This window comes from Terrapene carolina, unplaced genomic scaffold, assembly GCF_002925995.2.
Source record: "Terrapene carolina triunguis isolate 2854851 unplaced genomic scaffold, T_m_triunguis-2.0 Scaffold85, whole genome shotgun sequence".
NCBI lineage: Eukaryota > Metazoa > Chordata > Testudines > Emydidae > Terrapene > Terrapene triunguis.
The window spans coordinates 21,600,988-21,734,126 of NW_020664436.1; the positions used below are offsets into that span (position 1 = coordinate 21,600,988).

At 41.2% G+C, this 133,139-nt stretch overlaps 1 pseudogene; it reads right to left on the minus strand.

The window, feature by feature from the left end:
• Positions 1 to 28,585: 28,585 nt before the first annotated feature.
• LOC112113205 lies at positions 28,586 to 108,283 on the minus strand (annotated as a pseudogene).
• Between the last annotated feature and the right edge of the window lie 24,856 nt (positions 108,284 to 133,139).

Consider the following 133,139-nt stretch of genomic DNA (forward strand, 5'->3'; position numbering starts at 1 on the left):
GCTCCTCCCCCCGCCCGGGGAGCCGTGCGGCAGCTCCCCACCCCAGCTCACCTCTGCTCCGCCTCCTCCCCGAGCACGCCGTCACTGTTCCACTTCTCCCGCCTCCCAGGCTTGCGGCGCCAATCAGCTGTTTGGCGCCGCAAGCCTGGGAGGGAGAGAAGCAGAGTGGGACGGCGTGCTCAGGGGAGGAGACGGAGCAGAGGTGAGCTGGGGCGGGGAGTTCCCCTGCGCGCCGCCCCCACCTTACTTGCTGCAGGTGGCCCTCCCTGCGCCCCCCTGCCCCAGCTCCCTCCGCCTAAATGCCGACGATGACCGGGGCGGCCGAAGATCCGGCTGCTGCGGTCGCCGCCAAAGAAAATGCCGCCCCCCAAATGCTAGTGCCCTAGGTGACCGCCTAGGTCGCCTAATAGGTTGCACCGGCCCTGTGAGAATTGCTGTTGACAGTCTGAACTGCAATATCAGAGTTTGTAAATGGTAGGGAATGGAATCCTATTACATCATGAGAAAAGAAAATCTGTGGCCACCTCTTTTGCCTTTGTTCTGATGATGGTATGTTACTCACCACATAGCTCAGTGACACCTGTGCAATTATCACCAGAAACCTATATTGCCTCTATTGCCACTTGTCACGTGTGGATTGCCAAAGGTTTGAAGTTTTGTTTCAGGTAAGCACCTAAGAACACCAGTGCTTATCACAACCTCTTTGATTTGCGTATGTGCTGTAATATACTGGCTGTTTTGTGTGGGGATGTGTTGCCTCTAGTGGCTTCCCACGGAAAAAATAAAAACCCTACTATCACTACATCTAATGGGGATTCTCTTTTAGTTCAAGTGGCTACATGCTTGTGTTTTAGGAGCTACAGGCTCTGGATGTGATCCCCCACTACTCAATGCCTGAGGAATATCTAACAAACATTATATCTGAATGCACATAGCTCAACAGTTTAGGAATTTCATGAAAACCAAGAAAGATTGCTGCTTCTGACCAGACTCAAAATAGCCTGGGAACCATTTACTTCTCCATTCTCCATGATAGAGGAGAACAAATGAGCATCAAATATGCCCAGATAAGGGCCACATGAGGGCTGAGAGTAGTGAGTCTGCAGCATGCTCTTCCTTGGGAACCTGTGGAAGCCCTTAGTTGGGACACCACCATGGTTGAGGGATTCACTATTGTATGTGAGGGACATGACAGAGAGTGGGGCAGTGGAGCTGGGGAGAAGCCAATCCATGAAGTACGTTCTCTAGGGATCTTGCCATATATTAAGTAGCCTTCCTCATGTAACATAATGCTACTCAAAGCAGAATTACACTCTAGACTGCCCCTGTTACCCCAGAAAGGGCAGTGGGGAACAGTCAATCACAGCTAGAGAAGCCTTTGGGAGCATGGTTTTTGGAGGATCTGTGCTGCATGGAGGATGAAAGCTAGAAGGACCATCAAGGTGGTGTCCAGTGCATCCCCCCCATCCCCCCCGATGAGTTCCATGGGGAAAGTGCTGCATTTCCTCATGGATCCTTGGGCTCTGCACACTTCTGAAGGCAGGGACAGAGACACTCCCTGATCATTCTGTGAACACACTGCTACTTCTTCCAGAATCAAAGAATCACCTCAGCTATCTGCCACTTTAAACCTGAGCCCATTGTAGCTTTGTTTTTCTCATGTGGTTGTTGCTTGCATGTGGCTCTGTGAGAGGAGAACAGCCTCTCGCCTGGTACTCTGGCATTTCTCTTTCCCATCCCATTTGGAAGCCACAGGTGTAGCAACAGGCAAAAATGAAAAGCAATGATTTCCCACACTACAGTAATAATAATAATTAATAACACTTTGGCCTTTATAGCATCTTTTATCTGAGGAGCTCAAAGACCTTTACAAACCTGAATGACTTGAGTCTCATACATGCCTATGATGTAAGAGGATATTATCATCATTGTACATAGGTACAGAGAGGTTAACCTGACATGCTCAAGGTCACACAGCAAAGCCAGGAATAGTAACCAAACCTCATGATTCCCAGTCCTGTACTCAAGCCATAACAGTATCCTTCCCCTCAGAAAACCTGCTGATCAGCAGTACCACCTGAACATCCATAGAGTAACATTACATATGAACTGAGAGAGTCTTTCTGAAGCTCCTGAAAGTGATTCAGAATCAGAGATTTAAAACCGCACATCACAGCTGTAATGTGCTGTAGGTAACGGACAGACTCTCATCTTTTTATACATCTAGTGTTATATTAGATCCTTCAGGTTTAAAATTTGATTAATGATTAACACGCTAAGTGTGATTTACTTCTTCTTTTGGGAGATCTTTCCGCCTCAGGATGTTAGTGGTTTTTAAATATTGCTGACAAGATTGATGTAACAGAACTGAGATAACTTAGTTGTAATGCCTTGTGGACTTTGCGTTGGATATTGTTATTTATCATAACTTCAGAATTCATAAAAAACTACATAATTATTTTTAGTGTCCTTCTAGCAAAACACTATTCAAAGCCCCTCACTCACTTTATATACTTCCCACCCACAATACATTTCTGTCAACTGAGAGAACAAGTCTCACTTGCCCAGTCAAGCTTTCATTCCCTCTGATGTTGTACATGCACTCACAGCCAGAGCTGCAGCATCAGTCTATTTCTGTCTGTGAGAGGAATATTCTGCACTTTGAAATTTGATTTTTAAAGAGAGAGAGAGAGCAACTTTTTACAATAAGAATTTTTTAGTATTACAAAAACAAAAATGTGATTTCCTTGTCCTCCTTTCCGAAGCCCAGAGACGGATAATCATTCACTCTATGCTCAGTGCCATTCCTGAATTGTTTCTTGACAAAACTTGATTAATGTTTTGCGATACTCTTTCTTTTTGTAATTAATGTGATTGGAAAGGAAAATGGGAGTTGTTCTAGAAACTGCATAGCCATTTAGATTTAGCTGTATAGCAAAAGATTACAGGATTTTCTCACAATATGTCAGATAAAATGTTACCCACTTTTGTGGATAAGTAAGACAGGAGTTTAGCAGGAGAAAAAAAATACAATAAGCAACAATCTAATACGATATTTGTTGTATACAATGATGAAACTGCCCTACCTGACATTCCATTCAGATAGGATAGTTCTTTCTTCATTAAGGATATTGCAATTTGTCAGCAATTGTTAGGAAACCTTTCACTCTCCCATTATCTGCTACCAAACAAAAAGGAAAGACAAAAATATAGCTTTGGCGCCTACATTTAAAGAGACCACACTGCAAAATGTAGCCTTTGATGCTAATTACTGAGGATGTGATGACTACAAGATATAAAATAATAACTGGCTTGGCTGCAGTTTACAAAACTAGAACACTAATAGAATATTTCTTTGTATGGGATTCCTTCCACAATCTCCACTGCAGGGCAAATCCTTCCGGCATACAAGTCTGCATTCTAATTAGATTGGTGCATCAGGAGGATAAGCTTTATGGTTATTATTATTCAGAGAAGTAAGCAAGCCGAGTTTCTAACAGATCCTGTTAGTGTTGGGGACAACAAGGGGGAGGGAAGGAGCAACAAGCAGAGGAGCTTTAACTAGTTTCAAAGCTGTCACTGGGGAGCATTTAAGGGGCATTATCAGTTAGGAAACAATACAAGTTCACCATGGATAGCATGTAGGGAATATTCTAACTTACCTGTTCGTGTGGGAAATATCATTTATTAAGTGGGCTACAGCTCTACTAAGCTAAAGGGAAGCCTGTGCTCTTAGGTGAGTAATGAAACCCATAAAGAGAGATGCATGAAACTGAACTGGGCCAAAAGTCCTGAAGATGAGAGGTATAAATCATCACAATGTGTAAGGCAACAAATGTCTTCATGACAGATTTGGATTCCATATCACTGATCCAGGGAACTTGCTTTTGGGGATAATCCAACACAAGGGAGTATTGCATTCAAGTTAATTTTATATTTGGAGAGTACAGACATTGTGACGCTGGAAAACCAGGTGCCAGCCCTTGCCAAGGTTGTAGGCGTCAGATGATCACTGACAAAATCATAGCTGGAAATCAGACCAGCTCACTGTATGTTAATATTGTTCAGGATAGTTGCTGAGCTTGTTAGAATGTGTTTAGACTCTATAAAATGCTCCTAAATTGCTGCATGCATTGATCTTACCTGTAATGCCTGTAGCCAATGCTATAAGGTAATATGTAAGGTTTGCTTTATAACTGTAAAAATGCCTGCTCTGCACTTGTGAATCTAGGCAAGAAAAATGGTGCCCCCACCAATACAGAACTATCAAGACTAAATGGGCCAGTGTGAAACATCACAACACAAAGGCTGGTTTAATGGCCCTCTTACACCCATAAAGGTGCTTTTGAGAAAGCACATCCCATCAGCTTGAATTCTGGAAGAGGGAAATAAAGATAGCTAACATGAACACTTTTCATCTCTTTGCTGTTTGGACAAGGGCTGGAGCTAAGAAACAAAAAGCAGAGATCCCCAGGGTCAACCTAGGTTAGCCCTAAAAAGGCATTCAGTGTTGGCAGATTACTACATCTTTATCACCTTTTGGAACTATAGACTGAACTCATTTGTGCATATATCTTGCCTGCTTTAACCTATAAATAATTCTAATTTCTTTTTCCTAGTTAATACATCCTGAATTCATTTTCTATAGCATTGGCTACCAGCATTGTCTTTGGTGTGAGATCTAAGGCACAAATTGATCTGGGGTAAGTGACCGGTCTCTTGGGATGGGGAGCAACCTGAATATTTTGTGATTTTTGTATAAGTGACCACTTATCACTAAATCCAGCTTGCCCGGGTGGCAAGATAGACTGGAGTGCCCCAGGGTACTGTCTGTGATTCCATGGTAAGACTGTGACAGTGATCTAGGAGTTCACATTTGTTACTGAGCTGGTTCAGTCTAGGGTGTCTGCCCTGCTTTTTGACAATCTGCCCTGAGGTTGGCACTCTGGATCGCGTGACAGACATATTTTACTTTTCCATCCATCCAGGAGCTTGCTGTAGTTAACACAAGGATGTTGTGCAATTACAAACAGGATGGGAGATGGCCAGTGAGAATCCCTCTGCATAGACCACACCACGTTAAAGTACGAGAGCACCTGTGTTGTATAAAGCACAGACAATTCTTGACAAGCCCTCCACATGGCAAGCATGTCTCACATTCTCCTTCATTCACACACACCTATGCTGTCTTCCTTTTCTCTCACTGCATGGGATCTATCTTGTGAACCCTGTTCACTCTTACAAATACAGGTACAGTTTACCAACTGAGAAGGATGTTAGTTACATAGAAGGTGGATAAAAAACTATTATTAAAATAAAAACGTCAGAATTTTTAAATTTAAATTAAAATTTTTCTTTTAAAATAAACCCATTTAAAATTAAAATTTAGGTTATGACAACCTATCTTAAGGCCTAAACTTACTATGACATATTACAATAATTAATAAATAATAATATTATGCAGTACATGTTTGCCGCTGAAGTTTTAAAGAAAGTCAGATCACTGAACTGGTGGAAATCACTGGCTAAGCATCTGGAACCAGAGTTTGTTGAAGTGTTAAACCAGCTTTTGATAGCAGTAGTCTCTTCTGCAAGTGCAGAAGAAATATTTTCTTGATTTCAGTTTATTAAACTAGCTCAGTTCAATGACTAGTTCATTCAAAGTTGAGAAATGGACTGGGAACTGAAAAAGCAAGGAAGCTTATTTTTGTCTTCGAATCCATGAATAGAGGGTGAGGATGAGATCTACTCATTCTAAAATCTTGACAGACATGGTGACCAGAAACAGTCACTTCAATTCACTATTTCCTTTGTCTAATAATTCACTTAGTTTTAAATGAGAAACATGTTTTGATAAACTTACTTTTTCCCATATGTATCCAGCACATTAAAGGTAGTTTTATTTAACGAATAAACATTTAAAATGCTGTTTTTGTGCATATTTAGTTGCATTCCAATTTCCACCCAAATAGAGGTTGACACAAATCACAAGGAAAAAAATTAATAATCTAGTAAATAGGAAATGCATCATTCACCATTTGTAACATAAAAAATTAAGAATCTGAATAAATGTAAAACCATCTAATTACATACATAAACGTATATAGATGAGCATATACACCTGTTTAGCAAAATGCATTACATGTACCATAAAAGCAATATTTTGTTGCAAATCAATGTTTAACAATTACCAACCAACAAGAATCAACCTTTCTTTAGGAAAATACCAAAAAAGTAAAAATGCAAATAGAAGATTAAAATCAATTATTTAAGTAAAGAATTCCTGCCTCCTGATTTAAGTGATCATTAAAATTGGTGATTTAAATAATTTTGATTTTGATGGCTGAATCCCGATAAAGAGCTGAGGACTCTTGCCGGCACTCCCTGGCCCGAAGGGCGCGCCACGGACTCCTGAGTCATGCCAACTGCGACGGCACACCTCCCTCCGCTAATTCCCTGTCAACGGAGAGTGTGACCAAGGCCTTTTGGCAAGGCAGTAGCTCCCCACTGCCCCCCAGCAGCTCAGCGGATCAACTGAGACCTTGATACATGGATATTGAAAAAGTGTCCTAATTCTCAAAATCTTGTGGGAAGCTTGATATTTACTGTGCAGCCAAATGGCTGATCAGATATCAGGCAGCTGCACTGCATACATTGTTAAGGACAGAGAAAGGTACACTAAGGAAAACCTTATCTTTAGTTTCTTAGTACTTCACGTTCCATTTGTTAAGAACCTTAGGAATAGTTCATTAAAACTCTGTGATTGAGCTCCTTCAATGCACTTTAGAATGGTTCCTGAATGCACGGTTGACTAATAGACTAATTATAAAGGCTAATTAACTAATTATAAAGTACATTTGTAAGTTGTACCCTAGAGAGAGTGACAAAGAACTTGCTGACTAGTACTGATTTCAGAGAGTTTGAACTACAGTCTAAGGGCCAAAGTTTTAAAGGTTTTTAGGTGCCTAATAATTTGTACAGGTATTTAGGCAACTAAACATACAGAGAAGTACCTAGTGCGATTTTCAAAAACACCTAGAGGCTAGATTTACAAAGAGGATTTAGGCATAGCAACGGTCAGCCCTGAGTTAGGCCCCAGGCTGCCAATGTATTGTATGGGGAGAATTAGGTGTTAAAGGACTGGATTCCCAGAAGCCAGCAAGCTGAGCAGGGAAATTCCTAAGTTAGCCAGAAGTGAAATGCAGAGGAAAGAGGCTGGGCACAAGGCCCAGATCCACAAAGGGACTTAGATGCCTAATTCCCATTGATCTGGGCTTTAGGCACCTCCCCATCTGCTCAGGACTCTCAGATGTTATCTCCAGTTTCCAACAAGAATAGGCTTTGGAAATACACTGCAATCTCTAAGGGCTTGTCTACACTTACAGTGATGCAGAGGTGCAGCTGTACTGGTGCAGCTATACTGCTGTAGCGCTCAGTGAAGACGCTACCTATGCTGATGGAAGAGCTTTTCCCCTGGGCATAGGTACTGCTCCTCCCCGACAGGAGAAGCCCTCTCCTCCTCATTATTTACCATCTCCCAATCTTCGTGTCATCTGCAAAGTTTCAGCACTGATTTTAGGTTTTCTTCTAGGTCACTAATAAAAATGTTAATGTAGGACCAAGAAATGATCCCCGTGGGACCTCACTAGAAACACACCCACTTAATGATTCCCTGTTTACAATTATATTTTGAGACTTGCCCATTAGTTTTTAATCCATATAATGTGTGATTAATTTTGTATTGTTCTAGTTTTTTAATGAAAATGCCATGCAATACAAAGCCAAATGCTTTACAGAAGTCTAAGTAAATTACATCAGCATTATTATCATTATCAACCAAATTGTAATCTGATTAAAAAGAACATTTAAACAACTCAGCTCAGAGAAAACATTCTACAGATTCTTGTGTCTGTCAGAATCCATTGTATCCAGGCCCTTGGTTAATAAAGAGAGGTTTTAAGTTTCCTCTCCAAGCAATTTTTTTCCTTTGCTGAAAATATGAATTATGGCCAGGTCTCCAAGCCCTCTATCATACCTTCATAACAAATTCAAGAGTTAACACCACCAATGTAATGAGCTGTGTGTACCTGATGAAAAGTCTCAGTCTTATTAAAGTTTTTGCTTTTTTAAAGACATTTAGTCTACCCAGCTGGTGATGCTGGGTTTTGGAGTTTGATTTTTTTGAAAGCCATAGTTTATTTCTTACCTGCAAATGTTATTTCTCTGCTTGACAAGGTCAGTCTCTAGCTATGGTTTTGCTTTCAGCATATTTGTACAGGCACAATTGGTTAACTGGAACAGTAGAATTTTTGAGCACTGATATAAATTGTCTTGAGGTTCCCATTAGCTTTCCTAGCATGAATGACATTATTTATGAGAAGAGATTACAAGATGCAAAGTGAGACACCTGACTGGAAATTGGATACAGAATAATCAAGTCTCACTCAAGCTTAAAGGGAACAACTTTTATCAAAAAAGTGAAAATTACAAATGATTAGCAGAGATTCTCCTCACTAGAAAGATGTCAGAAGTAGCATAGCAAATAAAAAGTGAACTTACTAATGTAACTGGTAATGGAACAAAACTCACTCTGATTAGCATAGGCTTTAGTAGAAAATTTTAATCCAATCAGAAAGAAGATAAGGTGAGTACTTAGAGACTGACCATGTTCACCAGCGAAATACTATCCACAGGTAAGAAAAGTTATTTATTTTCCAAAAGGAAAAGTCATTCTCTAACTAGATGGGATCTGAGTAGGTTCCTTCTATATCACATGGTGATAGGACTCCTCAAGAATACAGGCTACAACAGTTCTGCAGCAAACTGCACCTGCAGAGGCATATGTGTTTACTGTGTTCAACATCTTGTATAACAAAAGTGTGGGCAGAGGATCATACAGCAGCTTCATAGATTTGTTCAAAAGAAACTTCCCTCCACCCTCGTTCAGATAACTAATTATTCAAGAAAAAAGAACAGGAGTACTTGTGGCACCTTAGAGACTAACAAATTTATTTGAGCATAAGCTTTCGTGGGCTACAGCCCACTTCTTCAGATGCATAGAATGGAACATATAGTAAGGAGATATATATACATACAGAACATGAAAAGGTGGAAGTAGACACATCAACTCTAAGAGGCTAATTAATTAAGATGAGCTATTATCAGCAGGAGAAGAAAAACTTTCATTACACAGATTGAATCTAGTTCCCCATGTTAAGTATCCTCACACCTCTTGTCAACTGTCTGAAATGGGCCATCTTGATTATCACTACAACATTTTTTTTTCTCCTGCTGATAATAGCTCATCTTAATTAATTAACTTCTTAGAGTTGATATGGCTACTTCCACCTTTTTATGTTCTGTATGTATATATATATCTCCTTACTATATGTTCCATTCTATGCATCTGAAGAAATGGGCTGTAGCCCATGAAAGCTTATGCTCAAATAAATTTGTTAGTCTCTAAGGTGCCACAAGTACTCCTGTTCTTTTTGCGGATACAGACTAACATGGCTGCTCTGAAACCTGTAATTATTCAAGAAGCAACTGCACTTCTTATTGCCATGGGACAAGGCTCACCTCAAGTGACATACATTTTAAGAATACACATTCTAATCCCTATGAATAGCGAATTCCTATGGCCCTAGTGTCCTGCCCTTTCTTTGGCCATCTCTCAATTTAGGTCATAGGCCTTCTGACATCTAAGGTGTGGAGCTTCATTGGAAAGAAAATGTCATAAGGAAGCCAAAAAGGATAATCTTCTGACTGGTAAAAATCTGTTGGGCAATCTTGCACAAGAGGTGTCACAAAAGGGATGAGACCATGTATCACCTCAAAAATGAGAAAAGGAAAAACAATAATAAGATTCAGGAATACTTACTCTAAGAGACAGAAATGCTGCTGCAGCCAGTTGCAAAATAACTGGAGCTGCCCATCACTGCCAAATTTAAAGGGCGAGCTCCAGAAAGGCATGCTGGGAAAGGTTTCCTATAAGACAACAACTTTATACTGAAGACAGCTGATAGGAACCAACCAGTCACCAAGAAAATGCTACTCGGGGAAAGATTTGTTCTGTGCTTACCATCATTATATCACAATGTAAGACAGCTTTGGCCTTTAGAAAAATATAAAGAGAGGTGTGTAGGAAAGGGTTACCCTAACACAGAGTCTTAAGGTTTAAACATTTTATAGTCTTAAATAAAGCATCACAATGGCCTGCTGGACAAAACTGAGCCATCAGATGTGATTTATCAGCTTAACAGTTGGCTGTGGTAGATAGCCTGGAGAGAAAACTGGCTTGCCTAACAGAATTCACTAGGGCCCACTATCCTCAAAGGTACTTAGGCACCTAGCTCCTATTGACATCAGTGGGAGATCAGCCTCTAGACAGCTTTAAGGATCTGGGCCTGGAAGGCTAAGAGGTAGCTCCTTTTACTTCTTTGCTCTTTAATGCTTACGTAGACCCTTTACTTGGAGCAGAACCATTCCCGTCCCCCAACCAGATAAATGTATATCGCCTTTTAGAAGAGACCAATCAAGACTGGGCAGAGACGTGCCCTTTAATGAAAAGTCCTGAAGCCACCAGAGGAGAAATGTTTCACCTGGAAAACATTATCTATCATGTATCAGGGGGTAGCCGTGTTAGTCTGTATCTACAAAAATAACAAGGAGTCTGGTGGCACCTTAAAGACTAACAGATTTATTTGGGCATAAGCTTTCGTGGGTAAAAACCTCACTTCTTCAGATGCAAATATCATACAAAATATTAATGCTACAACCATTCCTCCATTATTGCAGGTCATTTGGCTGCATTGTGTGGACCCTGCAGTTGTGATCTTTGTTTCCTGCCCATGATGCCCAAGGTTTGTTCTATTAGATATGGTGACCAACAAGGATCTTATAAGACTAAATGTAGCGCTCATCATCCCACTTCACTACATTTTAACAGAAAAGTACAGAAATATTTCTGTGGAATTATTAGTTTTTTGTTGCTAATAACACAAAGTAGCCATGTGCTGCAAGAGGGAGCTTTATTATCCATATGTACATATGTAATTCTCCCTGAACTCCATTATAATTTCAGATACTAATGTTTGTTGATTTCCTGATTGGACATTGACTGGAACTTCGTTAGAGTTCTATGGAATCTCACAATTTGTTCTCCTAATCGGGATCCTTAAAGAAATGTCTAAATGACCTTAACAGAGGTACAGTTCAAGCAGTGACTGTATCTGATTAATCTTTTAGTCCGCCAGATTTGCAATACCCCATATCATTTCCCCTGTCAATACGCTGTTTCTGTGGCTCAAACAAATACATTTTGATTTTACAGGAACCCAATTTGTACACACCTATGAAAGGTCAAATATTAAAAACTGGTCACCCTAAATTATAGCTGCAAATACCTCATTTGCACTTACAAAATGGGTAATTGTATGAATAAGTACACCTTTGCATACACAATTTGTAAGTATAGATGTGAAATTTAGAGCTACAATTTTATTGACCAGTTGGTCAATAATATTTAGACTATAATTTACATTGATGATTATAAACGAGACAATAATGGTTTGGATTTTCTGTTATTCAAACTCATTTACAACCCTTTGGAATTCAATGATACTTTAAGAACTCTAATATGGATACTCTAAATCTGAACACTCTACTTTTCTCTGTGATCAAGAAATCAAGTGCATCTACTTAAGTCTAATCCTTTTTTCCTTTCAGCAGCAACCTCTGTCACAACAAAGAACTACAAGAGAGAACTTACCTACCTAAATCTGTGCTGAGTAGTAGATTTTGACAAAGCTTCTTCTAAGTGTTCTAGTTTTCCATTTGTACTTCACTTTAGTCTTAAAAAACGTGTTTTCTTGTGCTCCTTGGGTTTTTTTTTTAGATCCATGGTGATGTTTAATGATGTTTACCCTAAGTCAAATTGAAATCCATTCAAAATAATTGGCTTACAAAACTAAACTGTCCATCAGCTTTAGAAAAACGAGTTTGCTCCATGCCCACAACTCATTGAATTCCACTAATCCAATGTTACCATGAATATTTATCATTAAAAAACTTATCAGTGTGTTTAAAAAGATGGGTTTTCACAGGGCTGCCCCGGGGGGGGGGGGGGGGGCGCATGGGGCAATTTGCCCCAGGGCCCACAGGGGCCCCACGAGCCCTGGCCGAGAATCCCTTTCCTGGCTAGTGGCACCTTTTTAATTTTTACTCACCCGGCGGCGCTCTGGGTCTTCGGCAGCACTTCGGCGGCAGGGGGTCCTTCACCTCGCTCCGGGACTTCGGCAGCACTTCGGCGGCGGGGGGTTCTTCAGTGCCGCGGAAGACCCGGAGCCAGTGAAGGACCTGCCACCGAAGACTTGGAGCACCGCCCGGTGAGTACAAGTGCCGCAGCGGGTGGCGCCTTTTTTTTATGTCCGCTCCCCCGCTTTGCCCCAGGGCCCCTGAATCCTCTGGGCGGCCCTGGCTTTTCATATCATTATTTAAATATATATGGTTCAAAATTAGTACTCCATTGCCAAAGTTAGAATATTATTAGCTGCCTTACATTCTTTTTTCAGCAATCAGGATGTCCTTAATTACAGTACCGACAAGGGATATGTGATGGCCTACAGCATTCCCTTTGGGCTATTACAGAAAAAACAAGCCCTCTAAGGTCATGTGCAGTAAGGTCTAATGCATAAGGCAGGCATAAAAACATGCATAATTCATTCATGAAAGATTAAAAAGTGAATGCTGTCAGCCCTTTAAGGAGAGGTAAATGCATCTTTTATCTCCTCAGGTTATTTTTGTCCTGCCCATTTTTCAAATGCAACTCTTCTTTGAACTGTCTATTCCATTAATAGCTATTCTGGATGGAAGTATGGATAGATCACATCTCACTTTATCCTCTGCATGGTCCATGGGCGTGAATGCACTATAAGCAGACTTATTTGCCCATCTAATCTTCACAGTTCCACAGTTTAGCTTATTTATCTATCATGTTTCATAGTGACCATAAAATAAGATTTACTTTGCCTTTCCATAAACTGCTGAGCTGAATCCTGGAAAACAGAAGGGCTGTTTTTCTGGCAGACATGTTATGCTAGGACTCTTCTCACAATAAATGTTCAGTGGAAGGTTGTGGGGAAAAACTTGATTCACCTTGCTGACCTATTCATACTGATTTACCAAGACATGAAAGTTCATTTGGGTGCAAGTCTGTGTGTGGGGTTAGGGACAAGAGGGGCAGCAGTAGGATGGGACATTTTTGCCAGCTCCCTCTGTCCTTTAACCAGAAATCCATGAGACTAAACAGGGCCTAAAACTCATGGTATACAGTAAAATGGCCTCAGATGCTAGTCTTTCTCCCATGGGATCCTCCATCCCCCAAAATGATCATTAAAAGCCCTTGCTATTTTTGTGTTTCTCTACATCATTTATTAAATCTGCTGATTTATGCACTGGTGTCAGCATGAGAAACAAAGAGAAGCTTGGAATGGAACATTTTTTGATGCTGGAAGATAATTAATTCAGAGCTAAATTTGGGATGACATATCACATGAAATGGGACTACACAAGAGAATGATGAAACCAGGACTGTAGCGAGCTTCAGGGAGAGAATGAAGAAGAAGCCAAGTACTAAGAGTGAATGAATGCCGGGATAGGTGGATATTAGCTCAAAGAAGCCAGTACAGCAAACATTTTGAAAACAAGAAGGGTAACCCTGAACTGGATTTGGAAGCTAATGCACATTTTTTAGGGTGTGGATGAAACAGTCCTATTGTGTTAGGATTAAATGTTTTGACTTTTGTATTATAAATACATACAACACAAGTCAAAACAAAAAAGTCAAAAATAAATATTTTGATCTTATCAAAACAAAATGTTTCAATAATTTCCCATGAACATATTGGATAAATAAATTTGTTTCCATGAAACATTCTGATTTTGTTGAATCAGCATTTTCTGATGGAACACTGTTTCATTGGAAAATTTTCAACCAGCTCTAGTTAAAATGTTACCATGTTACTAGATTTTCCATAATGTCTGAAGAGCTTCTGTGTTCCAGTTATTCCTCGGTTCTATAACAGCTTCTTATGGGCTGTCAATAGCCAGCACAAGTTGGAGGTTAGTGGTTGCTCTAACTTGCCACACAGGTCAGAATAGATTCAATATGGTGTGTAGCCACCTCTTCCACTCATCTCCACCCCACTTGGGTCCTGTGCTGACCATAGTTTGGGTGGACTTGAGGATTGAGGACTACACATTTTAGAAAGAAAGATTATTAAAAAGTAGGGCTTAAATCTTCATCTTATATTAAGAAATAGATTAGAAAAAACATTCCTAACATAATGTTAAATTAATTGAAGCAATAAAATGCCAAAAACATGCTCCAAATTAAGGGAAAGAGTAATTTTAATGTATTAGTAGTAGTATTTCCATACAGACCCTTTAGATGCACATGGTGCTTTTCAGAGCATTTTTAAGTGTTATAGAATGAATACATGCCACTGTACTGCCACTCTGGAAATAAATTTAATTGTGATAAATGTTATTGTTGGAGATTTAGAAATACTGCTAATTAGACTGTAGGCATGAAGCATTATTCAATAGAGGCTAATTAGCATCTCAACAAGTAAATAAATTCCCCAGACCTCTTCCTGAAATAGACGTTGATAGCCCTATTCATTTTATTTTTGACTTTTTCAAAGTACAACATTCAGAGGGGGAAATTATTATTTGGTAGTTATCTGCCTTAAAATAGTTAAATAATATCAAAGATAGGTTGTAACTGAAATAATCTGCTATTCTCAGGGGTCTTTTTTAAAATAAATACATTGAGAGTCTTCAGAAAGGAAGTTTCTTTTGAAATAATTACTTGTAATCTACGTTTACATACAGTATTCTATACTACTATAACATTTTATTTGCTTTTGTATCAGTCATCTTTGCTTTGTTCTTTGGTGTGGATGAAGTTATTATACACGTGTGCAGTATCACTCCATAGTCTACATACCATTAAAGGTGGAAGTAACAAAAGTATCCAATTTACCTGTAATGATGGGTACTTACAGAAGTAACTCCTACTCTGTGCTTTCCAGGAACTTACACAACACCACTGGAATAGCATGTCTAACTATGTTCCATTCCTGGTCCTGCCACTCATTTGATATATCACTTTGGAAGTCTCTGACTCGCTATGTGCCTCAGTTTACCCATCTATAAAATGTGTATTAAAATATTCATTTTACATACAATAGTTCCCAGGGATATTGAGGGGCTGAGTTAATATTTATGTAAATGCTTTGGAATGGTGCAGTATGAGAAACAATATGAATACGTACCTATTTCTACTTTCCAGGACCTAATTAGATTTGATTTTCAGAGGTGCTGAGCACCTTCAACTCCCACTGATTTCAAATGGAGTTGTCGGTACTCCGAATTTCTGAAAATCAGGCCCATTACAAGTAAAAAAAAAAAAAAAAAAATCTAACTCACAGGTTCTTGATCCCAAACACACACCGACAGCACTCACACTACTTTGGTCACAGGTGAAGGCCATTCTTTTTCAAAGAAAAATAAGTTAGTAAAATGGACGAAGCTCAGATTCAATAAACTAAACATAACATGTAATCTACAGTATTTTAAGGTGTCAACAACTTAAATTCACTAGTATGGGCCTGATTCTGCAAGGTACTGAGCATCTTCAACTCCCATTGACCTTAGTGTGAGTTGAGGATACTCACCACCTGACAGGATCAGGCCCTGTGTGAACTAAGTACTCCTTTCAGGATAGTCCTTTGCCTAAGAAGATCCTCCCACTACAGTGGACTAGGCACTAACCCAATCAGTGTCCATCAGACTGTGCTCTCCCTTACATAACAGGGTAATTTTGTTTCTAATGTTTTATACCACAATACCAAGTTCTATTTATACTATGTTACATGATTCATGAAGAGATCACAAAATGCTATAGGGTTATGGTAAAAAATAGTAATTGAAATAATCATGGCTGTGTTGAGGATTACATTGTGTGTGCCTATGAAATCCAGAACAGGGTGTGCTAAGCCAAAGTTCTATCAATATTTTTCTTGATTTGTCAGCATAAAGCAAAAAGGTCAGGCTGCCACCAGTAGTGCAGAGTCTAGGAATAGTTACTTGACTGATTAGGTGAATGAAGGGAGCAAACAGGATGAGAACTTGAATTCAGGTCGATCAAACACTCAGGTGCAGTTTCAGGCTCCAGCTAAACAACCAGAAAGGAGACAACACTATCTGAAAAATCAATCCGTCACAAGCTGGTGGAGACACCAGTGTAGAAGAAGTGGGATAAGGAGTTATAGTGTGTTCACAGTACAGGCAGTCCTCGGACTTATGACACAATTGGTTCCTGAAAATTGTGTCATATGTTGAAACGTTGTAACTTGGAACCGCAATACACTCCATTGCGGGACCCAGCGTTGTAAAGTCAAAACCAATTGTTGTAAGTCAAATCAGGGTGTCAATTCAGAATCATCGTAAGTCGAATGTCATAAAGTCGAAGACTACCTGTATGTAATAACTGCGCTACTTGGTGCATTTTCATAAGATGTAGGTGATGCACAGAAGACTGTACCAGCCAAACAGGAACTTAGGGGCTTTTGAACATTTCACTCAAGTGACTTAGGCGCCTAAGTTCCATTAACTTTTGTGACGGGGTGTACCTGGCCTTTGCAGCTCCCTACAGGAGGCCCCACAGTCCTACCACACATTGCCCCAGGAAAGAAGAAGTGTTGGTGGGTTCTCCAGGCCTGCCTAGAGAGGTCTCATAGAAGCAACGAATCAGAGGCCAGCAAGCTCAGATAAAAGGAGCTGCAGGTCAGTTCTTGGCTGGGACCAGAGGGGCAGGGAAGGGTGCTCTTCTCTGTCTAGAGGACCTTGAGAGATAACTAGAGTTTATTTATGGCTGCATTTGCTTAAGCTGGGTTTGCAGGGAGAGAGAGGACCTAAGAACTTAAATAAGGGTGAAGTTAAGAGAGGCCTGGTAGGGTAAAAGCAGCACTGAACTGAAATTGAGCAGTGCATAGCTGCTGTTTATAGGGTCCCTGGCGTGGTGGGCGGGTCAGGGTTCCTCTACCAACTACAGTGGCATAAACCCCAGGAGGATGCCAGGGCCTATTTGAGAGCCTGAACAAAGGGCTGAAGATTCACCAAGGTTGGCTGGCAGCTCGTAGGTGGTGCCGGGGTGAGTACCGCATCCAGCTGCTAGGAGGTGCTCAAGAGGCGAGTGCCCTGTTACAACTTTCAATAGCACTTCAGCACCTAAGTCAATTAGGCACTTTTGAAAATTTTACCTGTCAGTTGTTGTTACAGTATAAAAATGACATTAAGAATAATCAATTTCTGATAAGTATTTTTCTGTTAGGAAACTATGTATTTGATTCCAATAACATTTTTCTCTTCCTGTCCTCTCTTTGTCCCCAGTGTTTCAGGATTGTCTTACTCGGAAGTGATCTGGCAATATGCATCCATGCATTCATGATCTCCAGGCTTGATTACTGCAACGCATTACAGCCTTGACTTAGGAAAGCATCCCTCTTCAGGACAACACATAGGCATGTGCTTAGGTCCTACTGACATGCTTAAGTGCTTTCCAGGGCCTATAGCTAGGAACAAAACTATCCACCCTAAAAAACTTGGTTCAGAATGCAGCAGCCCATGTGTTAGCAGCATGCAAAGAAGGATTGTCTAGTGCTTAGGGTGCTAGTCTCAGACCTGGGTTCAGTTCCTTGCTCTGCCACAAACTTCCTGTGTGACCTTAGGCTCATTACTTAGTCTCTCTGTGCCTCAGCTTCCCATGTGTAAAATGGGCATAACACCACTACCCTACCTCACATGAATATGAGGAGAATAAATACCCTAAAGATTGTGAGGTGCTCAGATACTAGGGGAATGTAGACCACACAAGTACTAGGTTAGATAGCAGAGGTTCACAAGAGCACATCATTCTAGTACTCTGCTCAGCCCCTCCTCTGAATAGAATCTAGTTCCAGGTCTTTGTTTTAATATTCAAAGCCCTCTATAGGATTGGCCCTAACAACGTGCGAAATCATCGCTTCCCCAAGACCCCTCCATCAACCAAAGGGAGAGGCTTGTGAGTGCAGGGGATAGAACGTTCCTGGGAGACAGATCTAGACTGTGGAATTCAATCCAGGCAAGAAATAAGACTGGATCACAGGCCTCATTGTATTCATAATTTAACGCAAACCTCATCTCTTTGACATAGCTTTTCTACAATAAGCTCTCCCCACTGACTTACATACACCGTTCAGCACATGCTTCTCCTAGAGGTGGAGAAGGGAGCGGGAGTAAAAGAGACTTTTGTTTGTAGAAATGTTTTTTCCATTTGGGATATGCTCAGATACTAGGAAGAGGAGAGCTATTTAAATCCATAGCTACAGAAAGATTAATAGGGTATATTGTCTGGAAAAAATAAGCATGTCTTGGCTGTAATGATCTGTACCAAAACCTCCAAGTTTTTTAGTGTGCATGTGCCTTAATCTCCAACTCCAAAAGAAGGCTGTTTTAAGACCCAGACCTAAAAACTGGGGGCAGAGAGAAAAAAGAGTGAGGGAAAAACTACAAAACCCACAAAAGTAAACTACCTTGGACAAATGAATTTAAAGAATAATGATCAGAACATTCTCAGCTAACGAAAGCCACCTCAGTATGATTTGATAGGTGAGATTGCAGTAACCATATATTTTTGGGTCAAAATTCATGAAAATATTTAAACAATGCAACAAAATGTCATAGTTATTATCATCAATGTCAGATGAAATATCCAAAATCAGTAAGTAGGGTATGTCAACATAATCTCATGCTATTAATAAACCATTCCAGACCTATAACAAGACAGTTGCAGTACTCAGTAGCGAAACAGCAGGACTGAAACTTTGGGGGAAATGTCATTTCAGGACTAATAGAACTGTCCGGCTTCCATTTTTCTGAAAATGTCTAAAATGTCTGGGAAGTGATTTACATAGAACAGTTTTTAAATTTATTGAGAAACTATACACATTTTTAGATTTTAAAGTGAAACAGATTACAAAAGTGTAACAAATACAAGTGACCAAAAAACCTAAAAGGCTTGAGGTCAGAGATTTGTAATAAGGAAGCACATGATTGTATGGAAATCAGAAATCTGTAAATTGATGGGATACATTTTGCTCATAATCACTGATTATATGACCACAATGTGAACAGAAAATGGCAGAACGGATGAGTAGAAATACCAGTGTAGGGGAAAAAACAGGATACACAAATGTTGATGTCTTACAGGAGCAAGAACAGAACAACAGTAGTAAAACACACAGGTTTGAACTAATGAAACAAAATAATCAATAAGATGCTGTGAAAAAGAAGAAACCTAATGTGAGACATACAGAAGATGAACAATGGGGAAAAAGATCACTCTTGTAAAGCTCCTCAACGGACTTGTTAAGAGTTGCTAATTCACAACCCACCTTGACCCTGTGGTCTGTGGATCACAGTAAATAACTTGGAAAGGAGCCAACAGGATACTGAGATTTAAAATGACTACCCAAAAGGCATAGGTAGCACTCCAGCTGCTAAAGCCACAGGAATACCTTTGCTCTTTTCTTTCTTTTCCCACATTGCCTGTTTTAGTTAACAGAGTGGAAAGAGAGAAGGAAAGCCAAAGTCCTAAAAATAGTTTATCACTTACCCACAAAACACAGTAGTTGTGTGTTGTTAATACCAGAAATCATGGTATTGTTCTACCTGTGCCTCAGAAAACGTAGTGTGAGAGAAGATATACCTTCAAACATTATGGAAAACAAAGTATAATGAAAGTCTCAGGGAAAAAGCATTTATGCTTGGATTCATAAGATGATGATGTAATGTGAGGACACTACAATGACACAAATCTGTGCACTCCACTTCCCTGGTGATCGCAGACTTTTACATATCAGCAGGAACTCTGAGACAATTAGATACTGAGAATGCTTCTGACTGTATCAACTGGAGTTTTTCTTTGGATCGCTGAATGAATCCAACATTCCTTCCAACACTTGACAGCTCTCAGCCCTTCACCAGAATCCATCAGCTGAAGTCATTCAGTACTAACAGACATCTCTTAGCACTGATTTTGGCTGGGGAAGCTTTCAGGGCTGTGTTTCATCCTTGCTTCTATGATGTAGAATCTTGTGATCAAACCCTTTGTGACAAGGATTTGTGACTACAGCTTCTGTTTTCCCCATTAACGCTGATCAAGAGCATATCTCTGTTCTCTTTCTTATTTGGTGCCCCAAGCGCCTTGTAGTCTCTTGGATTTATGAACACTAGAAAAGCCGTTGAGGTTAGGTCAGGGGGTGTTAACTAAGCCTTTAGTTGACACCCTTTTCTTCCATTCAGCTCATCCAAATGTGCCCTAGCAACCAGCTGAATTGAGGTAAAGGTGCTAACTCAGAACTACACTAGGGAAACATCATGGTTAGGTATCAAAGGGGTAGCCGTGTTAGTCTGGATCTGTAAAAGCAGCAAAGAGTCCTGTGGCACCTTATAGACTATGTTAGCTAGCGCACTCTGATCTAACCTCGACCTCTTTTCTAGTCTAGACAAGACCTTAGTGGTAGAATTGAACAGATATTAATGAACATCAGGTTATGGAGTCAATTTCAATAATGATGGTCACATTGCATCCATCCCAAAAGTAACAATTGAAATGTGCTTTGCCAGTTTCATGGATCAATGTTCCAACAAAAATCTGGTATAAAATTAACTATCTACCTATATAATACCAGCACACAAACAGCAGCTAGTGGCCATTAAGGTTGCAGTGGGGCACACCCCACCTACTCAAAGCCTTAAAATAATGGAAATAAGACATTACAGGGAAAAACACATGCATTCCTTTCCACCTTCGTATTACCTGCAACACTTGATAACATACTCCAAAGCACCATAAGGCTTTCCCGTCCATCTCCAACCCATACCCCAAAGCAATACATATTCCAACTTAATCAAACTTGCACTCAAAGTCAAAGCTTTACAATGACCTCATGTCTGTTTGTATCATTTATATCAACAGATCAGCCCATCTGACCATCACACATTTCATCTGTTTGGAAAGTTATTCTCCTTTAACACGGCTGTTTATGTTTTGCGTTAACGCGCAAAAGTGTGTGTGTGTACGTCAGACTCTCCCTCAATCTCTTTTGCCCATGCAAGTGAGTGATCGTGTTCTGTCACGCCAGATTTGTTGTCGTCAAATGAAAATTAATGTTCTGCTATGGACAAAAAGTTATAAAATGCTCTATAGGCACCCACTCCTAATGCATAACTGATATTCCAAGAATCAGCAACAACATAGGTACAGGTCAGGTCCCAGAGAGTTTCAGATTTCTTGCAAACAGCATACAAGGAAAAGTGAGACACTCTAGTGAAAAACTGCCCAAGGAGGTAATTTTAAACTCTAATTATTCTCTTTGAATCAATTAATTTTTCATCAAGCCACCATGAAACATTCAAGCAATGCTCAAAGTTTATATTCTATGTTTTATATTTTGCTATTTCAATTAGACATTTTACAAAATAAAGGTTTAACACCACAACCACATTCAAAAGCATGCAATCATAAGCAAACCTGATTCCACAGTGCATTAGGCAGTGTCCTTTGCCTCAGGTTCTTACCCTGTGATGGGAAAATTCAATGAACAAATGTCCCTTTAACACATCACTCCCCTCTCCCTCCGTGGCACCCAAGTTGGCTGTCCTTGGTTAGCAAAGACCCAGAATTCGAAGGTGTGTTCACAGGGGTTCACTCCCTTAAGAAAGGGGTGGAGGAGGGGCGTCGTGCAATGTCTCTGTGCCTGCTGTATGCCTCTGTCACTGGCTGTTTGCTGCTACCTCTGCTGCGTTTCCCTATTGCCATTTCTGAGGTTCTACTGTTTAACCCAGGTCATTAGTGATTTCACTGGGTATCAGGGAATCACACTGCCAGTACAGTCTCTGCATTGTCTTTCATTTCACCCCTGTCCCTAAGGTGTAGCCCTAAGACCTGCTTATCGGCTCTGGTAGTGTTGCCAACCCTCCAGAATTGTCTTGGAGTCTCCAGGAATTAAAAGATCAATCTTTAACTAAAAATTATGTCATGTGATGAAACCATCAGGAATATGCCCAACCAAAATTGGCAACCCTAGGCTCTGGTAATCACTGAACAGAGATAATGACTCTTAATCAAGTCTAATTAGCTTGGTCTTTAAACACTGGGGAGGGGAAGGTCAAATGGTGTCTAGGGGTGTGGGCTCTGCCCAAAGAATCCTAGGTAGGAACACCTGTCCCCATCCCCTCTTTCCTTCCAAGGGTCAACAACGTCCGTGGTAAAAATTTTGAGGTCTGTGGTAATTTTTTTAAAAAACTAAATGACTGAATGACATAACACCCTCCCCCCCGCCCCAATCTCCATCACCAAGTACTGTAATTTTGTCAAGTGTCCATCACGCAACATGGTGGTGCTGACCCCTGTTTCCTTCACTAGGATTTGGCATCCCTATCCCCTGCTAAGTGAGTGAAGTTTGTTTAGGGTGATTCCTTCAGTCAGGGCAGGCTAAGTACAGTTCGGCTGCCCTTTACTCATACAATAAGGATAACAACATTTCATTTCCCTGGCACTCAATACTAAATGATTTGTAACCCATCACCAGCCCAAAGTGATCATTCTGGCACAGCAGCGCCATCATGCTGAGCACCTAGGCAAAGTAGGCATGTCTATGCAAACATGGCCTGTTCCTGAAGTCTCTTCCCCCAGCTCATCTCTGGATGTTAGCGGAGAGCTCATCCAGACCCTGCTTACATTTATTATTTTTTCCTAAAATAAAAAACCCTGATATTTCCAGTAGAATTGCAATTAGAATATACCAAGAGATGAGAAGCTGCTTTGTAAATGAAAACATTACTAAAAAAAAAATAGAAACATTGAACATCTGCTTTGGGGGAGCAGGGGGGAATGAAAGAAAAGAATATTTCAGGTGCAACATAGAATTAAAGGAAATTCCCTTTCCCTTGTACCCGAGAGAAGTTGCTCCATATGTTTTGATAGAGTTGGAGGGCACAGAGTAGGAGACTCTCTGCTGTCAGACCATTACCTGCACACCCACCAGATTTCCATAAAGAAACATGGTTGCATGTGAATACACTTACAGCAATAAGTGAGGTCTGCGAGACTGGGCCCAGACTTCCCAGGGACAGAGTTAGAACTTATGAGGGAGCAAGAATAAGGACACAGATGCATCCAAAATGCTCTTAATTGTGAAGAGATGTGATTAATTATAAACCAAGTAGCACTGTCATAAAGAAAGGTTTGGGGAAGAAATGACACTTGACATGTTCTGCATGCTGCCCTGCTGATCAGCTCGCAAGCATGCACCATTTCATTCCATTCCCAGAGTGGGGCATATGAATGGGTAGCTAAGAAATCATATGAACATCAAGCTTGCTCTCATCAGAGAGCCAAGCCTGAGATACAGGAAAAGGAAAGTAGATGACAAGCAAGATAGAAACCACAAGAGATGGGAGGAGGGATAGCTCAGTGGTTTGAGCATTGGCCTGCTAAACCCAGGGTTGTGAGCTCAATCCTTGAGGGGGCCATTTAGGGATCTGGGGCAAAAATCTGTCTGGGGATTGGTCCTACTTTGTGCAGGGAGTTGGACTAGATGACCTCCTGAGGTCCCTTCCAACCCTGATATTCTATGAAAAATTAATAATGGCGAGATTTGGCCAATAGAGAGAACAGCAGATCAAGTTACAGGAAGAGACCTGTCATATTCAAATCAAACCCAAATTAAGCAATAATGGCTAGATCCTGAAAGGTGCCAAACACTCTGGTTCCAACCAGGCACTTCAGCATATATTTAACTTTAATGAGGGACTCATGATTAAATTGAAGGTCAGGTGTGATGGGGTTTATAACCCCTCACTAGGTATGTCTACACTGCAACAAAAGACCTATGGTTTAGTCGTGGCTGGCCAAGATCAGATGACTTGGGCTGGTGGGGCTTGGGATGTGGGGTATAAAATTGCAGTGTAGACATTTGGGCTGGAGCCTGAGCTCTGAAATCCTGTGAGGGGGGAGGGAACATCTACACTGCAATTTTATAGTCCCACAGCCTGAGCTCCGTGAGCCCAAGTCAGTTGACCCAGGCTCTGAGAGTTGGTGCTACAAGTCTTTTATAGCAGTGTAGACTTATGCACTAAGGCTGAGGCCAGGGAAAGGCTGGACCAGTACTGGACCAGGAAATCTCTGTCCCTCAAGCACTTCTGAGTATGCTCCTGGGAAAGTAACAGAATAAAAAGAGCTCCAGCAGCTCAGGTGGTGTGAAGAGAAACCATTTCCAGGAAGAGAACGGCCAAGAAGCTCTTTCCAAGGAGGTCTGGCTGTGAGTCTTCCCATCCTCCCCACTCCCTTTGAGATATCACCCCAGAAGTAGGGAGAACCATGTGTGAAGGTACCAGAGGGTCACTTGCATCAGCCTTGAGAGTCTGGGGGTTTGGAGCAAAGGACTATAATCAAACAGCAGCCGCTCCTCAAACTCAGACATCAGGTGGTTAGGAAGTGGACCTGGAAAGGTTAACAGGAGGTGGGCTGAATATAGGCCATCCCAAGCTGTCACACTTTCAGGACCATGGGCTAGGACCTAGTGGAGTGAGGGGGCCCGGGTCTCCCTATCCACCCCAGATTCCCCCACGCCTAGCCCTGGGGTTTACTGACAACGAAGCTGACCCCAGCTGAACCCTGTTCAGAGGTACTGGACAAAGAGAGAGACTGGGGCAGCTGACCACTAGGCCAGATGACTGAAAAGATAACCCTGCTACAGCAGGTTAGCGGGAGGGCTGCCCTTTGCAGAATGACGTTGTGATTCCAATTCCAAACTTTGTAGATTAGAAGGCTCTATAGGAGGCAAGAGCCAATGTAGGAGAAGCCCTTTGGAACTCCGGCACCTCCCCTTTGCTCACTGGCCATGTGGCTCCCATTTAAGAACACAGTAACTGCTATGACGGATCCAACCAGAGGCCCATCTAGTCCAGTGTCCTGTCTCTGCAGGGACTGAGAGCTGCTACCACCTTCCCAGAAGTTCCTGAGCTGCTGCATTGAGTCCAACCACTCCACAGTGCATGGAGCCATGCCATTATGTGCCACTGCCTGAGCGTGGCTGCTACTGCTAGGACCAGAGCGTGAGCAGGGCTGCTACCTCCAAGCCTACGTGGCACTGGCAGGTGAGTGGTGGCACTTTCCCAAGTGTAGCCAGGCACCACAGGGAGCAGGCAGCTGGGTGCTGTGAGGATCCATGCTGAGCTAGGGCTGGGGACCCTGCAAAGTCATTTTGCCTTGGGCTGGAAAACCAGGAGCACACTTGAGGGTGGCACAGGCTGGGAGGGGAGCAGGCACTGCCCCACAAGGCCTCTCAGTGCCTGCCTGGAGCATGTGGCTGCTGAATAGGCATACTGATCATTGACTAAATCCTCCATGCTGGGGCAGCTCCGCATGGGGCCGGTGCAACTCTCCCTCTGAGGATGATGGAGCCTGCAGGTATCCGTGTCCTCCTGGGGTGTCTCAAACAGTGACTCCAGCTAAAGTGATTGCCCGTCTACCATGAGTTGAGGCCAACCCAAATTTTGACTGCTAGCTATGCTGCTTCTGCACCCCATGGGAAGTTCCTTTCTAACTCTTGTCAGTTAGTGGCTGGTTTATGCCTTGATCATGTAGCATTTCTCAAATAATGCACCATAATTAGATGCAGTCAAATTTAAATGACTATTTCTAGGACATGAATCTTTTTTTCAATTCAGCTCAAATCAGCCCATTAAAAAAACCTATTCTTAACTTTCCATGAGCAGAGCAAAAATGTCTTTCTGTTAGGACATCGGCATTTAGCATTTTTCTTTCATATTTTAATTTAATTCAAATTATTTAGATTGTAAGCATTTTGGGGCAAGGACCATAATTTTGTAGTTTAAAAGCTGTATAATTCAGAATAGTAAAGTGATGAGAAATGCAGTGCTCAATATAATAAAAGAAATATCAAGCAACAGCAAAAGGATGTGTAAAGATACAGGAAGGCATAAGTCTACAGAAAGGCAAAAAAAATAGATAAACACAAAAAAACCTTTGCAGAGAAAAACCACCAGAGACTGTAGGTAACTTCCTCAATTGGGGGAAATCAACAGAGTTCCATAGAACCCAGTGGAGCTACACCAATTCACACAAGCTGAGGCTCTGGCCACAAGTCTGTTCTACAGTATCAACAACAGCCTTCCAGATAGAGGCCCTCTCCCTCCATCACCTATGCAGTCATTTACAAGAGTTTCAAATAAGCATTAAAATATAAGAAAATGCCTAAGAATCAAGTCTGTGACAGAACAGTTTTACACTATCTACAACATACGTTATGTATCATAATATTTGGGATGCTTCAAAATAAAAAAATGAATAGAAAATAAGGGTCTACTGCCGTGCTTCTCAAAGTCAGGCCGCCGCTTGTTCAGGGAAAGCCCCTGGCAGTCCGGGCCGGTTTGTTTACCTGCCGCATCCGCAGGTTCGGCCAATCGTGGCTCCCACTGGCCGCGGTTTGCTACTCCAGGCCAATGGGGGCTGCGGAAAGGGCGGCCAGCACATCCCTCGGCCTGCGCCGCTTCCCGCAGCCCCCATTGACCTGGAGCGGCAAACCGTGGCCAGTGGGAGCCGCGATCGGCCGAACCTGCGGACAAACCAGCCCGGACCGCCTTAATCTGCAACCTTAATTTGTCCCCCTTGTGTATATCCATTATGATACTGCCTTTAATTACATGATCACAGCATATTTTTCCACAGCATTCATCACTCATGCTCATAGTTTTCATCTTTAATTAATATTTAAGCTATCTGGTACAGTTTTCAATGAAAGTTTATCAGTTTGAGAGCCTTGGATGAATGCCACAGTAGTGAGCCTGACAAACAGAGACAGACAGATAGCTATTATAGATAAATGAATCATATTCTAAGAGAAATTTCAGACTGGCTTCTCTCATATCTCGTAAGCTCTGCCCATCTGTTCTTCTAAACCACTCACTCTCCTTGGAATACTTCTATCATCCTTTTATAGACCCTTCCTCCACACCATTAGGAAGAGTTGTTCCAGACACACACAACTTGTTATTTATCCAGGGTGGCAGCTGAAATAAGTGTCTGGTATTGCAAGGGAATATTGTATTTGCTCCTGAATGAAGTGAAGAGGTTACTTTACTGAGCATGCGTATGCTATGTATACTGGTCCCCAAACTGCTCAACTAAACTGGCAGTCTTCTATTTCTTTAAAAAGATTCTTTGCTCTTATGACATTCTTTCTGCACTGTATTGTTCTCTTCCAGTTCCGAAAGATGTGGAGAGAAATTAAATTATCTCTAGCAAACCATATATATTTTTGAATTCACTATTTCATAGTTCAGTTTTATATTTTCCTTAACTAAGGGTTTTTCAGGTGAAAGTCTCCCCGGTGCAGAGAACCAGCCCCACATCTATGCACCAATTAAGTACCAGGGTTTAAGTGGGACTTACCAGTAAGTAGTTGTTAACTCTTCTGCTGGCCCTTTGATTATGCAGGTGAATTTCACCTGTGCATATCTAACAAGAATTTTTGTTGTTATTCCACTATTTAATTGATTACCATTGCTGCAGAATCTTTTCAAGTTATTCTATAAATAGGTAATTTATTTGTGATTTAAAAAAAAAATTACAACTATACCGTAATCACTCTCTTTGTAATTACCTAATAATTGCGTGTCTCCTTGTAAGACAGAAAACAATGGCTACAGACTGGAATAGATGCCATCTGGAATGTTTAGCTATAACTGCTTTATAATATTATGTCTCCAAAACCATTGAAAATTAATGTTTTGAGGCAATTAGCATATAGGACATGTTAAATTAGCTTGACAATTACTATGATTGCCAGGAAAATTAGACACTCACCAACAATGTAGAACAGTTAATAATGAAAATATATTCCGAATTGGCATAGTAAGCAAGCAATACAATTGAAATAAATACATATTTTTACTGAATTCTGACTATTATGTTGTCAAAGGGACTGTCACCTCTGGATACCATCAGATGATTCATCTCACTGGAGATATCCTGGTTAAATATTTTAATAAATATACATAAATTCCTCTAGGCTTCATCTCTACATATCTTAAAATAGTAAAATACAACAAAATAAGGCATGCAGATTCCATTTTTGGATCGGTTACCCCTGCTCTTAAGAATTAATTTAGAAATAAAATCCCTCAGCTTCAAATCACACCAAAATTCATATCCAGTTACAGAGTAAAGCTCTTCGCATTCTTACCAGCACACGTCAACTACTGGTCATTTTAGGTACCTGGGGACTGATTTTTAAAGGTTTTTAGGAGTTAGGCACCTAAGTGCTTTTGAAAACGCCACTAAGTGCCTATCAATTTCAGAGTCTCACTACTCAGATTTTTTTAAATGCACCCCAAATGCAGGTATCCGGTCAGGCACTGACCACCCATATGAGAAGGGCAGACATAACCCTCAGTGTTTATGTTTTACTCCCTTTCTGTATAGTTTTGCCAGGTAACAGGACTCTGCAGACTCTTTCCTTCTGGATTGAGGTTTTCTAGTTGTCACATCCTGGAAATGCTCAGTGTTTTTTTGGAGGACACAGGCTTCCTATCTATCCCAGATTATGCAGAGGATGGTCCCCCCCGGCTACAAGAGGCTTTGGGAGAGATCCAAAGAGAAAAACATAAGGTCATCCACTTCTGATGATCTTGTTCTTGGACCCCTGTCGGATTAGGTGCCATGTCACTCAGATAACATCCACCTTCTCTGCAGGAAGCAGCTCCTGAATTTTCTTAAGCACATTTAAATCTGTAATGTCAGCATTAGACAGGAAGACTGCTCCTTCCAGAGGGAAGTATGAAGGTCAGTTCCAAAGACAAAACCAATTGGGTCATTAGGATCAAGCATTGGGCCCCTGTACAGCAACCTGACTCCAAGCACCAAGAGCTGCCCCGTAGTCTATCACAGAGAGTCCTGGACAAAGAATCTGATGCTTGTCTTCTATCTCCAGCAGTTTGAAGGTGCTCCGGTAACAATAATTCTGTTGCTTTCACAAATGGCTCATCCAAGTGCCACTCCAGCCAGCAATGCTCTGCCCCGGTTTTGCTGTTCAGACACCCTGCTGCAGTGTGGAACCTTGGACACTGAAGTGTAGCGCTCACCAACCACCGTAACAGCTCATGGCCCCAGCCAAGTTCTGTGGGTCAGACCCTTTAAAAAGTTGTTATAACTACAGATTTTTAAAACATAGCAGAGAAAACTGGATGACTTAGGATACTAGTAAAGCCTTTTCCTTTTAGGACATTTGTTCAAATCCAGCCTTTGTCAGTACTAACTGGAACTTGTTACCATCTGATGGCTGTTCGATGACACGTGAAATGAGATAGTGTTCTTAAACAGTTATTGTGCTGATGTCTGCATCACAATTGGCACCCTTGTTGGCAGCCTTAGGAGAAAGTGATAATACTGGGGTATGTCTACACTACAATTAGACACACAGGCCTGGCCCATGCCAGCTGACTCGGGCTAAGGGGCTGTTTAATTGCGGTGTAGACGCTTGGGCTGCAGCTCTGGGACCTACCACCTTGCGAGGTCCTAGTGCCCAGGCTCCAGCCTGAGCCTGAACATCTACACTGCAATTAAACAGCTCTTTAGCCCGGGCCTAAGTTAGCTGGCATGGGCCAGCCGCAGGTTTTTAATTGCATTGTAGACATACCCTAAAAGAGCATGGCAAATTGAACTACCTTCTCTAATCCCCTAGAGGTGGTCCCTCCAAGACATGCATAAGGCATACTGTTGGGACTGTATGGAGAAACTTGCAGTATCATTGCTAGTTCTGTGCTTGTCCTGTGACCGTTGCCAGTCTCATGATTTTATCACAAGGCTTTCAATACTTGGTTTTTTCCTTCTTAAAGCCCCAGCTCTTGGAATCAAATGAAAACACGAGACTCAGCTTTCCTTTTGAAAAGTTTCTAGCCCTTATGGTTGTGAAGATAAGCTTGAAAGCATGTCCTGGACGTACCACAAAGGTTCAAAACTCAGAAGGCAAATGTATTGTTTTTCTAGTGGATATCATGATTTTTAGGGGGTCCTGACTCATGATTTTGGAACACTTTGGGCTGGTAATAGCATTTCCAATTCTGTCGATCTGACATCTTTCACAAACACTATTACATTTTCAAGAAACAGTATTTGACAAAATAAATATCACGGTATCTGAATATATGGCACTTTTTATAGCAGCCGGCAAAGAGTGCCCAGTTGTAAGCCTGTTTTCAGAAGCACCAAAGCAAAGAAAGGATCAAGAGCTTTTCAAAGAAAGACCTGAAAATACAAGAGAACAATTTCTCTCCAATAGTTTTGCAGCAAGGAATGAAAAAATGTAATCAGTCTGGCTTGCTCCTGCAGATTTAAGCTGTGAAGAAATTATTGTTAGAGGCTGGCAGTGTCCTTTTGAGATACTTATGCACTGGGACTGGTAACAGTTAAAAGCCAGGGTTTTACAATGGCTTGGCGTCTGAATTTTGTTTTTAATATTTTCTTTTACTTAAAACCAACCATAAATTCAGTGATCAGTACATTATTTTGGCATTATTGTTGCCTGTTCATTTTACAATAAGCATGCAAATTCTAATTCCTGAAAACTACAGCAAACCAAAATACTGTATCTTGCTCATAATGCATACAAAAGAGAAAAGCATTAAAATAACCCCCAACACCTCTTCTAAATTCTTACTGTACACAAATTCAGACAGCTACATTTTTAACAATAAATCAGAAAGTCGGTGCCAAATATAGTCCTGTAGTGCCACCTTGAGTTCAGAAACAATGTGCAATCCCAGCTAATTCCTAAAATTATCATTCTGGCAGCAGTGCCCTCCAACATTAGATAGACTGAAACAGATACACTTTGAAGATTGTTTAGTAACTGCGCGTCTCCTGGGGCATCAGAGAATGTGCCATAGGGACCTTTACATATATAATGTCATGAAATCTAGAAAACACAATTTACAATTTTCAGAGTGGTAGCCGTGTTAGTCTGTATCAGCAAAAAGAATGAGGAGTACTTGTGGCACCTTAGAGACTAACAAATTTATTTGGGCATAAGCTTTCGTGGGCTAAAACCCACTTAACTTCATTAGATGCATGGAGTGGAAAATACAGTAGGAAGATATAGATATCTATATCTATATCTTATATATATATATATATATACACACACACACACACACAGAGAGAACATGAAAAGATAGGGGTTGCCATACCAACTCTAACGAGACAAATCAATTAAGGTGGGCTATTATGAGCAGGAGAAAAAAAACTTTTGTAGTGATAATTAGGATGGCCCATTTCAAACAGTTGACAAGAAGGTGTGAGTAACAGTAGGAGGAAAAATTAGCATGGGGAAATAGTTTTTACTTTGTGTAATGACCCATCCACTCCCAGTCTTTATTCAAGCCTAATTTAATGTCCAGTTTGCAAATTAATTCCAGTTCTGCAGTTTCTCATTGGAGTCTGTTTTTGAAGTTTTTTTGTTGAAGAATTGCGACTTTTAGGTCTGTAATTGAGTATCCAGGGAGGTTGAAGTGTTCTCTGACTGGTTTTTGAATGTTATAATTCTTGACGTCTGATTTGTGTCCATTTATTCTTTTGCATAGTGACTGTCCGGTTTGGCCAATGTACATGGCAGACGGACATTGCTGGCACATGATGGCATATATCACATTGGTAGATGTGCAGGTGAACGAGCCCCTGATGGTGTGGCTGATGTGATTAGGTCCTATGATGGATTTATTCTTCTGTAACTAGCACACTTAAGGTAGCTTTATTTAAATACGAAAATATAAAATAAAATACTGTTTTTGTGCATTTTTAATTGAATTCAAATTTATCCAAATAGAGCTTGACACAAACTAGGAGTAAAACATTAATCAAACTAGTAAAGAAATGCATCATTCACCATCTTTTAACATAATAAATGATGTAAAATTAAGATTCTTAATAAACATAAGTGAAGCTATATAATTGCTTAAATAAATGTGTATAGATATATCCTATCTTCCTGCTTAACAAAAAGAAGCACCAAATTTAGAGTAGATGCTATATTTAGTTGAGAATCAACATATTTGAATGGTTACCAACCAATCAATCAATCTTTCTGCAGGAAAATAACTAAAAAGTACAAATGTAAAACACAATTAACCTCAATTATTAAAATCAAGGTTTCCTGCTGCTTGCTGATTTAAATTATTAAAATTGGTGATTTAAAATTGCAATTAAAGTTGGTGATTTTAAAATAATTTTGATTTAAATCAATCTACCCTGGCTATGACTCTTCAGAATCTTACTATAATATAGTATATTATTTAATATGCTGTATTACATATACCCACTTTTCCAACTGATGTTACACTATGATGAAATTGCTTTCATTACAACTCCCTGGATATGTTGGAATAAAAACCCACATATTGAATATTTCTTTGGCAGACTGAAAAGAGAGAAGTTTACTTGGCAAGCCCAGGGGCCTGCAGAATTTAAGCTATTGTTTAAAACAAAAACAAAAACAAAACAAAAGGTTCCAGCACTTACATCTGCAAAACTTTCAAGAGTAAGTGGAACAGAAACAGCATCATCTTCCTGCTAAGAGTCATGTTAATTTCATTGTGCTGCGTGGGAAATCTAGACAGCTGACAACTCCTGATTTTATTGCAAGCCTCATGATACTTGGTATTTTATTATAGCCCCAGCTCCTGCATTCATTATGTGAGAATCTTAGCTTTTTTTAAAAATACATTCCTAGTCCTCCTGGGTATGGAGAAAAACCTTGAAAATGTGACCCAAGTACACCCTGGAGGCTCAGAAACCAGAAAGCAAAAAGCTCCCCTACTCCCAAATTTATTATGTTTTTAAAATCTTACGATTTTTAAGTCTCTCTCATGATATTTTGACCCGACGGATTATTTATGAATGTCTGGAGTTAGCCGTACTGAATACATAAGGCAGGGAACAGCAGAGGCAGGCACTGAAGTTACGGACAGGGGATGGTGTGTGTATGGGAAAGTTACTGGTGTATAAATCAGAGGCTGGGGAATGAGAGTAGCAAAAGACCTATTCCTCCCTCCAACTCACAGCAGCCAGGAGACTCTGGAGAACTGAATTTCTCTTCCACCAGTAAGAGGAGCTAGAGCATCAAATATGTCAGACATCTAATTAGCTAGTAGCTGATATGAAAGATGGAGCCACCGAGCAGAAACCAAGGACAGCGTGTTACTGGAAATCCGAGCATCATGCCCCTTTGCATCAGTTTAGAGTGGCAAGAAGGCTGGGCTTCACACAAAGGGCTTGTCTAGACAAACAGTGTATGGCAAGTTGGGGTGAAAATGTATAGCGCACCAGTGTGCCAGACACTAGCAGTCCATGTGACTCTGAAACCCCCCCTCTCCCCAAGCTTCAGAGACTGAGCTCCAGCCCCAGTTCAAAGCACTGTTATTTTTAAAGTGCCAGGGCTAGCCCAAGTCTGTGGACCTGGACTGGGATACTTGCTCCCGCAAGCTAGGCAAGCCCTAGGATCCTGAGCTCCAGGCCATTGCCAGGGGAATTCTCTACCCCTACATATTGTTAACCCTCGTATCGCAGCAACACCAGTCTTTATGTGGTAAAAGGAGTTAAGGATAACAGAGATATGAAATGAGTCCCAAAGGTTTTAACTTTGTATTTAAAGTTAAAATATTTGTTCTTTGGGTGGTTGTCACATCTTACCTTGTGCATCCTTCAGGTTAGCTTACTGGGAGATTGTTCTGCCGGGCTGTGAAAACTGTCTGAACGGTGCAAAATGAAGCAATGTGGTGGACTTCAGGAAACTACGCACACACTTACCCCACCCTCCCGCACTACTATCTTGTATGAGTTACCAAGGACTGCCTCCCAAGATGCCTGTGTAGGCTATATGACAGAGTACACATGAACTAGAACATTAATCTTTATGCTGTCTTGCTGTTCAAGTATGAACTTATGAATATTGCACATGTGTATATTGGATCTAATATTCCTGAGCTTAAGACCATGAACAAGAACTTCAGCAGATTTCAGAACTGTAAAGTGGCAACAGGAAAAGGAAGAGAATTGAAAATTTGCTAGAAAAGTTCCCAATGTCACTGCATTCTGTGAAGGCAGTAGTGAAAGCAATTTAGAATTGAGTCACAGAGGTAAAAGCATTACCATTAGCTGACATTGAGCAACAGGTTTGAGAGACAGTGAATGGTATGAAAACCTGATATCCTGAAGCAAATGTCATTTATAAAGCTGTTAGCAGAGCAAGTAATATTTTCACCAGTGAAACAATTTTTTCATAGATTCCAACACCAGAGGGGACCATTGTAATTATCTAGTCCAGTGGTTCCCAAACTTGTTCCACCGCTTGTGCAGGGAAAGCCCCTGGCGGGCCGGGCCGGTTTGTTTACCTGCCGCATCCGTAGGTTCGGCCAATCGCGGCTCCCAATGGCCGCGGTTCGCTGCTCCAGGCCAATGGGAGCTGCTGGAAGCGGTGGCCAGTATGTCCCTCGTCCCGCACCGCTTCCAGCAGCTCCCATTGGCCTGGAGCAGCGAACTGCGGCCACTGGGAGCCACGATCGGCCGAACCTTCGGACACAGCAGGTAAACAAACCAGCCCGGCCCTCCAGGGGCTTTCCCTGCACAAGCGGCAGAACAAGTTTGGGAACCACTGATTTAGTCTGACCTCCTGTATAACACAGGCCATAGAAGTCCCCCAAAATAATTCCTAGAGCAGAAATTTTAGAAAAAATATCCAATCTTGATTTAAAAATTATCAGTGCTGGAGAATCTATCACAACCCTTGCTAAATTGTTCCAATGGTTAATTACTTTCATTGTTAAAAATTCATGCCTTATTTCCAGTCTGAATTTGTCTAGCTTCAACTTCCAGCCATTAATCGTGTTATATTTTTCTCTGCTAGACTGGAGAGCCCATTATTAAATATTTTTTCCCTGTGTAGGTACTTTTAAACCATAATCAAGTCACTCTTTAACATTCTCTTTGTTAAACTGAAAAGATTGGGCTCTGTTAGTCGGTCACTTTAAGGCATGTTTTCTAAGCATTTAATCACTCTCGTGGCTCTTCTCTGAACCTCTCTGGGATGCTGGCAGACCAGATGCCAGTCCATGCCAAGGCCTCTAGGCTTCACTGAACACTCACAGATGCATAGCTGGAAACCAGTCTGGCTCACCTGCGCATTAGTATTGTTAAAACAGGTACCAGACATACAGAGAAGTGTTGAGTGTTTGGACTTTATGAAATGCTTGTGTAGTTGCTGCATGCATTAATCTCACTTGTAATATCTGTAGCCCACGTAATAAGGTAATATTTAAGTATTTGCTATGAAACTGAAACCCCCCCAGTCAGAAGAGAAGCATTACCAAGTGAAATACTAGTTTACCACAAGAGGTATCTCCTGTCCAACAAAAGAAGGTCTATGGACACCCAACAAACCATTGTGGAACACCAGTGGACAAAAGACTTTGTTGATTGTTTTCCCCAACCCCACGAAGAGGGGATGTGCACAAATGCTCATCCCACCACAGCTTTAACTCTGGGGGAAGGGAATAAAAATCCCTTTCAAGAAGAATATGTCATCACTATGCCACTTGGGATTTGGAGAGGGCAATATTTCTAAGCCAAGAGATCCCCCAGCTGCTTAACCTGGGTTAGCCCTAAAGGACAGGTAGAGATTGAACGTTACAGCAACTTCTACTGCTTTTTGGAACCTAAGACTGTAACTCGTGTGTGTGTATGTTTACTTGCTTTAACCTTGTAAATAACTCCTGTTTCCTTTCCTTAATTAATACATCTTTAGTTACTTTATTACAGGATTGGCTACAAGCATTGCCTTTGGTGTATGATCTCAGGTGCAATCGACCTGGGGTAAGCAACTGATCCTTTGGGACGGGGAGTAACCTGAATATTATTGTGATTTTTGGTGTAAGGGACCATCTATCACAAAGGCAAGCTTGCCTGGATGGCAAGATTGACCGGAGTATCCAAGGGGACTGCCTGTGACTCCATATTAAGGCTGTTCTAGCGCTTGAGGAGTTCACACTTAATAGTTGGTTGGTGAAATCCACTTCTAGAACACACAACCAGTTTGGGGTTTGTGTCCAGGTTTGTAACAGCCTGCCTTGAAGTTGGCACCCATGTTCGTGAGCCACTCCAGACAGCTTGATACTCTCCACTTTATCAAACCCCTTCTTGAACTTTGGGCATCAGAACTGGAGACAGTTTTCCAGCAGCAGTTGCATCAGTACAAAATACAGAGGTAAAATAACCTCTCTATTCCTACTCAAGATTCTCCTGATTATTCATCCAAGGATTGCATTAGCCCTTTTGGCCACATCATGACACTGGGAGCTCACATTTAGCTGATTACCAGTTACAACAGAACAGAAAGTTAATACAGAAGTTTCCACTATGAGTTTAGCACCACTAGCTACGGAAACATTTCTTCCTCAGCATTCTTTATGAAGCCCAGATTTTTCATCACCAGCAATGTATCTGGAATTATTTCACTTCAGAACCAGTTACGGTTGCCAGGCATCCAGTTTTTAACCAGACCGCCCGGGCCATTAAAAGTCCGGTCAGTGGTGCTATGGGTCTAAGGTAGGCTAGTCCCTACCTGTCCTAGCTGTGCCCCGGAAGTGGCCAGCAGGTCCGGCTCCAAGAAGCTCCGCGCGCTGCCCCTACCTCAAGCACCAGCTTCACACTCCCATTGTCTGGGAACTGTGGCCAATGGGAGCTGCAGGGGCAGTGCCTGCGGGCGAGAGCAGCGTGTGAAGCTTCCTGACCCCCCCGTCTAGGAGCCGGACCTGCTGGCTGCTTCCAGGGTGCAGTGTGGAGTCAGGACAGGCAGGGAATCTACCTTAGCGCCCCCGCTGTGGAGCTGTCAGAGGTAAGCCTGCGCCACAACCCCCTACCCCAGCCCTGTACCCCCTTAAACCCAGAGCCCACTCCTGCACCCCAAACTCCTCATCCCTGGCCCCACCCCAGAGCCCACACCCCCAGACGGAGCCCTCACCCCCAGTCCCACCCCAGAGCCCACCCCCCCAGCCCAGAGCCTGTACCCCCTCCTGTACCCCAACCCCCTGCATCAACCCACAGCCCCCTCCCGCACTCTGAATCCCTTGGCCCCACCCCAGCCCCTCATCCCTGGCCCCACACCAGAGCCCGCACCCTGAGCCCAGAGCCCGTACCCTCTTTCATACCCCAACTCCCTGCCTCAACCCGCAGCCCCCTCCTGCACTCCGAATCCATCAGCCCCACCCCCCAGCCTGGAATCCCCTCTGGTACCCCAAACCCATTATCCTCAGCCCCACCCCAGAGCCCACACACCCAGCCAGAGCCCTCAACCCCTCCTGCACCCCAACTCCCTGCCCCAGCCTAGAGCACCTTCCCGCACCCTGAACCCATTTCTGGCCCCACCCCAGAGTCTGCACCCCCAGTTAAAGTGCTCACCCCCTCCTGCACCCCAACCCCCTCCTCTAGCCCAGTGAAAGTGAGTGAGGGTGGGAGAGAGCGAGCCACTGAGGGAGGGGGAATGTAGTGGGGCCTCAGGGAAGGGGCGGGACAGGGGGCAGAGCCTCAGGGAAGGGGCGGGGCTAGGGTGTTCACTTTTGTGAGATTAGAAAGGTGGCAATCCTAGAACCAGTTGATCAGAGAATATTCTGTCTCCACCAATAATCAGTACTATATGCTTCAAAGAAGACTGTAAGACCCCCCAGAATGGTGGGAAGAGGAATACTTCACAGTTCTACCCCTTGCTAGTGTGTGTCAGAGACTAAAATATCCCATTCCATGCTGGGCATGGGATGAGGGGTGAGGAGATGGGAAAATATAACATTTAACTCTCTGACAGAGAAGGGAGTGGTTAATATTAGATCTAAACAGACACTCCTGTCTCTTTTGCTGTTTATCTTGTATGTGTAGCTATTAGATCTATCCTTTGACAGGCTGGAAAACAAATTAAACCATTTGATTCCATATAGAGGAAAGAAAATTTTAAGAGAAAAGATGTGTTACATAGAGATTTATGGGATATTTCACCATGACAGACAACCATTAATTCAAAAGCACTGTTTTACAGATATAGGTCTACGAGTCAAGCCAGAGTGGACAAAAAGGTGGTGATGCATCTTAGTTCTAAAACTTAGTTCTTGCAGAACAGAACTGAGTTGCCGACCTCAAGGAATCCATGGTGGGTGCCAACATGTCAATAGCAACATCCTCACTGATAAAGGGACAGATTTAAAAATGAATGTGTCACTTAATGGCTGGGTAAGAACCCTGTCCGAAAATCTCCTTCAGTTTGAAACTAAGAGACAAGCAGAGCTCCAATAAAAGTTGCTGTTGATCTAGTACACAGATTGTCCCTCTGGAAACCCTTACTCTGCAGCCAGAACAAAGTATCTGCATTTGCTCGAAAGCAAAATTGGTTAGGAAGATGAAAAATCCCTTCTCATCTGCAATTAATATAGCCAATAATTCAGACTTGGCGGAAGATGAATCCTCTAACAGTGATGGCATTTAAAGCAATTTGAACCCATATATATAACCCCTTGAGAGGTATGTGAGATTTCAGTTCCCAAGGTAATCTCAGTGATAAGTACAGCACAGGCTAAGAACCCTTCCATTTATGTAAGGAGATGGCCATGCTTCATCATACACAATATTCCCTCAAGTACCTCAGTTACTTTTTTAAACACTTTGGGATCTGATATTAAAGATCTTAGTGTGGACGTCACTTATTGGTTTGACAGAAGCATCAAGGAAATACACAGGAAAAACTGCAGTGTTTTGTGATAAAAATCTAAGAAAATACTTGATCATATAACCACTCATTGACAACACCGTGGACAAACCATATACTGAGGGAATTCAGGAAGTACAGAGGATTGGAAAGCTGCTTCTTGTCCAGCACCAAGAGTCATAACAGATTTAAAAGTCTACATGCCCCGAACTAATGGCAGAGGTGGTCATGCTCTTCTCTCTGATCAGCCTCTACAGGACTGAACACAATTCTGCAAAGACAGATTCCCTATGTTTTTACCTGTTAACATCACAAATGCAGAAGTTCCTGAAGAACTTCCTGGGGCATTTCCTTAAAGTGATAGCAGTTACTCACTCAGCCCTATATCTGACTTCATTTCATCCCAAAAACATGGAGGATCATCTCTCTGATAAGCTACCACACACTGTATTTATCACAAAACAAAAGATGCAGATACCGCTCAAAGAAGGTAATTTACAGATAGAGAAACCAGCACATTTTATACTGGTATTGGTGCTTTCCTCTTTGAAGCTGCCCATTTTGCTTGCAAGTAGCTGCCACTGCAGAATCCAGTTCTCCACAATTCAGTTTATGGAACAAAAAGACCAGAAAGCCTGCAGAGCATGCCCAGGTATTGTTCTTTATGAAATGATTTAAGACTTTCCTCAAATGATGGCGAATCAAGAAATCCTGAAGAAGCCAAAGCAACTGAAAAGCCCCAAGGCAGAATAATTGCTGAACACTACATCTTATGGAATTACTGTTTTATCACAGATTGTTGAGCCATGCATTGGACAGCTGTTTCCCCAGGCTGACAGTGGCTGCATGGCTGGTCCTGATGCAGTCACACTCCAGCCCAGGTGAGGAAAGAATTCTGTCAGTTCAAAAAAACCCAAAACAACCCCCCCAAACAAAATTAAAAAATCCAATAGATACTGGGGAAGTTGATGGACCATTCAGAGTCTCCTGCCGGTCACAACAGAAACAGAAGGACTTGGGAATCTCTTCCTTAAGTCTGTGCAAGAGATGTAAAAGCTGTATACATAAGTTGGGAATGTACCTGAAGCCTGCACATTTAACTAGCTCATCTGGCTGAGTACTGACTTCTAGTCCAGACTTTGATTTATACAGATGATGCGGGAAAGCAAGGGCTCTTTGGGTGAGGTGCAACAACTGCCATTGGGTTGTCCACAGAATTCAGCCCCCAAAGAATGCTCAGAGACCTCTTCATGGTGGCAAAAATTGAACAAGACTCTCTTTCAAGACTGTTGCTGGGACCACCCAGGCTCTCTTACCCAGTCTCTTTGGGGAGCAGGAAATGAAACCCATCAAATCTCTCTTTAGCCTCCCTTGAGTAAAAAGGAATTGTCCTTTTGCACCCTGTTTTCTCTGCTGCCTTTCTCCACTGTAACCATTGGAATGAAGACGTGGGTGCACTCCCCCACTCAAGGAGAGGGTTAACCCTTTTGACTCCCCAAGATAGGTTGGGGTCTGCACACTTCACCACACTATTTTTTTGCCTGATAGGTTGAAGAATGGGGTGTGCAATCTCATACACTAAGGAAGAAAGTGTCTCTCAGCCAGCTGGGAACTTATGTATTTTTCCCCAAATTTTCTTACACATAATTTTCCAAAAAGCCTCTGACCCCTTGGCACCCTTCCTGTGTTTTGATCAAGGGCATTTACATTAAATACATTTACATTTTCATTTGCGGTAATTATTAATGGAGTAATTTTTTGTTATTTCACAGTAAAGAACAGATAGTGCCAATAGTTCAAATCTCATTCTCTGCTCAAGTACTGAGCACATCTCCTGCAAGCCTGGAGCTCAAATTGGGCAGCTCTGCTCTAAGTTGATTTGTAGGAGCCTGGAGCAGAGGCATTAGCTAAGCACAGCTATTTTAGATGCCAGTCTTTGCTCCTTTAAGAAAACTGGCAGCTGGATGAGCTGTACTTCAAAGAATAAAGTCTCAGGCAATTATTTTCTTCAGGGTGCCTGATACAGCACCTGAACTGGCAGTATAATAAGAACAAAGAGTTTCTGTACAAATGTGTATATTAAACGTTACTAAATGAGCAATCCAGATGCACTGGAGAGAAGGTGTACTAAGGTCAGAGCTGGTGAAGAGGCACAGGGCGCTGCCTGGATGGTCCTGACCTCCCAAAGACCCAGTGGGCGTTGGCCATGCTGCCTTTTCCTCCTGACTCAAAACTAGCCTTTCCCCCCCACGCCTGATGGGACAATGAGGGACGTCCTCTACACAGGGATCACCACACCGATTCCTTCTCCCTGACCCCCTGCTGAAGAGTTTTCTATGGGAGGAGAAGATCTGGGCCCTGGTTATAAGACAAAATATTCTTACCTACGCAGTCAGGGAAATGTGCTAAAATTCTGCTAGTTTCAATCTACTTGTAGCTGTCACTATTCTATTCCCAGTGTGGGCATGAAGTTAGTTGCCCGGTTTCCTTCTCACTGGATTCAGAAAGATTCACATTTCTGGTGACTGAGAAAGGAATCTGTCTTTCAACCCAGTCTACCCTTTAACCATAGAACAAGAATGTACATCAAATGCAGCCACTCTCTCCACCACACTGTCCTCATGGGATGAGTACAGTGTATGTGTGTGAAGAGTGCAGATCAGTAAAATAAATTCTGAGAGCAAAAGTTTGCATTCTTTGGCTTGAAGCAAAGGCCCTTCTCTAAGAAGGTTTTACGCCTAAGCAGAACTCCTCGAGTCTCTGAAGACATTTCTCCAAGTAATTTGAAAAGACAGACTCTAGTAAGTCAGAACCATCTAATTTTAAGTCTAGAGCACATTTTCTTTTTGGAATTCTTGTTAGATGATGATCCTTGTTAGATGAAGATCCTTTTCTGAAAGTTTAGAGGCATTGTATATAAGAAGTATGTGTATACTGTACAGTGAACTGCAGCTTTGAAGTTTGTACCTTTTGAAAAATAATTACAGCCATTTCAGTTTTATTGTATTGTTCTGCTGCTATGGGATTGTGCCAGCTATTAAACTGTCTCATGTGAAATCGAGTCTATGACTTAACAGCTTTTAACACTCCTTCTGCCAGTACTTAAAGAACTGAACATAAAGTGAATAGACATTTAAGTTTAGTAGTACTTCTGGTCCACTTATTATGTGATGCTAGTATGTGAAACATTAAAAAGAAACAGCTAGTTTTTACTCATCTTTTAAATCATTTCTCTGCATTTCTTCTTGAATTCTAGCGAAGAGCTTCCTCTTCAGGCAATTTATAACCTGGTTCTGGGAAGTTATTCAGCTATCTCAAATCCATCACATTTGTCAATGCTCAGTGGTTTTATGAATCTGAAGAGTGTGAGTAAGATTTTCAAAATTAATCAGCTGAGCTCTTTCAGTGATACGAGGGGACTTGTACAAATGTGTCTAAATGATAGATGAAGCTCAGATTAGGGTATAAAGCTATGGTTAACCTAACTAAATGCACAGTATAACAATAAACTTAGAACATCAATGTCTTTCAGAAAAATGAGGTAAGATATTAACCAACTATAGTGATTATACATTCAGTGCTGAATTTTGTCACCTTTGATATTCTTCACTCATCAGCGAGATCATGTATGACATGATAAAGACATCTCGTCTAATACTTAAATTACCAGCTAGTGACACCAAAGTTAGAACTATTATTTCTAGGGTGGGCTGGTGCTCCATCCCTGACTGCGTTCGGAAAGGAAAGTTCTGGGGTCTCAGAGGTTGGATACTGCTAAGTAGGAGAAAGCCTTACAGCTGGACGGCAGGCAATTCAGAGGGCCAAAAGTCTAAAGAGCTAAGGGAGTTTCCTACATCTCTCACATTGGAGGCATAGGACCCAGGAGTGAGTTAAAGTTGCACACCGGTTAAAATTGTAACTTTCCATAAAACCCAATTCAGTGGGACTCTGTGCAGGCATATGGGTCTGACATTGCTGATCCCTTTTTAGGATCAGGCCCTTGGAGAGATTAGCAGACTCTAGGAACAAGGAGCCAGACTCACAAGATGTTTAGGCTCCTAAAGATGCAGACAGGCTCCTAGTGGGGTTTTCAGAAGTGCTGATTTCAATGGGAGTTAGGCACTTTTGTAAATCTCACTAGGTGCCTAGCTGCTTCTATAGGTGCCCAAACACCCTTGTAAGTCTGGCCTTATGTCCACAACAGTCTTTAAAAGATCATCGTTTCCTAGACTGGCTGACAACTGGTTTGATAAAATTTAGAAAAATTAGGCCTAAACTACTTTGCAGCATCATGCAAGACAAGCAGCAGCAGAGAACAACAAACAAAACCAAAGCACCTTTTATCTGGTAATTACCGATCAGCCTAGCACATGAAGATTGAATGGTGCAAAGCCCAATTCATAACAGAAAACAAACAACCCCTCCCCCCTAAATGGCAGGCACTTGTCATACACTGGCTTTTGGCATGTGATCATGTCTGCCTGTAATGGCTGACCCCTGTGACTATACAGTCTGCTACTTTCACACAACTAAGGAAACTCTCCTTCAGCCCTCATAGTACAGGCTTGTGCTTTTGGTGCTGCACCGTGTAGGGTTAGATTCCTGTAATGACCAGGTTTGTCTGTACATGCATGTGGCAGTGATTCATTACACATTATGAAAGCATTTAGCCCCAAAATTCCAGGGCACTCATTAAAAACGAACTCCACCAAAAGTAGGCTGTGCCAGCAGAAACCCAAGATGGCATTACACTTTTTACTAATAATTTATCATTTATTTTTAATACATGGCTTTGCATTTCTTTCTTTAAAACTTATTCCCACTCTACCCTCATTTCACTCCTTACTCCCTCACATATACATAATCACTTCTTTATAGGAATAATTATTATTCATACTAGCTCTCCCATCCAGTGGCCTATGTGCCTACCGGCATGGGTAAAGCTTGCTTGCCTAGTCTCTCCCCTCCTTTCTCTCCGCCCCCCCCGCCCCATGCCTGCTAATAATCCCACTGGAGCTGATTCTCTTCTTGTATTGCTGCCAGAGCAGCCCCGTACAAAACTCTGCCTTAAAGGCTTTTCTGTAAATGCTTCTATTCTTCAGATACTGCAGGAAGCAGCATCAAACAAGTTAGAAAATTAGGAAAAATGCAGTGATTTACAGGTGTGACCTCATGAGCATACACAATGATGGACAAGTTACAGCATTCAGACATGTGAATTAGGTAAACATGGGAAAACTGCGCTCTGAAACGTGGGTAGCTAATGATTTGCAAAAACCTGATTAAGAAGAAATAAATGCACAACAAAATGGTTAGGATTCTAGGAATCCCTGAAGATAAAGACATGTCAGATACATTTATGTGAATGTACAGTGGTCATACTTAGAAAACTCATTCTGTGTTTAGAGATATTTCTGGCTCCAGCAGTATCCCCCATATAAGGAATCTCTCTGAAGTGACTTTTAAAATGGAATGACCTTTTTAAGTGCAACCCCTGTATCTGGAAAACCTTATATCTACTTTGCTAAATTTAGTCATCATATTTTATAGATATTTAGGACTCAATTCTTTATGGCTTTGCACCTTGTGCAGCTACTTATACTTACGCAAAGTTGATGTAAAATGCTACCACTGGTGTGAGTGGAGAATGCTGATTTGATAGTATTTTACACCCATTGTGCACAGATGTAAATGACTACCATAGGTGAAAAGCAGTGGGGGGAAAAAGTCAGACCCATATATGCTTTATCTAACTATGGGCTAGTCTACAATTAAAATTTAGATCAACATAGCTGCATTGGAGAGGGTGTGAAAAATCCCAGCGTAGGTATGCTGACCTAACCCCCAGTGTAGACATAGCTAGGTCAAGGGAAGAATGCTTCTATCAGCCCAGCTACTATTCTTTGGGGGAGGTGGTGTTCATACACTGACAGAAAAACCCGCTGCATCAGTGTAGGCCCCATCTATGCTATGGGGTTATGCTGACATCGCTACCGTGATGTAACTATGCCAATATAGCCTCTGTAGTGCAGACATACTCTGTATGTATACTACAGTGGAAAGTGGTAGCAAACTGTATATTTAGGTGACCACACTTTCCATTATTTAAGAAAAGATTGTTGTGCCATTTTTTGAGAAGTTTTACATTTCCACTGTTTGTAGCTGGTCTTTGAGATTTGACAGGAAGATAGCCCTTGGGCTAGACAAGCGCCTTTACTCAATCCCATTCAGGTTTAGTTGAAGATTGGCATTTCCCTTCTCTTACTTTTGTTGCTCATGAAAATTTTGGCAGCATGCAAAAGCGAACACTCAAAGTTAACCAATGCCAGAATTAAAGTTGGCTGTGCAACCTTAATCCAGCCCCCCTGTGTGTATGTATTTTGATACATTTTTAATTACATGATCACATACTGTTTTTTTCCACAGGACCCTGCCTCATTCAGAACATGATCAGTGAGCAGCTATTCAGTATTTTTCTCCTTGTTGTTCAACACGTGGCCCTAGGCCTCACTGACTGCATACTTATCAAACCCTGCTCTGAACAGAGTTATCAATTTCCTCATGGGTTTCCCTGCGGTGCTCGTCTCCATAGAATCTAAATGCTCCACAAAAATTAATTAATTTTCACAACACCCCTGTGAGGGTTGGTGTTACCCCCATTTTACAGATGGGGAACTAAGGAACAGAAAGGTTAAGGTCAAGAGTGTCTACTAATTTTGGGTAACCAACTTGAGACAACTATGGCCTGATTTTTCACAGGACTTCCTATGTTCAAAGCACAGCTCCCATTGACTTCGGTTGCAGCTTTGAGTGCTGAGCGTTTCTGCAAATCATACACCTGCGTCTCAAGTCAGGCAGGAACACACCATTAGTGACTACCTGTGAAAAGTTTGGTATAAGTGGACTTGCACTGCATCACGTAGGAATTAAGTGACAGAGGCTGGTGGGACTGAATCTAATTCTCCAGGGCAGCATTCAGTTGTCTTCTGTTCTTTCTCTTCCTATAATCCCCTGCCTCATTCACTACACACCTTGCAACTTCTGCAACAAATGATGCAGGAGTCCTATAGCAACAATTGCCTTTTCATTACATCAGCCCTGATTCATCCCCAGAGTGCCAACCATCCCGTGCACTGAATGAGCCAGGGCTCCTGTGGAAAAAAATAGTATGTTCTCACGGCATTAAAGAATGTATCATAATGCATCTGCACAAAGAGGGTAATAAAAGTACCTTAATTCTGGCATTTCCTAACCTTTGAGCATTTGACTTTGCAATCGTAATAATGTTCTTTTAATGTAGTTTGCCTGTGTGTAATTTCCTTGTTTTTTAAAAAAACAATCAAAAATTGAAAAAACAGAAATTCCATCATGTAACATATGGACACTCACGTGGGACATCAGCACAGTTGGAATCTTTAGATCCATGGCACAGACCTCTGCCACTTGAGCAAAGGGAGTGACTTATAGCAATAGCAGGTTGTAATACTCTACGTGGATCAACACTGGGGGGGGGGGTGAGACATGTGTCTTGTTAGTGGGTTTTGCAGATATTTGCTGACAGCAGAGAAATGGAGAGACTCGGTAAACTTGGGTTCCATTCCAGGCTCTGGAGGGGAGTGTGCGCCAGTGTGCATAGACCCTTCTGCCCATTCACCCTCCGCCCCAAGTCTGACCCCTTGCCCTCCAAACTGTCCTTATCCCAGACCTGTCTCTTCCCCACAGCTGGCTCCTTGTCCCAGGCTCCACTCCTCAGAATCCTTAGCCCAGTCCCAATCTCAATGCCCATTCAGTCCTAGTCTCCACCTCTGGGCTCTGCATGAGTCTCAGTCTTCCTCTATTTGCAATCACAGTCACTCCCTCCTGCTCCCCAGCCACAGTCTCCTTGCCCAGTCCCACCCCCAGCTTCTTGTCCTCAATCACCTCGCCCAGCCAAGTCTCAATTCTCTATTCCTGACTCCCAGTCTTATCTGTCTCTCTGCCTGCTCTTGTTTACCCTTTCCACTGGCTCCCAATCCCAGTCTCCCTCCCCAGGTTCCTCATTCAATCTCAATTTCCCCAGCTCCTCGTCCCAGTTTCACCTTTCCCTGACTCCTTGTCCAGCCAATCCCAGGTCTCCCGCAAACTCCAGCTCCTCATAAAATCTGTCCCACCCTCCCTTGCTCCCCTCCCACTGATTCCCAGTCCTAGTCTCCATACCCAGCCAGTCTCAGTCTCCTGGGGACCATGTCCAGTCTCAGCCTTCCCTCCCAAAACTGCCTCCCAGTCCCCATTATGTTTCCCTCCCTGGAGTCCCAGTCTCTCCTCCCCCAGCATCTTGTTCCAGTCTTCTTGCTCAGCTAGTGCCAATCTTCCCCACCCCTTCTTCCCACACACCTGGCACTCAGTCCAAGTTTCTCTCTGTTTCCATCCACCCAACTAGTCTCTCAGTCCAGTCTTCCCCAGGTTCTTGTCTCAATCTACTCTTTCTCCCTCCTCCAACCCCAGGTCCATCCTTTCCATATCTGATTCAGGAAGCTTCCTCCTCCAGGCTGCTTCAGAGCCAGCAAAGGGAGTACTGAGGGCACAGGGAAAACAGTCTCCCTGCTCTTAGTTTGGGTGCCCATCCCAGTCAGGAGTAGCTGAGGGCTGCAATTACAGGGAAAGGCTCACTTTGCCCCTGTACCCCACGGCTGGAGAATGCTCAGTGTGGATGGAATCTTCAGCTGCAATGGAAATGTATTTTCCTCCTTTCCCCATTGTCCAGAGTCTCAAAAAGGGCTCAGTTGTTTTTGCTCAAGTTTAAAAAGAAGTACCTCTGCCTCAGGCAAAGACCCGGCTTTGAATGTTTCATCCTGAATGATGAAAATTTCAGAAAGTTGTATGCAAATGAAAGAGTGAGTTTACAATGATAACACTTAAGCACCTAAGCTATAGGTTGTTTGCAGTGTTGTTGTAGCCATGTTGATCCCAGGAGATTAGAGAGACAAGGTGGGTGAGGTAATATCTTTTATTGGACCAACTTCTGTTGGTGAAAGAGACAAGCTTTAGAGATCCAGAAAAAGAGCTCTGAGTAAGCTTGAAATCTTGTCTCTTTTACTAACAGAAGTTGGTCCAATAAAAGGTATTGCCTCCCCCACCTTGTCTTTCTAAACTATAGATGTCAGTAATGCTCCATCTATAATGTGCAGAGATCCAGATCACCTCCACTTACAGACTTGTGCACAGAAAACAGTGCAGAAAAATTACTAATCTGTCTCAATAAAACAATGCTTGTCATCATTAATTGCTTGATACTGCCACTAAAATACTGTTAACTAACAGGTGACAGGAGTTGAGCAATGGTCCCATGGTCCATATTGCATCCTTCCTGCCAAGAGCAGCTGCAAAGCAGAGTCTTGGCAACCACACCTAGCTAAAACTTTACATATAATACAAATTAACAAGGCTTCTAAATTATGAACCTGAGAAACAAATGGTGAGCACAAGTTTTCAATCAAAGGGGACAATATAATCTATGCCACTCCTTCCAGTTGTTGCCCACAGCTTACAAACATCACCTCAATCTTCTCTAGGTGAAGCTTCAGCCAGCTAGCTCTCACCCAAGCCCTAATCTTATTCTGGTCCTAGGAAAGCTACTCACGTGCACCAGATGGGTCAGACAAGATGGAGTTATTTTGTTCAATGAGGATGCTTTCCTTATTTTCATAACTAACAACAGGATGAAGGTTGGGATATACGGAAAACATTATATATCCACTTAGAAAATACCTGTAAAATTACAAAATATAGGTAAATTCTAATTTGTTTATTGTTATCAATAGTACAATTCATAGATTGGACAGGGCAGCATTTAGGTAACATGAGGCTACTGGTAATGGTCTCCAAGTCCTAAGTGGAAGGGGCATGAACAATAAGCTTTGGCAGTTGTTGGAAACTTAACAGCGAGTTTCTACCATCTGGTACTTATTTTAAAATATGGATATTTAATATTCTATTCAAATCAATTTAAAAGGAAGTATAGGGTTAGCCCTCATTCCATCATAACCAGGGTTATTTTTGTCTGGAAATATATATTTATGTGCACACCTTATATTCATAGCACATATAATTCCAGAAAACGTGACCATGATCTCATTTAGGCTGATATTCACACCTGTGCAGAGAACCCACATAAGGCCTATGCACCCTATAACTCCTCAAAATAGTGCTTACATGAGATTTAAGTGATGAGCATGCTTTGTATAAGCACACTGGTGATTTTCACTTATAATGGAGATCTGCTAGAAAAATGTGACTGTCAGTGGTACTCCATCAAAGCTCACATTGCTTCATTGTGTTAGTCTTGTCTGGTAATAGAATTTGAAACAGCTAGAAAAAAATGTAAAAATCTTCAGCAAAAGGTTTGTCTTAATGTACCACATATAAACAAATTGGTTATTCTGTCTTGCATTTTGAATCATGCTAGAACAGAGGGCCCTGGAGCTAAGAATTAGATTGGCCTCAAAATAGAGATGTTAGGGACAACAGAACCTAAGCTTTCAGGGAAGAAAGCAAGCTTTGAAGGGTCCAATAAACTGAGAAATTACTTGGAATGTCAGCCCTACTACATGTACTAGAATAGCCACGGACTGAATAGTAATCATAGGGCTTAACAATTCTCTAAATTCAGCAACAGCTGTTATCTGAACTGTGCAGTATTTTACATTCACCTCTAAAACTCTACATAATTTATTAACTCATTTTTATAAAATTTTAATCAAAATAGGACCGGAAGGATGGTTTAATGGCTAAGGCACTAGCGGGAGACCTGGGTTCAATTCCCTGCTCTGCCACTAACTTGCTGCATGATCTTGGGTAAGTCACTTAGTCTCTCTGTGTTCTCTATAGGCAAAGTGGGAATAGTAGTTCCCTATTTCATATAGGTGTTGTGAAGATAAACACATTAATAGATTGTTAAGTGTTCAGATTTTATGATAATAAAAGTATCTGTGATCAAGTGATATACAGAGTATATTCTAACAGGACAAGACTAAATTCACTTTTTTCCTTTTGTGAAGGAACCAATAGGCTAAAATGGATATTTTATTCAAATGTCAATGTTGAAACACAAAGAACAACTTTTATTCCAGGGCTGCTATGGATTATGTTAGGAGTGCACACAGGTCTGTGAGCTGCAGCAGAGTTACTATATAATGTAATTTTGGAGCTTCCTAGTGATTAAAAATTGTACCTTCTCCAGTACACTTATCCTACATATACTACTTAAGCCTGGTGTATGCAGCTTTCATTAATGAGTATTACATGTGCACATCAAAAGATTGCACCCTAAAGCATCAAAAGAAAATTCAGACTAGACTGTCATTCATCAATATCCTGAAAGAGATAAAACTGATTTTCTTCCTCAAAAGGTTGTTCATGTTTATTAAGAATAAGAGATATTCTCATACAAGTCCCTCACTCCAGCTGTCAAAGATTCTTCTTGAATAATTCAACACTTTTCAACTTACACTAGCATTCTACACTGGCAAAAATACAGTGATACTATTATAATTACTGTAACTTTTTACTATCCAATTTTACTACATTTCTGTCAAATATCTGGGAGATGCAAATTCAGAAATGGCTATGTATTTGCAGAAATATACATACCCCAAACTGAGACATATGTACGAATACATGTCCTTTGCTGGAATATTTTTACAAGGTGAATAGAATAAACTCTGTTGCAAAAAAAAATGCATATTTTAAAGGGAAGTGGTGTCTAGGTTATTTTGACTTTTAAATAGTGACAATCCTGGGATGGAATGCAACGCAATTACTAAAACCAACCCTCAGAGGAAGACACCTCCTGTAGATTTACAGTCACCCTTCTTGCTGATCCAGGTGAGGGTTTGTTGAGCCCAGCAGGGTGCTATAATCAACCCTTTTTGGTCAAGATGGATCAGGTCATTTGAGGGCTTGTCTAGACTAGACAACAACTGAGGCTAGGTCAGAGTTAGCTAACACAGGTGGGGAAGGGGAAGGGAAAGGGGGTAGAGGGGGGAGGATGAAGGCTGGGTGGTCTACAGTCTACCTCAACCAGCTAAATCAGAGTCAAAGGTGTTAACCTGCATCTACACAATTCAAAAAGGCCTGGCTAAATTCTGGTTAGCTAACTTGGGGGTAGTTAATGCTGACCTAGCCTTTTCCTGATCACAGGTTCTGAGGGATTAATGGAATCCTGGATGATTTTTCTTTGGGAACAAAAAAACAAAATCAGGAATTCCAAAGTCAATATTTTAAACTAAATTACCATCAATACGTCTACAGAACATGCATATCTTTTAAAATGTATGGCTTCTATGGTTGTAATATATACATTGCAACAGTCTGTTCATCAGGTAAGAGATTTGATTCACATGAGTTGAAAGGAAAATAAAGTTATGTTTTGGCTGTTTGAGGCACAAATTATTATAGCCTTTAAGTAGTCAGTTAATACATTAGACAAAAGGACTTAGACACTGTACTATTTCTACACATGCTTTTTTTAGGCTGCAAGTATTATAACAGATAAGGCCAAGATTCAGCAATCCACTGTAACTTGCCAGCAATTGATATCAATGGAGACAGAAGCAACTGCTTGAATAAGATGTCAGAAAACTCATAATGAGACACGCCCACAAATGTTTTGCAAGGAGGAAAAGTGCAATGAAACAAAGGTGGCTAAAAGTGAGTAATTATTATTTGAAAACCATGGAGGCTGGTTAATGCCATGGATTGGATGCCATGATTTTTATCTTTGTTTTTGTCATATTGGAGTCTTGGCCTCTAGCTGGGCAGATGTAATGGTAAATAGAACAAACTTTAGCAACAGATCTGATAGCTGCATGAGAGACAAAGCAGGATCTCAGCAAATGCAGAGTGGCAACACAGGATCCTACTAATGGTCTCTCAGTGAAAGCTTAAGTCTTCCAAGAGGCCATGCAGCTCCTCATCCAAAATCCTTAAGATTTAAAAATGAAGCAATTTGTTTTCATATAGTAGTTTTAAGTCAGCCAGATTAGGTTTTATAAGGATAGTTAGGTTATTTATAAAGTAACTTGTAAACTTTTTTGTCCTTTTTCATCTCTCAAGGACTCTCTCTCTACTTGCCTGCAGACTCCACAGTTCAGATCCCTTCTTTGACAGAGGAGGAAGGACTGGAGCGGCTGACATAGGACTCCATTAATAAAGAATTAAAGGAGGGTAATGTAATCAATACCAGTCAACATGGGTTTATGGGAAATTGAGCCTGCAAACTAACTTGATATCTTTTTTTGACGAGATTACGTTTGGTTGATAGAGGTAATAGTGCTGATGTAATATACTTAGACTTCTGTAGAAAGTTTGACTTGGTACCACATGTTGTTTCCAATAAAAGGTATTACCTCACCCATCTTGTCTCTTTTAGTATCACATGACATTTTGATTAAAAAACTAGAGCAATGTAAAATTAACATGGCACATATTCAATGGATTTATGAGATGGCTAATTGCTAGGTCTCAAAATGTAATTGTAAATGGGGAATCATCATCAAAAGGTATGTAAAAAAACAGAAAGTCACTCTGCCCTAGTTCTGCCTTATTTAGGTCATGGTTATCACCTTACGACAGCATGCAAGAGTGCAAGGCCTCGCCTCTGCCCTTTCCCTCCCCCACAGTGCACCATCCAGCAGCACTGGTGCAGAAAGGGAAATAATCTGCTGCTGGTATATACTAGTGGCGGACTGACTCCCCCTTGCTCTAGTGATGAAGTAGAGAGTCACAGTTCCCTTCCTGTTCTGCTCCTTGGAGCTATGTTATTATGCATTGCCCTTTCTTGGGGCAAATTGTTACATCTGACAGTCTAACTCATAGATTGCAAGGAACAGGTCTCATGGGTCTCGAGTATAAACCTTTACTCCTCGCAGTACTCCAAATTCACGTGTACTCCCACTGAATACATCAGTCAGAATATTCAGATGAGTATGAACTATTTGCATGTGTAGGGTATTGCCCTAGCCCAGTGGTTCTCAAAGCTGGTCCACCGCTTGTTCAGGGAAAGCCCCTGGCAAGCCGGGCCGGTTTGTTTACCTGCCGCGTCTGCAGGTTTGGCTGATCGCAGCTCCCACTGGCCGCAGTTCACCACTCCAGGCCAATAGGGGCTGCAGGAAGGGCAGCCAGCACGTCCCTCGGCCCACGCTGCTTACCACAGCCCCCATTGGCTTGGAGCAGCGAACCGCGGCCAGTGGGAGCCGCGATCGTCCGAACCTGCAGACGCAGCAGATAAACAAACCGGCCCGGCCCAACAGGGGCTTTCCCTGAACAAGCAGCGGACCGGCTTTGAGAACCACTGCCCTAGCCCATATAGTAATGTCATATTTTACCAGTGTAAAATACTAAAAGCCATCATAACGCATATTTAAATAACTTTTCTGACTATGTGCCATATAGATGAGTTTGCTTATTTTCACAGTGATGGTACAAGGTGCTTTATAAAGACAGCTTTTCAATTAAGAGCCCAAATCAGTAATAAATAAAAATAACAACAAAATCTCTTAGTGATATCTATGGGAGATTTTCTTGAACAAAGACTATTTACTGGGCCCCATGTGAATACTAGCAAGAATTGGGTTACTTTAGATATATTCAGGATTGAAAAACAAAAACAACACACACAAACACACACCCCTAGTGAAGCTATGAAGGTTGCCTCACTGTTTCTTCAAGTCCCTGAGAATCAGCTGTGTAATAACCAAACTGCACAGCAATGTTCCTGAAATTAATTCAGTTGCAAGGCACATGAATAATCTAGGACTAAGAGGTAATTATTTCGCTAAGCGACTCTGTCACAAGTTTTCACCATTAGTGTTCCAATTTCAAATACCATTCTCTCCTTTTTATTTCCTAAAATGCCTATTCTTCTAGGTGAAGTTAAAAGTAATGAAACTTTATTGATTAAAAAGGCACAGATAAAAGCATGCACAGCCTTTTAAAAAATCATCATACAATTATCTAGCAATTTACTAAGCAACACAATAGCCACTCAAAATATTCATGTGCAGTGCAAGGAGGAGGAAAAAAATCTGAGTTACAGTTAACAGGGATAGCACAGCAAGCATAACATTAGACAGAATTTCATCACCACTAATCTTTTATTCAAAACCTTACATCTTTAAAATCTTTCATTTTTTATGATTTTATTGTCATGTACTAAATGAAAAACTGCAGCTGCTTTGAATTTTGTATATCTTATCAAAAAAGCACCCCCCCAAAGGCTAATATTTATCATAAAATTGCATAGTGTATGCTAGTAGCTATAACTCTAGATTTATTGTATTGTTTTCATTTTCCCTAAAATGCTGATTTACATCTGCAAAAAAAGGGAAAACTTCAGGTTTCAGTGAAATGTGCTTACTTTTTATCGTAAACACATGTTTACAGGATCATTCCTGTAAAGGTTGTACAATTTTTGTGTCTTAGGGCTCCATTCAGAAAAAAACTTCAGCAAATATCTAAGTTTAAGCACATGCTTAAGAACTCCATGAAACCAGAGTTAGAATTAAGCATGCATGTACTTAAGTGCTAAATCAGGTCCACAATTTTATATCTTTATTAGTCTGTATGTACAATTGACTAGATTATAAATTGACCGCGTCCCTTCAAAATTCCACCAAAAAGAATGGACAATAAAAATCTTGAATAGTAGTGATCTCTTAAAAACAGATTAATTTTTAAAGGGACACAGTCAACTGGAAATCTAGTTGTTGCTTGCAACAGTGTTAGCAATATACAGTGATGATCTATCTTCCTGGGGGACTCCCTACTGGGAGGGGGCCATTGGGGTGTAACACAGGCTGGGGGGCAGGGCAGAGGGCTCAGGGTATGTGTGGGGGCTATGGGGTGGGGCTGGGGATGAGGGGTTTGGGGTGCAGGAGGGGGCTTTGGGTTTTGGGGGGGATCAGGTCTAGGGCAGGAGGTTGGGGTACGGGCTTACCCCTGGTGGCTCCCAGTCAGTGGCACAGCCTGGGGGCTAAGGCAGGCTTCCTGCCTGTCCTGACTCCGCACTGCACCCCAGAAGCAACCAGTAGGTCTGGCTCCTAGGTGGAGGCACGCAGGCAGCTCTGCGTGCTTCTCTTTTCTGGAGGCATCACCCCTACAGCTCTCACTGGCCGTGGTTCCCAGCCAATGGGAGTGTGGAGCTGGTGTTCGGGGGGGGGGCAGAGCACGGAGCTCCATGGCCCCCCCACCTAGGAGCCGGACCTGCTGGCCGCTTCTGGGGTGCAGTGCGGAGCCAGGACAGGTAGGGACTAGCCTGCCTTAGCTCTGCAGCACCACCAACTGGACTTTTAACGGCCAGGTTGGCGATGCTGACCAGAGTCGCCAGGGTACCTTTTCGACCAGGTGTTCTGGTCGAAAACTGGACACATGGTCATCCTATTGTTAAGCCAAGCTGGTCACCTGCCAAATTTGCTATTCTTTCTGCACATCGGCATCGTTTGTTCCTGCTTCCTCAATAAGGCCTCTTTAAAATATAGCCAGCTCTCCTGGACTCCTTGTAAGCTCCTAAGAAGCCACCTGAAACAATGCAAAGTACAAATATAAACAGCTGAAGCTATACTTTTAAAAAAGCACTGACCATGCCACCTTAATGTAGCCAGAGTACAGAACACTGTAATAGGCAAGTATTTGTGCATTATGTATGTGTCATGACAAATTGCTGACAAGGATTCTAGAAACAACTTGACAAGTCAGCATTCAAAAGCCATCATCTATAATATCACTTTGAAGCTCCAGTAACACCTCTGATGTGAACCAGAAATGATATACAGAAACCTGAAAAGATTTTTCAGGAAGAGGAAGAAGAAGATCTCTTGAAGCCTATTGAAAAATACATTCCTTTATGACAAATATAAAGCTTTCAGTTCCAAACAAAAAGGTGGCAGATTTTTCTAAGATAAGGCCCCGTGACACTCAAACCCACACTTTTGGGTTTTGAACAGTCCTAGATAGAGTTCCAGGGTTTTTAGAAAACTGGAATGGAAAGAAATGTTATTGTCATATCTATGAAAGCTTTGCAGATTTTCATTCTCAACCAACCATTCATCTGGAGCCCTCCTCCCCCGACAATTTTCTGACAAAACTTATGCTAATAGAAAGCTAACACTGAGAATGTAAACATAAAAGCAAAAAAAAATCAGAAAAATCTCCATTAACATTCCTATATGCGAACTGCAACTGAGGATGGGCAAACTGCTTTGGCTGAAAATAAACACAAACCTTTGCTCATCTCTTCAGCGGACCCAGTACAAGTAGCGTTTTGACATTTGGGATGGGATCTGTTAATTACTCCCCTTAACTTTTGGTGCTAGTATCCAAGCCCATTAGAAAAATTCCTTTTTGTGGCTTCCTTAGTAACAGAAATGTTGGAAGGACCCAAATCTTGAGCATTCTAGAGTCTCTTAAGAACAGCCAGACCATCACCAGACTACTACTACTGCCTACTGCTAGTGAAGCGGGCGGGACATAAAATAACTCCTCAATGACTTTTTCAGGAAAAAGATGAGTCTTCATCCAAGAAAACAGTGGATAAGGAAGAGGGCAGCTGCTATTCCTCCACCAAAGCGTAATGCCTTTTCACAACGAAAGTACCCACATAGAGTGCTCTCATGTACAAGTGCATATGGGAGCTTATGATACGAAACCACTGGCTAACATAACATATTATTTGGTAACTTATACATACACTATTCATTAAAAAGTATTAGGTTAAAAGAATATTATTAATATTGTGTTTTCAAAGATTCAAAAATTAGAAAATGCCAGAATTAATGTTGTTCACTCAATCTTAGTAAGGCTCCTTGTGCATTGGCATTATGATACAGTCTTTAATTACATGATCATATATTATTTGGAATATCTGACCCTATGCCCACTTGCTTCCTTCCTCCCTCAAATAGGGAGGAACAGGTTGAGAATTTGAAAGTGGAAGGTAGCTTGGGTGAAATATGGCAAAAGACCACTCTGGCTTAACCAGGATATCTTCAATGACCTGAAACTCAACAAAGAATCCTACAAAAAGTGGAAACTACATCAAATTCATATAAACAAATAAACACAAGTATGTAGGGACAAAATTAAAAAGGCCAAGGCACAAAACAAGATTAAACTAGCTAGACATAAAGTGTAACAAGAAAACATTCTACGAATACATCAGAAGCAAGAGGAAGACCAAGAACAGGGTAGGCCCATGAAATAATAATAGAAAATGTGGAAATGGCAGAAGTGCTAAATGACTTTTTGTTTCAGTTTTCACAAAAAAATTTACTAGTGATTGGACATCTAACATAGTGAATGCCAGTAAAAATGAGTATCAGAGGGGTAGCCGTGTTTTGTATCCACAAAAACAACGAGGAATCTGGTGACACCTTAAAGACTAACGGATTTATTTGGGCATAAGCTTTCGTGGGTAAAAACCCACTTCTTCAGATGCAAACTTATGCCCAAATAAATCTGTTAGTCTTTAAGGTGCCACCGGACTCCTCATTGTTTTAGTGAAAATGAGGTAAGATCAGAGGCTAAAATAGGGAAAGAACAAGTTAAAAATTATGTAGACAAATGAGATGTCTTCAAGTCATCAGGGCCTGATGAAACACATCCTAGAATACTCAAGGAGCTGACTGAGGAGATATCTGAACCATTAGCGATTATCTTTGAAAAGTCATGGACGATGGGAGAGATTCCAGAACACTGGAAAAGAATAAATATATTGCCAATCTAAAAAAAGGGGAATAAGGACAACCCAGGGAATTACAGATAAGTCAGTACCCAAAAAGATAATAATTAAGCAATCAATTTGCAAACACCTAGAAGATAATAAGGTAATAAGTAACAGTCAGAATGGATTTGTCAAGAACAAATCGTGTCAAACCAACCTAATGGCTTTCTTTGACAGGGTAACAAGCCTTGTGGATGGGGGGAAATGGTAGATATGGTAAGGCTTTTGATACTGCCTCGCATGACCTTCTCTTAAACTAGAGAAATACAACCTAGATGGAGCTGCTATAAGGTGGATGCATAACTGGTTGGAAAACCGTTCCCAGAGAGTAGTTATCAGTGGTTCACAATCAAGCTGGAAGGGCATATGAAGTGGGGTCTTGCAGGGATATGTTCTGGGTCCGGTTCTGTTCAATATCTTCATCAATGACTTAGATAATGCATAGAGAGTACACTTACAAAGTTTGTGGATGACACCAAGATGGGAGAGGTTGCAAGTGCTTTGGAGGATAGGATTAAAATTAAAAATTATCTGGATAAACTGGAGAAATGGTTTGAAGTAAATAGGATAAAATTCAAGAACATAAGAACATAAGAATGGCCATACTGGGTCAGACCAAAGGTCCATCCAGCCCAGTATCCTGTCTGCCGACAGTGGCCAATGCCAGGTGCCCCAAAGGGAGTGAACCTAACAGATAATGATCAAGTGATCTCTCTCCTGTCATCCATCTCCACCCTCTGACAAACAAAGGCTAGGAACACCATTCCTTACCCATCCTGGCTAACAGCCATTAATGGGCTTAACCTCCATGAATTTATCTAGTTCTCTTTTAAACCCTGTTATAGTCCTAGCCTTCACAACCTCCTCAGGCAAGTAGTTCCACAGGTTGACTGGGCGCTGTGTGAAGAAGAACTTCCTGTTATTTGTTTTAAACCTGCTGCCCATTAATTTCATTTGGTGGCCCCTAGTTCTTATATTATGGGAACAAGTAAATAACTTTTCCTTCTTCACTTTCTTCACACCACTCGTGATTTTACATACCTCTATCATATCCCCCCTTAGTCTCCTCTTTTCTAAGCTGAAAAGTCCTACCTAATCTCTCCTCATATGGGACCCGTTCCAAACCCCTAATCATTTTAGTTGCCCTTCTCTGAACCTTTTCTAATGCCAGTATATCTTTTTTGAGATGAGGAGACCACATCTGTATGCAGTATTCAAGATGTGGGTGTTCCATGGATTTATATAAGGGCAATAAGATATTCTCCATCTTATTCTCTATCCCTTTTTTAATGATTCCTAACATGCTGTTTGCTTTTTTGACTGCTGCTGCACACTGCGTGGACGTCTTCAGAGAACTATCCACGATGATTCCAAGATCTCTTTCCTGATTAGTTGTAGCTAAATTAGCCCCCATCATATTGTATGTATAGTTGGGGTTATTTTTTCCAATGTGCATTACTTGACATTTATCCACATTAAATTTCATTTGCCATTTTGTTGCCCAATCACTTAGTTTTGTGAGATCTTTTTGAAGTTCTTCACAGTATGCTTTGGTCTTAACTATCTTGAGCAGTTTAGTATCATCTGCAAACTTTGCCACCTCACTGTTTACCCCTTTCTCCAGATCATTTATGAATAAGTTGAATAGGATTGGTCCTAGGACTGACCCTTGGGGAACATCACTAGTTACCTCTCTCCATTCTGAAAATTTACCATTTATTCCTACCCTTTGTTCCCTGTCTTTTAACCAGTTCTCAATCCATGAAAGGATCTTCCCTCTTATCCCAGGACAACTTAATTTACGTAAGAGCCTTTGGTAAGGGACCTTGTCAAAGACTTTCTGGAAATCTAAGTACACTATCTCCACTGGATCCCCCTTGTCCACATTTGTTGACCCCTTCAAAGAACTCTAATAGATTAGTAACACATGATTTCCCTTTACAGAAACCGTTTTGCCCAACAATTTATATTCTTCTATGTGTCTGACAATTTTATTCTTTACTATTGTTTCAACTAATTTGCCCAATACTGACATTAGACTTAGCAGTCTATAATTTCCGGGATCACCTCTAGAGCCCTTTTAAAATATTGGCGTTACATTAGCTATCTTCCAGTCATTGGGTACAGAAGCTGATTTAAAGGACAGGTTACAAACCATAGTTAACAGTTCTGCAATTTCATATTTGAGTTCTTTCAGAACTCTTGGGTGAATGCCATCTGGTCCCGGTGACTTGTTACTGTTAAGTTTATCAATTAATTCCAAAACCTCCTCTAATGACACTGCAATCTGTGACAATTCCTCACAGATTGTCCTTCAATAAGGACAAATGCAAAGTACTCCACTTAGGAAGGAACAATCAGTTGCACACACACAAAATGGAAAATGACTACTTAGGAAGGAATACTGCGGAAAGGGATCTGGGGGTCACACAGGATCACAAGCTAAATATGAATCAACAATGTAACACTGTTCCAAAAAAAGCAAACATCATTCTGGGATGTATTAGCAGGAGTGTTGTAAGCAAGACACGAGAAGTAATTCTTCCACTCTACTCCGCTCTGATTAGGCCTCAACTGGAGTATTGTGTTCAGTTCTGGGCGCCACATTTCAGGAAGGATGTGGACAAATTGGAGAGAATCCAGAGAAGAGTGACAAAAAGGATTAAAGGTCTAGAAAACATGATCTATGAGGGAAGATTGAAAAATTTGGGTTTGTTTAGTCTGGAGAAAAGACTGAGGCGGGGACATGATAACAGTTTTCAAGTACACAAAAGGTTGTTACAAGAAGGAGGGAGAAATAATGTTCTCTTTAACCTCTGAGGATAGAACAGGAAGCAATCGGCTTAAATTGCAACAATGGAGGTTTAGGTTGGACATTAGGAAAATCTTCCTATCAGGGTGGTTAAGCACTGGAATAAATTGCCTAGGGAGGTTGTGGAATCTCCAAACACCTGTCAGAGATGGTCTATATAATACTTAGTCCTACCTTGAGTGCAGGGGACTGGACTAGATGACCTCTCAAGCTCCCTTCCAGTCCTACGATTCTATGATTATTATTTTATGATTCTACGTTCTCTTGATAATTTATAGGTAAATCTGGTTCCCGTGTCAAACCCTTCTACACAAAATTGGTTCCAGTGATCTCTCCAGTATATGGACGTGTGTGTGTGTGTGTGTGTCTGGGGGGAGGGGGTTGAGAGAGACACACAGAATCTTCCATCAATGGTAGAGAGGCTATCCCATCATTGCTCCTGCAGCCTTTCAGCTGGAATAGTGTCCACTCTGGCTGCCAGTAGATCCATAAAGTAAATGGTCATTCTTCTCCTTCTGCTTCTTCTCATTCCTTGGCCTACATAGTGGTGTTCGATACAACTGTGGAGAGCTGGGTACTACAGTACAGTATGCAGTCCAAATCTGCTCTCATACACTATATGAGGTTCATACCAGGAATAAGGCCCAGATCACTTCACCCACATGAATCACCTCAATGTATGTGGTAAGACACTGCAGAGTGGGCAAAACAGGATGCCAAGGCAAGCCACTCCTCTCCACCTAAATCAGTCTGTAATCATCAATCTCCATGTCATGGTGTACTCCTTCCTCTCCCAAATTTCTGCAACCTCGTGATCCAGGAATTGCTCAGAATCCATACATTGGTAACCCTGGTAGTGCACACATTTCTTCTCCCTCAGTGGTCAAGGTACCTGCACTGTCAGTTTCAAACCTCTGCGCTGTGTGTCTTTGGAAACATCACCTTAATCTGCCCTGAAATCAGGAAGTAACCACTTCCCCTCAAGGCTAGTAAAATTCCTGCATGCAAATTTGCCACATAATGGCATGTACATATTTTGTACTCTTAGGTCACCAGGTAGACATTGAAGAATGGCCCAAAATGCCTTGCAGTTTAATTGATTGGTATGAAGTAGAAGCATCCAAATCATTTTGAAATAAAACCTCTGTAGGCAAACACATTAAAGATAAGTAAAATGTTATGTCTTAAATACTGACAATGTTTCTTTAAGATCACTTTCCTCTCCAGCTTCTCTTAGAATCTCCCTTTTAGAGGCAATTTAGAAGAAAGATTATTTCTTCTATGGCTATCTACAATGAATTGACATCTAATCTCCTGTCTCCATGGATGCTAATATTTGCTTTCGTTGGTATTGCTATTACAAGTCATGATGACATCTACAACACTTTAAATGGTGCACCCTTACTTGATTCCCTGATGGTCAGAAAGCCTTTGTGTTTGTCACAAACAAGGTTCATTTAAGTCAGTTATGACTGATTCTGACAGGAGACACAAGACTTCTCAGGGAATCTGCTTCAGAACCTGTAACGTATCAAATTGTGGAAACCATTAAGGGAGAAAAAACACTAAAGAACAGTATACCATATTGCCCTGGAACTGCAATGAAAGTGCTATAGTACAAGGGTCAAGTATAGGCTGACAGAAAGTTGTTCAATAATTTAAAGTGTGTTTGCATAATGTACTTAACTTCTCTGTCTCTCCAGGGAAGCCTTACATTTTGAATGAAAGAATAATTAAAAATATAGTAGCATTTATTTTGACATATACGTTGGCAGTCAATAAATAAAATGAGCTCCCAGACAGCAAACAAACATTGCAGTCAAAGACAACAGGGTTGGTTGGACACCCACTCAATCCCCATACAGCTCAGTATACTGTATGTGTTTTATGGAACCTTCTCTACGGCATCTCTAATGACTGATTAGATCTGAGAAATCCTCATACTTATAAATGCTGAAAAGTAACTCTATATAAATGGGAAAAAAATCTGCTCAGGTTACTAAAAAAAGAATGTTTAATTTTCTAGATAGTGGCTATCACCTCCTTGTACTCGGACGCCACTGGATAGGCTGTAGAACAATGTATTGACCATTTTTGATCCCTTATTTTATAAATTTATATTGGATTAGCTGTCCATTATAATAATTCCCAAGACTTTTTGGTATTATTGTTATCTAGATTTCTTCATTCCATTCATATCAGTGTATACTTTCCTTGTCATGTTAACCTGCATTTTTCCAAGATGACTCATATTCTAGTTTTCCATTTCTATTTGCTACATGTCTCTTCATAATAATTCACATTTCCTAATGATGTCTGCAACTCCTCCCACTTTAGGATCCTCTGCAAATTCCATTATGGGGCTATTTACTCTGTTCTATCTCCGCAATAAGATATAAAATAGCTGTATATTTAAAATACATATTTCTTCAATTTCTATATTATGTCTCTTCATCTTTCTTTCAGCTACTAATATTTAAATTTTATAAAAAGAAAAACTATCAATTTTGTCCGCAACGTGAATAGAAAAGGTTACAGCAGTGCAACACATCCCTGACAATTTCTTATTCTCATTTATATTCTATCACTGGGCCAAATAATACTTCAATATACAGTAAGAAAGTAGTGCAGTGATTTGTATGCAAACGTATGCCATTATGAATTCATTCATTTCTCAATGATAGTCATACATTTTAAGAAGAGAAAATTGGCCACCACATCAGAGTTATCCATTATTCTTTTAGGAATAATTACCACCTGCATGATTACAAGGCAAAAGAGACATTGGTTTAAAGTATCATCCAATGAACAACATTTTCAAATTCGGAAATTTGATGTACGTGCACGTTCCCTGACTTTGACTTCGCAGCTCCGTTTTTAAAAAAAACAAACAGCCTGACAAGCTCATGTAGAGTACTTGGCTGTTCCTTCCATATTGGAATTGTGTTCCTCATAAAAAGGTTGTCTTCAAAATCATCACAGACCAGTTGCTTTAATAGAGGGTGCAAGCAGGCTCCTCAGAGCGGCTACATCTCCCACTCCTCAGGATGGTGGGTGGAAGGTACTGGAGCGGGTGGGGAGTGGGTAGAGCTTTAACTCCACCTCCCCAATGTACCTAGTAACATAGTTACACTTAGGGTGACCAGATGTCCCGATAAAATCGGGACTGTCCCGATATTTAACCCTTTGTCCCCCGTCCCGATCAATGTACGATTGGGATGCCATTTGTCCCGATATTCAGGTAAGAAGGCGAACTGTAGGGAGGCACCGACTCCACGAGTGCCCTGGGGCTGGAGCACCCACGGGGAAAAATTAGTGGGTGCTCTGCACCCACTGGCAGCCGCATCCCCGATCCTCCCCATTCCTCCCAGTGCTTCCTGCTGTCTAACAGCTGTTTGGCGGCACTTAAGACTTTCCCCGGAGGGAGGGGGAAGAGCGGGGACGTGGCCCACTCAGGGGAGGAGGCGGAGAAGAGGCAGGGCAGGGGCGGGGACTTGGGGGAAGGGGATGGAATGGGGGTGGGGCGGGGGTGGTGCAGGGGTAGGAAAGAGGCGGGGTGGGGTGGGTGAGCACCTACCGGACAGAGGGGAAGTCGGTGCTGTAGGAGCAGTGGCAGGGGTGTGTGTGAAAAGGCGAGTGGAAAGCGAGTGATAGACGGGGGGCGAGTGAAGAGGCGAGCAGTGGGTGGGGGACTGAGGGGGGGGGCGGGACCTGGGGCAGAGTGAAGGTGGAGCCTGGGAGGAGCTGGGGTGGACTGCGGGCGGGGCTGAGAGCACCCCAATGTGTCCCGATATTTTACTGTTGTGATCTGGTCACCTAGTTATATTTGCTCATCAGGGTATGCAGCAATGAGTATAAACCTCAGTTCACTCCCCAGAGTAGCAAGGCGACCAAGAGAAAGACTGTGACCATAATAGTCACAATCTCCCTCCTAGAATGCTCCAGGAGCAGCACACAATGTGCTGTGCCTTGCTAGGGGTTAGATTGCATACTGACAATCTAGACCTTTAAAAGTTATGAGAAAGTTCATAATGGTGCCCAGGTTCTTCCACTTAAGTAAAGGAGGAAAGTCTAAATTAAGCCCTTGCAAGTACTGGGACTATGAAATCTGGGCTCACAAGTCTTCCACCCATCCAGACTGATTTCACTCATGAAACAGTTGTTCTCAAACATGCAAAACCTTAACAGGGTTTACATTAGCATCTCATTCTGAATGTCGCAGGCAAATTACAATGAGTTCATGAGTTTTTTCCCCAAGTGAAACCACTCAGTCCCACCATTGAATCTTTTACTATACTGCTGTGCAAAAATTATGATGGCTTTCTTCTTTTTGGTAGGCTGTATTCAGTTTCTCATATAGCTAGTACTTTTCTCACCTCAACCTTTTCCTTTCCCAATAAATTTCCAGTTTCAGTTGTAGATTCAGATTACAATTAGGGAAACCTGAAATTAGAGAGTTAATTTAGGATGAAGGAATTTGCTTCTGCAAACTGTTGCCTTTTACTTCTTTGGCAAGTTCTTCATGCTTTCATGCAGACTTTAAGCTTAAATCTCTTCTCTAAGCTCTGTAAAGCTTTAATTTGCTTTTTGACCATAAAATCCCCACCAGCTTCCCTCTCCCTTACTGGATTTATTTGTATTTAGGTCTAATTCAAACCCTATTCTGTGCTTCATACTATAGCCATTTTTAGGCACACGGTGCCACTTTACAGTCATCTATATACTCACGTACACAGGTTAATATAGATTTCCCATACAAAGCAGGGTCCAACTAAAGTTATCTCATCTTATCTGATGAGCACTATCCTTACCCTTATAATTGTCTGATCAATTACATTAAATAAAAAAACTCTAATCACTGAGGCCCATTGTGTCTGTCACAGTTCAGGGCAACTGCACCTGCATTTCCCCTCAATGGTCTAACAAGGGCATCCACTCCCAGGCTTCTGCCTCCCCAGCCGTTGTCTTTCTTGTGTGGAGATCCACATCTCACTCCCTTCTGACCGGAGTATTTCCAGGCCGCACAGTTCCCTGCCTTCAGTGTTATTCCCAGCAGAGAGAGGCTGCCCAAGCACATTTGCTTGCTTTCTGTTCAGAGACTGATATAATTGTTGACAATCACTCTAAGTACCACATAGTTCTTTCTAAGCAAGCCTATTTTATTCTTAAGGTAAAAGCACTACAGAGAAAATGTATTTAAAACAACAGAAGAACACACACGCATGCTAATAGGTTTACCAGACATCACCCCAGCTCTAACATGGGCTCTGTCAGAAGCAGTTCTTCATCACTACACCCAAGGGATTTTCTTTGTGGTCACAAGTTCATCACAGCTTCAGCTCAGAACAAGCATCCTCATAACATGTTTAGTCCACCCTTTATACATTTCAGGGGTCTTTGACCTGGCATTTCCAAGGGCATGTAATTAGCAGACAATGGGTTTTCCTCTGCAGGGTGTAACTTCAAAAGGGTGGATTGGCCGTGGGTCATTTGCATTATCCCCTTATCCTTCCTAGGAAATCCACTTCACAGGTACTGTTCCAAAAAGCCCTTTGAAGTTCCTAATACCCTCCAGAGACTGCATTCGTCAGCCTCCTAGAGATGGAACATACATACAATTCCACAATAACACATACACAATTGCAATTTTAATACAAAGGATCCCAAAGGTATTAAAACTAAGTCAATCAGGTTTAACTTAATCCAATAAAGTTCATTCAGGATACTGCTGGATATTGCGAGTCTCTCACAGTGTGTAAACCCTAATGTAAACAGTTTCACTGTTAATGTCAGCATTAACATTAAATCCTAACCCAAAAGACATAGTGGGATAAATCTGAATAAATATTTCTTGTCAGTATGTAAATTATTTATTATTTGGCTACTACAGCACTTAAAATGTAGAGCCTTACCATTCCATCTCCCCAGTAAAACTTGGGGGGGGGGAATGGTGCAAGAGGATACAGAAAACTCCTTAGGGTTCACCTCATAGTTTCTTTTGACTGCTTTGGTCCATGGAGGAGACAGGGGTTACAGAGCCAAATCTCACCAAAGGTAAACACCAATGTTGTGCACCTGCACTGCTCTCTGGTCTACCCTCCTGCCAGCAGCACAGCTCCCTCAAAAGCTTTGTTGCCACTGGCCATCTGTACCACTTAGGAAGCAAAGGGTCGTTCTGCCCAGTTTGGAGCGGATCATGTCATGTCAATAGGCTGCTCCCTGTTCCTGATCCTTCCTTTAGATCACCTGCCCCACCATCAGAGCCACAGAACATTGACCCCACAGACTTGCCACAGTGGGATTTCTGTGGCCCATAGGAAGGTGAAAGCATGCTGTGGAGCCACTGCTCCTGTCAGGGCTGTTTCACCCATTTTACTCACCTGTGCTCCCCTCAGTGCCTCCCAAGTGATTTGAGGCAAATTTGTTAAAATTATGGATGAGAAACTGAACTGACTTAAAAACACACTGAAAAAAAATAGCTTGAGTGAGTCTTCATTGAAATGATGTATGAACTGATTCGATTTTCTCTTAGAGTGTTTCTACTGTATATGCTCACTGGCTGGGACTAAGAAAATTAATCGCAGTTGCTATTAAAACTACAAGATTTACAGATGGCTTTTAATAGGTTATGTCTCATCAACATGATCTATTGGTTTGCTTATCCCTGTATCACCTTAAAGACAGCAGATGTCCGATTCTTCTTTATAAAGGAGTTTATGATTGAAGTCTGGGGGAAAATCCTGCTACCCACTCATAAGAGATAATTTGCAGCAGCTGTTGGGCACCACATTTTTCCTAAAAACACTTGCCATTGCTGCTGCTGAAGGATTTTGGAACTAAGGATAGGTTCCATGCTTTTGATGCCACTTTTAAATCAAAGCTACAGCAGAAAGGTTAGTCTTGTGAAGTTCAAGCCACTTGAGCTGTAAGAGGAGCTGTAAAACTGCATTAGCTGGGGATAGAATAGTAAAACCAAGATAAGAAGAGACAGGAATGGATATAGCAAGTGAGAAAGGGGTAGGGAGGGAGAAGGCTGGCACAGAAAGAGACTGAAAAACTGCTAGAGAGAGAGTGGAATAGAAAATGGCTGAAAAATCAGGGACTAGAAAATTTAATTCAAGTCAGTTTAAATCATTGCTTTAAATTGCTTGACTTTTTAAAAAAATCTTTGATTTAAATCAAGTTATCAAGTTCAGGCTTTGTCAACTAATCTGAAAAATTGTGCTGTTGCAACTTTAGATTAAAATTTATAATGAACTAAGTTATAAATTCTGGTATTTTTTACATTTCACTATTTCCAGGGTAACTTATTTAATTTTACAAAATTGCTGTGAGCAAAACACAAAATGCCGAACATTAAGGCCCTGATCCTGCAAATACTTAAGCAGGCACATAACATTACTCACCTGAACATCCCATTTACTTTAATGGGCCTATTCCTGTGCTTAAAATTAAGCATGTATGTAAGTGTTTGCAGCATCAGGGGCTAAAATTGTATTATATAAACACTTTTCTCTTAGTTGCATAAAATATTTGTCATGTCAAAACAAAATTGTTTCAGTGTTAACAATGAAAAGTTATTTCAATTTCCAAAGCATTAATAAAGTTACTGTGAACATTTTAATACACACAGGCCAATTTTTAAAAAAATAGGCATCTAAAATTAGGCTCCCGAACCCATATTCAGGCATCTTAAGTAGGGATTTTCAAAAACATGTAAGTGATTCAGAAGCACAAGCCCCACTGGCTTTCAGCTGCAAACCCTAATGTAAAAGTATAAACCTGGTCTAAGTATTGTAGCTTTCTTGACTTGTAGAAGTTCAATATATCCGATAGTGGTGTTGGTTGGAAATATAGCAAAAACAATTTGCTTCTCAATTTTGTGTGTGTGTTGTTCTCATAGTAAGGATGTTAAGGCCCTGGATTTGTATTTTTCAGCACAAATGAGCATTTAAGGGTGAAACCTCTTAGGAGAAAAAAAATATCTCTAAAATCTGAAACAGGAAACACATTCAAGAAACAAGTAAAAAATGTCCACTTTGCCAATTTCAGATTACAAAATGGGAAGAAAATAAAGAATCAGCAGTATGGAAATGTAAAAAATATTATTTAAATTATTTTTAACTTATTTTGGGGTCCTTTTTTATTTTTGTTTTTAAAATCATGATTTTATCCACCTGTGAAAAACAAAGATATTGGAACGATAAGAGAAGAATACAGGCCAGGCTGATGATAAAATAGAGATGTGAGAGATATTAAATAGAAAAATTATATAAGGTCAGACATAGATAGATTGGTTCATAAACTATTTCCAATCAGCCAGATGTAATAGTTCAGTGGTTCTCAAACTTTTGTACTGGTGACCCCTTTCACATAGCAAGGCTCTGAGTGCGACCCCTCCCTTATAAATTAATAACACTTTTTTATATATTTAACACTATTATAAATGCTGGATGCAAAGCGGGCTTTGGGGTGGAGGCTGACAGCTCGCGACCCCCCATGTAATAACCTCGTGACCCCCTGAGGGGTCTTGACCCCCAGTTTGAGAACCCCTGTAATAGTTAGACTAGGGTTACCATATTTTAATATTCTAAAAGGAGGACACTCTACGGGGCCCCGGCCCCGCCCCTTCCCTGCCCCCAGCCCCACCCCAACTCCGCCCCTTCCCCTCCCCGGCCCCTCCCCAACTCCGCCCCTTCCCCAAAGTCCCTGCCCCAACTCCTCCCCCTACCCTGAATGCTCCGCCCCCTGCTCCTCCCCCTACCCTGCTTCCTGCAAATCAAATGTTCGTGGGAAGCCTGAGGCAGGCAGGCAGCAGGTAAGCTTGGGCTGAGGCTGGGGCGGTGGGTGGGGCGGGGCGTGAGAAGGCGCGGCCCAGTCCAGCCCCCCCGGCTGAGTGGCTCCCTCTGGCGGCCGGCACTGGCCAAGAGGCTCTGGCCCCGGCGTGTCCAGCCCGGCTTGGGCCCTGGGGCGCTGGCGCCGGTTCTGGCCAAGCGCGCCGGCCCTAGCGACTCCAGCTCGGCTCGGGCCCCGGGGCCCTGGCAGAGCGGCACCGGACAGCGGCCGAGCACCCCCAGCCCCAGCGGCTCTGGCCCGGCTCGGCTCGGGCCCCAGTTCCGGATGAGCGGCTCCGGCCTGGCCTCGGCCCTGGCCCTGGGCGAGGAAAAAAAGTAATAAGTAAAAGTAATTTTTTTAAAGTAACTCAGTAAAAGCTGATGGCAGCATCAGCATAGGTTATAGTGGCTCAAGGAATGAATGCAGACAAAGGCCTGCAAGCAATCCCGACAATTGGGTTAAGATATACCAGACTCAGACAGATTTGTTTCAAAAACAAGTTTTCTTATCAGTTACAAATTATACTTTATATTATTAAAAATGAATCATTTAAAATATCTAAAATACTTTTCACTATTTATGATCAGTGCTGTCACCTACAGCCAATACTGACAGGGCCCTGGCAGACCTCCTCATCTGAATCAGTGCTGCACAGCCTTATCTTTGCCCCCCTTACATATTCACTGCAATACTCCTTTGTTACATGCTCACATGCTATTTTTTCTGTATGACCCTGGCCTCATTCAGTATAAACTATACAACTTCAAGAAGAAGGCAGAGATCCCACAAGTACCAGCTTCATTCGACATACAACAAATGAAGTGAATGATGCAGGAGACCCTAGATCAATTCACTACACAATTCTACCTCATTCTTTGTCCAGCATGTGCACTGAATGAGGCAGAAGTTCTGCAGAGAAAAAGAAAAGAGAATGTTCTCACAGAACAAAAGACTATATTGCAATGCCTACACACATGGGGGCAGAGATCATGTTGAACAACTTTGCCATTTCCTGACTTTGGAGTACTCCAATTTGCAATTTGAGCATCCTTTAAATGTTGTTTATTAATGGAATTTCCTATGGGGTTTTAAAAAAAAGAAAGATGAAGAAACTGTACTATGCAATATGTACAATTACTGAGTCCTTGCCGCTTTCCATGTTCAGCTTTCTATACAATATGGAAGAAGACAGGACTTCTTCAGAGATCTGCCCTCTTCCATGAAGCCTTCATTTATTGTATGGAAAGAGGCAGGACTCTTGAGTCCCTACAAATTTTCCTAAGCTATACATACATAAATAGAAATAAGACAGTTGTAAGAATGTTTTAGAAATCATACTGCAAAATTCAGTAAATGTGTGCAAAGTATTTTTAAAAACCATTATAACTTTCACAAATTATAACCAATTCTTACCAGACCACCAGAAAGCATATCTGTGACCAACAGACTATGTCCCTGCCATACTCAAAGTATTGAGGTGAAATGGCTATGCAAATTTTTATTATAATGTAAATGTGGTGAGTTTTTTTGGTTTGTTTTTTATTGCCTGCCCCACACTTTTAAGCAGGAGGATGGGGGGGTTGGCTGGCCTGGCCAAGTGAAGGGAACAGTGCTTTATGGCTGGGGTGGGGAGGAGGAGAAGAGGTGAAAACTGCTGCAAAAGGGGCAGAGTGGTTGCTGAGTCATCCCCGAGGAATGCAGGGTTTAAAAAGGGGCAGGGCGGTGCCTGGAGCCTTCCTTTTTACACGGACCAAGGCTGCCCACCCTCCCTCCCCTTTTAGGTGGTAAAATATCAGCTTTGGTCAACACCTGCTGTGGGCATTACACTAGCCGCTCCTTGTTTGAGGGAGCTGGGAAGGAATTTTTCCCTTACCACCATATTGGCTTGGGTGCAGTTGGGGTTTTTTCACCTTCCCCAGAGCGGGTTCAGGTGGGCTTTGTTCATGCATGACATGATGGGCAGTAGGCCATATGTCACAACTCATTATTAAAGAGTAGGGCAGATGTCCAGTGCAAGTACTCCATAGGAAAGGTATACAGTGACCAGATGAATGGCTTGGAAAAGGACTTAAAAAGAGGTGTTCATTAAAGGAACAAACGGGGGGCAGTTGGGACTCCTATGATTGGTACGGCAGGGAGCCAACCCCCCATTCTTATAGCCCACCTTAACACTCCTATGAGGCAGGGGTGGATAGTAAGGTCCCGGCAATGGATTTGTTGGAGGGACCGGGAGGGAAAAAGAGGGGGAGCTGGTGGAAGCCCCTCACCCTGGGTATTGTAAGGTCACAGCAATGGATTTTCTGGAGGAACCTAGATAGAAAAAGAGGGGGAGCTGGTAAAAACCCCCAGGTAATTATGGAGTAAACATGGAGTTACCTGCACAGTACATTGTTATCTGCCGGATAGTCACAGATATCTAATAATAAAGTTGCGACCTGATTAAACCCATGTCAAATGTCTCCTGTCCTTCTTTTGACATAGCCAGACAATCTCTTTATTCTGAAAACAAGCTAAACTGATTTTGCTCAGATTTTCCAAAAAAAATTATATCCTGAGAACACGGCTGCCTAATTTCAGTCTGAAAGCTAAAAAATGTGTAAAAGTTATAAGCAGCTGAAAATGACCCTCTAAGAATGAAAACACTTGTGCAACATTAACTATAGACATTGCTACACACCCAACCAACAAACAACATGAAAGAGGTTAAGACTAAGATCTGCTTTTCAGATGCTAAAGATGAGTTAGATAGTACTGTATTAGAAACTATACTGTGTACAAGGGTGTATAAGATTTTACAGATTATTAGATATGCATTATTTGAAAAACTGTAAGTAAAGCTATAAAGAGGGAACACATTGCATGGATGGATATATGCACAATGGCAGAATTAAGGTTAAGCATCCAGCCTTAACTTCTGAAAGTTTCTGACTTTGCAATTCTTGATTTCCAACCTTGAAGTCATATCAGTGTTTGTTATGACATTAGTTAGGTGAAAAGTCTCCACTTCAGTCTATGGAATAATTAAAAAAAACTAGGTTCTATCAAGAACATAAAGATATTAGCTGCCCAACCATCCATTCAGACCATTCATCAGCAGGACTGTTCTGCTGTTCCGCTATCTATTAGGCTAAACAGAGGATCTTGATCTTTTTGATAAGATAAACAGATTGAGCGCTAAGTCTCTCACTGTGAGGCATTTCTCCAGCCCTCAAGTCATTTTTTATTACTCTTTTCTGCATCCTCTCATTTTCGTCATTCTTTTTAAAATGTGGACACCAGACCTGTACACATTGTTCCAGCACTGGTCTCACCAACGTCATATACAGAGGTAGAATCATATCTCATCCATATCAGCAGAAGCAGTTTCTACCCTGCTCCGTACACAATGATGCGCTGCAAACAGGCCAAACTTATTTCTTTCGTGGGGTTTGGCTTTATTGGCAACTCAAATCATACTAAAATATAAATCTCAGCCTAAGCATTCTCCTGAAGCTAGACTGTTCTTGTTGTCTCCCTGCAGGACTTTCTCTATCTCAGCTCTAGCTCCTGTGCCCCAGAATGATACTCCAACCCTGCTAAGCTTTTGGTTGGAATCGATAAGATCCACTTGCTACCGTGACTCAACCAAAATACAGCTGTATTTGTAAGCAGGGTTCTAGAAGCTGCCACACCATTATGGACTAGTGAAGAACAGTGTAGACTCCATTCATCACCCGGACCTGTAGCCATACAACAGAGCTGTAGACAGCCCTGTAGACAGCTCTGTTGTATGGCTACAGGGATAGGCACTGACAGGTTTCAAAACCCCACATGTTTTATCGAAAGAAGACTCCCTTTCCATATGTCCTGCTTATAACGGCTGCTCCACAACTTGCAATCCACCCAGCGGTTTCTATAACTGACTGATCTTTCAGATAAATAAGCTTGCCTCCTGTGGAGTCACGATCTGTGATCTTCAGGGGCTGGCACAGCTCAGAAAGAAGGGCACATTTTCATCTAGACAGAGACCTAAATTAACAAAAATTGTCTAATGTGAAACTCTGAACATTTCCAAGCACCACTGCAACAATTAAACACCCTCTTCCCTTATCATCACAGAAAAGCAAAATTATGTTTGCATTTTTTCCTTACAGTTGCCAGGCAACTGAAAGCTCTTTTAAACCTGTAAATGTAGAAAATTTTAGTTTTAGTCTGAGTCATTTTAATATTCAGTATGTTGAAGGGCTGATTCATCTACACTTTTACTTGAGATGGGTGTAATTAAGGATCACGCTGAAGTATAAAATCTTGAAGTTGTCATTAGGCTGAAATTGTAGTATTTGAGGCAACAGAAGCAAAACCACAGGTTGAGTACTATGTGGAAGGGGAATGACACACTGCTTCAGGCTTCATCGCCATGCAGTACAGATACATATCACAATGCAACTTCACAAAACTGAAGAGCAGGAATAATTGTAGCTATCGGATATTTATCAGAAGGCATACTTGTATTGACAAGACATCAGGGTAGGGAGGTTAAGATGAAATTGATAAGGCACATATGACTGATGTTACTGTCACAAAAGATTTTATTTGCAATGATGCCAGTAACTAATTAAATGTTCATGAACATCACTGAATGTCCCTTGCTAGCTCTCTCTCTCTCTCTCTATATATATATATACACATATATATATATACACACACACACACACACACACACACACACATACATACCCACACAACCTGTGTGGTGATAGCCAGGTGATAAATTGCATTATTATATACCTATGACCACTTCGCCGGCCCTATGGCAACTAATCCAGCTCCACCAGAACTTGTAGCTATTCTGAGTTTTGGAACGTTAGAACAAACAACCACCATTTGGGGAGGTAAAACACAAACAAACGTGCCTAAAACATCCCCATTTTCCTCAAAGGTAACTGATCTCCAATTGATTAGTTAATGTTTGTACAATACTTTGAACATGTAGGATGGGATTTTCAAAAATACTCAGTGTTGGCTAACTCTGCTCCCATTTAAGTTAATGGGAGTTTTACCTTTGACTTCTATGTGAGCAGAGTTAGGCCAATTAATATAATAATCACTGATTAATATTATTCTTCCTGTCATTTTTAAAAACTTTCCACAAGATGCTGGAACCCCAAACCTGCTTGGCATATTTACTGTGACATTAGTTAGAAGGTCTCAGGGCTGCTGATTAACTTTTTTACAGCAGTACTTTTATTAAACTTTCCATCCCCCCATTTACACACCATTAAAAAGTTGATTCTTACCATGTTTGAAAAACAAGGTGAACAAAAACTGTTTCAAAACATTCCACATGGGGGGAAAAGCTGATTATTTAAGACGACCTCAGAATGTGGCCTCATTAACTTACAAGATGCATAAGCAATAACAACAATTAAACAAGCTGAATGGAGAGCTGTGCTGTGGGCCTCAAGAGAACAAAAAGGATGTCCATCAAGTGGGGGAAAAAGGAAAACAACAATGATGCTCCTTAAAATGGACCCCAAAATAGATTTTTAAAAGAACAAATCTAAGAAATACAAACACTCACATTAAAAATAGGTATATGGGCTGAAATCCTGGTCCCACGGAAATCAATGGGAGGTTTGCCACTGGTTTCAATGGAGCCTCATTGAATGGTTGAGTTGCTTGGGCCTTCAGTGCCCTTGGTGTGTTTGTTTTATCCTGCCTCATGCTATCTGGATATAAATCTTTTTGAGCTTTTGTCCCTTACACTCTGTTTCAATAACTTGTGAGACCCTGCACAAAAGACACAACATATTTGTGCAAGCAGTGCAGGATCGCTCTCTTAAAGGGCGCTCCGTATAAACATGCACTAGCTGAGCTATCCTCGGGCCCTTCTAAAGAGGACAGTTTCCTAGAATGCACAGGGTTCACTAGAATGCACAGGGTTCACATTATTTGAGATGCAAAAGGCTGCATCACAAATAATGTGGCAGCAAAGCACAGAGATGCACAGCTGCAGCAGGAACCCCTGAAACACCTGTCTCAGATAAATACAATGCTTCCAGGAATACAGGGTGAGCACAGTTAATGTACAACGCTTGTACTAGGCACAGAGTATGCTCCTCCTATGCAAGGTCATTTCAATTTCAATGGGGTAAGATCATGGCGCCATGCCTACCTCTGGGAAAGCTATCGCTAACGTAGGGGGCACAAGGATTGTCATCTCCTTGGTCATCTCTTAGCCAAGCTAAATAAATTTAGTTCGTTTAATCTTTTCTCACAAGCTAATCTCTTCCAGCCACCTAACATATTTATTTCTCTTCTCTAAATTTGTTAATATTTTCTGGTAATAGGGTGCTCAAAACTGAACTAAGTATTCCCAGTTCAGTGACTCTCACTGGAGCCGTAGAGAATATTTGTTCCATGCTGTGATGACTTTGCATACACAGCCCAAAATCTCCCTGGGCCTATTTTGCTGTAATATCACACTGCAAATTCATGTCTAAATCCTTTTGTCCACTATCAGTCTTAGATCTCTTCAGCATTGCTATTTCCCAGTTGAAGAACATAAGAATGGCCATAATGGGTCAGACCAATGGTCTATCTAGCCCAGTATCCTGTCTTCTGACTGTGGCCAATGCCAGATGCTTCAGAGGGAATGAATAGAACAGGGGTAATTATCAAGTGATCCATCCTCTCTAATCCCAGTGCCAGTACAGGTTTTGGGACACCCGGAGCATGGGGTCCCTGATCATCTTAGCTAATACATTGATGGACCGATCCTCCCTGAACTTATCTGACTTTTTTTTTTTAACCCAGTTATACTTTGACCTTGACAGCATTCCATGGCAATGAATTCCACAGGCTGACTGTGTGCTATGTGAAGAAGTATTTCCTTATATTTGTTTTAAACCTGCTGTCTATTAATTTCATTGGATGACCTCTAGGTCTTCTGTTATGTGAAGGGGTAAATAACACTTTATTCACTTTCTCCACACCATTCATGGTTGTATAGACCTTTAGTGTATCCCCTCTTAGTCATCTCTTTTCTAAACTGAATAGTCCGTCTTTTTAATCTCTCCTCGTATTGAAGCTGTTCCATGCTCCTCCCATTGAATATGTGTGTTGCAGATTATTTTTCTCCAGAGCTATGAGGCAAAAACCTCTCAAGAATTAGGCTCTTAGCTTGTATTTTTCCAAGCTGATTTTCATTTTATTTTCTGCCCATATTCCTAAAGGCTCTAGGTCCCTTTGTATTATTTCACTGCTCTTACTGATGTTCTGTAGAATTAGTGTTAAATATAGAACTGTACCAGCAATATATTACTTGCTCCAATGATTCTTCTCCCCAATTATTCAGAAATACTATGCTAAAATCATTGTGGTGAGAAGATACCATTCATTTTCAGCCAGCATTTTTTACCATGTGATGCCCTGTAAACCAGAGAGCAATTAAAGCACTTATGAAGAAATGTGCTGTTTTAAAAGACTTGAAGTTATGTTACAGCTTATGTGTTTTTGTTAAGTAATTGGGATGTCACCTTTTACAACTGCCAACATACTGCATAATAGGATAAAATAAATAAATAATCAAATGCCAAAAACCAATGTGGCAACAGAGCAAATTTGACAACACCACAGTCTTCCAACGAAGCTGGAAAAGAAAAATATTTTAAAACTAGGTGAATAGTAAACAAAGTAAATGAATATTTTTTATACAGGAAAATAATTCCGCCAGATCGGACAATGATTACAAAGTATTCAGTATTTTGTTGTGGCAAACGATAAAGCTAGAAGCACCATATTGAAATCAGAATTTAAGAATAAATTGGGAGGAGCTTAACCATAAATAATGTAGACATGAAGGCACCCTCTGTGAAGAGTCTTAAACAGCAAAGGAAGAATTTTAAATCCAATACTCAACATTAAGGGTAGCCATTATGATTGCATGAACAGTAAAGAAGCAATGTGACTTAAGAACAACAACAATAAAATCAAGTGAGCTGCACAGTTCTGAAGGAACTGCAGATGAAAAAAAGGAGAAACAAGGAGACCTGCAAAAAGCAGTTACAATAGCCATGTGAAAAAATCACTATGATGTCAATTCAGGGTAGCTGGCCCTCTGAGGGGGTCAGGCATCCAGCCTGCCTGTGACAGGCTCCTCTAAGGAGAACAAGCCAATCCAGATCCACCTGTGTGTAGTTAATCGCATAGATGGCTGGGTGACCGTTAATTAGCTCAGGAACACATGGGCTTAACCAAGTGTTATGAAGGCTCAATCAGGAGATTTCAGAAGACACGATGGCCCAGATCCACAAAGCTACTTAGGCATCTAAACCCCAGACTTAGGGGCCTAAATCTGCACCTAAGTCCAAGTTTTGGCCCTACTGCAAGCCACAAAACTCCCACCAAATTAAGAAGGAATCTAAACTCACTTAGTGCCTACATTTACAGGATAAAATTTCTTCAGCACCTAAATTTCTGCCTCTGGGCATGCGCACTGCTGCCTCCCGCTAGGCATCTGGATGCCTACCTCCCACGTAAGCCCCAGAGTGATTCACAAATCAGGGGAAGGTGGCTGTCTAAGTCACAAGAGGAGCCTGATCTAGTAGGCATGCTCAGAGACTGCCTACCATATTAAGTCCCATTCAATATCCCCCCCGCCACCACCACTGTTGAAAGTGGATGAGATGATGCCTCCGACCTAATAACTTTTAGTCCAGTGACTAGAGAACTTGCCTGGGATGTGGGAGATGCAGGTTCAATTCCCTCCTCTCTGCTAGCATGTGCTAACCACTGAGCTATGGGACAGTCTGATATGGGGCTCCCTCAGTCTCTCCTGTTGAAGCTGTTTTACTGTGAATAAATAATGAAAGAGTGATTGGATATGGGGCACTGGATCCTGTGTCTCCCACCTCCCAGCTGGATGCCCAAACCACTTGATACAAAGTCATTCTCATTCTCTCTGACCCAATGAGTACCTAAGTATTTATCCACAGTGGAACAGTGAGATGGGGGAGATGAACCTGGATCTCCCACATCCCAGGTGAGGGCTCTAACCACTGGGCTAAAAGTAATAAAATGGGCACCACCACCTCCTCCAGCCATTTTGTGTGGAGCAAGGCAGGCGCCTAACTACCTCCCACAAGAAATGCCTTAAATGCCTAAGCTGCCTCACTCCAGGCAACGGGTTTCCATTTGTGGATTGCAGAGCAGAGATTGGCATCTCCCTACAGGCCAGATTTAGGTATCTATCTCTGAGAGCGCGGCAGGGCTTAGCATATACTCCTGTCACCAGCACCTCCCATTGGCTAGTTTGGGCAGCTCCTTCCCTGCCTAATGTGCTGGCTTTAGTGGATGGCATTCTAAGATGCCAATCTCTCCCCCTTCATTCTGTAGGAGCCTAGGCAACTAACCCAGGCTTTCTGAACTGAAAGGTGTTCCTGTGATTTTCTAAGCGCCTAAACGGCACCTAACCCCCTTTGTAGATCTGGGCAGAAGCTCCCGAAAAGAGGGACTTCTCAGGGGAACTAGTTAAGGAGCTCACCAGGAAAGGGAACCTAGGAAGGGTGTGTGACGTTGCACTCTATGTGATTTTATGAAAATATGCTAATGAGTGTGAATATAATGTAACTGGAAGATGCTTCCTACAAAAGGTCTCTTGTAAGGTATCGTTACAAAGCTTATAATCTACTGAGTGTGGTCATCCTATTTGTATAAATGTATCACTCTTGTATCTGAAACTAGAAATATGAAATATAACTCTTAGGGCCTATTGTAATTATGCAAAGTGTGGGCCATTAATGGTGGTTTGGAATCTTGATGGCTCCCATTAACCAGGACAATTGACTGTAGATGGCTCTGTTTAAGTCTTCATGTATACCAGTGTGCTGGCAAGTGGGTAATGAAGTCTTACAGTGACATGTGATCATGTCAGCTGAACTGGAATCCATCTGGACTGTATCAGGGGAAAGGATTGTGCCCAGACTAGGAAGGCGTCCAGTCTGTGATAGAAGCTTATGGAAACATCTCTGAGGGTGAGATTTTATCTGTAATCACTTTCTTACTGTATTAGGCTTAGACTTGAGTGTTTTATTTTAATTTTGCCTGGTAATTCACTTTGTTCTCTCTGTTATTACTTGGAACCACTTAAATCCTACTTTTTGTATTTAATAAAATCATTTTTTACTTATTAATTAACCCAGAGTATGCATTAATATCGGGGGGGGGAGGGGGGAAACAGCTGTGCATATCTATCTATCAGTATCAGACAGGTAGCCGTGTTAGTCTGGATCTGTAAAAGTGGCAAAGAGTCCTGTGGCACCTTATAGACTAACAGACATATTGGAACATGAGCTTTCGTGGGTGAATACCCACTTCGTCGGATGCATGTAGTGGAAAAGTACACAAATCTTAGTCACATTTGGTTTTCCTCCTGCCTTAAGCAATAGATAAAGCAGGCTAAGCAACTGGAGTTCCAAATAGAACCACGTCTAGATAAAGTATCTTAAACTAATTCGGAAATAGAGGTTCGACTCCCGCAAGCACTTACACATATGACTCATGGGACTAGTCATGCACAGAAAGTTACCCACAAGATTGGGGCCTAAAGGAACAGCCTCTTCTGATACGGACAAAAAAGAACCATTAGAAAGGTGAACAGCAAAGCAAAAACAAAGTGTTTGTGCTCTTCATTGCTTCTTTACGATGAACACGGAAGGTCTTGAAGAAAATGTTACTCAAATAAAAAATAAGGAGGAAGGTAGGAGGGAGAGTTTCTGCTTGTTTCTGACATTCAGAATAACAGGTCTAAAGTTAAACGGGCACGTTTTCACTACTCGCTGGATCAGCGGGTAGCGATCGCTCTATCAGGGATCGATTTATCGCGTCTAGTGTAGACGCGATAAAATCGATCCCCAATCGCTCTGCTGTCGACTCCGGAACTCCACCGCAGCGAGAGGCGGAAGCAGAGTCGGCGGGGGAGCGGCAGCGGTCGACTCGCCGCCGTCCTCACAGCCAGGTAAATTGACCTAAAATACGCAACGTCAGCTACGCTATTCGCATAGGTGAAGTTGCGTATCTTAGGTCGACCCCCCGCCCCATAGTGTAGACCTAGCCTCAAGTTTGTTGCTGACTTGCTGGAGAATTTTTGGGATTACGACAGCAGAATAGAATAAAACTTTAGCTGATCCTCCTACTTCAGCAGTTTCTAGTTAAAGGGGAAGAGGATGTTGAGTGAGGCTGTTTAAACGGCCTTTTTTTTTTAGTTCATTTTTGTTCAAATCTGTACACAAACTCCCAACAAACAGTTGGTCTTACATTTCACGTTGTGAACTAACTTTCCAGAACTCCGGAGAGTTCTCCAGCAAAAAAGAGGGAAGTCAAAATTTGATATTCCTGATATTTCTAAAGAGAAGACAAAAACAAAAAGCATTTTTTAAAAGAAACTTGAGACAGTCATTGCACATTGGGAAGGAGTAAAGAAATTGGAAAGAGCACAGGCAAAAACTTTGTTTTGCATTTCACGTTTGAATATCAAATCCAGGAATTCACATCACGAAGCAGAAATGAAACATCAGCTAAACAATTATGCCAATGAAGTAGTCACTCACTATTGACAGCTCTAAGATTTTGTAAAGAACTTACAATATTACAAATTTGGAGCTAAGGGACAATTCAACTTTATTACAAAGTTTAGGAACATCTTGCTAGCTATAAAGATAGTTAAGTACTGAAATAGGTTTCCAAGGGAACTTGTGGAATCCCTGTCATTGGAGGTTTTTAACACAGGTTAAACAAACACCTGTCATGGATGGTCTAGGTCAGTGTTTCTCAAATGCAGCCACCAGGGCCTTTCCTTGCAGCCACAGCCCCATCTGGGCTGTGATGGGTGTGTGTGTGGGGGGGAGACGCAAAGCAATGGCAAAGCGGTTGGGCCCTGCCCCCCTCCAGAGAGAAAAACTCTGGAGGTGCAGGCAACTGGTGAATTCCCCACTTTCCCCAGGATAGGGGAGACAGGCTTCGGGCATGGGGCTTCGGGCTCCATACACGTGGTGGCAGGCTCTGGTTCCAGGCTCCAGCCCCAGGCTCAACACCCCTGCCATCGTCCCTGGGCCCTGCTGCCTCCCTGCCCACCTCCCTATTCAGGACTTAAATTTGTCCCAGGGCTTGCCAGGGCTGAGTAAGTCTGCTGTGAAAAGTGATATTAACAAACATACAAATATCACTTTTCACAGAAGACTTACCAGCTTGCAAGTCTTAGAAGAAGAAAAAAGCACAACCAAAAAAGCAAAAGAAACAACAAAAAGACAAGAACATGCAAAGCGCCCTATTGTTGTTTCTATTCTGTTTAGGTCCAATAAAGAATAGAGACAACTGTAAATTATTTTTATTATTGAGTCTGAAAAAAACCCTACATAAATAAATTACAATGATTTGGACATGTATGTGTGCATATTTATTTGTTTTTCCTAAAGTGAATTAAGTACTTTAGGAAAAATAGTCAGCGCGGCCACCAGCAAGAGTATACTTAGACCTGCCTCAACACAGGGAACTGATTAGATGACCTCTCGAGGTCCCTTCCAGCCCTACATTTCTGAGATTCTCTAACGGGGGAAGATTTTCAAAGGCATAAAGGGGATTGAGGGGCCCAGCTCCCATTGCTTTTCAGTGGGAACTAGTTACCTCACTTTGTTCCTTTGCCTTTAAAAATCTCCCCCTTGGTTATAAAAGGGTAATAATGTGGTTTTAATATGGGAGCACTAGCACCCCTCAATATAGTTCTCAATACACAGTCTCACGAATGCTGCTGCTATCTGATTCAGCAAATACACTGGTCTACAATTTTTAAGAAGTTGTCTGCTTCAGAGATAAAATGTGCTATATATTATGTATTTTGATGTGCTGAATTCAAATATGACAATTAAAACAACTGATTGGCTACTGTTTCTAAGATATTTAAGTTTTTACATTTTATGTCTATGTATATTGTGTAGATAGTAGAGTTTTAATCATAAATTGTAAACCTAGGTCTTTTCATGTGTTTATGGTTGCTTTATATGATAATATTTCACCTGTCCTGTTTATGTAACACTTTAAAAATCAGCAAAAGGGTTATATAAATAAAATTTATTATGAAACAAAAGGCAAAAAACTATTATGTAGATAGTTTAGTCCTATTCAGTGTCTACTCGGCGCTTCTTGGCTTGTCTCTTGTATTCATTAAATGGAGCATCTCTTGTCACTGTCCAGCAATAGTCTGCAAGCATTGATGGGCTCCATTTGCCCTGATAGCGTTTCTCCATTGTTGCAATGTCCTGGGAAAATCGCTCGCCGTGCTCGTCGCTCACTGCTCCGCAGTTTGGTGGAAAAAAATCTAGATGAGAGTGCAAAAAATGTATCTTTAGTGACACATTGCAACCAAGGCTTTTGTATGCCTTGAGGAGGTTTTCCACCAACAACCTGTAGTTGTCTGCCTTGTTGTTTCCTAGAAAATTTATTGCCACTAACTGGAAGGCTTTCCATGCCGTCTTTTCCTTGCCACGCAGTGCATGGTCAAATGCATCATCTCGAAGAAGTTCACGAATCTGAGGACCAACAAAGACATCTTCCTTTGTCTTAGCTTCACTTAACCTTGGAAATTTTCCACAGAAGTACTTGAAAGCTGCTTGTGTTTTGTCAATGGCCTTGACAAAGTTCTTCATTAGACCCAGCTTGATGTGTAAGGGTGGTAACAAAATCTTCCTTGATTCAACAAGTGGTGGATGCTGAACACTTTTCCTCACAGGCTCCAATGACTGTCGGAGTGGCCAATCTTTCTTGATGTAGTGGGAATCTCTTGCACGACTATCCCATTCGCAGAGAAAACAGCAGTACTTTGTGTATCCAGTCTGCAGACCAAGCAAGAGCGCAACAACCTTCAAATCGCCACAAAGCTGCCACTGATATTGGTCATAGTTTATGCACCTCAAAAGTTGTTTCATGTTGTCATAGGTTTCCTTCATATGGACTGCATGACCATCTGGAATTGATGGCAAAACATTGCCATTATGCAGTAAAACAGCTTTAAGACTCGTCTTCGATGAATCGATGAACAGTCTCCACTCATCTGGATCGTGAACGATGTTGAGGGCTGCCATCACACCATCGATGTTGTTGCAGGCTACAAGATCACCTTCCATGAAGAAGAATGGGACAAGATCCTTTTGACGGTCACGGAACATGGAAACCCTAACATCACCTGCCAGGAGATTCCACTGCTGTAGTCTGGAGCCCAACAGCTCTGCCTTACTCTTGGGTAGTTCCAAATCCCTGACAAGGTCATTCAGTTCACCTTGTGTTAGGAGGTGTGGTTCAGAGGAGGAGGATGGGAGAAAATGTGGGTCCTGTGACATTGATGGTTCAGGACCAGAAGTTTCATCCTCTTCCTCGTCTGACTCAAGTGAGAATGATTCTGGTGCATCAGGAACCGGCAGTCCTTCTCCGTGGGGTACTGGGCGTATAGCTGAGGGAATGTTTGGATAATGCACAGTCCACTTTTTCTTCTTTGACACACCTTTCCCAACTGGAGGCACCATGCAGAAGTAACAATTGCTGGTATGATCTGTTGGCTCTCTCCAAATCATTGGCACTGCAAAAGGCATAGATTTCCTTTTCCTGTTCAACCACTGGCGAAGATTTGTTGCACAGTGTTGCAGCATATGTGTGGGGACCACCTCTTGTCCTGATCTCCAATTTTGCAGCCAAAATAAAGGTGATAGGCTTTCTTAACCATAGTGGTTATACTGCGCTTTTGTGATGCAAAAGTCACTTCACCACAAACATAACAGAAGTTATATGCACTGTTCACACAAGTACGAGGCATCTCTGCTCACGTTGGCTAAACGGAAATGTGTCCCTTTGCAAAATCAAACAATGACAAATAAGAGAGCACGACACTGTATGATTTCTAGAGCTGATATAGGGCAATTTGTTCAGCAGAGTGATGTAAGCTTCATTATGATTGCATCATCCATGACTTCTAGGAATAACATGATGCAATTCATATCATGTATGACGCAATACCAGCTTCAGATTGCATCATTCATTGTTTTGCCTAAAAAGCAAGTACTGTCCAAACCCAGTCATAGATTTATTCATAGATCCAGTCAAAGATGTATTTTAGTCATTTCTGGTTTAAATTGAGATCCCTTCCCTTTATAACTCACTTATCCTCCGCCATTCCCAAGTCAAGGGTCGTATATACTGACCCAATAGCATATCTTGAAAACTAGAGCCAATCAACAATTTTAAGCATCATTTTCGTTCTCAGTGACCCAGAATTAGTAAAGTTTGACTACATTTATTTCAGAAGCATTTTGGCTGTAGAGCAGTGATATCAGATACCCGCATTCTTTTTGTGACAGTCTTGTAAAAAATAAATAATAATAATAATGATGTTAAATAGTCAAAGCTAGAAGGGTGGGGGCTTATTGTATAGTATAGTTGGCCAGGATGTGAAGCAATCTCATTAACTGCACCAAGACCAGCAGAATTCCCGAGACAAGAGCTAAGGATGTTAGAATCCATCACCCCAAAACACTTCTATACATTTTAATTATCTCATCAGGCCTGTACCTACAAAAACTGATCTCATGGAATACCTGATGGTGTCACAATTGTAATCTCTTTCAACCGTATGACAGGGTGGCTATTTAAGCCTTCCACTAAATATATAGGGGCTTTCCACTTGGATGCCATCATATTCCAGGTGCACCCACACCAAGAGATGTACTCCTGGGAGATACATCCTTGACCCCATGCTCTCCCTACACTGTGTAGTGCACAGAGGAACAAAACAATGGGAAGAGCTATGGTAGGATCACTCAGAGGAAAGAGGCAGTTATTCAAGTTATTTACCTCCCCTGTATAGTTGCTTCTGTTTCCTCCACAACTATCTCCAGGTCACACGGTAAAAGAAAATGTAGCCAGAGAATGGGAAGAGCCAGGGAATAATCACTACATGGGACATATTTCCCCTCCTCCTTGAACTAAATTCCATGTCAAAAAGAGAGATTAATTAATTCTGTTTGTAAAAACTAATTATTGCCCTGTCCCTTGCCCAGCTGCTTCATATTGCACGGTTCAGGAAGGAGAATGTGGCAACGCCGCAAAATTATTTGAATTAATTTGTTCCTCTGCAAATTTATTTGCTGGAAAGGAACATATGGCCCACACTACTGGTTAGCTAGCGTGGTCTCATGCTTCCCAAACAGACCACTTTGTGGAAAAGTACTCGAATCCCAGCAAGATACAAAAAATATAGTGTCTCCATCAGTTAGGTATGATGGTGAATATTTATCGGATGCTGCCAGACCTATTTGTGAGAGTTTGAGGGAGACAGACCATATAGCAATACACGTTTGAATTAGTTATTTTCCTTTTCTTTCTTAAAAAATGTTATGCATGAACAGAGTCTTACATATAACAACCACTGACATGTACCAACATTGCCAGAGCATGCTCATTTAATACATGAAGGAAGTATGCTCACACTTTGGCTTTGAAAGTACATTGGTAAATATTTTATTTAGTTTCAGAACGGTAGCCATGTTAGTCTGTATCAGCAAAAACAACGAGGAGTCCTTGTGGCACCTTAGAGACTAACAAATTTATTTTGGCATAAGCTTTCGTGGGCTAGAACCCACTTCATCAGATGCATGGAGTGGAAAATACAGGAGCAGCTATAAATACATGAAAAAATGTGAGTTGCCTTACCAAGTGTGAAATCAGTCTAACGAGACAATTCAATTGACAGCAGGATACCAAGGGTCCCCTTACGCCCCTACTCTACTTGCGCTACATTGATGACATCTTCATCATCTAGACCCATGGGAAAGAGGCCCTTGAGGAATTCGACCAAGATTTCAACAATTTCCACCCCACCATCAACCTCAGCCTGGACCAGTCCACACAAGAGGTCCACTTCCTAGACACTACAGGGCTAATAAGCAATGATCACATAAACACCACCCTGTAACGGAAATCTACTGACCGCTATACTTAGCTACATGCCTCCAGCTTTCATCCAGACCACATTACACAATCCATTGTCTACAGCCAAGCTCTAAGATACAATCACATTTGCTCCAATCCCTCAGACAGAGAACACCTACAGGATCTCTATCAAGCATTCTTAAAACTACAATACCCACCTGCTGAAGTGAAGAAATAGATTGACAGAGCCAGAAGGGCACCCAGAAGTTAACTGCTACAAGACAGGCCCAACAAAGAAAGTAACAGAACGCCACTAGTCGTCACCTACAGCCCCCAACTAAAACGTCTCCAGTGCATCATCAAGGATCTACAACCTATCCTGAAGGATGATCCCTCACTCTCACAGACCTTGGGGAACAGGCCAGTCCTCATTTACAGACAGCCCCTCAACTTGAAGCAAATACTCACCAACAACTAAACACCACACAACAAAAACACCAACCCAGGAACCAAACCCTGCAACAAACGCCGGTGCAAACTCTGTCCACATATCTATTCAAAGGACACCACCATAGGACCTAACCACAACAATCACACCATCAGGGGCTCGTTCACCTGCTCATCTACCAATGTGATAGATGTCATCATATGCCAGCAATGCCCCTCTGCCATGTACATTGGCCAAACCGGATAGTCTCTATGCAAAAGAATAAATGGACACAAATCTGACATCAGGAATCATAACATTCGAAAACCAGTAGAAGAACACTTCAGTCTCCCTGGTCACTCAATAACTGACCTAAAAGTGGCAATTCTTCAACAAAAAAAGTCAAAAACAGACTCCAACATAAAACTGCAGAACTGGAATTAATATGCAAACTGGATACCATCAGATTAGGCCTGAATAAAGACTGGGAGTGGTTGGGTCATTACAAAACCTAAAACTAATTTCTCCAATACTAATTTCCCCCTACTGTTTCTCACACCTTCTTGTCAACTGTCTGAAATGGGCCACTCTTATGACCACTTCAAAAGTTATTTTTCCTCCCTTGGTATCCTGCTGTCAATTGAATTGTCTCGTTAGACTGACCTCACACTTGGTAAGGCAACTCACATCTTTTCATGTACTTATAGCTGCTCCTGTATTTTCTACTCCATGCATCTGATGAAGTGGGTTCTAGCCCATGAATGCTATGCCCAAATAAATTTGTTAGTCTGTAAGGTTCCACAAGGACTCCTCGTTGATTTTATTTAGTAACTACGGATTCACAAATTTATTTGAATATAATTAGGACTAGCCTGAACCTTCCCTTGAAATAATCCTTTTGGGGAGTTTTGAAAAGTTTGGTTAAATTTTTCTTTTTTCTTGCCCATATCAGAACTGGAGACAAAAGTACCAGAAAAGAACTCAAGGTATTTCTAACCCAAAAGGAAAAGAGAGTTATGCAAATCTCATGAGAAGGCCCGTTTGAAGAGATTTCAGGACCCTTTTTGCAGAACCAAAAGATTCACATAATCTTCTAAACCTAGGGTGACCAGATAGCAAATGTGGAAAAACGGGACAGGGGATGGGGGGATAATAGGCACCTATATAAGAAAAAGCCCCAAAAATGGGACTGTCCGTTTACAAACGGGACATCTGGTCACCCTATCTAAACCGCAAATCTTTGGAGATTTTCCCATCTCTAGTGATTAAGACCTCCTTTTAAAAATGTGCATGCACTTTTGCACACACCTAGCTTGCATGTGAAATTCAAGGATATGCAAAAGGAGTAAGGATTTAGGCCTAACTTATTGCGTACCATTCGAAAAAGTAATGCATATCTTCATTTTGTCATCATCCACTAGGGGGAAGTGGAGGGTAACAGTTTGCCAGGGAAATTATAGAAAGCCATCAAGGTTCCATAATTAAGAGGTGGTAGAGTGGGGGTAGTGAGCGTTGGGGTGCCCTTCCCAGTTTCTGCTCTGTGTTAAAAGTCCCGTGATGTAAGCTTCCCACTGGTATCGAGCATTTTTCTGTTTAACCTAAATAGTGTATTGACTCTCTTCATGCGGGAGAACCCTGACTTGCAATCACAGTGCATTTTCTCAGGGAAAACAACATATCCATTACAACATCTCCATTACTACTATCACAAATACTCCACTACTACCTAGCAATAAATAGATAAAAACAGAATAGCTTTCCATTACAAATAATGATGTAACAAGCTTTTACTTGGCACACCATAACATTCCATCTAATATTTATTGAATATTATAAACAGGAAAGTTTCGCCTGGAGTGCCTATTTTCCTTTCTTTTTAAAAAATAAACCTTTAGTAGTTAAAAAAAAAAGTTTATGCAACCATTATAGATGCCTCTTTTCTAGCAAAGTCAGCACAATACATAATTCTTTATATGATACTTTAAGCTAGTGTTCACGGACTGTTAAACCCCACAGGTAACCTCCCTCCCCATATTCTAACGCCATTAAAAGTACAGCTTAGATCCAGAAAATCAGAGGATTCAGAGGTAGGGCTGAAACTAGATCCTTAGCTTACTCCACTGTGGCAGCACAGCAGTATTGCACCGTATAAATATTGTTGGGAGACCCCCTGGAATTGTCATACATGACAGGGAGAGTTAAGGACACAAGAGTTGTTACAGCTCATCAGGTTAGTGACCTTGCCCGACATAGGCAGGCCTGAGCACATTCAATAAACAGAGTTTTCCAAGCGTGCACGACTACTGAAACATAGGAAAGAATTACAGTTTTTATCCTTGGCTTGAATTACTTGTGCTTGATCACATAGAGAATGGATTATAAAACAAGTTATCAGGTAAATTGATAGAGCTAGTCCTGCTTTTGGCTTAATAACTGAAAAGCTCTCTGATCAATACAATTTTCTATCCAAAGAATAATATTTTAGGCTATCAAGAGCTCATTTTACTAGCAGTTTGTCCTTTTCCTTGGCCGAACAGAAAGCTTCCTGTTGAAATATATTCCTGCTTAGGTACAGGCTTGGTTTAGGGACTTTTAAATAAAGAGATTTAGAATATTGAGTTGATTGATACACAGTCATTTTGGTTTATTATGTAAATTTATATTTAAGCAATTTTAAAAGCACTTTTACTGTACCATATAAATCACTTTTTATATGCATTTTAAAGAAGATTTTTGTACTAATTAACACAATTCCTTCTGAATTGTTATTTGATCTATAACATAATACCTCAGAAATGTATTCATGATATGGAGTCATTGCAATTTCATTATTATGTATTGATTATTATTTAATATTTATATTACGGTGACACCTAGACGCCAACTAAGTTGGTGCCTTGTGCTAGGCGCTGTACAAATATACACCATATTACATTCCCTGCCCCACAGAACGTACAACCTAAACAACATAACAGGTACATAAGACAAACAAATGAGCTGGAGTGGGAGTTGGAGGAGACAGGGTAACAAAACAACAAGATGTACCCAATTCTTAGCCAAGTTGGGAGCAGCAATCAAACCTCATCTGTGTTATCAGATTGCAGTATCCTGTATGCAGTATGGAAGAGGTGAGTTATGAGAGCTTGAAGGAAAATACAGTAGTCCCTTTATGGATTTTCACTAGAAGCTTTTCCCATAAGTGTTAGGGCTGGCCTGGGAGAAAGAATATAAGTACAATATGTAAAGAGTTACTGTTTGTATTGTACTGTTGCCAAAAGAATTTAAGCAACACATTTCCATTTTAGAAAAAATCCTCAAAAAAAGATCAGCAGTGCACAAACAAACATACTTAGAAGCAATAAACTGCTAAATTGCTTTATACTATCTAAATTAAAGTGCAAACCAGATTTTTTTTCTTAAATGCCATTTTCAAAAGTACTTGCCCTTAGGTCATGCCTTGGTACAGCCTGAAGTGAACATTTTTAGGCCATTTATAAAACCCCTAATAATGTAAAAACGCCACACAGCCCAGTGAGTGTTGAAATAATTAAACCCTTCTTTGTCCTTTCAGTCATACAGCTTCTCAACTCTCTCTGCTATGGGAAATATTTTGAGCTAAAGGTTTTTATTTAGACCACTCCATTTAATTTACTTAAAACAATCCTTTACATTACAATATATCCTGACTTAAGGTGTTTGTGATAACATTGTTTCCAACATAAAGCTAGACTTTAGTGGCACTAAATCCTAGCACATTAAAATCAGTAAAAATGAAGGGTTGGGTTTTTTTCAATTTATTTTAATTTTGTCCATGACATAGAATTGGTACATATTTTTGAGGCATTTCTTTGCAACAGTACAGACAAGTACAAAATAGTTGTTGTTTACATTGTGTATATTTATGTGGTCAAATCTGCACACAACCAGGCACAGTAGGCTTTAAAGAGTTAATATATTTGACAGTAATATAATCAAGTCTTTCTCCTCCATCCTTTTTGTTTTTAACAAATAAAATAGCCCCTTTCCCCACATACATCTTTCAATTTATGCTTCATTTAAGAAAACAGAGGTGAAAATCCTGGCCCTATTGAAATCATAGGCAAAACTCTCATTGACTTCAATGGGCCCACGATTTCACCCCGCCACCTATCACCAATACTGTCTCATTGTTTCCTTGTACTCCCCATCTGTCTGTCTCCATCTGTTGTCTCTTGTCTTATATTTAGATTGTAAGATCCTTGGGGCAAGGACCATCATTTTGTTGTGTATGTATACAGTGCCTAGCACAATGGGGTCCTGGTCCATGACTGGGCTCCTAGGCACTAGAGATGATACAAATAATAGTAATAATAACAATACAGATGCTCCCTGGGTTACGCAAGACCCGACTTACGCAAATTCGCACTTACGGAAAAAGTTCCATAAGCCAGAAATAGGATTTTTGAGTTGCAGAAATGTTTGCGTAACGTACGGGTATACGTTTCCAACTTATGCAAAATTAGAGTTACGCAAGGCTTTCCGGAACTGAACGATTGCGTAAGTCGGGGGGGAGGGGGGTGTCTGTAATCATTTAGACCTCCGAGACTGTCCTCAATAATCAAAAGAAGTCAGCATAGATTGAAGTTTTGCACTGATTTTACTTTCACTTAATATGTAACAAAGGCATCCACATGTCTAATTTATCATGTTTTTATCTTCCTTGCATTATCTCAATATGATGAGTGAATTCTTCCAAGACTGGGAAATCCATGGCAAGTTCATCATGTTAAAATAGTAGATGGATGTCCTGAGTCAAGATCCACCTTGCTGTACCTTATCAAGCTACTGTTGTAATAGATACTCTTCATAAGGAAGCCTGATAACATTGCCTGGATCAATTGGAATGTTATATTTAGTAATTAGCCTCAAATGTGCTCTAATTTTGGACCAGTAGCTATTGATAATAGAGCATATCTATTGTACATGGATACAATTTATTTCACAGTGAGACTAACATTAGCATTGACATATTATACTGAATTACACTGTGTATATCTATCTACTGCTCATTACTCAATATTAGATTCTTGCAGGTATTTTGAAATTATCATTCAATGCATACTCTGATTCCTGTATAAGAAATCTTCCACCAAATACTACTGAGCATCCAAGCACGTGATCTTTTCAAGCCTTTAAATATATTATGGATGCTCACATACTTATTAGTACAACAGCTACAGGAAACTTTTCCCCTTCCAATGTGGTTTATTCAGGGAAAGTAACATGAATTTCTTTTTTGCTTCCTTCCCTCCAGAGAGGTTAACCAAGGGGGAAAGAGGAAAGGTAAAAAATACAGTACATTGACTTTTCCATCACACCTCCTCATTAGTTTTCCCTTTTTTCTAGAAACTGCAGTTAGGAGTATAAAGGCTTTATGTATTTTGAAATAACTGGCTGTCAAACTATATAGCATTCACTGCTGAGATTACAGAAATGGCTAATTTAAGGCTACTGTAAAATGCCTGGAAAGAAGAGGTCTAAATCTACCACAAAAGGTCATAATTACATAATTACTGGACTTCCCCCCCCACACACACACATTACACTGGGTTCCACCACTGTGTTATTTGGAATAACAGTACATTGTAAAATATAACATGTGCCTTCACATGGGCCAGATTCCCATCGCTAAGTGCACCTGGAAGTGCAGGCGCCCATCTGTAATCCTGGAGGCTACTACATTCATAACTAGGCTTGAAAGGATTTAATTTTTATTGGTAAATCAAATGTCAGTAAATGTCAATTTCACTGTACACACACACACACCACACACACACACACACACACAGGAAAAAATATTTTCATCGATGATAATCAAAGTTTACACACACACACAAAGAAAAATATTGCCTGTGAACTCATTGGAGCCAATTCCCAGTGATTTAGACTTTTGAATGAGGCTTGTTACAAATGGACCAGCGAATGAACAGTAAAAACAGGTCTGATTTGTTGATAGAGGATATTTACTTTGTATATTTCTATATGTGATGTTGATAATTTGAGTTTTAATGGTTTATAAAGTTTACCTTTTTGAATCTCAATGTCTGCTATCACTAAATAACTGATTGACCTGCCGCCTCACAATTTCATGCTGCTGTGAAAATTTAAATCAATTTTTTTAAAAAAAATGCTTAAAAATAAATATTGATACTAATTGGTCGAAATTATAAAAAATAAAAATACAAATCTAATTCTGCCAAGCCTAGTCATTGTGCTCCAGCCCCTTCCTATAAACTCCCCCTTCAGACTGCCCCGTACATCCACTGGGACAGGATTATGTGCGGGAGGGCACCAGGAGAGGCTTGGGCTTGCTAGCCAAGGATTCTCCAAAATTAGGGGGATATGCAGGTGATACCTTAAGGTGATTTAGGTCCCTTTCTTCTGGGGATTTAGAAAGGCTCAAGAATCTGGCACCTGTTTTTTTTTGTTTATTCTGTATGTTTCAGATTTACTCTGCAGCAGGGGAGACGTTTCATTCTAGGGAATTTTCGTATCATTCTCTTTAACATTTGCAAGGCTTTGGGCACAGTTAATTTCTACTGTGACTAGGTGACATGGTTTTTGGTTTTGATTTTTTCAGATAAGGTCCTTTTGACTCTAAAATGTTGCTTTATTTTCCCCCATGGACGCTCTCAAAAGCAACAGCTGCACTGTTTTAATTTAAACTTGTTTATTTGACTGTGCAATGAAAAGACCTAGCAGTAATAGTATAGCCCAAACAGCATTCATGGCTTGGAAAAGTGTGTGATTTAGGGGAGAGATGGTAAGGGCAGAGCTTAACTCTATTTCTGTTCATATTAAAGGTACTAAGCCTAACATTGGGGGTTTTAAATGGGATTTGCTTGCAGACCTATTGGGAAGAATGACATTATCACCACATATAGTTAAACAGCATTGCCATTAAAAATATTGTACAAACTAGCTACTGCATAACTTCTCTTCCACCAAAAGATATCCTCATGTACCCAAGATCCTTGTCTTCACTACATTTGTATCAAGGATGAATTTGGCCCATTGTGTCCAATGTTCCCTTTATAGCACCCCGAACATTTTCTTAGACACACCTAATGCTCTCTTCTGTTTTGTCTTTTATTTCTCGTGGACACTTCCAGAGAACTATGTCCCTTACTAACTTCACCAGACACTGAACTGCAGTTTTTAAGTCCCCATATTTTATCTGTCTGTAATGTAAAATTCCTAGATACTTTTTTCTAACTGGCTATCTAAAAGATCATACATGAGTGTGTTATAGCACAATATGGAGGCACACAATCAAAAAGCCCCCTAATATAAAGGGGTTTGGGCTGGTTGCTGGATATTTTCCCTGAGGAAAATATGGGGTGGTGGAATGTGGCGTTCAAAGGGGGCAGGTGACAAAAGCCCACCACTAAATATAAAAAAAAAAGGTGATCTTAACTTAACTGCCATTTTAGACTGGATTCTGACTAACAGGGAGGAACTGGCTGTGAATCTGAAGAATGAAGGCAATTTGGGTGAAAGTGATCATGAAATGATAGATTTCATGTTTCTAAGGAAAGGAAGGTGTGAAAGCAGCAGAATAAGGACAATGGACTTCAAAAAAGCAGACTAACAAACTCAGAGAACTGGTATCTAAGGTCCCATCACAAGAAAATCTAGGGAAAAAGGAGTTGAGAGCTAGCAGTTTCTCAGAGACAACATTAAAGGCACAACTGCAAACTACCCTGATGCAAAGGAAAGATAGGAAGAATAATAAGAGACCAACATGGTTCCCTCAGGAGCTGTTTAATGACCTAAAAATCAAAAAGGAATCCTACAAAAAGAGTAAACATGGACAAATTACTAAGGATGAGTACAAAAGTATACCACGAGCACATGGGACAAAATCAGAAAGGCTAAGGCATAAATTGAGTTACACCTAGCAAGGGACATAAAAGGCAATAAGAAAAGGTCCTTTAAATACATTAGGAGCAAAACAAAGGCAAAGGCCTACTACTAAGCATTGGAGGAGAACTAATAAGCGTTCACACCAAGAAGGCTGAGGATTTAATGCCAGTTTTGCTTTAATCTTAACCTTTTTTAGTGAATTGGGACCAGATGCTTAATCAAGTTAATATTAACAAAAATGGGGAAGGAACACAAGCCAGAATAGGGAAAGAATAGTTTAAAGAATACACAGATAAGTTAGGTGTATTCAAGTCATCAGGGCCTGACAAAATTCACCCTAGAGTATTTAAGAAACTATCTGAATGAATCTTGGAAGAGTTTGTGATTACCTCTGAGAAGTCACAGAGGACAGGTAAGGTCCTAGAGGACTGGAGAAGGGAAAACATAGTATCTATCTTTAAATAGGTGAACAAAGAGAAGCCAGCGAGTTATAGACTAGTCAGCCTAACTTCAATCTCTGGAAAAATGCTGGAACAAATTATTAAACAATCAATTTGTAAGCACGTAGCGAATAAGAGGGTGATAAGGAATTGGCAACATGGATTTGTCAAGAATGAATCATTTCAAACCAACCTAATTTCCCTCTTTGACAGTGTTAACAGCCTAGTGGATTGGGGGGGGGGGGCGAAAGCAGTAAACATGATATATTTTGATTTTAGTAAGTCTTCTGACACAGTCCACTATGATATTTTCATAAGCCAACTAGGGAAATGTCATTTAGATGAAATTACTGTGAACTGGGGGCACAACTGGTTGAAAGACCATACTCAAAGAGTAATTATCAATAGTTCACTGTCCAACAGGGAGGACTTATAGCTAGTGAGGTTCAGCAGGGGACTGCCGTGGGTCTGGTACTTTTCAACGTTTTCATTAGTGACTTGGATAATGGAGTAGAGAGTATGCTCATAAAATCTGCAGATGACACCAAGATGGGAGGGGTTGCAAGCACTTTGGAAGGCAGGATTAGAATTCAAAATGACCTTGACAAATTGGAGAACTGGTCTGGAATAGTAAAACGTACTACACTTAGGAAGGAAAAATCAAAACATACAAATATAAAACATTGAATAACTGGATTATCTGTAGTACTGCTGAAAAGGACCAGGTGTTATAGTGGATCACAAATTAAATATAAGCCAACAACATGAATGCAGTTGTGAGAAAAGCTAATAATCTGGGAGTATTAACAGGACTTTTATAAGAAAAGACATGGGAGGTAATTGTCCTGCTCCACTCAGCACTGGTGAGAGACCTCAGCTGTTCAGTTCTGAGTGTCACTCTTTAAGACAGATGTGGACAAATTGGGCAGAGTCGAGAGGACAGCAACAAAAATGATAAAAGGTTTAAAAATCCTGACCTGTGAGGAAAGTTTAAAAAAACTTGGCATGTTTAGTTTTGAGAAAAGAAGACCAAAGGGGGAGCTGATAATCTTCAAATATGTTAAGGGCTATTATAAGGAGAAAAGTGATTAATTGTTCTCCTTGTCCACTGAACGTAGGACAAGAAGTAATGGGCTTAATCTGCAGCAAGAGAGATCTAGGTTAGATATTAGGGGAAACTTTGTAACTATAAAGATTGTTAAATTCTGGAATAGGCTTCCAAGGGAGATTGTGGAATTCCCCTCACTTTTAAGAACACGTTGGACAAACACCAGTCAGAGATAATCTAGGTATATTTAATCCTGCATCAGTGGCTGGACTAGATGAGCTCTTGATTCTCTTCCAGCCCTACACTTCTATGATTTATGTTTTATTCTTAAATATTAACTAGGCAACTGCATTTACTGCACAATACAGTCTTTTATTCTAAGTCTATGTTTTTGTTTGCATTTTGTAATTTTTTGTATTAGTTCCTAGAGCTTGTCTAGAACTTGTAATAAATAATAAAAATAAATCAGGACTTCTACCTTGTTGCCATTGAGAAACAATGCCTATTTATCATTTTCAACCCTATTCTCATTAATTTACACCTCAGGCTAATTTGCATAAGCCACAAATCCCTCATTTCTTCCTATGCTTTTGGAGTAGCTTTTTTGGGGATCAGCTAGGCCTCCTCATTGTGTTTCCTCAAAAAAGCTCCACTACTTGCTCTGTATTCTTTCCTGTAGGCCATCAGTGTCTAGTAAGACACTGATCCTTCTCAGACACCGTTTTTCATCTGTCTGATTTTTAACCATTTACTTCCAGTCTCCAGACTGGCACTATGCAAATTATTTTTTGTATTCAATGAGTTTTTTTCATTCTAAATTAATACATGCTAAGCTTATGTGATGAACACTATCTTGGCCAACACTGGGTACTGAGCCAGGGACCGCCAGAGCTAAAAGTATGAGTGTCTACTGCTTGAACTAAGAGGGCAGATTCTGTAGCTGGTCCTCGTAACAGACGAGGTCCTCTGTAGCTGGTCCTCTGTAGATCACATGCATGGGGGACACCTAGCCCACAGTGACCAGTGGGTTACAGTGATTATTCATGCAGTCCGGTAAGGCTTGGTTCAGCCAGCAATTCATACTGTTGCACTAGGATGGACTTGAATAAACTATCTGCATGAGCTATGCTTCCCTGTTCTTTCCTTGATCCCTTTTTAAAAGTGATATACCTAAAAAGGCTAAAGAGAAAGAAGGTTACCTCTCTTGGTTTTTCTATGCTTTGCAACAGAGAATGATGTAAGGATTTTCTACTTTACCCTCTGTGGCTTTATGCTCAGGATTCGCAGTCTTGGAAGAGAGGGGATGTAACACCCACTTCACCTGTCATTGTGGGCTGCTGGCTGTTTATTCCCACCCCTCTGTGCTGCCTATATGTTCTCTACCCTGTATGGACACACACAGTTCCTCTTCCCGTGTATTGCCTTCTATTACTATAACTGTGCAGTGCAGCTGGCTACCAAGGGAGAGAGGGTACCACAGTGACAGATGCAAAATCCGAATGCAAGAAGGAAAAAAATGTATTGGCAGCTGAGAGATGAAGGGTAAAGGAGTGTTAGACAAAGGAGGGGAAAGAGAGGGAGAGACTGGCGCAGAAGAATGAGGAAGAGAACTAGGGACCAAACACAGGTCCAAGCCAAGAAGCTGACACAGTACCTAAAAGAGAAAAGTGAAAGCTATCAAAGATCCCAACACCATAGCTGAAGGACACACTCCACCAGCAAGACAATTAATACAAACAGGGTAGGAAAAATCCTACTGCCTAATCACCTGGGACAACCTGAAAACTAGGTGAGGAAAGGAAGCTTAATTAGGTCCAGACTGCCAGCCTGCTGCTGATTTGCGCTTAGTGTTTGATGCACTGACTGACGAGTGTGCTTGATCTAAGTACAGTATAAAAATGAAAACTGGCATCCTGACTCAGTTTCCTCACACTTGCCAGCAAACTGCAAAGATGGTTTATCCAACACATCGCCAAATCCTTCCTTTGGCCCTAGTCCACTTTCAGAGGACCGTCCAGGGTTAATTCAGTAATATTTACAGAGCAACTGTGGTGGAAGGCCAAGTTTCATTTTCGCCTCAGGTTGGATGTGCCAGTCAGTCAAGGTACCCAGGAGCTTTCAGTGCTTGTCAGTTCAGGTAAGAGACTTGTCCTTAGGGAAGGGAAGTGACACATTAAAAAAAAAAACAAAAATGCAGAGGATTTCCATCTGTTCTGAGCTTGTGTTTTCAGACGGTGAGAAGCGGTGACAGCATTCAGCTCCCACCCCTGCTGCTCAGGTCAACCCATCATCTCACCTTGTTATTGCCCTTCATCACATACTCTTCTGCTGCTCTTCAGCTCCCAGATGGAAATGAGCAGCCTAAGATCTGAGCAGGAGGGTGGGACAGAAAACAATATCATAGCTTTGTACTAGCCCAGTTCACCCTCTGCCACATTCCCCAGTAGTTGGGCCTGAGGAGTTCTTTCTCTCAGTAAGATGGTGTCATGTTCACTGTCCTGTAGGATCACTTGAACAAAAGGGGTGGCTAATATTTGTTTGTTTTATGATGACAGTTCCATGACTGATGGCGACATGAAACATAAAAATAAAGAAAGATAAAAACCTGTCCTGCTTATTTTGGTCACAGAGAGACTGGAGAACCATATTTTTTTTTGGACAATTATATTTGAGATCCAGGTTATCCTACTAACCTTAAATAATTTTTTCCTAACAATTTTCTCTTAGGCATTAGAAAACTCAAAGCCTCTCTGTTTCCCTCCAGCTCTAACATTTGGTCCATCATGTGTCTTATTTGGCCTTCTACAGACTATTCATTATGGGCCTGAATCTGTTAACCTTGCTCAGGTTGAGTAGTACTTTCCTTCACAAGAAATCCCACTAAAATCAATAACAGCACAAACAATGCACTTAGTTTTAAATGTGTTTTATCCTTAAGGAAAGGGACTTCTGACAAGGAAAGTATCAAACAGTGAATGTCTTGCTGCAATGTTCAATTCACAGCACAAAAAAATGATTATCAATCAAAATGGATATTCGGTTGATTTGAGAAAAATAAACCAAACAATTTTTTTTACCTCAAAATTAGTATAACTTGCATAAGATAAACAGCAAAAACCCCCAGCAAAAACCCTCAGGAACAACCACAAAACTATAGATATCTTTTCTTTAGATACAAACTAATTTGGCTGTTTAACCTAGGTGCAATGTTTTGGATTATATTATGATTCTAGAAAAGAAACTGATGGAAAAAGTAAATAGAAACTTTAATGGAAGCACAAATAAAATCAACCAATGTTATAGGAAACTGCATAGCTAAAATGACCTAACTACCCAGGGAATCCATGTATTTATGAAACTGAATGGAAACACTTCTGTTTGCATAGAAAAATATTTTTTCTTCATATACAAATGAACTGTCAATGGACAGTATAATAGTGATACTTAGTCATAATCATCTAGATATAGATAACTATTATGCCAAATTTAATGGTATTTTGAGTTAGTGGAGAATATTATTTTTGAATCTTCAGCAAAAATGTCATATTAACACTTGTTAAAGGCAGACTATGTCAGGACAATAAATATAATAAAAGCTTCAAACATCCAAACTTACACATTTGAATAACTTTATGCACACCAACAGTCTATGAGTAAAGTTGCTAACATGCATTTTTGTACGATTGAGACCTATGTGCTGAAAATATTCTTTAAATATAGAAGTATTTCCTTTGAACTCTGTATTCTAAACTCCTCAGTGGCATAACTCCAGTGAACAAAATGAAGTTACATCAAGGATAAATTTAGTCAAACTCCTTTAAAACATAAAGCAGACACATCATGCACTAGGGAAATATCACCTAGGATTCACAGCCCGGAGAATTTACAGGTATTACTTTGGACACTGAAGAGTATCCCCATTGTTTTATGACTACAACAGAAACATAATGAAAATGATAAAAAGTAGGAAGTGAAAACAATATAAAGTTTAAACTGTGCTCACTTGTTAATCCCAAGAATTTATGAATACAAAGTTATAGGAAAAAATATTTAAATCAATAGCAGGTAAAAAGAAATGTCCTAATTAAGGTTCTAAATTTCTCCCATAAAGAAGTTACCTATTAAAATCTTTCTAATGAGATAGTAGAATTAATATGTCTATAAAAAAAGCAGAAAAAAGACTAAAGTTCCAATGTTGGTTATTGTCAGAGAAATACCCTAGATCCCCATTAAATTCAATCCTATGTAGTTCTTTTTTTTTTCTTTTAAACTTGGCTGCCAGTGGAGTGTTACAGTGAAATCTACTGAGAATAACTGGTTGGCAGCACAACTGGTTCAACCTTGCACTGTTTAAAAAAGACAGATGTGAAGTGAAAGAAGCTATCATGGAATCCAATGTCATTTCGTACCTCCCAGTTACCACACAGTGCATAGCAATTCAGTTGGAGGAGCTACTGTGTCCTGTCCTGGGGAGATACATATGGCTTAAAAACGCCTCCTACATCCATTCAAGGTCTGGGATAAGTTCCTCAGGCTAAATTCGTCCTATTGTGCTATGCTTCCCAGCCCTTTTTGATTTATACCAGGGTTGGCCAAACTTACTGACCCTCCAAGCCACATACAACAATCTTCAGAAGTTCGAGAGCTGGGGCGCACCAGCTGGAGCAGGGCTTCTGCCCTGTGGCGGGGTGGTGGAGCTGGGGCTTCTTTCCTGCAGAGAGGGGGGCCTTGGGGCTTCAGCCCTGCTCCAGCTGAAGCCCCTAGCCCACCACCCTGCCACTGGGCAGAAGCCCCAAGCTCCTCCCCCCCATCTGGTAGATGGAGTGTGTAGGGGGGTTCTGTGAGCAGCACTTTAACTATAGAAGAGCTGTATGCTGCTCACGAGCCATAGTTTGGCCACCCCTGCTTTATGCTATCCTCACACTCACATAATTCCCATAGAAGTCAGTATGTGCACGGTTTGATATAAAGGCAAAATTCTGGCTATTAATAATGTAAGTGATTTTGGTTAATGCCATACAGCCAAGTATCATCCTCTTCCCCAAAAACTAAACATGGCGCCAACTCTCTCCTGCCCCAAGACCCGTTCAGAGAAGGTGGGGGTGGGGCCAGTCAGGGAAGTCAGTTATAGTTCCCTGGCTCTCAAGCTGCTTCAGCCCAGCATGAGTTAAAGTGGCCACTAGGCTCCCATAACTTACTTCGGATAGTTATGGTCCCTAATGGACCACAGGCCTGTTAAGGATTGCAGGAGCACAAGCACACAATGTTCCATTCCTCTGCACCAGGGAGCTGACAAGGGAGCTGGCTACCCTAGTTTACGTTAGCTGAGCACAACTAGGGGAATTCTCAAGTGACCAGCTGGGATCAGATTCCTGCCACTTTGCACTGCCTGAGGGGCACAAAGCCACAAGGAACAGGGGGGCAAGAATCTGGCCTTATACTAGTACCTGGTGCTTATGAAGACACTAAAAAGCTCCAACTGAAACCAAACGTAGTACAAGCAGGCACTGTACAGTATTCTCTCCACAATGCTGCCAACTCACCACACTCCTGACACACAACATCTACTCCATTCTTGGGCATGTGTGAAGGTTTGTGAATGCTTCCCTAGCAAACTGTGTGGTGGTCAGTAATCCATTAAGGACTATGATTAGACCAGAAAACTCATTTTCATTTAGGACCTAAATACATTGGAGGCTCAGTTCTTTAACCTTTGTTCAAGAAAAACTCCCATCAACTTCAATGAGAATGTCACTTGAGTAAAGACGGCAAGATTGTGACTTTAAAATAAAATCGGAAAGGTCAGAGGTTAATGCATTAATCTGAAGCCAACTAGTCTTCACTAGACAGATTTTAAACTTGAATTAGACATTCCTCTAAGACACATCCTGTGTATTATTTATACTTTTTTGTGGTAGATGGATTTTGGTTTTCTTAAATCTAACAAGTTACATACAATCATATTTAAAAACTTTGTCTTCCCTTTAGTGCCATTTTGAATTTCTTCCAGAACATTTTAATGCTCCCCCACCACCCACATCTGTGTTTCTATCTGCAAAGAATTCCATCTTTTATACCATCCTACCCCACAATAGACTGTGAAAAGGTCAAGCCTGTTTATCATTAATGTCTTTAATATTTAATGCTTTGATTCACTTATTAATGTAGCTTGTTTCCTCCATTTAAAATACAATGCTATATACACTTGAGGAGGTGCTATGTTTTGAGCAATGTATTTTTCAATGTATTATTGATTGTTATCTTGGATGTGTCAATTAGCAGATTTCATTCATGGTCTCAGATTAGAGAGAAAGAGTTAATGAGTGAGAAAGAGAGAGCGCATATGTACATATGAGTATACATATTTCTCCCCCCTCCCACTTATATACAGAGCCCAGTGTATTTAGCTTCCTGGGGAGAGGGAAGGAGAAATATTCCTCTTTCCCTTTGTTGTAGATGCTCCTCACCCATCTCAGGACAAAATATGTAGTAGTAATTAAATAGCAAGTGCAGGATGAAAGAAAATTAAAATTGCGCATCTGTTAAAAGTAGTAAATTATTCTACATTTTAAATAGAGTTCTTCAATAGGGTTCAGGATCTTTTAAAAAAATGTATGGGTAGGTGTAATTGGATGCAGTTGCCTTAGGAACAGGTGCTCAGTGCACAGCACTGAGAATGAGTGTGCATAGCAGGCAAATTCAAAGACCTAAACCTGGAGGGTGAAATCCTGGTTCTACTGAAGTTAAGGCCAAAACTCCCATGGATTTCAGGGGAGCCAGGACTTTTCCACTCCTATATTTATTTGCAATATTGTCCTTTGTATGAGGGTGTGATAGAAAAAATATTTTAACAACTTTTTGAGCCAGAAAGCTCTATTAAAGGAATGAAGGTGGCAAGGGGGGCTTCCATTTTCCCTTGTGCAATAATTTCATCAAGAGAGGAAAAGTGCTTAGTGAGTCATAAAACCCTGACTTTACATTGTTTAGAGATTGCATTTCTGCTGCATTTCTCTTATATCGAGAAAGCATATTACATTTTCTTGTAAAGTGTTAAATGATGATGTAAAAGAATCTGAAATGCAGAAAAGAACAAAACTGTCTGGTACACAAGAGTAATTATAAAGCAATATCAAAGCTTCCTCTCGAAAATATTATGTAAAGTCCTCTCCACATCCAGAGATTTCCAGGAGTAAGTACAAAATCCCTACATTATTTGCTGGAATTATTTCCATTGAAATTTAATTTCTGGTACACATAACACAGAGGGTTAAGAAGTATTGCCGTCATACAAAATTCAAATCCTAGTTCTGTTATAAGCAGTTTTGTGTAGAAAACATATATTATTTCATGTTACCATGCTTTATGCCCCATTTTTATTTCTATTTAGAGAAGCACTGGTGCCTATAGAAATTCAGTAATCACCAGAATGTACACCCTTCCCAATGTGACAAATAAGTTTATACACATTTAGAATAATGTAGTTGAACTATGTTTCTAAACATTTCAGAAAATGCAGAACTAAAGTACACCTCTACCTCGATATAACGCTGTCCTCGGGAGCCAAAAAAATCCACCGGAGTATGCAGCTTCGCCCCCGCTCTCCCACCGGAGCACTGCTTTACCGCGTTATATCAGAATTCGTGTTATATCAGGTCGCGTTATATTGGGGAAGAGGTGTAATTGCAGATATTAAAAAGTACATTCCTAAATACATTGTAATATTTGAAACAACATATTTATTTCTTTTATTCTGTGCTCCTGCCTCAGCAACAGGAAGATGATGATGATTTCAAAAGAACTAATGTAATCATGAATTGACCTTTCTGACTAATTATTTTGTTAAGCACCTAAGGCTTGGATTCTGCATTTCTTCTCCATGCAATATGAATTTAGAAGAGCTGCAACTCAGGTTTTAGCCTCTATGACATCACCATTCAGGCCTTCCAAACACATGAAAAGACCTCCAACAAAACAGAATTTAGGATGAGATTCTGTGGTGTGCCTCCAAGAGATGTATACAAAACTTGCAGCCAGCAACATGGGATGGGGGTGGCGGCTAAAGTAGTTTCAAATCACCTTTGTGCTCTTTCGATTCTGGGCTGGTCTACAGTCACCAGCATAAAGAGACAGCCCTGAGGACCTGCTCAAGTTACAGCAGCCTGCCCAGCCTCTCCTATGGGCCACAGTTCTGCCCAGAATCTCCACATACATAAATAGCACACTACAGAAGATATTAGATTTAATTAAAGCTGCATGAAGAAATTTGTAAAGCAATTGATTTGTTTGTTAAAAATCAATGACCATTCCGTAGATGAGAATTTAGTCCTTTTCTTTCCCTGAAAATGAAAGACACAAGATAAAAATGTCTATTCAGAGTCTACTCAAAAAGGTAGTCACCAAAACTAAACACAATTATTACAATGTTGCTATGACAGCAAATAATTGAAATCATTTCTTAATTTTTGATTAACAGGGATCAGTATCCTAATAGAGAACACTGTCTCTGTATTGTTCTTTGAATTATTCCATCTCGCTCCTTATGCACCCTAAACTCTTGTTTGCTTTTTTGACAGCTGCTGCACTTTTTTTAAGCAGAAGTCTTCATTGAACAGTCTACAGTGACATTCAGGTCCCTTTCTTTAATTGATATGGTTACTGTTAGCATATAACTTTGTAAGGTGTATCAGTAATTTAAATGTCCCCCCTTCTCCAGGGTGCATTGCTTCACCTTTATAACATTAACTTTAATTTACCATGAGTTTGCCTCTTCATCTAGCTTGATTAGGTCAATTTTCATTATGGCAAAAGCCAATCTCCTAGACAGTTTTTGATCCATGATAATACTTTGCCTCTAACCTCATGACTCCTTAGTTTCTTTAGTAGCCTCTTGTGAGGGACCCTGTCAAAGGACTTCTGAAAGTCTCAATAAATTTGATAATCTATAGGAGTCTAAATAATATGAGAAATTGCTCACTAGATGCTAGACTTTCAGTAACTAAAATGTCACTGGCGGTGGAGGTGGCTTAAAAGAGGGTGAGGGGAAATGAAATCTGATTTATACGTTCATAAGCTAAGAACTAGATCACCAACTAGTTTCCTAGAGAGCACCCGCACTCAATTCATTATCCTCATTATTATTTATATGGTGCAAACAGTATCTAGACTTTTTACAGACATATGTAATTAGAAGACAAGATTACTACCCAAAGAGTTTACAATTTAAATTTATTGTAAATTATTTTTGTTCACAGTACCTAGTCCAGGGGGTCTCAAACTGGGGGTCGGGACCCCTCAGGGGGTCACAAGGTTATTACATGGGGGTGGTGAACTGTCAGCCTCCACCCCAAACCCTGCTTTGCCTTCAGCATTTATAATGGTGTTAAATATATATAAATAAGTGTTTTTAATTTATAAGGGGGGGGGTCGCACTCAGAGGTTTGCTATGTGAAAGGAGTCACCAATACAAAAGTTTGAGAACCACTGACCTAGTCTGATTAAACCTGGCCACTTAAAATGTAAAAGGTTCCTTATCTCGTCACCACGGCCATGAGCCAAAATAAAGGAGTTTTTAAAAACGTTTTCAGAGTGTTGCTATAAACCCAGCCTTCTACTTTTGCTGATTTATCTAACTTACATGCATTCAGCCACATCCCCTGCTGATGTAAATCAAAGTAGCTCCATTGGAGTCATGCCAAATAACACTAGCTAGAGATGTAAATAATCTTTTCTACATTTCTATCAACACAGTTTATAAAATATGGTTGTTATCTTTTTAGTTTGTGAAATGGGTTCACATCATAGGTAAAATTATTCTGAGATAGATTTTTTTAAAAATCCTCAGAAAAGTTGTATATTTATTTCCCACCATTATAATTCTAAGATGTCATTTGTTATTTTTTTAAATTGCTATAGAGAACACACCTTAATGGCCAAGTTTTGGCTCAATATTAACTTTTACGGTGGAGTTATAAATCTCAACAATAGATTATAATTGAGCAGATGAAAATGACTTCTACTATTTTAGAAGGATCATCTGCAATAACTCACCATGAATTCAATTGAACTATTAGTCATGGTGTCAGATAGGAACATTAATATCCAGCTCAGAAGTTGGCACCCATACATGGTCTGATCACAGGATCCAATAACTTTGCATAGATGAATGGTCCCAATGAGTCTGTGAGACTACTCTTGAAGAAAGGTACAACTCCCTGTGAGTAAGGGCACCAAAATCAGACTCTTAGAATAGTAATAACCATAGAAAAAATACAATCAACTGGTTTTACACAAAAACTATCATGACCTTATCTGATAATTCATATTCTAATATCCTGCAATAATGTTTTAATGAGTTGCTGATGGCTCATGAAAAACAGAAAAATACAGTATAACATGTTTTTTTGTATCTTTCCCCTTTATTGTTAAGTGCATTGGCAATCAGATAATCCAAGGGTGATTGCATTAGAAATGCATACAATTAATAATTATAACAAAGTTTTCTTTTGTCAAAACCAGTTTTCCACCAAAAAGCATGATCCTCTAGTAGAATAATATTTTTACAACAGAAAACTGTGATGTTATGAACAGTATTATCATGACACAAACAGTATTATGACTTCCGCACAAGAGCAAATGAATTCTTAAAAACTGTTACTACATTCAGTCATCTTTGGTAATGATGAACAATGGAAGACCAATGTTACACAAGTTATACAAATACATGTTATAGAAGTATGAATATTTCCAATATGTTTATTAAAGCTTTTCAAGATATCATCACAAGCTTATAAAGAGAAACCCAGCTTTATACCCCTATATACTATGATAAGTTTCTCACCAAAGTTTATGAACATGCAAACAGGAGGCTGTGTTGGAAAGGGTAAAGATATTTTAATTCAGGGAAAAGTTTAATTCCTGTAAAAACACAATGATCCTTCAAGATAGTAGGGAGAGGATATTGAATAATGTATTACTTTCAAAAACTAATACAGGTTTAAAAAGCCCCACTGCACCGAAGCAATTGTCACAAATAAGCTGATCATTATACTTCGCTTATGGCATCAGCAATACAGAGAGCAATGTTTTTAATACTGAATTTAATATGATTAACACCAAATCACTCAGAGCCTGATTTTACACAAAAAATGAATACCACATGTGCTAAATCCTTTAGCAGAGAATGAAAGCATTTCTTTAAATCTTTCAACTTAGACATTTTAATAAAGTGATAAAATATCATTTTCAGTGTAAAAGATGCAAACTTTAACCTACATGTAATGTAATGATTTACTTAACAATGTTATGTCATAGTAACTGTTGGTACCGTTCACATTTGTCTTGAGTTCCAGCACTAAACTGAAATCCCTTTTCCCCCATTACAAAAGCTAACATGTTTTCTATAATCACCAGCATTTTTCCTAATAAGGAGAAAGTTCAAATGACTAAATCTCACACTAATCTGTATTGAATTGATCACAATGCCACCACCTAGTGCCACATCAAACACAGTCACAGAGTGTGGGCAACTTTTTCCACAGTTCAGCACTGAATTAGCTATCAATCTCATCAGACACAAATGTCAACAGGCAAAGCAGCGGTTCATAAAGTAAACATAGTTAAACCTTCCAATTGAGGGAAAGGGAATATTTTAGAGGAAATTACAAAACTGACAAAGATGATATGATCCAGTTTAGGAAAAAAGAGGATAGTAAATAAAATTAGGCAGTTAATTTCCATCACTCCAAACTGCCGGGACATTGAAGTAGCAATGTGAGGGGCTGCCACAGAAAAGGGGAGACCGGGTTAAATCCAGAGTGCAATGCAAGCTCTCCCCCACACCCTGCAGGCAGCTTGAGAAGAGGCTGCTGCTGCAGCAGCAGACAAAATTGAGGGGGGAGGGGAGGGGAGAAGTGTTGCTACCGCTGGTGAGAAGAGACGGGATAAACAAGGGACTTACTTTTGTAGCTGGCAGCCCAGGGTTGATAGCCATAATACCCGGTAATCCGCAGAATCCTTTCCTCGATGGACGTGAGCCCCACGGAAGCACTGGTGAGATCTTCCACGGATCGGGACCATTTCAAATCCTCTTTGATCGCCTCATCCACCACCAGGTATTTGAGCTGCCGGAGCTGCGGGCTGATGTCTGACAGCCTCCTGGGACTGACATCTGGAGATCTCCTCATGCCACTGGAAAGGCAGGAAAGGGACATGAACACAGCCCGGTAACAGCTGAGGTGCTGGGAGGTGCCGAGCGCTGACCTGGCGAAGGAAGAGACGGGAGCTCCCCTTTCACTCCCCAATAAGTGTACAGGGGCCAGGACGGGCAAGGCACTGCCCGTGCGAAGGGAAAGCGCCCCTCTGCCAGCCTCTCCGGCACCCCCCGCGCGCTGCCTATTGAGAAAGGGGCAAAGATACTAAGCGCGGACCCTACAAACAGCTGAACCCCCGCAAACCATAGGGCTCCAGAGCAAGTTTAGCATTGTCTAAAGCACCCCAAGAAGAACTCCCTTGCCCAGGAGCTCAGCCTGCGGCGTTTGGCTCCCGGCCTCCCAGGGAGATGATGGCAGGAGTCCCGGGAACTTCGCGTGTTGCCCTCCCACAAGACTGGGACCCCCCCCCCCCCATTGGGATTGACCCGCAGATCTCCTCCCCCCCCCCACCCCCAGGGAACCCCAGCGTGGGCGCCTCCTGCCGCTGCAGGTACCTGTTCCCCTTCCCGGTGCAAAACAAGGGGGCGCCCCGCCCGCGCCCCCCCGGGGGGGGGGGGCGATACTCACATTGTGATGGTCTTGCCCCTCGCCGTGCCGTTGGGAAACTCTCGGATCCCCATAGGGAAGAGCAGGGGTGGAGTGGGGGCTCCCAGACTTCAGGAGAAGGTGCAGCCGGGGGCTGTCACCGGCCGATCGGACAGAGAAGAAGAAGGGGCAGGTGCCGGGTTCGCAGGCGCTGCAGAGGGGCTGCCAGGGCTTGCACCGGCCGCTCGAGAAGCGGGGAGTGAAGTGCCCAGATTGCTGCTGCCGCAGGTGCGTCTGCTGTCCCCAGCGGAGGCCAGGTGCTGGCTGGCTGCTGCCGCGGAGCGTGTGGTACTGGGTGGAGGGAAGGGCTCCTCGCCCGCTCTCACCTCCCTGGGCTCTGCTCTCCCGCGCTCCGCCGGCAGGGGGAGCCCCGCAGCCCTGTTCCCGACTTTCCCTCCGCCGCCGCCGATGCCCGTCCCGCTGGCTTCCGACAGGGGGGCCCGGCAGCGCCGCTGCTGCGAGGGCGGCGCGGGCTGGGAGCCGAGCCGAGCCGGCTGCTCAGCGTTGACGGGTGTCCAGAGCTCAGCTGCGGGGGAGGGGCCCCGCTGGACCCTGGCGCTGGGCAAATGCAGGGACTGAACAACGGTGACGTCAAAAGCCCAGTGGGGCAGGTTCAGAGGCGCCCCGTTCCCAACGCGCCTCCAAATCAGCCGGCTTGCAACGTGGTCCGGCACCGACCCCAGTGGCCAAGGCCGGTTCCGCCCGCTGGGCTAGTCCCGGCCGAAGTTGCACTCGGCACTGTAGGAGGGGCTGCTTTGCGGCCCCCAGAGACGCCGTCAAGCTTAGGGGCTTTGTGGGGATTTACCCTGGGCTTCAGCCTGGCTGACTTTGGGAGCTCGGAAGGTAACTAAACCCTGGATAGTGGATTTTCAGAGAGTTTCCTAAAAATCACGGGTTGGCTGTAATGACACTTGGCACTTCTCCAGCACCTTCTATCCCGGGATCTCAAAGCACTTTCCCAACAACAATCATGATTAAACCCAACCACTCTTGTGAGGTAGGTAGGAATTATCCACGTTTTGCCTTCGTAGAAATGGAGGAAGAGAGGCTCAGATCCTGGTATGTAGTCGCCTAACGCCCATTGGTTTCAATTAGGCTCGTTTTGGGACTGAGAATTTAAGGTCATTGCCCACGGTGACACAGCTGATTTGCGGCAGAGTTGAGATTTGAGTCCGGATCTCCAGGTTTCTAGAGTCATGATTTAATCACAAGAACACAAACTATTTGGGGTAGGGACTGGCTTTTTGTTGTGTGTTTGAACAGTGCATAGTGCAGTGGAGCTGGGACCTCTAGTTGCTAGTTTCAGAGTAGCAGCCGTGTTAGTCTGTATCCGCAAAAAGAACAGGAGTACTTGTGGCACCTTAGAGACTAACAAATTTATTAGAGCATAAGCTTTCGTGGGCTACAACCCACTTCTTCGGATGCATATAGAGTGAAACATATATTGAGGAGATATATATACACACATACAGAGAGCATGAACAGGTGGGAGTTGTCTTACCAACTCTGAGAGGCCAATTAAGTAAGAGAAAAAAAACTTCTGAAGTGATAATCAAGATAGCCAAGTACAGACAGTTTGATAAGAAGCAAGTGTGAGAATACTTACAAGGGGAGATAGAGTCAATGTTTGTAATGGCTCAGCCATTCCCAATCCCTATTTAACCCTGAGTTGATTGTGTCTAGTTTGCATATCAATTCCAGCTCAGCAGTCTCTCGTTGGAGTCTGTTTTTGAAGTTTTTCTGTTTTAAGATAGCCACCCGCAGGTCTGTCATAGAATGGCCAGACAGGTTAAAGTGTTCTCCCACTGGTTTTTGAGTATTATGATTCCTGATGTCAGATTTGTGTCCATTAATTCTTTTGCGTAGAGACTGTCCGGTTTGGCCAATGTACATGGCAGAGGGGCATTGCTGGTACATAATGGCATATATCACATTGGTAGATGTGCAGGTGAATGAGCCCCTGATGGTATGGCTGATGTGATTAGGCCCTATGATGGTGTCACTGGAATAGATATGTGGACAGAGTTGGCATCGGGCTTTGTTACTAGTTGCTAGTGCCATACAAATAAATACATTTTCAGAGCATAGAGACCACTGGAACAAAGACAGACAACAGCATTATTGAAAGAAAAAGGAACAGTAACACTTTATGTTAAGGTTCCATTTACAAAGATTTATAAAGGGTTAGTAAATGATTAGTATATGTTTTAAGCATGTTACAGACATATTTTATAGATGGTTATGAACACATCAGTAGGTAGTTATAAGCCACACTTGTAGCCAGCCTATTGAGATGTTTGACTTTATAACAATTGATTAACCATTGGTTAAAATGTTTTAAGCACTCGTTAACCCAGCATAAATGGAACCTTAATATATCATGTAACCAAAAATTATAGGTGGGATTTTCAGAAACACTCAGCATTGGTCTAACTCTGCTCCCACTGATGTCAATGAGAGCAAAGTTAGCCCAGTGTTGGGTACATTTTGAAAATCCTACCTAAACTTCTGTGTTAACACTGCAAAGACTTTGGGCCCAATCCTGCAGCCCTTAGTCAAGAAAAACCCCTACTGACTTCCTAATGACTTTGCCTGAAAAAAGACTTTAAGTCTGGATCTTTTATTAGGACCATTACCAATGCAGCAAGGTGTCTAAGCATGTGAGTAACCCCACTGACTGCTCATGTGCTGAAATTAGGCATGTGGTTAAGTATCTTGCTGAATCAGGACCTATAGTAGTATAGGGAATGATTGCCTTAATGCCTATATATTGTTTCATTGTATACATATACACAATGAAAAATTGGATTAAAATCTGCAAGCATTATTTATTATGAGAACATTTGACCATCTGAAAGTAGGAACATATACAAAGACTTACATATCTGGAAGCATGGCCTTTTTTTTGTTGTTGTTGTTGTTGTTGTTGATAGAAGAAGCTTAGTAGAAGGACCCGGGGGAAATCTTTCCCCCTTTCCTCTTCAATTTGATGTATTTTAGAGCACCTAGGCATTTAATTGCAAAGTTAATAGACATCAGTTAAATAAAACCACTTGCCCTGCATAGTGTTAAAGAATCATTGTCGCTTTATTTAGAATAAAAATGAAAAAACTATCAGACAAAAGCTAAACTAAATATCTGAACTGTGTATTGTACTGAATACATGTATTGAAAATATTTTATTTATTGCATACACAATCATTATTTTGAATAGCAGTATGCTAAAGTGAAAACAACTGTCCCTTGGGAACTCAGGGTGAAACCCCCCAATACAGCAGAATTGTGGTCCTGTTATACAGAGATGGGTAGGAGCTGTGCAGGAAAACTCAGCCCTGTGTGCAACAAAGCTGAGCTCCTTGCAAGGTAAACATAAACCACAGTGCAAGATGAATTTAAGGATGGCTGTGACAGTGTCAAGAAGATGCCCACTGAATCTGTAATTACATAGATCATTGGCTTCATGTAAACTGCGTCCAGGGGTCTCATCCCCTAGTCCAGAGTAGCATCTGGAACAATAGCTATAAATGGAGTTGGGTTGGGTTTGCTTCTCTCCCAAACCCAGAATACTTCCCTGCACAGAGTTTAGGTGCCCAGGCTGTGTGTGGAAGGTGAGGGTGGGAATTCACCATGAAGGAATTTTCATGTCTGTAGTACCCTGAAGTGTCTGAGAGTTTTACACTCTACAGAAATGGAGCAATGTATATTAAAAATAATGTAATGTGGGTTCAGTTCCCTGGTTCCAGCCAAGTTGCACTCAACATGAGACCTAGTTTGACACCAGAAGTGGGAAGTGGTGGGCATAAAGCCATCTACTTCACTGGGATTTTGCCTATCTGCCCTCTTTAGGACAACTTTCCATCCTCTGTGCCACCAGAGTGGTACAAAGGAGATGGGGCCACAGTGTCTACATATCAATTTAGAGATAAACCAGAACCATTCCTCGCATTCAGACCTGCTGATAGGGGGTTATTTTCCTGCTCTCTTCTTTTTCATACTACAGTAAGAAACTAGTGTAAATGAAACTACACAAATGAGTGTAACACTATAAGCAGCACACAGCAATGTGTGACACTGTATCCTTTGGGTGATAGTACTGACAACCCGTTACAACAGTCATTCATAGAAAGATGAACTTTCTTTTTCCTTTGGTCAAGTGTACAAGGGGGTGCAGTTAAAGGGGCTCTGCAGATGTAAGTAAAGTTAAAATGTCAAAACTACAGTAAAAGGAAACATCAGAATTGCCAACTCATGATTTTATTGTGAGTCTCACAATAATTGATGTTTTTCTTAAAGCCCCAGCTGCTGGATTCATGTGAATACAAGAGAATTTTTCATTAAAAAAGAAGTATGTTTGTTGCCCTCATGGTTGCAGGTGAAAACATGAAAATGTGACCCTCCTTGCACCCTATAAGGCAAATAAAGAGGACCAAAAACAGTTATTTAAAAAAATCTCATGATTTTTCAACATTTGAGAGATGTTGCAATATTAATAACACTATCCCACAACAAGCAACAATTATACAATACAATAGTAAGGCAGAGAAACTCACAATATAGTATTATGGAATATGCTACTTTAAGAGACAGTAGGCAAAATCTGGTTTATTTTACTGACATGAGCATCTCAAGCAAGATTTGGCAAAGTGTGTCAGCTGGCATGTTAATTAGGACATCTGGTAGGGCTGTTATGGCACTAGAGTTTTGCTGCAGTAATCAATGAGAGAGCTTACACCTGTGTAAACATCTCTTTGCAGAATGTCTCACAACAGTGTGACATTTCAATAGCAGAATATAAATAACCCCAAACACTGCGTATAGTTGGGCTTTACCATATTATCAAAAGCAGCTGTATTCACAAAATGTCTTAACACAAAGGAATAGTTAATACTTGCTATAACAGAGCACAGGGTATTCTGTTCAGTAGTCCAGATCTACAAAGGGACTTAGGTGCTACTGTAATCCACAAAACGTCTGCTCAACTGTCACATAAATCTGTAGGTACCTAAACTCACATAGTGTCTACATTTTTGCTGTAAAAATCCTCTTGGTGCATGAGTGACAACCTCTGGGCATGCGCACTGCTGCCTCGGTAGGCCCCTGGATGCCTATCTCATGCCTAAGCCCCAGTGGGATCCTCATACCAGGTGGAGATAGGCATTGCCCCATCTATCTCACCTATGGTGTCCAGTCCACTAAGTATGCTCAAAGCATGCCTAGCTGCACAGAAGATGGTGAGGGAGAAGAGGGCCTCCCTAATAACCTCTAGTCAAGTGGTTAGAGCACTCATCTGGGATGTGGGACACTGCAGATCTCTTTCCCCCTTCCCCACACCTGATGAGGAGAAAGGATTTGCACAGGGATTTCCTCCCTCTCAGATGAGTGCCCTAATGCATATGTGATGCTGGCAGACTAGGTGCCAGCTCATGCCAAGGTCCCCATGCCACAATTGAATACTGACAAATACAGAGCTGAAATCAGTCTGGCTTACCTGTGTGTTAGTATTGTTAAAATAGGTATTCAAATTCTAAGAATGTGTTTAGTGTTTAATGCATGCAGCAACCCACAAGTATTCAGATGTTATAAGTGAGATTATTGTATCTCACATTCATAGAATCATAGGACTGGAAAGGACCTCGAGAGGTCATCTAGTCCAGTCCCCTGCATTCATGGCAAGACTAAGTATTATCTAGACCAGGGGTCGGCAACCTTTCAGAAGTGGTGTGCAGAGTCTTCATTTATTCACTCTGATTTAAGGTTTTGCGTGCCAGTAATACATTTTAATGTTTTTAGAAGGTCTCTTTCTATAAGTCTATAATATATAACTAAACTATTGTTGTATGTAAAGTAAATAAGGTTTTTAAAATGTTTAAGAAGCTTTATTTAAAATTAAATTAAAATGCAGAGCTCCCCGGACCAGTGGCCAGGACCCGGGCAGTGTGAGTGCTACTGAAAATCAGCTCGCGTGCCGCCTTCGGCATGCGTGCCATAGGTTGCCTACCCCGATCTAGACCATCCCTGACAGATGTTTGTCTAACCTGCTCTTAAAAATGTCCAGTAATGAAGATTACACAACTTCCCTAGGCAATTTATTCCAGTGCTTATCCACCCTGACAGTTAGGAAGTTTTTCTTAATGTCCAACCTAAACCGCCCTTGCTGCAATTTAAACCCATTGCTTCTTGTTCTATCCTCAGAGGTTAAGGGGGAAATTTTTTCTCCCTCCTCCTTGTAACAATCTTTTATGTACTTGAAAACTGTTATCATGCCACCTCTCAGTCTTCTCTTCTCCAGATTAAACACACCCAATTTTCTTCAATCTTCCCTCATAGGTCATGTTTTTTAGAACTTTAATAATTTTTGTTGCTCTTCTCTGGACTTTCTCCAATTTGTCCACATCTTTCCTGAAATGTGGTGCCCGGAGCTGGACACAATACTCCAGTTGAGGCATGGAGTAGAGCTGAAGAATTACTTCTCATGTCTTGCTTACAACACTCCTGCTAATACACCCCAGAATGATGATTGCTTTTTTTTTTTTTGCAAGTATTACACTGTTGACTCATTTAGCTTGTGATTCACTATGATCCCCTGATCCCTTTCCGCTGTACTCCTTCCTAGGCAGTCATCTCCCATTTTGTATGTGTGCAACTGATTGTTCCTTCCTAAGTGGAGTACTTTGCATTTGTGCTTATTGAATTTCATCCTATTTACTTCAGACTATTTCTCCAGTTTGTCCAGATCATTTTGAATTTTAATCCTATCCTCCAAAGAACTTGCAACCCCTCCCAGCTTGGTATTGTCTGCAAACTTTATAAGTGTACTCTCTATGCCATTATCTAAATCACTGATGAAGATATTATACAGAACTAGACCCAGAAGTGAACCCTGTATTGTAAGGTAATATTTGAGTATTTGCATTGTAAGCCTTTGTAACAGTGTAAATCACCAGAAGAAGTGGGTTGTAGCCCACGAAAGCTTATGCTCTAATAAATTTGTTAGTCTCTAAGGTGCCACAAGTACTCCTGTTCTTTTTGCAGATAGGAGAGAGAGACATTAATTAGTGTGAAATGCTGGTCTCCAATGGAAGGTGTTATGTTCTGACTGACAAGGAGGACCCAGACACCAGACAGACTAGACTGGAACATCAAAGAGGATAAAAGACTTTGCTGTTTACTTTCCACCAACTCCCCCTTCTCCCCCCGTCCCCTTCCCAAACATGAATCTTGCAAGTGAATTTCTCCCATAGGCTGAGTTTGAAGCTCAAAGTAGAAGTGGGAGAAGGGAATAAAAACCCCTAACAAGGAGGAACTGTATCTTTATGCTGCTTGGACTCTGGGGGGGGGGGGCAAAGATTACTAGGCATAAGCAAAAGATCCTCAGTGCTTAGCCTGTATTAGCCTACATGACATATAGAGTTTGCTTATTATAGAAGTGTCTATTATCTTTTTTAATTTAAGATTAGAACTCATTTGTATGCATGTATGTTTACCCCCTTTAACCTTGTAAACAACTCTCTTATTTCTTTTCTTATTAATAAATCTGTATATATTTATTATAGGATTGACTACAAGTGTTGTCTTTGATGTGAGATCTAAGGTGCAATTTACCTGGGGTAAGTGACTGGTCCTTTGGGGCTGGAAGTCACCTGAATATTGGTGTAATTCATGGTGTAAGGGACCATCTATCACAAAGGTAGGCTCACCTGGGTGGTAAGACGGATCCAAGTACCCAGGGGGGATTGTCTGTGACTGTGTTAAGGCTGTTATACTGCCCGAGGAGTTTATGTATGGTAATTGGTTGGTGAAATCTATGTATGGAACTCATAACCAATTTGAGGGTTTTGCCCTGTTTCTTAACAGTCTGCCCTGAGGTTGGTGCTCATTCTCTTGAGCCACTGCAGGACAGCTTGGACTATAAGATATTCTGATGAGAGTGTCTCTGTCTCTCTTGTAGACACTGGTATAGATAATTAATAATACACTTTGTATAGATAATTAAATAAGACTGGGCCAGACAGTTTGGTGCCTCCCTGCAGCCTAGACTTAAGTACCTAACATCCTGAGAGGAGGAGGCCTTAGGACACACTCCTCTCCTCAGCATCTCTGATTAGCTAGCTTAGGCAGCTCCCTGCATAGTGTACTTACTTTTGTGGATCTCATTCTCAGCCACCTATCTCTCTTCATTCATTATATAGCGAGCCAAGGTGCTTAACAAAGGGCTTGTGGATTCCAGTGATTTTCAAGGCATCTGCAAGTTACATGTTGCAACGCTGAGGACTTGTCTACAGTTGAAATGCTACAGTGGTACAGCGGTACCAGTGTAGCACTTCAGTATAGACATTACCTATGCCGATGGGAGAGGTTTGGCACAGGTAATCCACCTCCCTGATAGGTGGTAGGTAGGTCGACTGAAGAATTCTTCCATCAACTTAGCACTGTACACTGGAGGTTAGATCAGTTTAACTATGCCGCTCGGGGGTGTGGATTTTTCACACCCCTGAGTGACATAGCTATGCCAATGTAAGTTCCCAGTGTAAACCAGCCCTGAGAATGCAATATCTAAGTCCCTTTGTGGATCTGGGCCAGCATCTACAGATGTTTCTAGTCATCAGGGAGCTATACGCTCAAGTGATAGTTCCTTAGGCAGTCAGATCTTAACAGGCAGAGTACTAATATGTCCTATTGGCTGTGTTACTGACAACCTAATACCTTGTTGCAGACAAAGATTATTTTCACTTTCACCAGCACTAGTTTGACAAAGATTTCCCTAGGACTGGAGTTTATACCCATCAAAAAATAATACCTTAAGGGAGAGGGTAAGTAGAATTGTGCATGACTAACATAACACATTTTGTACATATGACCACAGTAAGGGTAGTAATGTTATATCACAATACATTAAAACAATTATAACCCTGAAAATTATTGCATCAAACCATCTAACTTGGTCTCCCGCATCAGGTTCATAAAAGCACTGAAATGTGGTGGGAAAAAAGCTAGTTTGACCTAAATGAATCTCCTTGTAACTGAGTCTTTTAAATAGGCAATACTTGTGTGTCATAGCTATCTGTATTGTTTAACTGAGCACTGCAGGTATACAGAAACCGTTAAGTGAAAAGGTTCCTATCCCAAGGAGCTCACAGTGTCACTCAGGAAAATACAACACACAGGGTGACAATACTGTAGGGATGTGTGGAGATGCTATATAGCTAAATTTCACAGTTTTGCCATATAAACAAACTTGGGGCCAGTTTCTGACATCCTTCCTCATGCTGAGTCGTACAAACCCCTAAGTGGTTCCATTGAAATCAGTGGGAACCACTTGTTGATTAAGGTGCTAGTCAATGTGAGTAAGGGTATCGGAGTCTGACAGGCTGTTTTACATGTGAAATATTTGGCATCAGTAACATAACATATTACATAACTGGAGTTCTTCTAGTCTATCCTGTCAACATGTTTTCATTTCATATGATGTAAGCAGAGTCAGGATAAGCTCTACCCTGACATCTGGTGGTGAATTATGGCGACGGTGGAAAAGAACTTCAGGGGCTGATTTTGTTTGCATAGGCACACCCACCCTCCTAGCCTGGGACAACAACAACTGAAAGTGGTTACTTTGGCTGGTGTGGGATCCCCAGTTTCTCTGTTATTGGAGCAGGAAGAATAAAGTGTTGTTACCCTGATTCTGTGACTCAAGGCCAGTGGAACTGTTGTATGACAGAGGGACTCACCAGTAACTAAGTAGCACTCGCTAGACAAGGGGCATGGGTTACAACTCCCAGTGAATGGAGAGAGGTTGGGGATAGGTATGTGTACCTGATGGTATGGGCCCCTTTTGAGGGCCTGGAACACCAATTGCACTATCCCCTCTCTCCACTGTTAAATAGCAGAGCTAAGTTTGCTTCCATTAGGAGTCTAGCTAGAAGTTGCTGAACTGAATTCACTTTGGGCCAATGGTGCACCAGCACTGGGGCTCTCCTACTACAAGCTGAAATCGCTAAAATTGCTGAGCTGAGATCGCTGAGTGCTGTGTTAACCAGTGGGGGAGCCTGAAGATATATTGTTAAGCAGCTGGCAGAGCCGAGCAGTTTGTGGGACGGTTGGAGCGGCCCATGGAACAGCGAGCGGAGCAGCGCAGAGCGGAGCTGAGCCATTTGTGGGGGCAGCTGGAGCGGTTCATGGGACGGCTGGTGGAGTGGAGCGGCTGGCAGAGCTGAGCAGTTTGTGGGACGGTTGGAGCGGCCCACGGAACGGGGAGCAGAGCGGAGCAGTTTGCGGGGACGGCTGGAGGAGTGGAGTGGCGCGGCGCGGCTGGTAGAGCGGAGCCATTCGTGGTAAAGGCTGCAGCAGAACTCCACGGAGAGGTGGGGCAGTCGGCCTCGGACCACGTAAGGGGCCCCTTAACATCCCGTGTGCCCCCCCCATTTCCGCCCAGGCTGGGGGGTGGTAAAACTCTGCAGATAAACTTTTGAACTCTGGGGCGGCACTGACCAGGGACAGAGACTTTGGGGTGATTGGACTTAAGATCCTGAGGGGAAAAGGACACTGCCAAACTTACTTGGAGGTGGGTCTTTTGCTCATGGTTTGTGTTATGAATCTTGTTTGTGGTGTTTCCCCAACATAATGCCGCATTGTTTCCCTCCTTTATTAAAAGGCTTTTGCTACACTCAGACTCCATGCTTGCGAGAGGGGAAGTATTGCCTCCTAGAGGCGCCTGGGGGGTGGTATGTAATTGTCCCAGGTCACTGGGTGGGGACTCGAGCCGGTTTTGCATTGCGTTATTGAAACGGAATCCCTAGATATTGAACCCGGCCCTTGTTGCTGCCAACTCAGAGGGGCAGAAGGGTTACATTATATAAAAAAATTAATATTTCCATAAAATGTATCTATCCAACTGACTTCTTACGACAACAAAAGTATGGAAATTTAAAGTTCAGGTTGAAATTCTGAGCTGACACCAGGGGCCAAATTCACAGCTGGTGTAAGCAGAAACAACTCAGTTGACCTCAGTGAAGTCCCATCTGCTTATGCAAGCAGTGACTGACATCTCTAATTCATCCCATTTTGCTGAGGCCAGTTGTAGCGTATGTATTCAGCTCACCTACTGTTCTGACATCCCCACAATGCATAGCACACTTGTCTGTTTTTTAAAAAATGCTAACATTTAATAGACTTGTCTGGTTTGATCACAGTGTAATCAGAAACGTCACTCAGTCTGGGGAGGTTACGAGAATAAACATCCTGAGTACCATAAAGAGGCTTTGTCGGCAGAATGGGGGCTTCCTATGAGATAGAGAGATCTGATAATATTATTGTATAAAGTTTCTCTAAGCAAACATCACTGTTGCAATGATTATCTGTTTTTTTTATCTCTGATATTTACACAGCAATATTTGTAAATCTGTTAAAACTTCCTAAAATAAATAAATAAGCAAACAGATAAAAAACAAAACACCATTCCCATTCCACTCAGCCAGGACACATGCAAAACAATGCATCTCCTTTTCTAGCCCACTCCCCTATCCCTCTTCTAGCTCCCTCCCTGTCCTGCCCAATCTCCTGCCCCTCCTCTGGAATAATAACTAGCTCCAATATTCATTTATTTCATTTCCCCTCAATCTTTGACCCCTCACATTTTCCCTACTGCTCTCCTGTGTAAGACTCATAAGTCAGAATATGTATATTAGAGTATTTTAACGTAAACATAATGTGTTTGTGTAAAAACTGGATGGAAAGCCAGGACTATGTTTTCCTGTGCCCTGTCCCTTTAAGGCTTGGAACTGTTCTGAAGAGATCACAGAAGGGACCCAGCTCTGATGATCAGCCTGTGGTTGGAAGAGGCCAGTGCTCCCTGAAAGGCCCTCCAGCAGCAGGCTCGTGCAAACTGTCTTTGGTTTGGGATTATGGCAAAAAACAGTAAAATGCTCCAGTTACAAACAGCACCCTTGTCTGGGAGTGGAACCTCCCCACCTCCCAGTCTACTTCCTGTCCATCACATTCCCCTGCACTAGGGCTTGCTAGCCCTTCCTCTGGCTCCCTGGCCTCCCTGCTGACGGTCAGGTTTTTTGGCTCTCAGGATCGATTGCTGAGACACCCTCTGCTGCTTCCCCTACCAGCCATTCAGTTTGCCTCCCTGTCTTCAGTTTCTTCCTTCTCTTCTAGGAAGAGCCCCCAAGGGAACTAGAGGAGGTGCCAAAGATACAAAATGCTGAGCAGCAAACTCATTTTAATCCCAGGGTCACCGCTGTCCCACACCAATTTGGTGTCCCCTCATTTTTACTCTCCCAAATAATTAGTCAGAAAGGAAGAACCGTGAAATGGAGGTTACAAAAATAATTATTTACACGGAAGGAATGGCTCCCCAGGCCTTGGAAATTTTCCATATCAATTTGTGTCCCGCTCATTTTGGGTCATTGTCAGATGCAGCATCCCATATTTGGGGCCTTGTTGGTTGAGAGGTACACTGAGCCGCCCGGGATAAGAGAAAGAGAGGAGTCGTAACAGCAGCAGCCTGCTCAGTCCCCCCTGTTGAGAAGAGAACCCCACAAGGAGCCATGGAGAATCTGAGGGGAAAAGGGTGAGACTGTGGCTGAGAACTGGAGGAAGAACTGCTGGATTTGTGTTGGGGGGGGAAGGAATTGATGTATTTGGTGAGTTGTGTAACATGACATTCATTTTATGTTCAAAGTCAATTATCTTGAGAGGGTGCTGGTCTCACCAGGAAGCTGGGAGTCTCCCCCATTCCAGTGGGATAAAGTCTTGCAGCTATATGAACTAGTGAAGGAGTGTAAAGCTGAAATATTTTTAAATACAGAAAATGCATCACTGGCCCAGGACTGAATCATGCCTCTGTGGGTCTTTGGGTAGGGGTAATTTTTGAGGAGGAAAAGGAAAATTTGGAGAGTGATTTACTAGGCTGGGGGGGAGGGGTTGGTTGGTTGGTTGATTTTTTTTGAAAGAATACAATGGCAGCTGGTTGAGGCTACTCAGCTGTTTGGAATGTTAAAAATCCTGGGAGCTGGGTTTGTGAATTAAGAGCATACAAAAACAACAAGGAGTCTGGTGGCACCTTAAAGACTAACAGATTTATTTGGGCATAAGCTTTCGTGGGTAAAAACCTCACTTCTTCAGATGCATAGAGCGAAGGTTACAGATGCAGGCATTATATACTGACACATGGAGAGAAGGGGGTTTCTTCGCAAGTGGAGAACCAGTGTTGACAGGGCCAATTCAAGCAGGGTGGATGTAGTCCACTCCCAATAATAGATGAGGAGGTGTCAATTCCAGGAGAGGAAAAGCTGCTTCTGTAATGAGCCAGCCACTCCCAGTCCCTATTCAAGCCCAGATTAATGGTGTTAAATTTGCAAATGAATTTTAGTTCTGCTGTTTCTCTTTGAAGTCCGTTTCTGTTTCTGAAGTGCACTTTTGACCATACAAGATGGTCAAAAGTGCATTATAAATGTATTATATGGCCCTGCAATTTAATCACATGGGTATCATCTCCATATTTGCATTTTGAATACTAGAATAAGTTATTCACACACATCTTTTCAATGTCTTGCTCAGGAAGAATTTTTTGGAGCGGGGAAAGGAGGAGTTATCAAAATATTTTGCCCAACCTGGCTGAGACTACAGTTCACTCACTTTTTCCTCCAAGCCATCGAGTATGTTCTTCCTGTAAAATGTTCAGCCTTTCCTTATCTGGAACTGGTATATTTTAAAACTGCCATTTACCCGAGTGGTACATTATTCCATTCCAGTATCTTTTCAGCTGGTTTTGAGACATTTAACAGATTTTTTTTTAAATGTTTCAAAAATAGATGAGTTTGTCATTATAGTGATAGCAAGGACTGATTGCCTGATTATTGCCACAGCATAATACACGCAGGTGCTATTCAAGTTTCTCCACTCCATTCATTTGTAGTCAACAATATCCCAGCCCTACTGCATGTCTGCACAGGGCCAAAGGTTAGCATCGCTAGTCCATGGAAGCCTCAAGGCAGCACTGTTTCGAAGTGGAAGACTGTTTAGTGTGAAGCTAATATTTACATCCTGTATTTCTTTAGCTGATTTTCCATTTCTTGTGGTGATAAGTTTGGAACAATTACATTATTTGATTAAACTTTCTCACAGAGTTACTGCTGAATGGACTGTTTGCTTGTAGAATTAATAAAAAGGCCAAGACACTTCATTAACATGCTTGGGATTGAGCTGGATTGGCGGCAGTGCGAGTTCAGTTATGCCAAAGGGCATGTGCTAAGGAAACTCAGAAAGCTTTTAAATCATATTCTTAAAGGTTGAATCAGTAGCTGTCCTTGTGAGAGTTTTAGTCTGGAACTCTCTAGAACATTTTTTCCCCATTCATGCTAGTGGTGCTTAGTGTGCAGAACTATACAGGCAGAAGTGGTGTGGTTTATTATTTTGGTTGTTCAAAGCATCAAGCTTAATTTATTGCGCATTTGCTTGACCTATTGAAAAGTAAAACAAAAAAGCTGGCACATGTAAAAACTGTCATCCTCTCACACTTAGTGTTTGACACAAAGTAGGATCACAGAATGGACCAAATTTCACCCTGGTGTAAGTGGGTCAAACTCCATTTATCTGGGCTGACTTAGAACCAATTGGCCTGATTCTCCACTGCCTTACCCTTTGTATAGGCATTTACACCTGTGCAAAAGCAATTAATACTGTCTGACAGTACTGTCTTTGAAGGATACTGGCAGACATGAATTCCAAAGCATTTCACAGAACTCATTGCAAGTCTCCACCAGCAGCAGCAGACCATGGTGCAAACAGCAGTAGGTGACAGTGAGTGGCTTTTCCCCTGGGCAGAGTTTGAGACAAAATCATATTTCCCCCCAAGCCTCTTAAACATATATGCAGAATTTATTATGAGACAAGCCTTGGGAGGTTTTGATAGAGGGGGAGTTGGTGGACCAAACTCAGTTATGCTGATGACATGATACTCTTGCTACAACCTCCAACGTTATGCAACAAAATGTTGGAATTTGTAAAATCAGTTAGTGAGGAATAAGGACTATTCCTGAATGCCCTGAAAACAAAATGCATGTACACTGACACAGCTAACAAACGCAAAATGCAAGCAGACATCACGATTAACAGACAAACTGTAGAGGCAGTGGATGAATTTAATTATCGGGGATCATATGTATCCAACCAAGGAGGCTGTTCCACAGAAATCAGAAGACTGCTAAGGATGGCTCACTCACCTAGGACCTCCCTTGAGAAAGTGTGGAAAAACTCTGGCATTCCAAAATGTACAGAATGTGGGACTGATGAAAAGCCTAATTTTTTCCATAGTGATTTATGGATGTGAATTGTGGGAAGTTAAATGCTGACAAGAAGAAAATTGAAGTTGTGAAATGTGGTGCTGGCAAAGACTCTTGAGTATGTCCTGGATAAGCCACCCCCCTCCCCCCATGTCTATGTTAGAAATATTATTGGAGAGAAGCAGATCCTGATGTCAGAAAACAGATGCACAACTATATACTTTGATCACATTAGGGGTAGAGATGGAAATAACCTTCAGAAGGTTATTATGGAAGGAAGTAGTAGGGGATGACCAGCAAGGGGATGTTTGCATGGTGTATGGCAGATCACTGGAAGCTGAGCTGCTGAGTGCTTGAAGTTGGTGATGGATCATAAAGGCTTTAGAAAATTCTGCTATGATGTCACCAAAATTCAGACATGAATAAATGGATTTACTTACTTAAAATGAGTGCATACATGCACTTTACCAGGTGTAAATGACTATACAAAGGCCAAGAAGACCAACATCTTCAGTTTCTCTGCAAAACCAATGTGGCAAATGTAATTGTGCAAACTGTGTTGACAAGTAAATGGTAATGGGTAAATGAATAATGTACAAGTAGTCTTTTCCCAGTGGATTCAGCTGCAAACAATCCCTTGTTCCTAGACACAAGCAGCTGTCTTTCTGCATTGCTAAATACTGTACAAGCTCTGACTCATATACATGTTTAAAATCATAAAAATTTAAGCCCAAAGTATCCTCCAATTTGAAATTCAAAGGTCTGATTCTAATTTCATTTTAAGAAATTTTAATGCTGATATAACTCCCTTGATTTAATGGAGTTATTCCTGATTAATACCCACAAAATTCACACACACTTTGTTTCAAAGACTGGAGATTTTTCAGAGGAATTATTTATCATCTCTTCAGTGAAGTATGTGAGTACAAGCAAAGTTGTTCCCTATATCTGTTTGCAATAGTTTTAAAAGTTCTTGACTTATGAACAATGTTTAGCTAAAAAGTAAAACAACCTTATAAGTGATGAGTTTTCATAACGCTTTTTGCTCAGTCTAATAATCTCCTTGTTTTAAAGAACTTTTTAATACTCTCATTTTCTTGAAAAATCAATATTTCGAAGCCCTCAATTAAGGCTGCTAGGTGCTATAGTAATAAAATAATAAATGATGATAATCATGGAATCATAGACATGTAGGTCTGGAAGGACCTCGAGAGAGATAATATCTGATCTTCCCATCTTGAATCAGGAAAAATTCCCAAGGAACTAAAAATGGTGGGGATTCTCTGAGGAAGCCTTCTAAAGAAATTTTATGAATGACCATGTCATCTAATATGATAATAAAAGGTTATTAAGAAAACCAAACTAAGAACTACTGCTTGTCTATGGGGAAAAAAAAAAACTGTCTGTCAATCTACCCCAGGAAGAGGTCTCTTCCCTATCACCACCTTTTTGATGCCATGCCACTAGCAACACAGTACTTTGAAATAAATTTGTTGTCCTTGAAAAGTCACCATTATTTTAGGAGATGACAGTCTCCATAATAGAATTTGTTGGCCATCCTGAATTATGGGCAACATTGAAAGTGTTGACAGTCCTTCTGAAACAGATTGTACAGTCAGGGCTAGATCCTCAAGCTATGACAATTTATACCAGCTAAGGATCTGCTCATCCTGAATTTCTATCCCCATATATTTTCATCTTAAAATAAAGTGAAGTTTTGACCCTAAATTTTACAGTGGTACAAAGAGGCAGTGTTGCCTAGTGGTTAGAGCAGGGGATTCAAGATTGCTTAACTTTATCATCAGCTCTGCTACTGACTCTCTGGATGACCTCACTCTCTGCCTCTGTAAAATGGGTATAATAATACATGTTGCCTAGACACTATACAGTGACGGGTGCCCTGGAAATAGATTAGTTAGATAAACAAATTTATCAACCTCTCTCATAGGTGTTGTAGGATAAATTAATAATGAAAAAGCACTTAGAGAGTCCTCCAATGCAGGTGGGGTATACATTAGAGAGGGACCAAAATCAAAGTCCCGTCATCCCCCCTCCCACCCCCCCGCGAGACAAGTTCAATTTTTAAGCATAGCTATTTCTCTATAATGAGCCAAATCTGATCGCCTCAAACATAGAAAAAGTTCAGAATCAGTTTAGGACTTCAAACCCCTACATTCCGAATATTCAGTCTGTGATTTTGGTATTGCACATTACACAGCCTTACTTTGGATCTATATTTGGATCTAGAGCTTAGCTATATGTGGGATATGGTTCAGACTAGGGCTGTTGATTAATTGCAGTTAACTTATGTGATTAACTCAAAAAAATTAATCGTGATTAATCACAGTTAAACAATAGAATACCAATTGAAATTTATTAAATATTTTTGCATGTTTTTCTACATTTTCAAATATATTGATTTCAGTTACAATACAGAATACGAAGTGTACAGAACTCACTTTATATTATTTTTGATTACAAATATTTGCACTGTAAAAATGATAAAAGAAATAGTATTTTCAATTCATCTCATACAAGTACTGTAGTGCAATCTCTTTATCATGAAAGTGTAACTTACAAATGTAGGGTTTTTTTGTTACATAACTGCACTCAAAAACAAAACAATGTAAAACTTTAGAGCCTACAAGTCCACTCAGTCCTACTTCTTGTTCAGCCAGTCGCTAAGATAAACAAGTTTGTTTACATTTACGGGCGATAATGCTGCCCACTTCTTAATTACAATGTCACCTGAAAGTGCAAACAGGCATGCACATGGCACTGTTGTAGCTGGAGTCGCAAGATATTTACGTGCCAGATGCGCTAAAGATTCATATGTCCCTTCATGCTTCAACTACCATTCCAGAGGACATGCTTCCATGCTGATGACGCTCGTTAAAAAAATAATGCGTTAATTACATTTGTGACTGAACTCCTTGAGGGAGAATTGTATGTCTGCTGATCTATTTTACCTGCATTCTGCCATATATTTCATGTTATAGCAGTCTTGGATGATGACCCAGCACATGTTCGTTTTAAGAACACTTTCACTACAAATTTGACAAAATGCAAAGAAGGTACCAATGTGAGATTTCTAAAGATAGCTACAGCACTCAACCTAAGATTTAAGATTCTGAAGTGCCTTCCAAAATCTGAGAGGAATGAGGTGTGGAACATGCTTTCAGAAGTTTTAAAAGAGCAACACTCTGATGCAGAAACTACAGAATCCAAACCACGAAAAAAGAAAATCAACCTGCTGCTGATGCATCTGACTCAGATGATGAAAATGAACATGCGTCAGTCCGCACTGCTTTGGATCATTATCGAGCAGAACCTGTCATCAGCATGAACGCATGTCCTCTGGAATGGTGGTTGAAGTATCAAGGGACATATGAATCTTTAGCGCATTTGGCATGTAAATATTTTGTGACACCGGCTACAACAGTGGCATGCAAATGCCTGTTCTCACTTTCAGATGACATTGTAAACAAGAAGCAGGCAGCATTATCTTCTGCAAATGTAAACAAACTTGTTTGTCTGAGCAGTTGGCTGAACAAGAAGTAGAACTGATTGGACTTGTAGGCTCTAAAGTTTTACATTGTTTTGTTTTTGAGTGCAGGTTTTTTTTGTACATAATTCTACATTTGTAAGTTCAACTTTCATGATAAAGAGATTGCACTGCAGTACTTGTATTAGGTGAATTGAAAAATACTATTTCTTTTGTTTTTTACAGTGAAAATATTTGTAATAAAAAATAAATATAAAGTGAGCACTGTACACTTTGTATTCTGTGTTGTAATTGAAATCAATATATTTGAAAATGTAGAAAACATCAATATTTAAATAAATGGTATTCTTTTATTGTTTAACAGCGCAGTTAATCGCAATTGTTTTTTTTACTTGCTTGACAGTCCTAGTTCAGACCAATCTCTAATTAAAAGCAAATTATTATTATTATTAATTTATTTACTCTTGTAAAGTTCATTTGTAATGAAAGCAAGAAAAGGCAACCCTTATTTGTTCTTCTGTCTTTGCTGCTCTCCACCTTCATGTTTGTTTGTTTTTCTGAGTTATTGCTGAGTGATTTTCCTCCCCGCCCCCAGGACTATTTGCTAGATACCTTGCCAAGTTCAGATCAATTTTGCTACCAAGTTTCATCTTGAGAAGGCACCTGTGGTGGGTTTAGCACCATACATGGGCAAATATTACTTCATAAATATTTTACACTACTTATGAATATTCTATTCTTTTCCTGGAGCTTTTCTATAAATGTACTAGACTGTCTTGGGCATTAGTTTGTCCCTGTGTGGCTTTGCTAATCTCTCTAGATGAGAGATGTTTTAGAAAGAACAGAGAACACAGGCATCAGAAAAGAAAGCAAACAGAACCATAGTTGATGTCAGCTATGGGTTTTTATTTCAAAAAGGCAGGCTTTGGGAAATGATGGGAATTAGTTAAAGAAGTCAACTGGACTGAATAGTTCAAGGACTTAAATGTGGAGGAATCTTGGAATTTTTTAAAAATTAACTATACAAAAACTATGTGCAATTTGCATCCCAAGCAAGGGGGGGAAAACTGGCAGGGAAAGGCTTCAGACTCAGCTGGATGAATACAGCAACTCAAAAGGGTTATTAGGAGCAAGAAGAGAACCTATAGGGAATGGAAAAAACATTTGATCAGCAAAGAAAACTACAACTCGGAGGTTAGAAAATATAGGAATAAAGTGAGAATTGCTAAAAGTCAACTGAATTAGCTCTTGCCAAGGAAATTAACATAAAAGGTTTTTTTCGTTACATAAGTAAAAAAAGAAATAGGAAAGGATGACGTTGGGCTGCTATGTGGTGTGGATGGGGAAGAGATTAAAGATAATCTAAGTATGGTCCAAAAACTAAATGAATACCTTGCCTGGGTTTTCAATAAGCGTGATAATATGGAACAGGGATATGAAGGCAAGATGGCTGATGGGAATAAGTGTCAAAAATGGAAATTACCATGTCTGAAGTGGAATAAAAATTCAAAGAGCTTAATGTGCTCAAATTGGGGGGGATTGGATATTTTCCACCCTAGAACACTGAAAGAACTGGCACATGAGATTCCTAGTCTGGTAGAAAGGAATTTTAATACATCTCTGTATTTGGGAGTAGTACCATATGACTGGAGACTAGCTAACATTGTACCTGTACTTAAGAAAGGAGGGTTGTGGGGAGTGGTCCTGGCACTTACAGACCTGTTAGTCTAGCTTCAATATTATGCAAGACTTTGGAACAAATTGTGAAGGAATGAATATTTAAATTCATGGAGGTAAACGGAAAAGGGAAAGTAATGTAACATGGGTTTCCCAAGGTTAGACTGTGCTAGATTAACCTCATTTCCTTGTTGAAGGAAATAACTGATTTTTTAGATACGAGAAATGCAGTAGATCTAATATATTTGGACTCAGTAGAACATTTGACACAGTAACACATGAGACATTATTAATTAAATTAGAGAAGATGGGGATTAGTACAGGAATTGCAAGGTGGGTATCATGGATCTGTCCATGGTAGAATGCCCCCTTTAGGAGCTATGTGGAGAGAACACACAGGTGAGTCCACTTACTCCCGTTCCAGTGGGTGCTATGGAGATGTGTCATTCTAGTGAGCCAGCACCCAACCCTCCAGCCAAGGCCTCTTGGATGTTTCTTCTCCTCTCGGGGAAGAACAGCCCACTGTCAGGGTATGGGCCTCTTTTACTTCAGAGAGCCCTGGGAGTAGCACAGTCCACTTCAGAGTTTGCTGGGTCTCAGTCTTTTCCCTCTTTCAGCTCAGGGGATCCGTATTCTTCTGTGAGGGCCGAGGCTCTGCTGGCTGTCAGCCCTCTCTTCAGGGCTAAGGAGCTCAACAGCCTGTTCCCTTCTCAGGGTTGCCCCCATCTTTGTCTTTGAGTGCAGCAGCCTCATCGTATGAGATTACAACTGCCACTTTCTTCATTCATTTTTAGCCAAGTTTTATTGTTTTTATATCCTTTCACTGAGCCTACTATCTATAAGAAAAGGCAGAAAGAGGCAGAAAGGCTTTTTTTTATTTTTTTTTTTGCACTATTCCATTTCCCTGACATTCTCATTAGTCCCTTTAGGGAAGAATCTTTGATTCCAAGCCAACAACATTTTTCATAAAGAAACTTTCTAAAGAATATTGCCATAGGACATGATCAATAGTTTCTTTGGGTTTGCACACATTACACAACCTACCTTTATGTCTTTTTAATAAATTTAACTTATTATTGAAGGAGCAATGACCTGTTAACACTGTAAAAATGATTACTTCACTTTTCCTGTCATGACTGGGGAGTATAGTATTATTTTTGAGCATACATCATAGAACCTTCATCTGTTTGTTTCCTTAGTGCATAGCTCAGACCATTCCTTCGCAAGCTCCTTTGTGACTATGCTTTTAAATTCTTGTCTTCTTAAGGGTAACTTAATATCCTCCTCTTCATTTTTTTAGAGCAAGTTTTGCTGCTTTGCCAGCCATCTCATTTCCAGGAATTCCAATATGCGCTGAAATCCATGATACTGTTACACAGATACCTGCTTGCATTATTTCCGTAGTTAGACACATTATTTCACTTATGTCATTTCTGCTTTCTGAAGTCCCTGTTCCGATTATCATTATGGCTGACAAGGAATTAGATAAAATTACAGCTAGTCGTACAGCTCTTATCCAGGTTAGTGCCAACATTATCCCCATTAGTTCAGCCATCAAAATGGTCCCATAATTCAATAGCCTTGTAGATTTCTGGATTCCAAGACTAGTAACACAGAATGCTGTTCCCATTCTACTCATGCTGTCAACTTTTGATCCAAAGCTGGCCCCATTTTTCATAAATAAATTCAGAAATGTCACTGGTCATTATGTGTGCTTTTCCTTCCTTCAGTTTTTTCATACAGTTCAAATCCACAAATGGGGGAATAGCTGTCCAGCTGTAATTTGAGTTCCCATGACTAAAAATGTTTAGTTCTCTCTATTTTTCTTTTTAAAAAATCTCCTTTTCCCATTTTTGACCCTGATAGTTAGGGCTCTGTGTCTGTCAAGGAGGTAACGGATTCCATGCCTTTCCGTGACCTCCGTGACTGCTGCATGGGCCAGTGTGGCTGATTCCAGAGCCGCCCCAGCAGCTGGCTCCAGGGCCAGCTGCTCAGGTGGCCGCAGGGACAGCCACACAAGCCAGCTGCTGGAGTGGTGCTGGGGATAGCCACACCAGCCACTGCTCCGGTGGCCCCCAGAGCAGCTGCAGTCTGCTGGCCCCGGCATTGTACCATTACTGCATAACTATTCATCACATTTAATTTTGAAAAGGTCCCAATCAGCTTTTTGAAAATTCCAGATAGGAACTCTTTTTGTATTTTTGACATTTCCTCAGCTTGGGTATTCAATAAGTGTAGGGAATTGATCAGTTCCCATTCCATCATCTTTATGAATTTCCCAGCTGAATTTACTAGCTATATTGTTTGTTGTAATTCCCAGATCCAAAACCGAAAAGGATCCATCCACTAAATTAAATCTAGATTACCAGGTTATGCATATCAATAAATTGTTCTAAGCATTTGCCATTTATATCAGTTTTCTTACTTCCCTGTAGCTCATTATGACTATTAAAGTCTCCACAAACTTTGAATGGGTTTTGACATTAACTAATTTTTCTAGTTCTAAAATAACTACTTTTTTACGTGTATTATAAACATTATAATTGTGTATATAAGTGTTTTTGCTCTGCAAGGGATTCTCAATAGCATTATATTCAAAACTTAGTTTCTGCACATCAATTTCAATGTATCTAAGTCCCTCTTTTATAAATATACAGATTACCCCCTATCCCCGGTAGCCTCTTGATCCCTCTGGAGTATATCATATCCCAGAAGACTGAACACAAGTTTACTTATTAGCTATTTTTCTTGCACACATATTACATCATGTTTTTTCCCATTTCAAAGATGGGGGTTCTTAAATTCCTGTCCATACATTATTAAACTATGCACATTCCAGCTAAGGATCATTAAGACTATATTATTTAAGCTCTATTATTGTCTTCATTTAAAGTTGCATGAATACAGTTTGTCAAGAGGTTGTTTATCTTTAGATATTTTTCTGCTGCTTTTGCTATGATTTTAATCCTTTCATTTCCCCCTTTCTTCAAGGTGCAGTTAATTATGTCTATAATGTACACTATAAACTTCTTTACTTACAAGCAATACATCATCTCCCCTTCCTCTTGTATTCTCTTCCCTGATGAGAGATGTATTCTGCTAGTCCTGTACGTCTTTTCACTTACTTGTGTATTTTTCTTTTTCTGTTGTCTGCAGTGGGTAACTTTTTGGTAGCCTCCACATGAGATACTTTTTGAATAATTTTAATTTTTTGTATTTCTCTAGCTTGTTCTGCGAGTGCACATCCTTTATATACTGCATTGTGCTTTCCCCCTGCAATTAAGTTCAGTTCCTTCAACACAGTTCTCACATGAGTGATTTCCTCCACATTTACTGCATCTCATTGTTCCCTTACAAATGGCTGCCCCATGTCCAAATATTTGACAATTATAGGGAGAGGGTGGGAAAAATATATGGTTTAACCAAGGAAGATTGGTACCCCATTTGGATCCTATCTGGAAGTGTCCCACCTTTACGTGTTATTGCGTACAGGACACCAGAAGATCCTGGGACCCAAGTGGATAAATGTTGCCTGAATTCTGCCCATGGGGAATCATCTCATACATCATCTCCCTAAACCCCATCACCCAACACCAAGAAATATTGCGCCTGACCCAGGGCCGGCTCCAGGCACCAAGCACCCAAGCTGGTGCTTGGGGCGGCACCTGGAAGGGGGCGGCGCGGCGCTCCGGCCGCCGGGGAGAGCGGGGCCACAGCCGGGCTCGCCGCCCTCCCCCCGGCGCTCTGGCCACCCTCCCCCCCGCGCCCTCCCCCCGGC